General features: G+C 32.9%; 8 protein-coding genes, 2 long non-coding RNA genes, 1 other non-coding gene and 1 pseudogene across 12 annotated transcripts in view; 6 read left to right on the top strand and 6 right to left on the bottom strand.

Moving 5' to 3' along the window:
* LOC11431087 (pre-mRNA-processing factor 19) overlaps window positions 1–8,276 on the bottom strand; it is a 10,012-nt gene extending 1,736 nt beyond the window's left edge. The window contains exons 1-12 of the mRNA XM_024775078.2: window positions 8,119–8,276; window positions 7,933–8,018; window positions 5,700–5,771; window positions 5,492–5,554; window positions 5,179–5,265; window positions 3,551–3,698; window positions 3,255–3,376; window positions 2,800–2,916; window positions 2,514–2,609; window positions 2,375–2,434; window positions 1,883–1,957; window positions 136–240 (exon numbers count right to left, since the gene is read on the bottom strand). Of these exons, the coding sequence (XP_024630846.1) occupies window positions 136–240; window positions 1,883–1,957; window positions 2,375–2,434; window positions 2,514–2,609; window positions 2,800–2,916; window positions 3,255–3,376; window positions 3,551–3,698; window positions 5,179–5,265; window positions 5,492–5,554; window positions 5,700–5,771; window positions 7,933–8,018; window positions 8,119–8,131 (1,044 nt within the window). The 5' untranslated portion in view covers window positions 8,132–8,276. The remainder of the gene's footprint in view (window positions 1–135; window positions 241–1,882; window positions 1,958–2,374; window positions 2,435–2,513; window positions 2,610–2,799; window positions 2,917–3,254; window positions 3,377–3,550; window positions 3,699–5,178; window positions 5,266–5,491; window positions 5,555–5,699; window positions 5,772–7,932; window positions 8,019–8,118) is intronic.
* A 22,103-nt stretch (window positions 8,277–30,379) lies between these two features.
* On the bottom strand, window positions 30,380–33,395 carry LOC11434469 (40S ribosomal protein S3-3). Its single transcript, XM_003590075.3, has 6 exons — window positions 33,235–33,395; window positions 33,003–33,150; window positions 32,276–32,447; window positions 31,131–31,185; window positions 30,909–31,040; window positions 30,380–30,790 (listed from the first exon to the last, which is right to left on the bottom strand). Exons 1-6 carry the CDS (start codon window positions 33,262–33,264, stop codon window positions 30,608–30,610), a joined length of 720 nt encoding a protein of 239 aa, XP_003590123.1. The 5' UTR covers window positions 33,265–33,395; the 3' UTR covers window positions 30,380–30,607.
* A 13,077-nt stretch (window positions 33,396–46,472) lies between these two features.
* LOC11421205 (ATP-dependent zinc metalloprotease FTSH 8, mitochondrial-like) lies at window positions 46,473–61,570 on the bottom strand (annotated as a pseudogene).
* Window positions 61,571–67,120: 5,550 nt separating this feature from the next.
* On the top strand, window positions 67,121–70,079 carry LOC25483024 (plasmodesmata-located protein 2). The gene is made up of 4 exons (XM_024776386.2): window positions 67,121–67,736; window positions 68,574–68,915; window positions 69,427–69,534; window positions 69,632–70,079. Exons 1-4 carry the CDS (start codon window positions 67,316–67,318, stop codon window positions 69,637–69,639), a joined length of 879 nt encoding a protein of 292 aa, XP_024632154.1. The 5' UTR covers window positions 67,121–67,315; the 3' UTR covers window positions 69,640–70,079.
* Window positions 70,080–73,192: 3,113 nt separating this feature from the next.
* LOC112418622 (CAX-interacting protein 4) lies at window positions 73,193–76,126 on the top strand. The gene is made up of 2 exons (XM_024775059.2): window positions 73,193–73,340; window positions 74,877–76,126. The coding sequence occupies exon 2, from the start codon at window positions 74,904–74,906 to the stop codon at window positions 75,879–75,881; it is 978 nt and encodes a 325-aa protein (XP_024630827.1). The 5' UTR covers window positions 73,193–73,340; window positions 74,877–74,903; the 3' UTR covers window positions 75,882–76,126.
* Window positions 76,127–81,811: 5,685 nt separating this feature from the next.
* LOC11431086 (uncharacterized) lies at window positions 81,812–89,735 on the bottom strand. Its single transcript, XM_039830208.1, has 21 exons — window positions 89,524–89,735; window positions 89,291–89,396; window positions 89,082–89,192; window positions 88,864–88,982; window positions 88,340–88,511; window positions 88,097–88,186; window positions 87,326–87,506; window positions 87,106–87,134; window positions 86,632–86,780; window positions 86,318–86,420; window positions 85,987–86,039; window positions 85,630–85,753; window positions 85,228–85,290; window positions 85,049–85,108; window positions 84,795–84,956; window positions 84,597–84,670; window positions 84,405–84,498; window positions 83,680–83,816; window positions 83,524–83,604; window positions 83,335–83,440; window positions 81,812–82,552 (listed from the first exon to the last, which is right to left on the bottom strand). The coding sequence occupies exons 1-21, from the start codon at window positions 89,721–89,723 to the stop codon at window positions 82,487–82,489; spliced, it is 2,280 nt and encodes a 759-aa protein (XP_039686142.1). The 5' UTR covers window positions 89,724–89,735; the 3' UTR covers window positions 81,812–82,486.
* Window positions 89,736–95,861: 6,126 nt separating this feature from the next.
* LOC11430395 (uncharacterized) lies at window positions 95,862–96,678 on the top strand. Its single transcript, XR_003008712.2, has 3 exons — window positions 95,862–96,065; window positions 96,173–96,270; window positions 96,451–96,678. It is a non-coding gene; the product is annotated as an uncharacterized lncRNA (long non-coding RNA).
* Window positions 96,679–100,384: 3,706 nt separating this feature from the next.
* On the top strand, window positions 100,385–104,897 carry LOC11424285 (protein unc-13 homolog). The gene is made up of 5 exons (XM_003590062.2): window positions 100,385–100,975; window positions 101,217–102,101; window positions 102,548–103,003; window positions 103,274–103,460; window positions 103,579–104,897. Exons 1-5 carry the CDS (start codon window positions 100,385–100,387, stop codon window positions 104,562–104,564), a joined length of 3,105 nt encoding a protein of 1,034 aa, XP_003590110.1. The 3' UTR covers window positions 104,565–104,897.
* Window positions 104,898–112,106: 7,209 nt separating this feature from the next.
* TRNAQ-UUG (transfer RNA glutamine (anticodon UUG)) lies at window positions 112,107–112,178 on the bottom strand. The gene has a single exon. It is a non-coding gene; the product is annotated as a tRNA-Gln (tRNA).
* A 1,597-nt stretch (window positions 112,179–113,775) lies between these two features.
* Window positions 113,776–126,078, bottom strand: LOC11434467 (TNF receptor-associated factor homolog 1b). Of its 2 annotated transcripts, XM_024775052.2 has the most exons (14): window positions 125,932–126,054; window positions 125,172–125,377; window positions 124,874–125,082; window positions 124,676–124,787; window positions 124,172–124,260; window positions 123,988–124,056; window positions 123,769–123,901; window positions 121,592–121,750; window positions 120,033–120,381; window positions 119,465–119,577; window positions 117,277–117,427; window positions 116,160–116,632; window positions 115,881–116,076; window positions 113,776–115,445 (listed from the first exon to the last, which is right to left on the bottom strand). In XM_024775052.2, exons 3-14 carry the CDS (start codon window positions 125,037–125,039, stop codon window positions 114,045–114,047), a joined length of 3,411 nt encoding a protein of 1,136 aa, XP_024630820.1. In that variant the 5' UTR covers window positions 125,040–125,082; window positions 125,172–125,377; window positions 125,932–126,054; the 3' UTR covers window positions 113,776–114,044. The 2 variants fall into 2 exon arrangements, with proteins under 2 accessions (XP_024630820.1, XP_003590107.1); XM_003590059.4 differs by lacking the exon at window positions 125,172–125,377 and having other exon boundaries at window positions 125,932–126,078.
* Window positions 126,079–128,730: 2,652 nt separating this feature from the next.
* Window positions 128,731–130,315, top strand: LOC112418532 (protein FAR1-RELATED SEQUENCE 5-like). The gene is made up of 2 exons (XM_024774914.2): window positions 128,731–128,838; window positions 129,002–130,315. The coding sequence occupies exons 1-2, from the start codon at window positions 128,731–128,733 to the stop codon at window positions 130,313–130,315; spliced, it is 1,422 nt and encodes a 473-aa protein (XP_024630682.2).
* Window positions 130,316–131,709: 1,394 nt separating this feature from the next.
* On the top strand, window positions 131,710–134,336 carry LOC25483022 (uncharacterized). The gene is made up of 3 exons (XR_003011294.2): window positions 131,710–131,972; window positions 132,684–132,769; window positions 134,131–134,336. It is a non-coding gene; the product is annotated as an uncharacterized lncRNA (long non-coding RNA).
* Window positions 134,337–144,179: the final 9,843 nt, after the last annotated feature.

Here is a 144,179-nt window from a genome sequence, read left to right as displayed (position 1 = left end):
AAGAAATATAAATAAATAAATAAAAAAAAATAAATAAATAATACCCCATATTCTTTTAGACACCTCTACAAAACTATTCCACAACACACTTATGAATCAATATTAACACAAATATAAGAGAAAAAAATTTCAGACCTGAGTCAGACAAGTTCCTGAAGACAGTTCATAAAAGCACCAACTGCCATCAAGTGATGCAGTCACAAAGTAATTATTGGTGGCATGGACAGTGACAGCTTCCACCTGAAAAGTTGGAAAGGCAAAAAAATTCTTACATCACAACAGAATGCATGTGTGAGAGAAACATAACTGGCGGGAATTAATGATGCATAAATTCATAGGTTTGAAAGAAGTTTCACCCTCAGATAGTCAAGAATAGCAATCATAAAGGCATTCATAATAGAAGTTTCATAGTTTATGAAATCCTGATTCTTGGATTGAAGATAAAGATAGTGTTTTATACCTCAAGTTTTAAAAAAAATAAATAAATAAATAACATGAGTGCTGAATATCAAACTAGAAAACATCAAATTGTAGTGAAGGTACTCGACTGGATGTACGACTTACTGCAGACCGGCCATGCATCAGTTGTAGAAGTGATAGAACCGCCATATTTAATTTAAATTGGGCCTAACTCATCCTTGCAAAACCGGCTTGTAAGTTGAAGAGTGCCTCTCTTTATAAATTCTTATCAAGAGATCTATCCAATATAGGACTTGGGTTTTTCCCAATAATTTGTATACCAAAACCTAGCAGTCAAAAGTTTCTGGGTTTCTTTCAGATGCCTATATTATTTTCTACATTTAAAACTGTCGGGATAGAGCATGTTATAGCTGCTTTTGCATGAATCGTTCAAATTTTGATTCAGGATCGAGAACTTCTTATCTGGTAAAGAATGACATGCATTTGATGTGAGAGGGTGACTGTGTACGCAATTATTTGACCAGGGTAAAGAGGATGTTGCTAATTCAAAGTGCATACTTCAGATTCTAACTAATTTAATTGAAATATATGGTGTATGCATTCTTATGTACAAAATACAGAACACATAATTAAGTGCATGTTTGCTTTGCATTGGCATCTCCCAAAACAAACTTTTGCTAAAACATGGCTATGAGAGATCCCAATCCACAACCAAAAATGTTTTTAAGTCTGTTAAGAGCTGTTTGTGAGAATGCTGCCTTTACAACAAGGACTTCACAGACCAACTTGTCATGGTCAATATGGTAAGTGGTCTAATTGGCATAGGCAATGAGAAATAGCTTTTGTCACAATTCAAGGATACTCATTAGTCCCGACTGACATCCCACGACATAATCTACGACTGTTCATGTGATCCAATTCAATGTGCGCAGATATCTCTGACTAAGGTGGTAGCTCTAAATCCTTATGAAGTAAAAATTATTTTCAAAAAAGAATTGCAGACTTGTATAAGTTAACTGTGGAGCAACAGAGTAGGGACCTGAATAAGCCTGTTATCATAATGTTATAGAGTTAAGGAGGAATGAGGAAGTGGGAGGATAACGGTTCAGAGAACCAGGGGAAGTGAAAATGAAAAGATTCATTTTTAAGGACTTCACCTCTTGGATTCTTGAGGTGTTATAATTTGAAGAACATATATTATCTCCAAAACATTTATTATTTTACAAAAGAATCTATATCATTCAATACTCCCAAAAAGACAATCAAGTTTTATCCTACTAGTACTAGGTGGGGTTAACTTCATGTGGCTCAAACAACGCCATAACTATCATCTCTCTACGAGTTTATTTTCTTAATGTTTCTTGCCACCCAAGATTCAATTTCATACCGAATTACAAGTAGGATAAAGACAAACAAGAAACAATGAAAAATTAGGAACAGCAATGTGGTTAGCTTCACTTACTTCAGCAGAATGATCCTTCAAAATCTGTTTGCAGTTATAGTGACCATCGTCTGACCCTTGCCACAAACGAACTGTCTGCAATACAAATAAATTAAAAAATTTATTGACCATTAGGGAATGCAAAACTACATCTTTTCAGGGTAACTCAAATTCACCATTTTAAGACGGCCAAGTGAGAATGGCATTCAACAGACACGTCTATTATGGGAACAAAATGCAAATGTAAATCGCAAGGGACTGAAAAATTTCAAGTGTGAATTTTGGATTCATAGTTCACATATAAATTCACAGGTTTGGATTAGCTGCATCATGCAAAACACAATTGGCTGTGTCCGGAGAAAACAAGGAATGTAGCAATACATGGATTGAAATTTGTATCATCCTTTACAATGTCTGCTCTAAGATGAAAGAGGGTGATCAGATAAAATAGTTCCAACTTCTGAGATGTGAAACCAAACTACCTTATAAAATTAGAAAGGGATAGCTCTTTACCTTATCTGCTGAACCAGTTATGATAGATTCACCCTGACCTACAAACTTCACGCTTGTTACCTACCAAAAGCATTACAGGTCAGCTAATAGATTTTGAAGAAAATATAAATCCTGCAATTCCAACTAAAATAAGACCGACCTTTTTAGAGTGACCGGTGAGTGTAGCTAATACTTGTCCTGATGGACGGTCAAAAATAACAGCATTGGTATCAATATTTCCAGTTGCGATTAAGTCCTGTCAAACAAGGAATAAGTTGACCCTTAGTCATTTGCACATTAGTTTTCTAATTAAAAAATATGTCATTTTTTGAATATTACTTGTAGAGATTAAAAGTAATACCTTAGAATAAAGGATATCAAGAGCTATAATGCCTTAATTAAAAAATATTTTGCTTTTGAATATTACTAGAGATTAAAAGTAATACCTTAGAATGAAGGATATCAAGAGCTATAATGCCCTGTTTGCTAGTTTTGTTTAAGGGATGGCTAGATATCTGGGTATATGTCTCTAGAGCATCAACAGAAGCCAAAGTCGCAGGAATCTGAAATAAACCATAGAACATGTCACAAACAAGTTAAATGTAAATGCCATTAATGTGTGTGTGTGTGTGTGTGTAATTTCAAAGGATCTAAGCAAACTGAGATCACAAAAAAAAAAATTGAAAGTACAAACTAAGAAAATACTTTTTTTTTTTTTGAAGAAGCTAAATTAGCCCACTCAAATTGACACCGGAGAAAATCGAACCTGAGACCTCGAGGAGGAGTACACTCCCAAATCTCAAGCCAATACCAACAGGTCAACCCAAGTGGGTTAACTAAGAAAATACTACCATTGCGAAACTTGATACACTTCTATAATCTATACTATAATGAAGAATACCTCTCGCTTTTTCCTCTTCCCTGAAAGAGCAGCATTGCAGTCTGTTAGCTCAGAAATTATACTAGAAGATATTCCAGGATGTAATTTCTTCGCATTAGGTGCCAACTCCTCGTCATCAGCAGCTAAAACATAAAAAAGACAATTCAAATGCGCAAAGCGCAAGAATTAACAGCATATAGGGGAAAGTATTAAGGTGCAAAATCTTAGTTTTTGAACACTTTAAACTCCAATGTTTATGGGGTACGAAATTTTATTGAAATTCACTTCAACCTCAACAAGATGATAAGATATAATACCTCTTTTCCCATTGCTATGAACAGGAGCATTAGCTGTCACAGAATTTGGAGTAGAAATAGGGAACTGCCTTTCTGCCTGTGCAAGTATCGACCTAGCTTCGTCTCGTTCCTTTTTAAGCCTTGCAATCACGCGGCAAGCAGCATCATGCTACAGATTAAAACTAAAATTAACAACTCGGGCGGCGGATATATAGAAAGAGGAACAAGTTGTGAAACTTTGAAATCATTATCAAGCACAGGATCTTATCAAGATAAGAAATCATACCAGGAAAGAACAGTTGGAGAAAATAATTAAATATTAATGCATAAGTCAAACAAATGACAAAAGGCTAAACTAGTAATTATCTGACAAATATGTGGTACTCTTCAGTAGAGTCTAGGTTTGTGGTACCGGTACATGGGGCTATACGTAGTTAATACTTTCTTTTGGTTCCCAGTATGTGTTACAAATATCAAAAGGTGCACACTTTAGTCATAAAAAAAATTAAAATTATGGAATATGTCATTTTAGTTTTATAATAATTTCATAATAAACTATTAATTTATTAGCAAGTGATATTAATCTCTACTTTTTTTTTTTCACTTAGTTTCATTTATTGCTTCTTTTACTTCCCAGCACATTTGTGAACTTCAAAAAGCCTCTACCAAATACTAAATTTATCATTTAACATTTTAAATTGATTTCTCTTCCCACTACAGCACTACCACCTGAACCGTCCCCCTCTCTTACCGGCATAATTTTTCATTTATGTGTACTGTTGAAACTTCCCACACCATCTTTCACATTTCCTTTGTCATCAATCTTTCCCGTCCAAAAAAACTTCTCGCCGTTTAAATACTCTCCAACTTCACCTGTACTTAGGTGTAATGTGTAAACAAGCCTGTCTTTATTTAATCAAAACCAAGCGTATCTTTTACATTCCCCTTTGATTAGTTATTATCTTAAACCTTTTTCAGTGAGAACAGACTCCCTTCTCTTTTTCCCTTCTCCCTTCGATTACTCTTAGAAGGCCAAGGTGCACCCCAAACTCCCAACATATCTTCACTGACAAATTGCAAAATGAAGATACCGTGAACATGAACACAAATCCCAGTATGCGATTTGTAGGCAGAGTGACTGAATTTGGTAACCAAGTTAAAAATCACAAATTTCTTATTTTCCAATAGTAAAAGAAATCGCATAGTATAAAAACAATTAAAAAAAATAGTAAAAGAAATCGCAACAATTAAAAATTGATTTTGAGAAGAAGTTCTATGTGATGCTGAAAGTTTACACCTTATTATATAAAAACAGGAGTTTTAACAAACAAAAGACATGTTCAGTATCCTTTATCTGATTTTCCAATAGTAAAAGAAATCGCAACACTTTGTAACCCGTAAACTATCATGTTGTGATAGGAAATCCAGAAAAGAAAAAAAATCATTTTGATTTAATAATGAAATTCAAGAGGATGGAAAACTTACACTAACGAATCGATAAGAGACCAGTCGAATCTCACAAGAAATCAATTATAAATTATAGGAAATATTAATATAACCCGGTTTTAGGCTGCAAACATATTCCACCAATTGGGGGCATAACTGTAGAAGATAATAATTTGTTGGGTCCATAATTTTGTTACCCTTACCTGGTATAGAGCATGACTTAACTCTTGCCTTGCTGTATGCAACTGCTGCTCCAATGCAAAATTAGATAGCATCAACCCATCCCATTCCTATAAATGAGGGAAAATAATTATTTGTAATGAGTAGAAATATTACAGATTTTTAAGCATTCCTTCCAAGTATTTGTCAGGAAAACTTATTAACAGAAACCACCGTTAAACTCCTGGAACAATTAAGTTAACTTATAAAATAAATTTTAAGAACTTCTACAGTAAACAGTCTAAAACAAAGTCATCATATATCAATATAGTAAGCCTCAATTCTATACATACATACATTTTGGAACATTCCAAGCATGCCAGGAATGCTTGCTGCCTGCACTGGTCTAGGCTTCACTATCTGCATGACAAATTATCCTGATAATTATCAAACTGCAAATAAACATAGGAAAATAAAAGAACCACGGCTAACATGAACGGCTAGTCCACTTATAAACTGCACACTCAATATAGAAAGCATACAACTAATACCATTACCAACATACCTTGCCTGTTTTGATCGGCACAATATCATCCATAGTAAGTGGCTCTCCTGTAACTGGACACTTACCAAAATCCTATTCGATTGTTTTCAACAAAATTGAATATAAAGTATCAAAATCAGATTAGTAATAACACATGACAAGCCTGAAAAATATCATGAAAAAAAATTGCATTTGAAGTGACAATAAAAAACTTATTGCATAACAAAAACATTTGCAGATATTTAAAAAAAAAAAAAAAAAAAAAACACTTCAAAGATGCCACACAATTTGCTGTGAATAAAAACACCCCATTTTCTTTCATTCAACGATAGATAGGAAATAAACAAAAAAATAATAGCTACAATGTTTCCAAAACTCTCAAAACATATTCATATATGTTTTATCTTTCAAATCTCCTATAGATAGGACATAAACACAATTCACCGATAGATAGGACATAAACATAATTCATATAATAGAACTAATACAAATTTGATAGATTTATAATTATTATTATTGTTGGTGTTGTTGTTCTGCAGTTGTTATTTTATCAGGCAACAGTTACTATATTAATGTGTAGCAGTTATGTATTAGGAACAGTTATGTTTTAGGCAGTTACTAGAGAATAAGTTACTGGATAAATAAGGGATCTTAAGGACAATGTCGATAGGCATTTTATTGGGGACTGGTTACTGGTTGGGAGTGACCAAGCTCCCGAATTCTTGGCGGGAGAGACCCAAGACTCTCAAATATTGTGTAATCATATTCTATTATTAATAAAATAAGTTATTTCTATTCTGTTTCTATTTTGGTACCGGTTTCTATCAAAATTCAAATCACATTTTGGCTGTTCGGCACTCCTATCGTTTTATATTTCAAACAAATCTCCTAAAACCAATACAAAATTTGGTATATTAAAATAAATATTAGTTATGCTGATGTCTCGGCTCAAATAAAATAAATTTTGAAATTACAGTCATCGGTTGTGTAACTAAATTCCATTACAAATTTTTAGTTGGGTATGCTACTAATTTCCACTACTAAACACTTTAAACAGCTTAAAAGACCAAACCACCTCAAACTTCAAACATGCTACGCAACTCACTCTGTACAAAAACGCCCCACTTTCTTTCATTCACCAAAAGATAGCACATATAACAAAGAGAAAAGAAACAAAATATAACAAATACACTGCTTCCGAATTACCCTTTAGCTTTCACATCTCCTAATACCAATACAAAAGTCGGTATCCAGAACCAAAGAACCAAAATATAACAAATATACTGCTTCCGAATTACCCTTTAGCTTTCACATCTCCTAATACCAATACAAAAGTCGGTATCCAGAACCAAAGAACCACATGTCTCGCCTTAAATATTGTCTTGCCGTAAATAAAATAAAGTCCAAAATTCCAGTCATGGGTTGTATAACTAAATTCCATTTAAAACTTCGAATTGCCGACAACTATGAAACATGGAAACCAGACACAATGACGACAATACAATTTTGAGAAAATTACATAACTCAATGCAAAACATGAGTCGGTGTCATTACACGGCTTCGATCAGAAGTGTCAGGTTTACAGAGACCGACACTATTTATTTCTACTACTGAACCTTCAAATTAGTTACAAGACCAAACATTTTCCACCTAAAATGTACTAAAACTAATACAACACAATTCTCGATTAAATCATTATTCCCAAATTACCCTACTACCCTACACTCCATCTAAAATTTGAGTTGCCTACACTCCTAATTTCCACTACAATACCCTTGAAGAACATAAAAGACCAAACACTTTCAACCTAAAATGAACTAAACTATGGGCCTGTTTGGATTGGCTTATTGTTTAGCTTGCGCAAATAAATAAGCTTTTATGTATTATTCATAAGCTTGTAAGGTAGTTTATGAAAAAACAGCTTATGAAGATACAATTTTCATTAGTGAGAATTTATGACTTAACATAAAAGCTTATTTATTTGCATAAATTTTTCATAAGCTCAAAAATAAACTAACCCTAATACCAAAACACACACAAAAAAATCCATTTTATCCATTAAACAGCTATTCCCAAACTACCCCTCTACCCTAACAAGCTAATCCCTAATTATAGTTCACAAATTCAACTTCAAATGTTAAATAAACAGAGAGAAATAACCATTACTATTCCCAAATTACACTTCTACCCTAAACTATTATTCACAAAATTGAATCGGAAAAAGCAATTAAACAGAGAGAGAAAGAATCATTACCATTATATGCCTCTCGATTAATCTCTTCTCGAACAAAAGCCCAGAGCTTTTTGACACCACAGGCTCATCTGGAACCTCACCAGAAACTGCAAAAAAAAAAAAAAAAATCGCAGATCAAAAACAATGAAATTCGAAATCGAAACAGAGAAGAAACGAAAGAAGAGAATAGAGGAAGAAGAAATTAACTGGAGCAGTTCATCGTGGTTGAGGAAGAAGAAATTAGGGTTTTGGGTTTTGGAGAAGAGAGAGGGAAATGGTGGTAACGAGAAAACGAAGCCGAAGAGAAAACTAAATCGAAAAAAATCACCGCTAATTGTTTAGATTTGGTGTTTGTATGAAAGAAAATTTACGGGCCTGGGCCAAATACCCGGTCCAGCAATTCTTTTCGGGTCGGATCTGGTTGACAATGTTACGAAAATACGGTGTCCGATAACTTGTACATTGTCGAAATAACTTTTCTATTGTTTGTTTCATTTTCGGTGGACAGCCGAAATTAGTACATGGGATCGAACTTCAGCTTCTATATATAATATAATGTTTTTATCAACCGAGTTAAATTTACGGGATTTCTCTTGTTAATTTTAGATACTTCAAATTTACATTTATTTTCTATAATGTTAATACACAATTTTGATCGTTGATATCTTTAATTATCTATAGCAAAAAATTATAAAAAATTAATATTTTAAAAATATTTATCGACACAAATCGAACGACGTCTTAAATGTTAACATTTGTATATTCATATATAAGTTAAAAATAAGGTCAAAGTAAGTTATGTACATGGTGCACATTGTAAAAATGTGACATATAATTTAGAACGGATGAAGTAATTGTTATCTTTTTTAAAATTATTTAATGTTGTGGCATAGAAAAAAGCAAGTAAGTGTTGTGTTTTGTCCACAACTAGAGCGGAATATGTGCAGCTGGAAGTTGTTGTGATCAGATTCTTTAGTTGAAACAACTTCTAGACAATGATTTTAAACTAGATCATATTCCAATAATATATAATAACACAAGTGGCATCAACTTAAATAGAACTCAGTTTTACATTCAAGAACTAAGAGTATAGAGATTCATCATTTCCTAAGTGGCCATGTTGAAAAGGGGGACGTTATTTTGAAACATATTGATACGAAAAGTCAGCTTGCTTGCATTTTTACAAACCACTTGCTTTCGAACCCTTATGTTAGTCTTATATGGAGAACATGCTAGAGGGGCTGAATAGTGTTTTTCGATTTTAAAAGATTTTGCGAAAAGCGTTAGTTAAAAACCAATTATGACCATTGAATTGTGTTTGATAAATGATGATAAAAGTAAAGCAATGAAAGGAAATAAATATTCAAATATGAGTGAGAAGTTCACTATTGAATCTTATAATACAGTTCAAAAATCAATACACACATTTAAATTGAAAAACTAAAGTATCTCAAACGAAATCTATTAATCAATAAATCACACTAACAACTAATGAACACAAGGTATATGAATCATTTATTTGAAGTTAACTTTCAACTTTCATTGCGAGAAAATTAAATTGAGAAAATCTCAATTAAGAAAATTAAGATTAGATTTTGGTAAAAAAAAGTATACTCATAATCAAATAATGATTACTTCATACAATGAATTTATATACACAATTATAATACTTGTTGCGTCATTTTTTGGAAATCAAAGCTATTTGATTAGCTTTTGACTCACTTTTTATTTCACAACATTTAATTTTATTATGAAAAGGGGAAAAAAAGTTCAAACTACCCCTATTTGAAAAGATTTTGGGTTCGGGGGTTAGTTACATAAAGGGAAGGTGTTAGCACCCTTTATGTCCGTAGTACTCTACGGGAACCTCTTGGTTTTATTTACGTTTTTTGTGCTATAACTTGTTTGCTTATTTTGAAAAGAAGAATTAAAGTGGAAAAAAATAAAGACCTAAATATCTACATTTTTTATTGTTTGGAAGGACATGGTTCTCTGCCTACGTACCCGTGAGGGATCAAAACCTCGTAGTTCGGGGTAGAAATTGACGTTTGATTTGTTGAGTGTTTTTTATTAGTTTTGAAAAAGGTTTTAAAATGAAAAGCCAAGTGGCAAATGAGAATTGGTTTGTATTTTTTATGTTTAAAGGAAATGGACTCATGATAAAATTAAGTTGATTGAAATTTGATTAAAGAAAGAATAAAAAAAAAGACGATCACTTGATTTAGGATCAATGTTTGTTTATGAAAATGTTTTTTTTGTGATTTTTGTTATTTGCATGTTTTTGTTGTTTTTGAATAAATGAACTAGAATATAAACTAACGGAACAGAAAAGTAAAGCGTAGGTACTTAAGCAGAAAAATAAAGCATACACCCACACACGCACACATGCACCTAAGTTATTACAAAAAACCTATTATACATGTTATGGTCTGCGAGAAAGTAAATGACGGAAATAAAATAAATTATTTACATCAAAGCCCTAATTTACATTCTTACATCCTTGCTATAAAATAAATGACATAAATAAATAAACATGCATGAGAGAATATAAAATAATAATTACAATGCTAAAAGATAAATAAAATGCATGAAATAATAAAAAAAACAAGGTTCAATCACAAGGTGGGAGGTGTAGCAGTAAACAGGGGGTGCAGGAATAGCAAGCAGAAAAAAGAAAGGGAATTGGGCTAAGGAGCAACTTCGGATTTGGGCTTAGAGGACAGACTGGGGCGCTGGGCTTGGGCAAAGAATCGGTTTCGGTTCGGTTCAGACTTGGGCCGGATTCAAAAGAACCGAACCGGCTCAGGGAATATATAAAGGGTGTAACCCTATTTTCTCTCATTTCCCTCTTGCCTTTCTCTCTATATCTCATAAGCTCTCTCCTCTCTCTAACTTCTTCTTCTCCGGCGAGAAGGGTGGTTGGGTTCTTTCCGGCGCGGTGGCTCGCCGGCCAACTGCAGCGGCGGCGCCGCGCCGGACACTCAAAATCCCCTTTTTTAATTTTTTTTTTCGGTTTTCAAACCCTCTTTCCACTCTCTATTCGTTTCTAGCCTTAAAATTTCCAAACACCAGACCTAGACTTCTAGATCTAAAATAAGAGAAAGAAAACTACCTTTGATTTTTCTGGAACGAATCCGGTTGCTTGTTGTCGTTTGTGACGGCGACGAATCTGTTGTTGTTGTAGTCGACTTGTGGCTTGAGTGGCTTTTTGTGTCCGTCTGGCTCCTGTGTGTCTCTGGCTTCTTTTTTTCTTGATTTTTCCTATATTAAAACAAGACAAACAAAAAACAACATATAAAGTCCTAGATCTAAATGTCTTTCGTAATGGGATTTGTTTGGTTTGAGGTTCTAGACGTGTTGGATTTGGTTTGGAGTGATGGTGTATTGGTTGTTGATGATTTGTGTGATGATTATCACGGCTGTGTGTTGTGTTGCTGTGATTTTTGCAGGTTTATGGTGTCGTGTGACTGGTTTCCGATATTGTATGTTTTTCTTGGTACGGTGGGATTGGAAATTGGTTTTGATGATTGAGGCTTGTGATGGCTTCTGGTTTGATGTTGAATTGCACTGGCTTTTGGTTGAATTTCGGCCGTTTTTGGTTCTCTCTGCTCTATGAATTTCGGCCCCCTCTCTTTTGTGTTATGCAGGTTGCTTTTATAGTGTGGGACTTTGAGATTAGGGTTTGTTAAAGGATGCAGAAAATCTGCACTTTGGATTGGAATGAAAGCTGGTGATTGCTGTTGGACTGATAAGGTTGAGAACTGAATTTGGATTGAGGAAAGAATGATGCGGGGCATTTCTTTGGATGAGGGCCATTTTTTGATTTTATTTTGGTTAATAACGAATTAATAAATGATAAATGAGAAAATGAAAATAAAAATAAAATAAATGCAGTCTTGACTTTTGGACTTATCTAAAATGGAATTAAAAGAAATATTGATTTTAAAATTAAAATAAATAAAATTAGGATTACTTTAAGAATAAAAGATGGAAATAAATGATTGAGGACTGAGAGAAGAGGGCCTGATTCGGAACCAAAATGAGGTATTTTAAAATACTTTTTTGCCGAATTTTTCACTGAAAAATCATGGATTGATCAGGGTTAGACGACACGTGTCAGTGGGGCCTTAGGTCAAAAATTGGGGTATGACAATACTGAAATTAAAAAGATAGGGAAGAGAAAACACCAAGATTTATAAAGGTTCTCCCTTTTCGTCCTCGTTAGGGTACATCATCTCTTTGTGAAAGAAAACGCCTCTATCACGGGCTTCCACTATGATGAAAATGTTTACAAGTGTATAATTACAAAGTTTTATTCGATTCCCTAATCTTATATGCTAAGTGTAACACTCTGTTACCCAAAATCAATTAATTAATAAATAATTCATCAGAGTAATAACCCAAACGGGCATGTCACACTATATTTTCAAAATTTCTTAAATAGAATATAAAACTATTTAATAAACAACCAACTTTAATCATTTCATCAAAACTTTGGAGCAGAATATTTTCAACTTTAAATAACAACAACATCCAACATATTTATCTCCAATAAATAATCTTGGCATAAAAGCCTCATCAAAGAAATTCAAACAACAATAGGGCTACATCATCATGTTCCAAAATTTGATACATAGGAATGAAAATAAGCAATAAAATCTCATCCCGTACGTATTAGAGCGCTAGACACTTGAACCACCACCTACTACTCGGGATCACCTGCAAGTTACATATAGGAAGGGCAACATTTTCAAGCAGAAGGGGTGAGATTCACAACAATAAATATAGATAATAAATTTATCAATTGAATCTAACACCCTATCATAATAATAATTCATGAATATATAAAAATATCATCATTATCAACATCAACAACAAATGGTAATTAAAACCAACAACATCGACTCATGCAACACTCAACAACTCCACTAAGACTCCTCTACAATGCTCATGCATATGGTACCATATTCAGGGCCGGAGCCCTCACCGCTAATTGAATGGTTAAAGCATTCATTTCAGGACATAAGTCCTCACCGCTAATCACCGCTTTGAACAACAAAGTGTTCCACCGCTTTTGAACGACAAGGCGTTCCAGGGCCAGAGCCCTCCCGCTTTTGTGCTTATGCAACTGACTCCACTTGTGTATATCTACATACAACTTGACAATGCATATATGTACATATGACTTACAACTCCGCTAATTTAACACCATGTATGATTTAATTAATGTAACATACATCACATACATCAACAGGTCATTATAATCAATCCAATCATTCCAGAAAAATGCACAATTTATAATAATCATGCTTAGACATCAATATCATTCAACATTATACAATTAAATAACAAACAGCTCTGAAAACTGGGCAACTCGCCTCGCAAGTACATCTACTCGCTATGGCGAGCACAAGAAAAAGGCTGCTCGCCGTGGCGAACTCAAAACAGGTGCTCTCGGAAGTTTTGACATTTTTCTCACTAAATCTTCATTTTTAAGTTCTCTATTCATCATTTTAATCTGAAAATTGTCCCAGACCTCTCTAAAATCATCTAAGCACTTAGAACTATCCATTTTACAGCTTATAACAACACTTCAAAAATCATGATCTCTCAGGTGCATACTCGCCATGGCGAGTGGTTCTGCTCGCGAGGCGAGCCATGAAGCTGCTCACTCGCGAGGCGGGAAAGTCTACTCGCCTAGGCGAGCGATGAATATCAGCACGACCAGAATGCAGGTTTTTCCCCAAAAATCCAATTTTCTCACTTTCACTCCCCAAATTGGTTTACAGATGTTAAATAACTTGTTGTATGCACTCATAACCTATTTCTAACATCAGAACAACAATTCCTACACTCAATTCACCCAATACCTAGAATTCAACATAAACCCCAAAATTCTCAATTCTCACATAAACCTGTTAAAATCAAAATCAGAATTTATCAACTACACTATTGAAGTAAACCTCACCCTTACCTTAGTTTTGCAGAAAGAAATGCACAACAAATCGGTTCCCTTGGCTCTACTTGCTCTTCTCTCCCTTTTCTCCCAAAAACTTGGTTTCACGTAAAAGCAGTTCTGACTTCTCTTTTCCTAACTCCCTAAATATTAACTCCCCTTTATTTCATTTACTCCCCTTTAATTTTATTAAATCCTAATTAACTCCCCAAACTCCAAAATAATATTAATTTCCCACTTTTTCTAATTATTATTAAAATAAACTATATAGTAAAATAATGCACACCACATAAATAACAAATATTATATATCTATATTAATAAAAAACTTGTCTAACCCTTATATATTTGACACCGAACTTTGATGTTAAAAAATCATTTATCTTACTACAATAAGAGATATATTTTTTGTTCATAATTGTTATAACATACCAACAAACCAGGAGTAGTGAGTTGAGCACTGTTACGGGTCAATGTACGAAGTGATATGCCATGTTTCAATGTACTGATAAACATTCAAAGAATGAATTAATATTAATATTTCAATGGGGAAAAAGCAGAATATTATTCAATACATAAATATAAAGAAAATTTACCTATAAATTAAGACCCGTTTGCACCCTTTTACTAATTTTGGGAGGCTTGATTCAAAAAAGTCATTCAACTCAAGAGAAATGAAACAAGAATCATCAATGAGTTTGAATGAAGAATATTGACCATCATTTACTTCTTCAAAGTCTTCAGAATTGTTATCACTTCTATGGATATGATTTTCATTATCAATAATTTCATCTTTCACTAAATTCATGGTATTATCCAAAAGACTACTGCCAACATGTTTATTCAATAGACTATGATCCCAAAGATTTTTTTTGTGTTTAAGCCTAGCAATAACTGATTGAAGATTTCTCGTCTTGGATCCAGCAATGCTAACTATGGCATGAACATGGTTATATTAATATATAAATTCAGTTGCAATAAATAAAGCTCGGATTTTTTTTTGTAAACAACACAAACAGAATAAACAAGGAGAAACCAACCTCTTTGTTTAAAATGAAATGGAAGAGAAAAGAACAAACATAACTTGAAGAGGGCCATTGAAAGAATTGGAGAAGACGCGAGAAAACTTGAGAACTTTCAAATTATACATCTTTTATAAAAATCGAAAGAAATATTGACTGTAACTATATATGAGGTATATAAGGTGCAATGAGTCTTAGTAATCCTTAATATTGTTGGTTTGACAAAGAGTTTGATTTTCAATATATAAATACATGGGCATGTACTAGTTATATAAGTACAATGACATGTACCAATGTACATCCTAGTAGATAAGGTTTATTACAATATCAAAGGTGAATGGATAAGAACTAAAAAAATCATATGTAGATGTGGGTAATATGCAATTGAAGTAAAATAGCTCTAAAAGGAAATAATATTAAAATAAAATAAACTTAAATCTAATTAAAACGAAATTAAATATTATACTAAAATGACTAATTATTGACTCATCACACACCCCTAGTTCAAACCATGGACATGCCATTTATTCACCTCAAAAAGTGAATTTATAACCCCTAGACTACTTGACCAAAACAAAAATGTGTAAACACCAAATTAGTTCAGTTAGTTTTTTTTTTGTCTTAAATATTTTTTATTTTATCTTAATTTTTACTATTGATTACGAATGATTGTCATATTATAGCTAACAATCACAACGAAAATAATAAATATATTATATAATCTATTAAATAACATGCATATTTTTAAGAGTTTAATTGATATCCATTGTCAAGGTAAGAGAAGTTTTAGAAATGTATGTAGAATAATGTGATCCTTTTTTTTTTTAGAAAAGTATCTATAATTTTTGTGTGTGTGAAATGAGTATCATTTGTGTGTAAAAACTATATCGATTAATCCTAAATCGGATATGACCACAATGACAAACAAAATTTTCTCACAAAAGATTTAACAGTGTTATAGTCTCAAGATTAAATTTGAACCTGAATCTCTAATTAAACCAAATGAGACTCTTATATTTTACAACCTAATAATATATATATATATATAGTGTTTTACCATACAAATTTTATAAGTTTTATTGTACCGCACATATATTTTCTTTATCTAAAATAGTTTCTTTTAGAAATATAGCAAACTTAAGTCAAAAGTTTCAATAAATACATAAAATCAAATATTGACTTGAACTGGTCAACTTATCAAGAACTAGCCGACTTATACCAACTAAAAATTCATATTTACTTAAACCGTTCCTAATATATGTTCAATCATCTTATCCATAATTGTATTATTGAATTTTTAGCAAATTTGCATTTGGGAATCAGCCCATTCTCAGGATTTTGACTTCAATTGAAATTGAAATGATTAATTGTAAGAGCAGAAGGAAGTTTATAATTGTTATTGACAATTGTTTATGAGATTAGCCTATCACATCTCCTTTCGGTCTCAGTGAGTGTGTTACTCTAGCAACCACGCCTATTCTCATGGTTGATTGCTATTAGAATTCTTGAAGTTTGAAACTTTATATGTCCCAAGGTTTGCTAGACTATTCTCATGTTTTGCAATCCTTGTCTAAATTCATTTGTTCGAATATCAAAACTTCACTTCGTATGGAAGCAAGTATATCAAGTGCAACGACTTATTGAAGTCAAAATAAAATAATTTTTGTCCCACGTCCCAATCTCATATCAAGGATAAAAACACATGAAGAATGAAGGAAAACAAGGGAAATAACCTCTGATTCATGCGCCTCGGGCAAACATAAGGAGACATGAAGAGATATTCCTATGGTTTGTGCATCCCAAAACGTGATTTCGTGTTGTATTAGTATTATTATGGTGAAAATAGAAAAACTTAAAAGTAATGGAGGCAAATTAGGTTTGCGACGTTGTCGATAAATGAATGAGACGTTGGGTGGTGCTTGTGTGCAGAGCTTTGTTTGTTTGTTTATTGTTTTTTTTTATAGAATTTGTAATTGGACATATTATCTTTGAGACATGGACTTAACTTGCGAGCTTATCTATTGGGAAAAATGAATATATCTCATTTATATCCAGCATTTTGGATTTTTAAGAAATGAACAATGCCAAAAAACATAATAAAATTGTCACTTAATTTTTTGAAGATTTTATTTGTCGGGACAAACTTAAGTACTATAGGATGAATACAAGTTGTATTATTTAGAAGGAACGATAGGATAGAAAACAACTAAAGTTACATTGAAAGTAAAAAAAAAAATACAATCATGTGGAGGCAATTATTTTTGTCAAATGTGACATCTATTATCGGATGAGTTTGATGTGTTTGAACATCCCGACCAAGTCATTCCAACCTTAACATCATGTGATTAAGAGGAAGTGTGTGTGAAACCCCACAACTGTACATATTAAAAATCATGAATTAATAAATTTCCATTCTAGTAAAAATAAGAATTAGGCTAAATTGATGCATAAGTAAGATAGAATGAATTGTAAAAATAAATATATAAATAATGAACTATGTTAGAAAATATAACAATTAGATAATTATACATTCTTGGATGTCATAACTATGAGCATCCAAACCACAAACAAACTATTTAGAATAGATTAAAAGAAAACTGCTAGAACTAAAAATAAATATGATGTATTTGTGAGGACAAATTTTATTCAGTGCAACAAGTTGAAAATTATTAATGGTATAATTTCAGGAATAAATAACATATTGTCTAAACTGCACTTTTCGCCACCTAAGTTTCAAAATGTTGAGATTTTGGTCCCCTATTAAAAAAAGGCTTAAATATGATTTTCGTCCCTGTAAAAAAAAAAAGTTTGCAAAACATCCTTGTAAATAATTTTTTGTTTGAAAAAGGTCCCTGGCCTTAAAAAATATGTTTTTCAATTTTATTTTTTTTACTGGGACGAAAATCAAAACGGGTTCAAATTACAGGGACGAAAATCATATTTAAGCCTTAAAAAAATAAAAACATTTTGAAACTTAGGGGGCAAAAAGTGTAGTTTAACCTAACATATTTAAACTTATACTAATTGACATGGAAAACACTTATTTATCAAAATACTTATTTGCTTGATATAAGCTAGATAATTAAAGTAATTAGTATGAAGCATGTGAACATTACCTCAACATTCTTTATTTCAAACTCAGGAGTATGAGCTAGACAATGATTTTCAAATGTGTCGCAGGGTCCACTCGTTCCAGTTAACCTTTTTTACGATACATTCAATAGAAGTGATGATATCAATTCAACTAGTGGTGCTTAAAAAAAACTGGATTTTGAGTCCAAAAGAAAGGGGATTAAAAAAGTGTTAGCATTGAAATACTTACAAATCTCCATCTAAGTATAAAGCAAAACCACCACCTCCACCAAATGCAAATGAGTCATTAGAACACAAATAATAGTACCGATTAACACCTAGAATAGAATTAACCATATAAAATTGCGACATCAATTATCAATCAAAAGAAAATTAAAATGAAAAATATTTAGGATATTGCTTGAAACTATTAACTTATGTCGCTTTAAATGATTACAAATTGTTGAATTTCATAAAAAAATAGTCATAATCATTTTCATTTGTCTAAGAATAATAATACTAACAACAACAACAACAACAACCTTCATAAGTTACCAATCACTTGTTTAATTTCTTCCTTTTGATTATAAATCGACAATCTGAATTATGAAGTATAATGTGGATTAGAAATAGGATTTAACCATTATCATACAATAATTTTGGGACTGTGTTTTTCAATTACCACTAAAATTAAGTGAAATAATACATGAGGTGATCAAAATTTAATCAATGGCCAATTTTTTAGACTGCTTGACTCTATTTTTAATTAATACATAGTTGTAAAAGGTAATTCAACAAGTATTTTAATTAATTTCACACTTTTAATATTTTTATCGTGTTACTAGTTTTTTTTTACCGTGTTATAACTAATTAATATATTGAGAAAACACATCATTTGAAATTGAAAAAATATATTTGATCTCAAACTGCTACAATAAACCCTTTATAGATTTTGATAATTCTAAAGTTTCTACTTTGTATACACTCTTATCAAACCAAAAATAAAAAATAAAAATGTATTTACACATCAATTAATTAAAACCTTACCTGTTGGTCGAAAAATTCTTGGATGACTATCTAAGTTTGTAAACACAAAAGTTTGGTGTGTCCCCTGTTACGAACAAATAGAAAAATAAACCATATACTTCAAAAAAATTTTTTTGAAGGAATGTACTTCAACACATTAAAACCATATGTTTGTGCAAAATTAATAGAGTATTATGAAAAAGAGTTCACATACTTGATATTTAGGCCTTGTTGTTGGAATTAAGGGGCAGTCAAGCAACGCACCAAACACAGCCCCTTTCATATCTCCAACAATCTATAGTTTTTTCAAAACAAATATAAATAAAATACAATTAGTATATTGATGTTATACTCACTATTTTAAATAAATGTATGTAACTCTAATGTAGGTTGTGATATTATATAGTTTTTGATATCATGTCTAATTGAGAAAACATCAGTCACATTTAATTACAAACCATTGTAATATCAAAAACTAAGTCAAGACCTATATCAAATATAACTTTATTTTAAATAAAGGTATGTGACTACAATGTAGCTCATGACATTATAAGACATGGCTACAATGTAGATCTTAGCATTATTGTCTATTATTTATAAATTTTTTTTTATCTAAATAAATAATTGAATCAAATCCTAATTTCAAACTTGAAATTTGAATCAATTCAAATTTGATCCAATCCTAATTTATGTTATGAATCAAATCTAATCCAATTCTTAAATCAATCGAAACAAATTAAATCTAAATTTATCCTAATTCAATTTTTGATTAAAATATATCATTAAATAAAATTTAAAAATTACTAAATGATAGAATTTATTCCAAAATTTTGAGTTTAATTATCAACATAACAATGGTCGATTATAATTGTATTTCAAGAAAAGCCAAAAAAAAACTACATATTAGTATATATACTATACCAATTGTGTTATTTGAATATTAAAATACATATAATATCATGTATATTTATATATTGGTCAAATAAGTTTTTCGTCCCAAATAATACATTGAATTTTGAGTTTGGTCCCTAAAAAATAAGGCAAAATATTTTCACCCTCACAAAAATTATCATTTTGTTTTTGGTTGCTAATAACCCATTTTTAGTCATATGAATGTAAGACTATCACTCTTTTATGTTCAAGACGCCTTCATGTTATGTCTATTTATTATGTTCAAAAAATGTTAAGAACATGTCAAAAGTATATTCACATGGACAAAAAACAAAACAAAAAATTTTGCGACGATTGAAACATTTTATTTTTTAGCGTATAAAATCAAAATTCGATATATCTACATGAATAAAAAACTTATTTAACCCTTATATATTTGACGCCGAACTTTGATCTTAAAAAATCATTTATCTTACTACAATAAGAGATATATTTTTCGTTCATAATTGTTATAACATACCAACAAACCAGGAGTAGTGAGTTGAGAACTGTTACGGATCAATGTACGAAGTGATATCCCATGTTTCAATGTACTGACAAACATTCAAAAAAAGAATTAATATTAATATTTCAACCGGAAAAAAGCAGAATATTATTCAATACACAAATATAAAGAAAAATTACCTATAAAGTAAGACCCGTTTGCACCCTTTTACTAATTTTGGGAGGTTTGATTCAAAAAAGTCATTCAACTCAAGAGAAATGAAACAAGAATCATCAATGAGTTTGAGTGAAGAATATTGACCATCATTTACTTCTTCAAAGTCTTCAGAATTGTTATCACTTCTATGGACATGATTTTCATTATCAATAATTTCATCTTTCACTAAATTCATGGTATTACCCAAAAGACTACTGCCAACATGTTCCTTCAATAGACTATGATCCCAACGATTTTTTTTGTGTTTAAGCCTAGCAATAACTGATTGAAGATTTCTCGTCTTGGATCCAGCAATGCTAACTAGGGTAATGAAATATGATAAATATGAAAATAGAGATTTCCCCTCTTTAGAGTAGGATCCAACCTACAAAAACAAAATAAATGTGTCAAAGATTAAAAATATGAAAATGAATATATACGGGGATTATTTTATATATGCATTATTAGAATTTGATATTTTTTCAGTCTAACCCACCATAGTTTTTGACCCCCTCAGTAGGCATCATAGGGTATCCCCATGGTATAAGCCAATTTGGTATGCTATGAGAGTAATTCTTGAACCCACAACATGACATCCATTTTTTTATGGGGCTGGATTGCCTCTCAAACAATGCAATTTTCTGAATCAAATTCAGTTTCTTTTTTGTAGGAAAAACTTGTGTTACCAACTTTTTCAATACCATGTTGGCAAGAACATGGTTTTATTAATATATAAATTCAGTTGCAATAAATAAAGCTCGTTTTTTTTTTTTTTTTTGTAAACAACACAAACAGAATTAACAAGGAGAAACCAACCTCATTGTTTAAAATGAAATGGAAGAGAAAAGAACAAACATAACCTGAAGAGGGCCATTGAAAGAATTGGAGAAGACGCGAGAAAACTTGAGAACTTTCAAATTATACATCTTTTATAAAAATCGAAAGAAATATTGACTGTAACTATATATGAGGTATATAAGGTGCAATGAGTCTTAGTAATCCTTAATATTGTTGGTTTGACAAAGAGTTTGATTTTCAATATATAAATACATGGGCATGCACTAATTATATAAGTACAATGACATGTAGCAATGTACATCCTAGTAGATAAGGTATATTACAATATCAAAGGTGAATGGATAAGAACTAAAAAAATCATATGTAGATATGGCATATTATTTTTTATGCTTAATAGCAGTTTTAACCCCCTAACTTTCTCAAAGTTGCAATTTTGGACCCTCTAAGAAAAAAACTACAAAACCGCCCCATAAGTTTTGCATCTGTGGCAGTTTTGGCTCCCAAGGCCAATTTTGACTCGGTCTACGCTGACGTGGCACCCTAAGTGAGGTGCCACGTGATATTTCTTTTGTTTTTTGTTTTTTACCAAAATTTGGCCTTGGGGCCAAAACTTAAGGGGCGGTTTTGTAGTTTTTTTTTCTTAGGGGTCATAATCGCAACTTCGTAAAAGTTAGGGGGCGAAAATTGCTATTAAACTTATTTTTTAAGCAAGAGTTAGAAGGTACAATATGATAAAAGGTAATATGAATAAGAATTGAGAAAATTAGAATTAGTTGTACTTTTCAGATTTTTTTCTTACTATAAAATTTCTAAAATATCTGTTAATTTTTATTTTTTTTACTTTTACTACTAAAACATTTAGGGTAAGTCATTTAAAAAAATTGTAATCGGTTTAAAGAAACTTTTCAATGTAATGAAAGCATATTCCTTAAAAAAAATGTAATGAAAGCATAAAAATTATATGAAATAGTTGTTGTAAGTTGTCTATGAATTTATATAATATGTTTATTTTCGTTGCTATCTTTTTTTTTTGAACAAATCAAAATGGGATTATATTACCACAACAGAAGCAATTTCCAAGCACAAGGTGTGCCTAGGAAACTACTACAAGATACAAAGTGTTACAAAGTCCAAAGTAAGAGAATCTAGTAGTGGTTAGCCAATTCCTAAACATGTTATAGGACTTGACCACCACATATGAGTACCATAAATAAACATGGCTTTTTTAGCTTTCAGCCACCCTAATGATAACAATTTAATTTTATCCAGCAACTTCGGGACGTCCGTTACAACATTATTAAACAGGCGGTTATTACGTTCGTTCCACACAATCCAAGTACATAGAATCCAGATTAGCTGTTAAAAGGAACATTTAGCTTTACCAACACCTGCCAAATAAGTAAACTGCACCAAATGATCAGGAAGATTATTAGGATCCACCCCCATAAAACCTAGCCAATTGCGCACCTGCTGCCACAATAAAACAGAATTTGGGCAAAATAAAAACAAATGTTCGGCTGTTTCAACATGACCGCATCCTGTATCACAAAGTGTCGCCTCTGAATGAAGAACACCACGAGCTGCCAAATTTGCTTTTGTGGGTAACCGATCCCGAAGAAGTCTCCAAGCAAAAATCGAGACCTTCAAGGGGACCTGATGATGCCAAACTAGCTCCAAAGCGCTGTGTAAAAGAGGATTGGCACCCTCTGTTAAAAGATCATAGGCTCCTCGAACAGCATAACCTCCCAAAGGGTCAGGTAACCACAACCATCTGTCTGAAACATTAGGCAACAAAGAAACATCAAGCAGTAAAGCCCTAAGCTCCTCTAATAAAATCTCCTCCCAAGCCCACAACCTACGTCTCCACCTCCACCCATCCCCTCCCTGCTCCAGGCCAAGAGAGAACATATTCGCCACAGAAATGGTTTTGTTCTCAGCTAAGATGAAAAATAGGAGTGACTATCAAAGGAAAATAGTCTCACGTTTTTTTTACTAATAAGTTTATTATGTAAAAATTGTGTTCAAATAAAAAAAATCATCATTTGTTTTATCAATTCTTATCGACATTATTATTATTATTATTAAAAAAATGGTTTGTCACGCAAGACAATGTATAATGTGTAAACACCAAATTATTCCTGTGAGTTTAGTTCAGATAGTGACATTGCATAATATATGTATGAACCAGTGTTCAAACCATGAACATGCCATTTATTCATCTCAAAAAGTGAATTTATAACCACTAGGCTATTTGACCAAAACAAAAATGTGTAAACACCAAATTAATTCAGTTAATTTTTTTTATCTTAAATATTTTTATTATCTTAATTTTTACTATTGATTAAGAATGATTGTTACATTATAGCTAACAATCACAACAAAAATAATAAATATATTATATAATCTATTAAATGACATGCATATTTTTAAGAGTTTAATTGATATCCATTGTCAAGGTAAAAGAAGTTTTAGAAATGTATCTAGAATAATGTGATCTTTCTTTATAGAAAAGTATCTATAATTTTTTTTGTGTGTGTGAAATGAGTATCATTTGTGTGTAATCTCTTGTAAAAAAAAAAAAAACTATATACACTAATCCCAAATCGGATACGACCACAATGACAAACAAAATTTTCTCACAAAAGATTTAACAATGTTATAGTCTCAAGATTAAATTTGAACCTGAATCTCCAATTAAATTACCAAATGAGACTCTTATATTTTACTACGTAATAATATATATATAGTATTTTACCATAAAATTTTTATAAGTTTTATTTTACGGCACATATATTTTCTTTATCTAAAATAGTTTCTTTTAGAAATATAGCAAACTTAAGTCAAAAGTTTCAATAAACACATAAAATCAAATATTGACTTGAACTAATCAACTTATTAAGAACTAGCCGACTTATACCAACTCAAAATTCATATTTGCTTAAACCAGTCATAATATATGTTCAATCATCTTATCCATAATTGATAACGTTATCTATTCTAAAAGTTAATATCAATATATTACTGTTTTTATTAAATAGTTGTAGACTAAACAATTGTATTATTGAGAATTTTTTCAATGACCTTTATTTTATATTTTTAATAAACATTTATTTGACTGAATCTTTATAAAATACATCACATAAATTATCATATTTCAATTAATTTTTTTATATACTTTTTTCAATCTATAATAAATATTATTTTTTTTGAAAGTGTAAGTATATCAAGTTGACATGTGTTATATGATCAAATCAAATAAATCAGAATTGACAATACCGTCTTTGTTTTACAATTTGAATTAATTGTATTTTTCTAAAAAATAATTCAGTGTAAAATCAAATCAATTTTTTAATCACACTCGGAATATCATCAATAAACTATCTTTTATCACGCTGTGTTAATTTTTTATATGTTAAGAAACTATTGAAGTGCATGAAGTTTTATGGCAATTCTTTCAACACACTATTCTTAAATCTTTTTTGTTTGAATGAAATTATTGTGTAGTAATATTATTTTATTTTAATTATTTATTGTTGCTTTGTGTGTATAACTTTCTCCTGTTTTTGGAGTTGAACAAAAAAGTATATTTTACTGTAAATTGAAAAATGATTAAAATGTATGCACTAGTTAATAATGACATGATACAATTAAGGTGTGATAAAAATAGATTATTGCGGTACCCGTGAGTATAGATTATTTGCAGGTTGTCACATAACATACGAAAACACAGAAATTATGAGGAAAAGTGCATAAACATAATGTTTTGAAGATAATTATGAGGAAAATTTATTTGAAGCCTTAACACTAATTTGATTATCAGTACTGATAGTCATTTACTGAATCCTCTGAACGGTTATGGTAAGGGTGGTAGGAGATACTCTGAACAATTATTGTAACCATAGATTCTAGTGGATTAGCTTAGTTGCATAATTCATGCCTCTCAACTTCTCCTACTCATATGTATTTATCTAGCTCTTCTATAATAACTTTGAATTACTGAATCTTGTTCTCTTGCTTCTTTGTCATAAGGTACAAATCAAGGTAAAACCCTAGCTAGTTACTCTATATTTTATTATATGTCATTTTTAAAAAATTATATGTTTTAATATTCGTCAGTTTTTAATTCTTATCATTATTATCATTAAGCAAAATAATAACTTCTATACTGTTAAAATAATAACATTATTATCATATAAAATATTTATCATATAAAATATTATATGATAAATAATAACTTCTCCAAAAAATAACATTTATATGATAAATATTTATACAAAATTTTATATGATAAATATTTTATATGATAATAATAATAACATTATTTTAGCAAGGGAAATATTTTATATGATAAATATTTATACAAAATTTTAGCAATGCAAAAGTAATAAAATAATAACATTATTATCATTAAGCAAAATATTTGACATTATAAACACTATACTATTATATATTGGAAAAATTAAAGATTTATTAACATCTACAAATTAAAATTGTTATTTACGTGTCTTTATATTTAAAAAAGTATGGTAAATATCATTTAGAATTTCATCTCAAATGCATTTACACATTTGATTTTATAAAATTCCTGAAAAAAAATACTCTTTTTATAGTATAAATTTCCATTTAATGGGAGCAATTTTTAATTATTTTTTTACAAGGCAAAGGAACAAAGGAAACAAGCAGAAAAAAGAAAAGGGGAAAAACACACAAGAGAACTACTCTCTGGAAAAGTAAGTTCCAATTGCGTCCTGTTGGAACAAAATGTGTTTACCATTATTACCTTTAAGTTTTGATGATAACAAGATATTAAAAATGTCAATTGGATATGTTAATATTTGTTCAAGTGTGCAGAACCATAGTCAAATTATAATTCAAGTATAGGTTCTGAAAGAACAAATGAGAGCAATGAAATTTACAACAAGGAAGCGTGTGTTGCAAGATTCAAGACAGAGTCTGAGGACAAAGAGCATCTGAAGACCATCAAAAGTTGTCTACTAGAAGTTGACGTCATCAGAATCTGAAGAACCTCAGAAGCTGGAGTTTATCAGAGTCTGAAGACTGGAAGCTGAAGTTAGTTAAAAGTTATTATTCTGAATGCATATCATTGCAGAATGAATGAAAGCCTGGAGCAATTGCTATTTCAGAGGAATTAGAAGGCATTGGATGCTTATCCACTAAAGAGCGCAGGAAAAAGGACATAGTACAATTGTACAACCATTACTCCACTCCATTATGAACCTCTACTGGCTTGAGCATCGGAGTGTCTGCAGGTACACCCCTCATTCGGTCCAACGCTCACTGAAGTACTCTCACCACCATGAACCACCGCATTAAAGAAAGCACCGACAACCACCTTCTAATTAGGTACGATTAGTGGCGCCGTCAATGCCTCAAGAGGAAGGCTAGCAACACACATTCTAGCACCTTCTAATTGGTTAAAATTCACATGGGTCCCATATAAATTTGGTAATATGTGTTGTTAGTATTTCTCTAGCCCCAATCATCCGTGCCTAACCATGCACCATTTATTACTCTCTTCGTTCAACTCTAAGATTCCTTTTTAGTTTCAATACCTTCATGCTTTAAATGCATTCCCAATTTCACATGATGGTGGGTTTTCCTCTAACCAACTTAACTTTCCCCTATTCCTCAACCAGTTGCTATAATTTTCTCACACCGAATCAACTTTGCCAATTTCCACGCATGGAGTTGCAGTCTTTCGTAGTCAAAAGCTATTTCCAACGGATCCGGACTCTTATAATTCATTCTTCCATGGATCATCTCCAACCCCAACCGCCACCTCTTTATTTCGGCTTAATAGCTGCCATGTCAGATGTTGAAACATCCTCCAACCGCCCCGCCTCGACACTATGACAAGGACGGACTTTGGATACTCCATCGATACATACATAGTTTGAGATCTATAGGTCATGATGGTTTTTTTTATGATTTCGCTGTCATGTTTTGTTACTATTTGTTGTGTTAAGTGTATCTCTCATGTGTTTGTTGAAATGCTTGACAGGGGTTTGTGCTTTTATTTATGAGCATGCGATGTAATTGGTCATACATGAGACCTCTTATAGTCGAATTGAGCAAACATTTGCAAATATCTTTGTCCGTAGCTGGATGGTATTAAAGACCAAGGATCTTACATTGTTATTAATGTTCAATCATATGTGAAAGAATCTCTTACTTATATGTATTATCGTATGTTTGTCTATGTTAATCATTAGTTATGATCTCAAATATGGATGCTTTTGATTATATTTTGCTTATTTTAACATTTGAATGAATGAAATTTATTTTATTGTAAAAAATTCTTTTTTTTGTCATGAAAAAGCTCTTTTAATTTTCCCATGTTGGTAACAAAAGATAATTTTATAAATTCATCCTAAAAGTTGAAATGAAAATTTTTAGAGAGGATTGTATATTTATAGGGATAAAAAAAAATATTTAACCGTATAAATAACGACAAATAGTTTGAAACAAATAAATTAAGAAAGAGAACAGCTAATTTTGGAGAGAGGGTGTATGATAAAAAGATAACAATAGCTGATAAATGAATGGGAGAATCTCTTTTAACTTCCATGTTCTCTTTTAATTGTCCTACTAGTAAAGGCTTGTATTGTGCGGAATTCTTCTCAGTGCCTTCTTCTAAGGTATGAGAAGATTGGAACAGCAATTAACAAATTATTGTTTGAAAGGGTAAAGGGAAAGATACATATATAACATAGCATTAGGGGCAAGATTACCTCTCAATACATGTCTCTCACCCAAACCCCTCAAACAAGAGTTTGTTAAACAATAGCATTGAGAAACCCAGTTGCAACAATTGAGTCCTAAGGATTCCAATTTTTAAAATGCTAAAGAAAATATACTATCCCTCAACATTACCAAATGAATATATAACAAATCCATGAAATTATGAAATGGAGGAAATAAATTGATTTAGTCATCTTCCGACACAAAATTGGCAAATAAATTCCAATCTGCTTTGTAGATGACAGATCTAGTGTTATAACAAAAACAATTTCATAAGAAAAAGATATAGAAGCAAACCCAGCAGAAGGAAAAACAAGTGAAACAAAAAAATGTACCCACAAATGTAAACCCATGAATATAAATTAAATTCATGAGTTATAGTAACATACAGAGGATATAAAATGATTTAGTCATCTTCCGACACAAACATGGCACAAAGTAGCCGATCTGCTTTATAGATGACAAAATGAAACAATCTAATCTTAAACAAAAAACATATTCACAAATGTTTGTAGACATGAAACACATAAAAGAAAATCAATATTAACAACATAAGAAGAGTGGAAATAATTTTTTTGGGTCTGAATTAAGGTTCTGAAGAGCGATTTCTTTTTTCCAACCTCATAGCGACATTTTGATACTTATATAGAAGAAATGGGTTCATAAACGGCGAAGAAGAGTGGAAACCCTAATTTTGGAGTTTGGGCTTCGGGTCATGGACATGGGTCGAAATTATCTCAGTCCAACCCAAATACAAGCAAACGGTGAGTTATTTTAGGGTACTATGCATTTTTTATTTTTTTTTAATATTTTTTTTCTTTAAACTCTTTCTTTTGTTCGTTTAGTTGAAGTTTATTTTTACTTAAATAATTTAGTAGTTAAAAATTCACTTTTAAGGTGAACAAGAAAGATGTCCGAGGTTATATAAGTCCTAACTCAACTGGCAAAAATGCCGAAATCGTTAGGCCAGATGTCATGATCGAACCCCCGGTACCTCCATTTTGTGTGTGAGTTTATGATGACTTTGTCATCTCGTCTATCTACCAAAATTATATTATGTAATGTGTCAATGTCCCTACCAACTGAGTTAAGTTCACGGAGACATTGAAGTTTATTAATCAATTAGTTTTATCACTTGATTTTTTAAATATATATTTTAGCATAATTAAAAGAGGAACAAGGTAAAAATGTCAAAATTGGTAGGTTGGATATCATGATTAAGGTTCAAACCTTGACTCTTTTATTTGTGTGTATAAGTTTCTAACGTGTATTGTCATTTTGTCTATCCAAAAAATAGAACAAGAAATTTATTTTTAAATGATGATCACAAAATAGCTTTGGTGGTAATAACATGAGTTTTGATTTGACGTAAAACTATTTTATCTCTTATAGTGATTTTTTTGTTGAATTAAAATGTTTGAAAACACTTCAAATTGAAAAAAAGTATTTTCAAATTTAGATTTGAAACTATATACAAGTCGGTAAAATGAGTTTCAGTTAGTATTTTTTACTAAATTTAAAACAATTTTAACTTAAAACTATTTGTACAAAAAAATTGTTTTTATTGTAACCCTAACTCACCACCAACACCGTGAGATATCGACCACCATTCTTACATGACGCTCAAGTGGTTCTGCTATACCCAATGTTCTCATATCTGACCAACAAGGTAACACTTTCTCAAACATACGTATTGTTGGTTATTGAAGCTGTCATGTAACAAATAAAGACTATATTGGAGAATATAAAAATAAAATATTTTATGTAATGAGTTTTTTTCTTCTTATTCTAGTTAGATTTATGTCCCCTAATTTTTTTGGTTCTGCATAAGCAAGCAAATTTAATTGCTGATTGAAAAAACACATTGAGGTGAGATAAAACATCAATATTTATGTTCGACTCATAAATAAAATTAGATTTTGCTTTTAAAATTTTACAAGCAAAATTAGATGCGATCTTACAAGAATTACAAACATTTTGTGGTACCCCTTAAACTACATTGAGATTATTTTACAAACACAGAATAGCTTATTATTAAAAATTGAATTGAACAACTAAACATGCAAATGCCCCAACAATCCTCTAGAACAATTAAACATGCAAATGCTCATACAATCCTTGAAAATGCTACAATGCATGTGACTTTGTAAAATTCTCAAAATTGCATCAACAAAACTGAGATGCAAATTTGAGATAATGAACATAAAGATGTTAGTGGGAAATTTTCTTTAGTAAGATCATATTAAAAAATAACAATTAATTAATGCTTAAATACTTGCAAAGTTGCAACTTAGTATAACAATATTTTAGAAAATCTGAAACTACAAAAATTGCGAAGGTCTTGGACAACAAACACTGAAAACTACAAAAATTGCAGAAGTCTTTGATAACAATTACTGAATGTAACAAAACAGTCAAACCAGACGCATCGCTAATTAAAAGGTCTACTCCAAAGCAAATCGAAACATTTTCAAACAACAGGGACTGGGACAGGGACCTCGATATCATTGGCCACAACAGCAGCAGGCCTGATGTACTCCTCCTCTTCCTTTGGAGTGTGAATGGTGACAATATCAGGGAGGGGAGTTTTAGGGCCCTGCTTTCCTTTAGGATCCCAGTCGAGCATGATCTTCACCTTAATGCCGAGAACACCCTACAACACAAACGACACAAACATTAGCAACATAAATCCATAACAAACCAAATGAATGACCAACATGAAATGCAAGAGGCAAAAGAAAACCAATAAGGTTCTTAGATGATAAGCTAACCTGTCTAAGGAGAACATGTCTCACAGCAGAGTCAATGTAGTCCTTGACTGGTTGTCCAGAAGAAATCATGTAACCGTCTTTGAACTTCATGGATTTGGCTCTTTGGGCCCTCAATTTTCCACTGACAATAACCTGCTCAAATGATACAGCAATTACAACCAATATTCATTACAGATCACAATACAACAAATAGGATTTCAAAGCAGTGCATGTGTAACTAACCTCACAACCCTTGGCACCACTTTCCATGACAAACCTCAACACACCATAGCAGGCCCTGAAAGAAATAGTTAGAGACACAGTTTATTATGTTAGCACAAAATTGTATTCAAGAAAATCAAAAATGGGAAATTTTTAATTACCACCATTGGAAATACACACCAGTAAAAGGAAAATTGAAATGTATCGGTACAAAAAGAGGGATTTAAGATGTGGACCGAAAACATGCAATCTCCAAAAAGAAAATCACCATGTTACAGTAGTTGCAGATTAAGTGTATCAATTAATATGAGCATATGTTGAAGCTAATAGAACTTCACTGTAATACAATTAGTCAACAAATAACATTGGAATAAAAAAAGAAAAATGATTTCAGTTTTATAGCACATAGCAAAACATAAAACAGGTTAGATAGTAATCAGCAAACATCACATTTTGTTTTTCAGAATAAGGAGATGGTGAGTAATGTTTTGAGCAAGAGAGAAAATTAGTCTAAAGAAATGGTAAAGTCACATGTCTTGTATCCAATCACAGGACAAAGCAGTCGCAAAAATTTTCAATGCCACCCTAATTTGGGACTCATAAAGCATATATGGCCAGACTAGTTTAAATCAAGATTAAAGATTCATTCTAATGCCCAAGAAAAATGCACAGCATAGTTTAGTCCTCTTTAAAAAAAGTCTACAAATACTTCAATACTCTATTAAAATTAAAAAATCAAGAAACAATAATACAAAAAACATCGAAGACAGCTTTGAGTGTTGAAATTTATATATATATATATATATATATATATATATATATATATATATATATATATATATATATATATATATATATATGGTTCATGTTGACTATTCATGATCTATTTTACAAAGAAAAAAACTGAATGCTGAACATTTTAAGAACCTAGAATGGGTTTTACTTTTCCACCATAGCTAAACATAAACAAATATGGTACAAATTCATAATCACAGAAAAGAATCAGTTCCAATTGTTTCTCCTAATAATATTTAACTTCGACAGATATATATATATATATATATATATATATATATATATATATATATATATATATATCTGTGAGATTTATTTCATTAAAAGCAATTGCATAATTTCAAGCATTGTTACATGTTATGTTTATATACCTGCGAACAGCAAGACCGCCGAGAAGCTTGTAGCGGAGAGACTCAGCCTGAGCAATGGCACAAAGTCCCCTGTTGTTGACCTTCTCAGCGTAAAGCTCAACACTGTTTTCAGGAAACTTGAACCTCTTCTGCACAACTGAGGTCAGCTCTCTAATCCTCCTTCCCTTCTCGCCTATAAATCACAAAAACGCAAAATAAAACGCAAATCATATATCATTTATCACATGATTAAAACCCAAATTAAAACAAAAATAATATATCACTAGAAGAAAAAGAAAAAAAAAAAAAAGTAAGAAAATCATTATGATGCATTTTTTTTTTCATTATACATATTGAAAGGAAAAAATGCAAATAAAACTAAAATCACATATTCATAATCAATCATACATAACATCTAGACAAAAACCTAATATACATAATCATACATAACATCTAGAAAAAACCTAAGTAAAAAATCATTATCATACATAATTAGAGGAGAAAAATACAAATAAAACTAAAATCACATATTCATAACCATAAATAACATTTTCATATATCAATCATATATAAAATCCAAAACAAAACAAGAACAAAAAAATCATTGTCATTATCATTAGGGAAAAACAAATGAAATCAAAATGACGAAATCATGTAACCATATACAACAATTGCATAAATCATAAGAAAAAACCGAAAATGAAACAAAAATAAATCAGATTGAAAGAAGATTGATGAAATGAGTTACCGAGAACAGCTTGGGTACGAGTAGCCCTGATGATGATCTCAGTGCGCATAGGGGTAACCCTAACTTCAACACCAGAATAACCATCTTCAGCAAGCTCTCTTGTCAAAACCTCATTCAATTCAGCGAAGAAAACTCCGTCAGCGACGAACTGCAACAACACAAACCAAATCAAATTAAGAATTACTGGTAATAGAGAAGAATTGGATTAAGATTAACGAATCTGAGAACTAACCTTTCGCTTTTTGCTCATTTGGGTAGCCATGTTTGCAGATTTAGCTAGGGGCGGCAAGAACACACGCACACAGTGAATGAATACTGAAACCCTAGTTTCTTATGTGTGTGGAGAAATGGTTATGGACAGGGGTGTGCGTAGTTAACTAAGGCCCGTTTGTTTCAGTTTTTTTTGTTAAATGTTTGTTTAGTATTTTTAGAAAAATAACTTTATCCAAAAAGATTATTTTGCCCATAAAATGAAATACTAATAAAATTAACTTTTTCAAAATCTACCTATTTATTTGAGTTGGCCTATTGATATGACTTGGGATCTAGGAATGTGTTCACGTCAAATTCGATTATCTCGTGTCAATTTTGATAGGTTAATTTAACTTCTTAAAAACAAAAAAGAATTTTGTCAAAATCTATTTTTTTGAAAAACAAAAAGGTAACACATGTATACGTTAAAACTAATTTCTTTTAAAATGATTTTTATGGTTATAAACAAAAAAAATAACTTCAGATTTTTATGGATAGTAAACAAACCACATATTTTTATTTTTATTTTTATTTTTATGAGAAATGGGTCCAAACCGGTTCGGATTCGGTTCATAACCCGTTTTGATTATAAGTAAATTTCCAAACTTATTTTTTATCGATATATCTTATAAGTTCAAAACAGTAAGCACTGGACAGAACACCACAAAATAGAACAACACAGCACAAGATAAAAGAACATAAGATAAATTTTTATGTATTAAATAATTTTTGGTCTTGTACGATTTTTGATGTACAAAATGTTATTTTATTATTTTAAACAACCTATATGTACTACAAAAAGTTGTGCGGTGATTTGGCGAAGGACAAAAATTTCAGTTTGATTTGTCTTGTTCCTCCAACAATTTTACAAATCAAACAATGTATTTTCCGGAACAAATTGCTAGAGTGGTGGTTCAATTTTACAATTTGGGCGACGGTGTGTCATTTCCCAACAACAACAAAAAAAAGAAAACATTCCTCGTGATGGTCTTCTACATCCATTGCCTATGCCCAACCAGGAATGTAAAGAGCAGGACCCTATATTCAACCTTAAGGTTGATTTAAAGAGGAAGGTAATGAACCTGCTAGCACGACAGAGCCAAGCAAGCAAGAACCTATCTGACTCACACAAAGCAAGCCTGCAGTAAGGCATGGAATGTGTGAAGTCAACCTCTCTCTTCTTGATTCCTCTGATCATCTTCTTCTTCCTTTTCTTTTTTAGTCGGACAATGTCTTAGTTAATTTCAGTTTTCATTCTTTGGTTGTAATTGTCTTCCAAAGCCTCGATTAGCACGACTGTAGATTAAGAAATCGCCTCGATTGTTTGGCCATAAAACTCCTTACTCTTTTACTGAGGTGCAATAAATAAACAAAAAACTGAATGGTATTGAGAAGAACAATTTAATTACTCACATGCTCAAAAATATAGTCATTGAGGTTCATAGGAAACTCTTCTATCAATGCTCAATTTAATTACAATTTGTATAATACTAATGACATGAACAAATGGATGAGTACAAATCCTCCAATGCAAAATGTGTTGGAGATGCCCAAGATCCAATCAATTATGTAACAAATTTTAGACTTAACAAATATTCATTATCTTATTTACTGTTTAGTGAAATAGTTAATTTGATAAAGTCCTTGATTAAAACTATGGACTTGTTATCATGATAGAGATTACGATAATGAGAAACAAGTATTTTATTATTTTTTAATCTAAATTGTTCTTGATCGTATGATTATTGTGAGTAGGACATCAATAATTCGGATAGATCAATATATATGTGATAGTCTTTATTGGATAAAGATTAATATATCTCATTTATTAAATTACATATATAGATGATGCATATAGTGATATGATCATTGAACTGACTCAACTGAGAATTTCTAATGGTCGATATTACCACAAAAATGTCAATAGAAAAGTTCTCAAGAAAGAATATAATAATTTTCTTTGACCTGAGATTGTCATAGTAATTAACATGTTATTTATTGTATTTTGATTATGAACACCTAATACCTTAGGGTGCTAGTTGAAAGGATATTGGATACGATTAAATGCTTGTATAATTTATGACTAATCAAGATGGGATCCGTCAACTCTTGGTAATGAGTTTGAACTCTATGATAAAATCAAAACCCTGGCCAGGGAAACTAAATGAAAGAAGAAATGAGTTTCTTAAGTCATATATGTTAACTTATTAGAGTTTGACAATTGTACCATGCTCTAGAGTTAACAAGAGTTGTAACGACGGAAGAAAAATATTATGTCATTCTATTTGGTTCTTGAAAGTAAAATAATACTTCATACTACCTGGACGTTAAGGAGTGTTACTAGACGCCTACCTTGATTAATATATTAATTTGATTAATCTATTACCAGTTTAGTATTGAACCTATAGGGTCACACGCAAACGAGTGCTCTAATTCTTACTAAAGAATAACTATATTATTTGATGATTAAATTGAAGAATTTAATTAATCAAAATATAAATTTTCTAAGTGGAATATTATTGTATTTTTTGCTAGTACAAAGAATACAAATAATACAAATAATATATGTGAGCATATTATAATTATTTATTTTTGAAATAAATGAAAAAAAATTAAATTGTATGTCGGAGATTCTTAATTTATTCATATGGTCAATTGTGTACACATATGGAAATGATCTTTATGTGTATTAAACACAATTATATGAAGTTAAAGATGATCAATGTCTTCATATTAGTCAAACACGTTTTTTTTTTTTTTTTTTAAGTAAATTAGCATTAACATATGTTAATTGCATTTACAATGATTGACCATATGAATTTAAAAGAATCACTAAGATGAGTTAACACATTCTATTTGATAGTAGTGTGTGTGACCTATAAATAGACCTTAAATGATTTGATCAAAACAACACAACAACAAGAAATATGCTCTAGTTTTCTAGTTCCACTACTCAAAGGTTGAGCGTAAGAATTGGTCTCGGTGTGGATACACGTAGAGTCTTCATATCATTGAAGAATTTTTCATGCTTCAAGAATTGATACAAAGGTACACTTTTAGTATCTAATTTACAATTTTATAATTTAAGCGCAAAATAGATCCAAACTTTATTCCGTTGCATGTGTTATGAACACTAGTTTTACTTCAAAATGCAACTCAAATCTGAAATAAGATAGATATAAATCGCATGATGTACGTTGAAGAATGTAAAGAGAGATGATCAATCATTTTACCGAGACCTGCATTAACACGCACTCCTCAAATCCCTCTACCTCTTCCATCAACCTAGCAGCATGCGCTGTCGTTTCATGGCTCCAGAGAGTATCACAACCTACGAGCCTCCATTCTCATCCACACACTCAGACAAAATACAATGTGATAGATAAGTTGGATTTTGCCTCATCAAAAAACTACCAGTCTAAGCTTCCTTTAGCCATGAAATCATACACAAGTAGGTCACCTTTGCGGCAACACCACCCGAATAACTGAACCAAACTACGGTGGCAAAGCGAGCCCATGTTGGTGATTTCAGACACGAATACCCTCGGCCTTTGTGTTGATTCATGGTTCATTTTCTAAACAGCTACTTGGATCTTTTATTTTGACAATGTTCCTTTGTAAACTCTGCCAAAACCACCCGTCCCAAATAACTCTTTCTCCTTGAAACCTTCAAACCTTTTGTAGCTTTGTTGAGCTCTTGATAGGACTTAGGAGTATCAATGTGGCCCAACAGCAAGCTCCCATGCTTATATTACATTCGCATTCTTGATTTTTTTTAAAGGTAAATACCAAATACTATATATAACACATGCAATGCAATAACAGAAGCTGTAACTGTAACTGAAATACCAGCTATTGAAGAAGTTGCGGGAGTGAACCCAAATCAAGGGGTGGTGCTGTTCCATTGACTTTAAAAGCTCCACCCTAGGATGTAATGAGAAAGCTAGCAAGCAAGTATATCAGTTGAAGCAGAGATTCCAACATGCATGGTATCATGAAGAATAGGTGATATATTAGTGTATATAAGCATGAATGAGTTGAGTCCAATTGTTTTCAATTTTGAGCAATAAACGGCCTATGCTAGCTACACTAATAAAAAATTTGTAGCACCGACGAAGGCATGTCTATTGTCTAACACACTTGTCCTTGTCAAACAAAGACACAACAGACACACGTGTGATTATATTCAATTAATTCATTTTCTTTAAATGACTATGGTTAGTAATTAGTTATTAGATTATTATTTTTCTTCTCGCCTAAGTTTAAACCTTAGACCTCCAACTTTTTTAATCCTTAGCTTAAATAAATTGAACTGCCCAACCTCATTTTCAATTATCATATGATTGTTGTCTAAGTGAAGAATGTTTTTTTTGAAGAAAGAAAATAAAATCGTTTAATAAAATTAAATTAACCTAATTTGAATAGAGAGGATTGAACTCAAGTGATTAATGAACTCCATCAAATGATGAATCGTTCGAGAGAATCCGAGTTCGAATCCTGAAGAAGAACAATTATTTGCAAAACTTTACTTATATCTTAGTTGAACTTTAAATTACTTGGTCTCATTTATCCTAGGAACCAGAATGTTAACAAAATAAATAAATAAATAAAACAATGGTAAATTAATTAATTTTGTAAGAGAGAGATTTACCCTAATGTTAATTAAATACAGCACATACATTAATTAATGGCTTAAACACACTTTTGACCCCTATGTTTGTCATGTAAAATTTTTGGCCCCCTAACAAAAACAATGCAATTTTGGCCCACTAATTTTCCCAACTATACTGAGAAGCCGCCACATGTCCCAAAAAAGGGGCCATAATCGCAACTTTTTTGTAAAGATAAGGGGCCAAAAGAGCATATATTTTCCTAAACAAGGTAAAATTAGGGGGTAAAAATTGCATTTTTTTTGTTAGGGGTCAAAATGGCTACGACGACAAATATAGGGGGCCAAAAGTGCATTTAAGCCTTAATTAATTTTGTAATTCAAGCAATTAATTTTACAATTTAGAGAAACGGTCCAATTTAAAAATAAAAAATAGAATGAAAAAAAATAGTAAATAGTAAAATATAAAAGAAATAATTAGTTTTTAGTTATTTACACGATTTTATTACCGTTGGAAGGAAGCTTCCCGCAGTTCAATCAAGGTTACTTATGTTTAACTAGACAACAACACCAAAACCCTAACTAACAAAAACACATTCATTCTTCCATTACATTCTTATTCACCGCTTGTGTCTTTGTGTTGGTGTCTTTTTGTATTCACAAAAAACCTTCCTTTCACAAACCCTACGATCAAACCCTAAAATGTGTCAAGGCAAAAGGAAAGTGATTCATCAAGGTGTTGGATTCAAGGCAAAACCATTTTCCATCAAAGGAAAATGTGTCAAGAAGAGAAAATTTGTTTCAGTTAATGTGGTTGCAATCACAAAGATCATGATAGATTGGGAAAAAGAAAAAGAAGAAAGAGTTAAAGATCATCAAACTCCTTACAAAAAACTTGTTGGTCCTTTTGTTGATGATGTTGAAGTGAAGAAGACGTTGTCTAATTGGAGACAAATGAAGGGTCAAGTTCGACAAGATCAAAGAGAAGCGGCTCAACTCAAACTCGAGAAGATCCAAAATACTGCTTGTTTTAATGAGAGTATAGATGTTATGTTTGATTTTCACAAACTCATTGGATGTTCTAACTGATTTTGCCCTTGTTTCTATTGCACCAACATGAGAGAAGCAAGAAGTAATTAATCAATAGTTGTTTAGGGTTTAGGGTGTTTAATTAACCAAAGACTGTTTTGGTTTTTTTCCTTTTTTGTAACTCTACTGTCATGTATACATTCTTAATTAGGTGATTAGAATTGTTGTAACAGCGGTGTCCATTTTTTTTATTCTGTTTCTTGTGTGTCACTCCTTATATATCTACGACATTAATCTTGTTAGTATATAGTATTTTTTCAGCCATATATTGGATTACCTTAATGGGTGTTTTGGTGTTTGTGATTAGTTGTGAGTGTGTGTGACTTGTTTATTTTCTTGATTTTTTTGAAATCTTGTGAAGGTACCCAAACAAACGCTACAAAGTTAATTAAGAGAAACAAAATTAATAAAACACTCCTAACTCAAAATTGGAGGATATTATTATTAGCATTATTGTTAGATTGGGATAAAAAATTTAACAATAAGGAACTAATGATGCCATAAAAGCCATTCAGAAGTAACTATACTCAGAAACCATCAAACTTTAACAAAGTACCTTGAAGAGGTAAAACCTGATACCCAAATTAAAAGAAATTTAAACATATACCTTATAATTATTAGAAATTGTGAAATTACAATATGAGGATGAGGATAGTCCACAATGCCATAATGATCATGGAACACATTGGCATATACAAAATATTGCTACGCCTAGCTTTTGTGATCGTTATGTTATATCCAAAAATATATAACAACTATGCCCACTCAAGTTAGTCTATATTTTTTTGTTAAAAAAGAGAAGGAAAGATTAAAGCAAACCTCAACAATTAGAGAAAGAGCAGTGATATTTGTACAACCAATTGATAACAACTTTTATAATAATCTTCTTTTTTTGAACAACTAATAAATAATTGGGTTGAAAAGGCAGTAGTGTTGCACTTTACATTACTATAATCGAAAAATAATAAATTCACGTGTACTTGTCATATTAAGTAGAGGAATGTTATTTGAACAACTAATTTAATTGACAACTTATTTGACAACCATAATTTACAAATTTTTTAGTATCTAACCAAGAGAAGTATCTAAAACAAAGGAGAAAAATATATTTAAGCTTATTAGTTTTGGTATTTAACCAAGAGAAGTAGCAGTAGAAAACTAGCTAAAGGGAGAAATATCATAATTTGAATTTGGGAACAGTAAAAGTAGGCACTGATTCATTTACACTAAATATTTATCACATTATAGATACAAACCACGCTTTTCCAAAGTGAAAAAACTCATCAAAATCGTGGACCTATTAGCTAGCATAGAGTTTCAGCAAAAGACAATGTTATTAAAAGAAAATAAAAGGACTAGAAACTATGGCTATGAGTGTCTGCTCAATTTCGATAACAAATCAAATCAAAAGACTAGTAAACTGGTATTTCTACATGTTTTACTAATAGAACAACTTCACACATGCCTTAAAAAATCAAAAATCAAAGTGAAGTGAGTCCAATGCCTTATACACGAACCGTCCTTATGAGTATTTTTGCATTAGATCTACGCAATGGCACCTGCAATTTTGAAAACATCATAACAATCGTCATATTTTTGTTTTAGCAACAGAAAAGACATGTCTAAAAAATAAGCATAATAAAGTTAAAAAAACAAATTACCAAGAAGCGGGATGTTAAGAGCAGGAGCAAAGTTGTGATAAACAACAACTTGAGCAGGCATGAAGGTTGTAGGGATAGAAGTGGGACGCAATATTGGCGACCGTGCGTGAGGTGCAAAAGGAGGGAGCAATTGAAGGGTGTGTTGGACTAAAATGTGTTGGACTAAAATGTCTTTGATGAAGAGGGTTAACAAGGGAAGGAACACGAGGGCGGTGATGATGATGGAGTTTATGATAGAAGGGTCAGGAGGAGAAGTAGGATGTAAAGGAGTGTGAACATGGGGTGCAGGGGATGCTGAATGATTGGGAAGAGTTTCAAACTCTTCGGCAAATACTGTGAAAGAGGTCAATAGGAGGAGAAAAAAGAGTAGCAACAATCCTAGGGTTTTGCTCATTGTTCTCTCTAAGATTGAAATAGATGTTGGAGTTGTAATCTTGTGAGACTGTGCGGGTTGATTTGTTTATTTATAGGAAGGATAATATGCCTGGCTCAAAATCATTAGGGTTTCTAGAACTATTCATGTGACTTGTGATCCAAGAAGCGTGTGTTTCTAGAAGCTTCCTTCGTCGGTTTAAGGCTATTTGAATTGTATTTACAAAAATAGATTTTGTAAAAATATATTTTGAGAAGATTCCTTAAAAAAAAATATTTTGAGAAGATTGATGCAGAAAATATAAAAGATTTGTTTCAAATATATTTTTAATGCTTCAAGAAGATTGTTGCTGAAAATATATTATAATATATATATATATTGGTACAAAAGAGGGCAAAGCCCAAAGAAAAAGAAAACTAAGAAATTAAACGGACGTTCCTTGACATGCAAGCCCCGAAAATATTATCAAACAAAAGACTCTGAAGCTCACTAGGGGGAGTCTTCAGAATATGAAAATCTAGAAAATCCATTGAAATGCTGAAATTAGCAAGCCAATCTGCACTTCTGTTGCCTTCCCGCCAAGTATGGGTAATTTTGACAGTCCAACTCAAACTCAAAAGTTGTCGAATACGCCTGACCAAAGTAGGAGTCGTTCAAAATTGAAATTTTTAGTAATCATGTCGACCAAGATCTTTGAGTCACTCTCCACTATAAGATGAGTGGTATTCTCCATCCACGCCATGTCCAAACCTAGGTACATGCCCCACATTTCAGCATGAAAAGCATCACACATTCCAATCTTCTTGAAGCAGCCTTTGATCCATCTACCATCAGAGTCTCGAAGAAGCCCTCTACACCCTGCAAGAATACCAGATCCATTCCAAACACCATCACAATTAAGCTTAACCAAACCAATTGGAGGTCACTATGCACTCATAATTGTATTAATGTCTTCAAGTTATTTTATTAAGTTTATTCGTACCTTAAAAGATAAGGTCACAAACTCATCTTCTGTCGAGGGCTCTATTTGTGTGGAGGAGGCCTCTACGTTTGCGTCTTACTATTATCGAAATGATGATGGAGGCGAAAGTTGTTCAATCCGACAACCTTTGTCTATCTTTAATTATCCTGGGCGTCCTTCTGAAAAATGTACAACCTACTTCCTACAAGACAAAGAAATGAAAGCTGCACATCTCTATGTTCTTCTAAATTGTCCAGAAGTTGAGCCATTTTTGTCGTAAGTGTACACTTCTTTCATTTACCAAAACACTTATATCTCCATCATTACAAAAAACACTTATATCGCCATCATTACCAAAACACTTAAATGCAGGTGCATTTTTTGAAAAAAGTTTTATTGGAAGGTGTAAAAACAATTTTTATTGGCTATTGGTTATGGAGAAAATGAAAGAGAGATAAAATTAAATGTAATTTGCATTTAATTTTATGAGAAAAACAAAAACAATTATTGGAAAAGATGATTTTTTTTTTAAAACCAAGATTAAATAGGATAAAAGTTTGTTTTTTTTTTTGCTTATATTTTGGGACAAAGAAAATGAGTTTTTTTTGCTTATATTATGGGACAGAGGGAGTATTTTGTCAACTCAACATAACGCATCAACAATATTCTATCGTGAAATCCTAACGAAGACCAAAACTAAAGGAAGTTGAAATAATAGAGATTTATTATAAAATATTGCATGAAAGCGAAAAACATCAAAAAACTTCAACTTAATATAAAAGTTTACAAACAATGTTGAAAAAACTAACAAAATAATTTATCAAAATGTTTAGAGTTTCAAGGGAGCCTGCAATGAGTTAGATCATCACAAAGCACACAACTGAGATTGACACCACATCATCACCCAAAACCTTAAAGCATTATGTATATTGATCATCTCACTTATATGTTTTTCAAGATTTACTTGCATCCAATTTGAAACTTTGAGTCACAATTGACACTTTAACATCTCTCCCATAAGTGTGAGACTCTTGCGTATGAGATTTGGTGACATAGCCAAATAAGGTTAACCGTAGGCACAACATTGTAAAAAATGTGAGTTGATAGTGTTTTGATGGATGGAGGTTTATGATCCTATCTTTCATAAAAAAAGAGAAAGAAAATTAGAAAAAGAGAGAATATAAAAAAGAAATTTAAAGATGATAGAAATGACAAAGGAAAAAAGTAGTGTGTGTTTTTTCCATTGAAGTGTTAGGAATAGAGCGGATTCATGATAATTTTATGGGATATTGGAAGGAGTTGAAAAAAATTTCACATCATTTTAAAATGTCTTATAAGCATGTAATTTGTTAATTCAACATAACACATCTACATTTTTCTATGACTAGATCTCACCAAAGACCAAAAATGAAGGTATTTGAAATAGTAGAGGTTGGATAATTTTTTCTTTCATCAAAGTGAACATCTAAAATCTTATATTTAATATAATAAAATTAAACTAATGACATCCAAAAACTAAAAAAAATAGTTCATCATAGTGTTTGGAGTTTTGTGCAAGCCTATAATAGATTGATCGTCAGATTTGATCAAGAGAAATCCGACATGTGAGATTGACACCACATCTTCCCTTAAAACCTTAATACATTATGTATATTAGTCATCTCACATTCATGTTTCTCAATATATACTTTTGCTTCCAATGTAGAAGTTTAACTTACACATGACACATTAACATATCTCTGTTACTTGTGAGACAATCCGTATTTCTGATATGGTGAGAGAGCCAAATAAGATCAGAGACACAACATGTTAAAAAATGTGGGTTGGTGTTGATTTTATATAGAAGTGTTTTTGTTTCTTTCTTTCATGAGAAATGAGAAAGTATATTAGAAAAATAAAGAAGACGAAAAAGAAATTTGAACATGAGAGAAATAATAAGGGAAACAAATAAGGAGTGATTGTTTTTATTTGGGAGTATAAAGTATACAACGAGTTACTGATAATTTTATACATTTATTGAAAGAGTTAAGAATTAATGGGTAATTATTTTACTACAATATATACTCATTAAAAAAATATAACGACAATTTTCCCTAAAAAAAAAATGTAACGACAATTTAAAATGTCTAACAAACATTTTTTTTCTTCCTTATTTTGACATTTCTATTGATTGACGTTGATTCCGGTCTGTTTTTGTTGAAAATAAAGTGGACCTTTTTCAGCAGGTCTCTAAACCTTTTCTTTACTCGGCTCAAGTTCGGGGGTCCGGACGCCATGTATGTATTTTTTTTATCTCACATCTACATTTTTCTATTGTAAGATCTCACCAAAGATCAAAAGTGAATGAATCAGATATAACAATGGTTGAATAATTTTTTGACATTTGAAAACTAAAATTAATTTAAGATAAAAAAAATTAAACAAAACGACATTAAAAAATATAGAAATCAAATTATCATAATGTTGAGACTTATGTGAGAGTCTAAATTGAGTTGTATGATCACATTAGCCTAAGAGTAATCACACGAGTGAGATTAATATCACATCTTCATCCAAAGTCTCAAGGCATTACGACGTGGATCATATTATTTATATGTCGCTCACAGCTACTCTTGCATACAATGTGAAATTTTAACTTACACTGAACACATTAACATCTCTCCATTAAAGTCAGACTCTTCGTGTTCGTGATCCACCACCTAAAACACTCCCGCTCCCCCAAAACGTTGAACCAAAATATCATACCACCGTTGGGCTTTCTGGAGGAGCGTACACTAATTTGGATCGACGCATTGGAGAAAGGGCAACCACATGTGAAAACGAGACTACATTTTCATCCAAAATTTTAAGGCTAAGTTGTTGACCAAGTGACTTCAAACACACAAGAGGGGGGTGAATTGTGTTCTTTAGAAAACGATTTAAGATAAGCACTTAAAAAAAGATTTTAACCAAATAAAATAAAGTTCTTATAAAAGGTTTAAATAAATATGAAAATAGATATGGTGAGATAAAATAAATGACAAATAAAGTAAAAGAGATAAAGGGATGAGAGAAAAAGACACAAGAAGTTTATCCTAGTTTGGCCTAAAACACCAAGGCCTACGTCTAGTCCCCAAGAAAAAGCCCCTTGAGATTTTCACTAACCTAGCTTTTAAACGGGATAAGCTAGTAACCTTTACAAGATAGCGAGCACTCTCCAAACAAAACAATCCTTTGTAGAAGAGCCTCTAAACCCAAGAGATATCACCTCTCTTGAAACCTTGGGATCACACCCAATACAAATAAGAATTACAATAATAAAGTAATACACCAAATGTGTAGATATAACAAATTGAAGCACAAGAACTACAAGATAAACTATGTAGTATAAAATAGCTCTCAAGATAATAAATTAGCAAGTGTAAAAATAATGAGAGTGATGTAAAAGTATTTTTGACTATATTTAGTGCAAATATTAGTTCTTCTTAAATGAGCTACACAAAGCATCTATTTATATGCAAAAATGAGAATGAAATTCATTTGAGAATATAACTAGCCGTAGCATGATAAAATCAACTAGCCGTTGGAATGCAATTCTCCCTTTAATGATCAACGGTCACAAAATCAAAAAAAATGTTTCACCATAATTGATTATCCAAAGAGAGTCAATTATGGTTTGAGAAAAAAAGACACGTTGAGGCATTAAATAACTGATAATGGATTATGTCAAAATACATACTAGCTGATTATCTCATTGATATGGTAAAGATACATAAAGCCATTTTAATGTGTAGCCATATCATAATCAACTATATGATTTTCCTCAATCAATTATGGACCAAAAGAAAAACGTCCAGGAGCATTTTCTTTGGTGTAATTAAATTATGATTAATTTACAATGATGCTCAAAATATTTTTAATGTCAAAACCAATTATGCAATTTTCAAAATAAATTTTGGCTTCTCATGTAAAAAATAGTTTTCATGCTAAATTAGATTTAAATGAAAATCACTGGGAGTGTATGATTTATTTTCTTGAGAGCTTTTTTAACCACTTACAATAAAGTCCTAACACATATAAAAATAAAACCCAAGACTTGATAACTTGAATTTCTTTTCCGCTTTTTGCATTGTTGCTCTTCTAGGACTTCTTTTGTCAATCATCAAAACTAATGTATTCCTGTCAAGGCATATATTCACATAAGTATGAGTTTCTTCACTCTTTTGATGTTCAACTTGCTCTCTTTCATCTGATGTTGGACTTTAACTGACTTTTGCTACATCACAATATTATCTCCTTTAAGATTGACGGAATTCTAGCCCGTGCTTGGCACGAGTTTCCATGATAGTATAGTTAAATCTTAAAAGAGAAAAAAATCCATAAAGTTAAATCTTAGTTACCAACATTAACAGGACCAGTATAAAAATGGAATATAATATAAATAAGTCAAATAGTAACTATTCATGTTTGTAGATAGAATTATTACTGAATCAGTAATTAAACTAAAAAAAATGTATCAACTAAGATCATACCCTCAATCCCTTTTTCATTTGAACTCATCTTGAACCCCTAGCTTAAATTGATCATAGTTCAGCATTCTTGAAGGGGGAGGGTCGCGGACCCAAGACTTGGAGCAAGTCATCTTGGTGAAGTACTTCTTTTTCGAGCAATAACTCTGCAATTTCAGCTACTTTTCCCTTGTGTTCTTCTATAAGTTGAATGGTATGTTTGTATGCTTTGTTCACCCATTCTCGTACTTCATTATCGATGATTGCACCAGTTTTACTGCTGTATGGTTTGGACGTTGATGATGTTGCATCAACACTAGCTTTTAGTTATGTTTTGTCATTTTTAGGACATTAAGAGAGTCAACTATTTGTAAATCATGGTGAAATCAGATCAAAACAGGAACAGGAGCTCAAAAGACGGAACTGAGAAAAAGATGGAAAATTCCTAAGAATATAGAATCGTGCCACGATGAAGCTGGTTCGTGGCACGATAAGTGAACGTGGGACAAAGGTTCAGCACTGGAAATTTCGTGGCACGAAGCAAATCGCAACGTGCCACGATGCTAGGTTTTGTCTGCGGCCACGTAGGATTAATGATGCTATCGTGCCACGATTGGATCGTATCGTGGCACGATGATGGGCTTTCTGGAACTCGTAAAATCTTTCTATATAAGGCTAGATGCGGCCACGGATTAGGGTTCGCTGGGGAAGTACGATTTTGAGCATAGAGGACATCAGAAGACCGAAGGACAAGCCCTGAATCTCATACCAACTCATAGTTGGTCATGATTATGTATGTTCACTATCAATTATGTTATTAATCGTAAAACCATGAGTAGCTAAACTCTCGGTATGATTGAGCCATGATGAACCGTTGTAATATATGAATTAGTAGTTGATACTCTCTTATTTAATAATATTATTCAGTCTTTATTCAGAATTATTTGTGTTCATTGCTTTTCATATAATTGCTCGGATGACTATTAACCCTAGCTTCTTGAATTATATGAATTGATATTAGGAATTGAATGACTCTTAACCCTAGCTTTTAATCCTGAATTAGTAATTCTGTTTGATTCAACATAGGAACCTAGAGATAGGAAATTGAGAATCATGACATATGAATTAACGTTATTTATTGCTTCCGCAGTTATTCAATCGGTTTAAGAGATTAAAAGGTTATAACTTAGGAAAGGGTTTTGATTCAAGAGATTGATCAAAACCAATTTGTTAATTCGTCGTAAAGAATGAATAGTAATAAGTAAATAAGGGAGGTAATTACTCATATAGAACAGTAGGGGATTCATCGGCTTAATCATTCTTCTCAATCATCCTTGCAAACAATCTTTATTTGCTTTTTGTATACGAAAAATCATCTGCCTAGGGCAATCAATATGACTTTTACATATCCTAAATTAATAACGTACCTGCTATAATTGGAATTAATACAGTCCTTGTGGAACGATATTTATTACTACTTCGATAGTTATTGGTACACTTGCCAATTATTTATCAAGTTTTTGGCGCCGCTGCCGGGGACTGTTGATTTATTTCAACAAGGCAATTGCGTTTTTTTTTCATTAGGATTTCTGCAATTTATTTTCTGTTAAAAATTTTTATCTCTTGTTTCAGTATTCATTAATTATTTTGTATTGTGCAGTACTACTGAGGTATTTTGCTGTTTATGCGAGGTAGACGTAATTCCGAAGACCTCGAGTACGATCCTGAAATTGAAAAGACTGCACGAGCTAACCGGAAAGCTGTCCGGGTGTCAAAGTCAGTTCCACCGGGTACACGCACACCTATACCAGATCCGACACTTATTGAAACTGAAACAACCACCCCTCCTCCAGTAATCACAATGGAAGAGGGAGACCCACCACCAGCAAGGCCTAAGTTGGGAGATTACGGGTTAGCAAATCACCGTGGTCGCCTAACTCACGTGTTCAGACCGGCTAATCCTGTTGCTTTTGAAATCAAGGCATCCGTTCAGAATGGATTGAAGGAAAGACAGTTTGATGGTACTGGGACCATCAGCCCTCATGAACATCTAAGCCACTTTGCTGAAACTTGTGAGTTTTGTGTTCCTCCAGCAAATGTTAATGAAGACCAAAAGAAACTCAGGCTTTTCCCGTTCACTTTAATTGGTAAAGCTAAAGACTGGTTATTGACTTTGCCTAATGGGACTATTCAAACATGGGAGGAATTAGAGCTTAAGTTTCTAGAGAAGTATTTCCCTATGTCCAAGTACTTGGATAAGAAGCAAGAAATAGCAAGCTTCCGGCAAGGTGAAGGTGAATCACTTTATGATGCTTGGGAAAGGTTCAATTTGCTTCTGAAGAGATGTCCAGGACATGAGTTTTCTGAGAAACAGTACCTCCAATTCTTCACTGAAGGATTAACTCATAGCAACAGAATGTTTCTAGATGCCTCGGCTGGAGGTAGTTTAAGGGTAAAAACTGATCACGAAGTTCAAATTCTGATTGAAAACATGGCCAGCAATGAGTACCGTGCTGAAACGAAAAAGAAAGAAAGAGGTGTTTTTGGGGTGAGTGACACTACTTCCATACTAGCTAACCAAGCAGCCATGAATAAGCAAATCGAAATTTTAACTAAGGAGGTACATGCTTATCAATTGTCCAACAAACAACAAGCAGCTGCAATACGGTGTGATTTGTGTGGTGAAGGCCATCCTAATGGTGAGTGTGTGCCAGAGGGAGCTAGTGAAGAAGCCAACTATGTGAACTATCAAAGGCAAAACCCTTACTCCATGAATAAGCACCCTAACTTGAGTTACTCCAACAACAACACCTTAAATCCCTTGTTTCCTAATCCACAACAACAACAACAACCAAGGAAGCCTCCAGGTATTGAGGAAACAATGATGAATTTCATGAAAATGACTCAAAGTAACTTTGAAGAAATGAAGAAGAGTCAAGACCTTGAAAGGAAGAACAATGAAGCCTCACGGAAAATGCTTGAAACACAACTTGGGCAATTAGCTAAGCAGTTGGCTGAACAGAACAAAGGGGGATTCTCGGGAAATACTCAAGAGAACCCTAAAAATGAAACTTGCAATGTTATTGAGTTGAGGAGTAAAAAGGTTTTGGCACCTTTAGTTCCAAAGGTTCCCAATAAAGTTGATGAAAGTGTTGTGGAGGTAGATGAAAATATTGAAGATGAGGAAGTAGTTGAAAAAGAGAGTGATCAAGGTGTAGTTGAAAATGAAAAGAAGAAAAAAACAGAGGGAGAAAAAAGTGAGAGGTTAATAGATGAAGACTCGATCTTAAGAAAGTCTAAGAGCCAAATTTTGAAGGATGGGGATGAACCACAAATTATCCCATCTTATGTGAAGCTCCCCTACCCTCATCTAGCCAAAAAGAAGAAGAAGGAGGAAGGACAATTCAAGAAATTCATGCAACTCTTCTCACAACTTCAGGTGAATATTCCTTTTGGTGACGCTCTTGATCAAATGCCGGTGTATGCTAAATTCATGAAAGAAATGTTAACGGGGAGAAGAAAACCAAAAGATGATGAGAACATCTCTCTTTCCGAGAATTGTAGTGCCATTCTCCAAAGGAAACTTCCTCCTAAGCTTAAAGATCCTGGTGCTTTCACTATTCCTTGCTCAATTGGGCCGGTAGACATTGGAAGAGCTTTATGTGATTTAGGGGCAAGCATCAATTTGATGCCCCTTTCAATGATGAAGAAGCTTGGAGGTGGGGAGCCAAAACCTACAAGAATGACTCTCACTTTAGCTGATCGGTCAATCTCCTATCCGTTTGGTGTGCTTGAAGACGTGCTAGTTAAAGTGAACGATCTAATATTTCCTGCTGACTTTGTAATCTTGGATATGGCTGAAGATGAAGATATGCCTCTTATTCTAGGAAGACCATTCCTTGCAACAGGCCGTGCTTTGATTGATGTTGAAATGGGGCAGCTAATGTTGAGATTCCATAATGAACAAGTGGTTTTTAACATTTTTGAAGCAATGAAACACCGAGCTGAAAATCCTAAGTGCTACAGGATTGATGTGATTGATGAAATAGTTGAAGACAATTCTCGTGAACACAAACCAACACACCCTTTGGAAGAGACAATTGTTAATTCTATAGAGAATTGTGAACTTGTCGAAGATCTTGAGGTGCAAGAATGTGTTAAGCAACTTGAAGCAAATGAGCAGCTGCTTAAACCCACCAAACTCGAAGAAATGAGTAATGAAGGGAAGTTGGGGGCGAAATCATTGAGCAATGAGGAAGAAAAAATTCCAGAATTAAAAGAACTTCCTTCTCACTTAAAATATGTCTTTCTTAGCAAGGATGTTTCAAAACCTGCAATCATCAGCAGCACCTTGACACCTTTGGAGGAAGAAAAATTGATGAGGGTGCTAAGAGAAAATGAAGGAGCTTTAGGTTGGAAGATTTCTGATTTGAAGGGTATTAGTCCAGCTTATTGTATGCATAGAATTCACATGGAGGCTGAATACAAATCAGTTGTTCAACCTCAAAGAAGACTGAACCCAACCATGAAAGAAGTGGTCAAAAAGGAAGTGCTAAAATTACTGGATGCAGGTATGATTTACCCTATCTCTGATAGCTCATGGGTGAGTCCTGTTCATGTTGTACCAAAAAAAGGTGGAATGACGGTGGTGGTAAATGAAAAAAATGAGTTAATACCCACCCGTACTGTCACTGGTCGGAGAATGTGCATAGACTACCGGAGGTTGAACACCGCAACAAGAAAAGATCACTTTCCATTACCATTCATGGATCAAATGATTGAAAGGTTGGCTGGCCAAGCCTTTTACTGTTTCTTGGATGGGTATTCGGGGTATAATCAGATAGCGGTGGCCCCAGAAGATCAAGAGAAGACTGCCTTTACTTGTCCATTCGGTGTGTTTGCTTATAGGAGAATGCCCTTCGGGTTATGTGGTGCACCGGCAACCTTTCAACGGTGCATGCTCTCCATCTTCTCTGACATGATAGAGAAGAACATTGAGGTATTTATGGACGATTTCTCTGTATTTGGTAAGTCGTTTGATCAATGCTTGTTTCATCTCAATGCTGTCCTTAAAAGATGTACCGAAACTAACCTTATTTTAAATTGGGAAAAATGTCATTTTATGGTAACTGAAGGTATAGTTTTGGGTCATAAAATAAGTTCTAAAGGCATAGAGGTGGATCAAGCTAAGATAGAGGTTATAGAAAAACTTCCTCCACCTATGAATGTTAAGGGGGTAAGGAGTTTTTTGGGGCATGCCGGGTTTTATCGGCGGTTTATAAAGGATTTTTCAAAAATAGCCAAGCCCCTCTGTAACCTTTTAGTTAAAGAAACTGAGTTTGATTTTGATGTTGAATGTTTAAATGCTTTTTCTTTGATTAAAAACAAGTTGGTGACTGCACCAATAATCATTGCACCAAATTGGGATTTACACTTTGAACTTATGTGTGATGCAAGTGATTATGCTGTTGGTGCAGTCCTAGGCCAACGCAAGAACAAATTTTTCCATGCAATTTACTATGCAAGCAAGGTTTTAAATGAAAGTCAAGTAAACTATTCAACAACTGAAAAAGAGTTGCTTGCGGTAATATTTGCATTGGAAAAATTTCGTTCTTATTTAATAGGCTCCAAAGTCATTGTTTTTACAGATCATGCAGCTCTTAAGTATCTCCTGACAAAAGGGGATTCCAAACCTCGACTTTTGAGGTGGGTCCTTTTGTTGCAAGAATTTGATCTTGAGATTCGTGACAAGAAGGGAGTAGAAAATGTGGTGGCTGACCACCTCTCAAGGCTTGAAAACAACGAGGTGACAAAGAAAGAAGGGGCCATCATGGCTGAATTTCCGGATGAGCAGCTTTTTGCAATAAGAGAAAGACCGTGGTTTGCCGACATGGCAAATTTCAAGGCCGGGAACATAATTCCGGATGACATGGAGCAGCATCAAAGGAAAAAGTTTTTCAAGGATGCAAACCACTATTTGTGGGATGATCCTTATCTGTTCAAGGTAAGCACTGACGGTTTGATTAGACGTTGTGTTGCAGGTGAAGAGATCAAAAACATTGTGTGGCATTGCCATAGCTCAGCTTATGGGGGCCACCATAGCGGCGAACGAACCGCTGCGAAAGTCTTGCAAAGCGGGTTCTGGTGGCCTACTCTTTTCAAGGATTGCCATGATTTTGTGAGGCGGTGTGACAATTGCCAAAGAACAGGTAGTATTTCTAAGAGGAATGAGATGCCCCTAACGGGAATCATTGAAGTTGAACCATTTGACTGTTGGGGCATTGATTTTATGGGACCCTTCCCTCCCTCTTCCTCTTATCTCCATATACTTGTGTGTGTTGACTACGTCACCAAATGGGTTGAAGCAATACCATGTGTTGCTAATGATTCCAAGACAGTTGTCAATTTTTTAAGGAAAAATATTTTCACTAGGTTTGGAACACCTAGAGTCTTGATCAGTGATGGGGGGAAGCACTTTTGTAACAACTTTCTTGAAACGGTGCTTAAAAAGTACAACATTAAACATAAAGTTGCAACTCCCTACCACCCTCAAACTAGTGGTCAAGTAGAGGTGTCCAACCGTCAATTGAAACAAATTTTGGAGAAAACTGTAGCGTCTTCTAGGAAAGATTGGTCTAGGAAGTTAGACGACGCTCTTTGGGCTTATAGGATTGCGTTTAAAACGCATCTTGGGTTGTCACCTTATCAATTGGTCTTTGGCAAGGCGTGTCATCTGCCAGTAGAGTTAGAGCACAAAGCTTATTGGGCCATCAAAGCCCTTAATTTCGATCAAACTCTAGCTGGTAAGAAAAGACTCTTGAAACTCAATGAGTTAGAAGAAATGAGACTTGGTGCGTATGAGAACGCCGTCATTTACAAAGAGAGAACTAAGAGGTATCATGACAAGGGTCTGGTGAGGAGAGAGTTTTATGTTGGACAACTTGTTTTGCTGTTTAATTCCAGGTTGAAGCTATTTCCCGGGAAATTAAAATCCAAGTGGTCTGGACCATTTATGATCGAGAGTATATCTCCTTATGGAGCTGTGGAGCTGAGTAAACCTGGAGAACCAGGGACATTTAAGGTTAATGCTCAGAGGATAAAACCATACCTCGGAGGTGAACTCCCTACAAACAAAGGGGGAGTGGTGCTGAATGATCCTTAGGGTCGTCATAAGTCAAGCTAGTGACGATAAAGAAGCGCTTTATGGGAGGCAACCCATCGGACTTAGATTCGCGCAGGTAGTTCTTTCTATTTACTTTTGTATTTAATTACGGCAATTTCTTTTATAAAAAAAAAAAAAAATTTATTTTTTTTTAGAAGTTGAAAAGATTTTTTTTTTTCTCTAAGTCAAGCCCATCGTGGCACGATAGTCTTCATCGTGGCACGATTTGAGAACTTCCCAAAAGAGGAGAGCCACTGGAAATATCGTGGCACGAAATTTCTCAAATCGTGGCACGTTTGCTGGAAGAACTAAGATCGTGGTACGAAGGGTATATGATCGTGGCACGGAACTGGGAATTTCAAACATTTTTGACCGTTACAGAAGGTATCGTGGCACGACATATCCGTATCGTGGCACGATTGCTGGCCTCTATAAATTCATTCCACGAAATTTCTCATTCAAACCAATCTCCCCTACCAAAACTCTGCCAAAATTTTCAATTTTCCTCACAAATTTCGCCCCATCACCAATTCCTCACCTTAACTTCATTACCAACCTTATATAACCTATCAATTTCACAAACAATTCATCTTTCACCATAAATCAAGCCAAACCCTAACTCCACAAATCCATAAATTCATCCACCAATTTTCCTCAAACCTACCCAAACCCCACAAATGGCTTCCAACAAACGCACCAGAGGATCCCGCAACACCCAATCAACCCAACCAACACAGCAACCCGGCTATGAGAAATTTTCTGATCCACAATGCGAAGAACGGTTTGAAAAAATTAAGGGGTACAAGTTTGCAGGCGAAAGGAAGTTTGATTTTATCAATTTGCAAAGGTATCCTCAGTTTGAAACGAAGTTTACTGCTTTAGGGTGGAAAGGGTTCAACAGGATGGTGGTCAAAGAAAGCAACCGTACAATAGCACTTGAATTCTTTGCTAATGCTTACGGTAAGGAAGATGATAAGGCTGTTGTTAGAGGTAAAAGGGTTGATTACAGTCCTGAAGTAATCAATGAATTGTTGGGTTTAAGGGAGCCAGCAGAGTGTCATGTCGAATGGAGGAGATCCAGAAGCAGTAGGAATTTTCCTACTGATGACGAGTTGGCTCAAATTTTGGCTGAAATTGGGAAACAAGGGGTTGATTATGTGCGTTCACGAGCAACAGGTTTTCCAACTAGGATGAATGTGGTGGATCTGAAACCGGAGTACAAGGCATGGGCTTCTTTCATTCATTCTACCTTAGAAAGTGTATCTGCTACATCTGAGTTACCCATGGAGAGATTGTATATCTTGGAAGCTATCATTTTTGGCCATGGAATCAATGTGGGGCGTCTGCTTAACATGAGTATTCAACAAATGGCTAACTGTGGCTCTTCTGTGACTTTGGGTCATTGCTGCCTAATTAATGCATTGTGTCAAGCTAAGGAGGTTCCGGTGGAACGAGGGGACATAATGTTTAATTCTAAAGGAGACATTGATGATACAGCTATGACAAAGTTTGAGAGGGAGTTAGCTAGGCAAGGTCGTCGTGAACCTCAGCAGGTTCAGCCTATGCAAGAGGATGTACCACAACACCCACCACTACACCCAATGTTGCACGATTACATATGTGGTATGGCTAACTGGGCACAAGACACTTCATCCGAGCTTTATGTGAACGGGCCTTATTTTGGAGCGGAACTTTCTCTTGCTGCTGATCAGCACCGTCAGATGCCTCTCCAAGGAAATGCCTTTGAGAGATTTAATACCGAAGAGGCCATGGAGACCTATTTTGTTGATCAAAGAGGACGAGCTCAAGCTAGGGAGCAGCGTGTCAGAGCTGACTACGCATGAGGGAAGGCAGCAAGTGAGCAGAGGGCTAGTCAATTCTATGCTGACATTGAAGGAAACTCTGAGGATGAGCAGTGATGGGCTATTTTGTATGTTTTTCTTTGTTTATTATTAATGAATCTGTTTGTTTTTGGAAACTTATCAGTCTCATAACAGTGTTATACCAATGATATCTCAAAAGTTCAAAGGAGGATGATGCCTAATATGTCAAAGGGAAGTGTACAACAAGGAATTAGGTAGCCACAACTTCCAGATACCTCAACTTGTAAGGTTCATGGCCACATTTTTATTTTTTTCAATTTTACATATATGAGTGTTCCATGCAACTGCTGTTTCTAGAACTTGCGATATTGCTCTATGTGTTGATTGGTCATTGTTTTGTACACACTAAGGCAAGTGCTTGGTACCTCGAGCCTTTTTGAGCCTACCTTGATATAATTGTTCAAATACCCTTTGTTAAGCCAATTTGAGCCTTTAGGTATAGATCTTTTTTCTTTTCGGTGACGAGCCATGTTACAAACCTAGAAGCCTTAGGAAGAATGTCCCAAGATTTTCTTTGAAGTTAAGCTTTTAGGTTGTGTGAAATGTGCAAGTTTGGGGTTGCTTCTGGTATTAGCAACTTATTAAGTTTGGGGTAGGGGATACTAGAGAACAAAGATAAAACCATATTTAAAAAAAAAAAAAAAAAAAGAGAGAAAATAGCAAGGCACTTGTTACATGTGCAGAAAAAAAAAAAAAAGGAAATTGTTCAGAGACCAAAAAGATCTATATGTCTCGAAAAAATAGAAAAGTTCTCTAGTATTCTCTTGTTTTAAAGTTGTAAAGGAGATTAGTGTGGTGTGTTCTCAGTGATCCAAGTAGGATGAGCTTAACTTCATTGTTGTCAAACTACTTTCCAAAATAAATCCACCTTCCACCTAAGCCCCGTTATAACCCCGAAAAGACCTTTAAAGTGTGTACTTAATTTTGACTTTGATTGACAGTTTAGAAATGTTTCAAGCTTATGGTAATACAGCGGACCTGCATGATGATTGAGAGTACCTATTCAAACATTTGCGTGGAGTTGTGGAAATTGTGGTATGAGCTAGGCATCCGGTATATCATTACACCGGAAAGGCGTGAACTTTTGAACATGTCATTGGTTGGTAATCTGTTATATTACTGCAATTTTTCCATTTGCAATTTGATTCCTTGAGGCCAAAGAATAGTTTAAGTTTGGGGTTGTGATGATGTTGCATCAACACTAGCTTTTAGTTATGTTTTGTCATTTTTAGGACATTAAGAGAGTCAACTATTTGTAAATCATGGTGAAATCAGATCAAAACAGGAACAGGAGCTCAAAAGACGGAACTGAGAAAAAGATGGAAAATTCCTAAGAATATAGAATCGTGCCACGATGAAGCTGGTTCGTGGCACAATAAGTGAACGTGGGACAAAGGTTCAGCACTGGAAATTTCGTGGCACGAAGCAAATCGCAACGTGCCACGATGCTAGGTTTTGTCTGCGGCCACGTAGGATTAATGATGCTATCGTGCCACGATTGGATCGTATCGTGGCACGATGATGGGCTTTCTGGAACTCGTAAAATCTTTCTATATAAGGCTAGATGCGGCCACGGATTAGGGTTCGCTGGGGAAGTACGATTTTGAGCATAGAGGACATCAGAAGACCGAAGGACAAGCCCTGAATCTCATACCAACTCATAGTTGGTCATGATTATGTATGTTCACTGTCAATTATGTTATTAATCGTAAAACCATGAGTAGCTAAACTCTCGGTATGATTGAGCCATGATGAACCGTTGTAATATATGAATTAGTAGTTGATACTCTCTTATTTAATAATATTATTCAGTCTTTATTCAGAATTATTTGTGTTCATTGCTTTTCATATAATTGCTCGGATGACTATTAACCCTAGCTTCTTGAATTATATGAATTGATATTAGGAATTGAATGACTCTTAACCCTAGCTTTTAATCCTGAATTAGTAATTCTGTTTGATTCAACATAGGAACCTAGAGATAGGAAATTGAGAATCATGACATATGAATTAACGTTATTTATTGCTTCCGCAGTTATTCAATCGGTTTAAGAGATTAAAAGGTTATAACTTAGGAAAGGGTTTTGATTCAAGAGATTGATCAAAACCAATTTGTTAATTCGTCGTAAAGAATGAATAGTAATAAGTAAATAAGGGAGGTAATTACTCATATAGAACAGTAGGGGATTCATCGGCTTAATCATTCTTCTCAATCATCCTTGCAAACAATCTTTATTTGCTTTTTGTATACGAAAAATCATCTGCCTAGGGCAATCAATATGACTTTTACATATCCTAAATTAATAACGTACTTGCTATAATTGGAATTAATACAGTCCTTGTGGAACGATATTTATTACTACTTCGATAGTTATTGGTACACTTGCCAATTATTTATCAGACGTCTCAGAAGAGTCCTCTCTTTGAGGGAAAGAGAGGAGGCCAACTTTTTCGCTGAAACCATAGATGGATACTTGAGCATATGTCATTTTGGTGACTTTCTCCAAGTCATTTTGTGCTCCGGTAGAGACTGTCCCAATGAGAACCTGCTCGGCAGCCCGACCACCAAGGGTCATACAAGTCCTATCAAAAAGTTGCTCTTTTGTCATGAGAAGGTTCTCATTTGAAACATACTGGGCAAACCCAAGAGCTGCTGTTCCGCGAGGAACAATAGTTACTTTCAATAATGGCTCGGTATGTTCCAAGAACCAACCAACAACAGCATGGCCTGCTTCGTGGTAAGCAACGGTACGCCTTTCCTGCTTACTTATTACACGGTTCTTCTTCTCTAAACCGCCAATGATTCTATCAATAGCTGCCTCGAAATGATCCATTGTGACTTGTGCTTCTTCAGTCCTCGCAGCAATTAGAGCAGCTTCATTACAAACATTAGCAATCTCTGCTCCAGTAAATCCTTGAGTAAGGGATGCAAGCCTTTTTGAAAAATACAAAGGTTCGTGGGAAAGTTTGATCTTGTTCAAGTAAATCTGAAATATCTGGTCACGACCTTTGATGTCGGGTTTATCAGCTGTTATTTGGCGATCGAAACGCCCATGCCTGAGCAGAGCTTTATCTAATATATCAGGTCTATTCGTACCTGCAAGCACAACAACTCCAGCAGTGGTTCCAAAACCATCCATCTCCACCAACAATTGATTTAAAGTACGTTCACGCTCATCATTTGAACCAGAGTAACCTTCACTACTTCTTGCTCGACCAATGGCATCAATTTCATCAATAAATACTATACTAGGAGCACACTTCCTTGCTTCCTTAAACAAGTTTCTCACCCTAGCCGCTCCAATACCGACAAACACTTGCAAGAAATCAGAACCGGATATAGAAAGAAACGGCACACCAGAAGAGCACCTTTTGGAAGTTTGGCGCCAAGCTCTTGGAATTTCTTGGGATTCTTGAGGAAACGCACAAACTCCATAAATTCTTGCTTTGCCTGAGCACAGCCAGCAACATCTTTAAAATAGACCTGAACAAAATGAATTCATATAAGAAAAATATTCTCTTAAATTAAGTTAGAAAACAAATATTTACAAAAGAATATATAAGGTACTAATTAACGAACCTTGTTTTGGGCATATTTGTCTACTATAGTAACATGTGCTTTTCCAAAGTTTAACATTCCATCAATACGTTCCTTATTATGAAAGAGAACTCCGAAAGCCAACAGGAGTGTAGATAATATGAGAAACACCGAAACCCAGTCGGTTTCAGAAGAATAAGTAACACGTACAAAATCATGATGATCAATGCCTAGTCCTTCTTGAGCTTCCTCTCAAAAGAATCCACACTTCCAATCTTAAAATAATATTTATATTTTGCTACTTCACTTTCATTATTCTTGACATATATTTTGGCAAGTTCTTTGTTAGAGACAACAATATGGTCTACTAAGCCAGGTTCCAAAACCTTAATCTTAAACTCCTGAAAGCTAATCTCCTGATTCTTTCCAAAAGGACGAAAATAAAAGAATGAAAGAATTAGCCCACCTATCAGTGTCATCAGGGTGCCAAGTTTCTTCAATGCTTCTTGAAAACTTCCTACTACGGCCACCTTCATCCACTGTGCCAGACTTTGACTATTCGTTTTCTTCTTATCGTTTCCCATTAATCACCAAGGAACTGTGGAAGGGAGACTAGGGTTTTCACGATGCTCCAAACAAGGGTTTCGTTACCGGTTTCCTGTTACCTGATATATATAAATTACTTTAGATGGTACGAAGACCACTTAAAACCGAAGGGATAGAAAATAATAGAAAAAGAAGAAAAACTTGTCAACACAAGTCGAAGGAGGGAGAAGAGAGGAAAAGCACATGAAGCATCAACTGTGAATTTCGGTGTCCAGAATGCACTGTGTGAGCTCTCTATTTATAGAGAAAATTCACAATAAGAAACTTTGAAAACAAGTAACTCACATATTAGATATAATACAAAAATATCTCAATTGAGTACCAAAATATATTATATTGAGTAGAAAAATATATTATTCAGTACATAAATATGTTATTCAGTACATAAATATATTATTGGTTATCAAAATATATTTCAGATCAAACACTAGAATATATTAGATTGCCTACCAAGATTGTGTTCTAAAATATTCTAGATTGCGTTCTAAAATATTTTAGCAAAACTTGGGGACAAAGAAATCACTTTTTAATAACGATCAAATTAAATATTTAATTTATCATTTTCAAATAATATTTTTCTAGTGCTTATTTCGTTCACACAATTATGTAGCCCCACTACATAATCTTAGGTCAAAAATTGGAGTATGACAACAGTGAAAACGTGCTTTGATACACTATTTCAAGCATCAATCGACATAATACAGACTATTTTTGTCTGATCGTAAAGATAATGTGACTCTAAAACCTTCCTCATTTCATTTCTAAGCATTTTTTTCAATGAGAAATGATATTTGTACAATCATTTTGTGACAACTTTTTCTCTCATACTCACATTATGTTTTTAATTCTCTCTCTTCCTTTTTTTCTCTCCATTGTTTTTGACCAATGAAAAGTAAGAAAAAAGAAGTTGTCACAAAAGTTGTTCAAATATCACTACTCTTTTTCAATATCACAAGAAAATCTTATAAGACAAGTATTTTTTTATAAGCATTTTATAAAAGAATTTTGATAAAACAATGTAAATTTTCTATGTGTTAAATATGTTTTTTTTTATATAAATTTTTCGTTTTAGCTTCCCTAAAATTTTACTTCAAATTTTATCTTAAAAAAGATCTATATCACCACTTTGGGCGATACTTTTAAGTCAAAATAAAAATTTTAAATTTTTTTCATAGTCATATTTAAAATATTATATCTCTCCAAAACAAATTAAAATTTATACTTGTGGCTAATTTGTTTTAGAATATTTGGAATGAGTCTGCTCTTGGTTTGTAATTGTGTTATCTCTGTCAAAGGTTGTAATGTGAACTTTAGTCATGGCATCATGGTGCGGGGCTGTATTTCTATTTATCTATATAATGTCTTTTTTCTCTTATCCAAATTGAAAAGAAAAAAAAAAGTGTTTCAGTTGATTAGGAACGTTGTTGAATCATATGGTATCGATTGACCAGAGAGCCTGACCTTTTTAGCTTCAAAGTTAGTTAACCGTTGATTGATAGTGAGTAACCTTTTATTGTTTTAGTTACTATAATTGAGTAACCTGTAAAAGTCAGGCTCATATATGTTCCTTTGATTGATATTTGCAAAATGTCCCTTGAACTTAAAAATTTATATATTTTTTTCTTATCCTTAAAAGTGACTGCATTATCACTGAATTGTGGAGCATATTAGCTAAGTTTTGACGGTATACAACCATATATGTTCCTTTAAACGATCAAACATTAACCATGTATTAGAGTTCAACGATATGAAAGTCAGCATAATAAAGTACAACCACATTTGTCAGATGGAAAACTAATACATGTCTTACATAATGAAGCACATAAATAATACATGATTGACATACCCAAGAATTACCAAGATGTCAAAGTATATGGCTTTGCTATTGCTAATTTTAACCACACCAAAAATTTCTACTTCCTTTATATTGTGAGCGGTGCACACCATCAACACACTTCTCTCACTTTCAAGAAAAAATATATAAACTTGTCACTTCTCTCACTTTATAAAGGATCTTGAAGGAATCATGGTTTTCTTCCCCCGTTAGGATTCAAAGGAATGGTAATAATATTATATTATGTATATTTCATTATGTTTTTTTAAGAGAATAAAAAAACATTATAGCCACCATCCTTTTGATCTCTAATGGGGTTAAGGACAACTTGAAAAAGAAAAAACAACATCTGATGTTGGAACAAAGAAATACTTTTATGTTTGTTTTGTAAATATTTTTGAGTTTTGAACATTATTGTAGGGTTTACCAAATAGTGCCTATTTGTTCAACAATACTGTCAATATATGGTTGTATATCGTCAAAACTTAGTTAATATGCTCCACAATTCAGTGATAATGCAATCACTTTTAAGGATAAGAACATAATATAAATTTTCAAGTTTAGGGGGCATTTTGCACATAAGTGCAAAACTTAAGGGGGGTAATTGCAAAACGTTATGTTGACTAACAGAAATATTTGAGGTATGGGGTAAATTGATTAACGTTGTGCAATTTCATGGGGTAATTGAAGTTTTGTTAATTTCAGGGGGTAATTGACGAAACTTACAATTTCAGGGGGGTAATTGACTATTTACTCAATAAGAATTTAATTGAATTTCTTATATTTCCTTTATTTAAATCCAATAGTTTGTTTCCTCTACTTTTGTGGATTTGTTTCCTTTGATCCTATCCACAAATGTTGTTGAACTGATTAATGCATAAACTTCATTTTAATCTTATCCATTAGAGTAATTGTTATCGCAATTTTTGCTAAAACAGTTACAAAATCTCTATATAAATAGAGGACTCCACTTAGTTCAAACAATACACCAAAGAGTTTCATTGAGTTGTCGGGAACTCTTTCTCTCTTCTCCCTTTCTTGACTTGTGTTGATGAGTCTTTCTTCTCTTCATCTCCTTTTTTCTGTCCCTTCGGAATTAAGAGTGTTCTTAAGACCATAGTCCCTTTCCGATTTAATGTCCCTTCGGAATTAAGAATGGTCTTAAGTTCATAGTCCCTTCGATATTTTTATGTCCTTTGGAATAAATAATAATTTAAGATCATAGTTCCTTTTTCGGTATAATGTCCCTTCAAAATTATGAATGATCTTGAAATATATTCTTCTTCGATTCTTGATGAAGTTAGACGTTAGAATGGTGTAAAACCATATTTGAGTGATCATAGTATCATAGTTGGAGAAGTTAATAATTAGAATGGTGGTAACACCATATTTGAGTGGTTTCAACACCAAAATAGAATGGTAACAATACCATATTAAAGTGGTTTCAGTATTAAAAGAATGGTCTTGGTACCATATTGGAGGTGTAATTTTCGAACGGTTTTCTACAATGCAGTAGTTAATCGAACAGTTGTAGCTGAGGCTGTTTTATCCTGGATGTGGCGAGGTTGATAGTTTGTCTTGCATAATTTTGGGCAGTGTGATAAGTGCTCAAAAGTAACATATTTCATGTGTTAACTTAGGCAAATTAGTGACTTGTTTTGCAAGTTATCTAAGGAAAAGCTACCATTTGATTGTATTTTTACCATTTATGCTTTACATGCCTGATTCTATCCAATTTATGCAGGAAATGACAAGCAAGGACCAAAAGAAGGAGGCTCCTGAACCAAGGTCAGCTCGCTTAAGCAAACCCCTGTTCGCTTAAGCGAACCAGTTCCAGAGAGCAACCATCATGTTCTCTTACAAGCACGCCTTCGGTTCGCTCATGAGAAAAATTCAGTTCGCTTAAGCGACCTATGGTTCGCTTAAGCGAACAAGTTCCAGAGAGCTCCAGGAAATTTCGCTCACATGTTCGCTTAAGCGAAGTTCATCCAACTTCAGAAGATAAGGACCACGTGGCAGCCCCTCAATGGTCAACAGAAGATTACCTGGAGGTTCGCTTAAGCGAACAAGCACATTTTCAGCCCATATAAATAGTTTTCTCTTCTCTTTCCAAATTCTTTTACATTGTCTTTTACATTTTTCTGGATTTTAGAGAGAGCCTAGGGCTTTTCTAGAGAGAGAAACACAAAGTAAGGTAGTTAGGAGTAGATTCAAGCCAAGATTTGTTGAGACATCATGGATCTTATCATGAAATCTTCATCTTTTCTTCATCCTTTGCAAAGCTATCATAGATATATGTAGCTATATCTACTCTTGTGGTTTTGAGGTATTCAAACAAGCTATTATGTAATCTTTTGATCATTTAATATATGGTTCTAGCTATTTATTCAATATTGTTGCTATTCTTGCATTTAATATGTTATTTAGATTCAAAATGATATGGACACATATTTTTGAATCTAGAAATAGAATAACAATCTATCTTAAGTTATCACTCTAGACATGAATGTTAATATTTGATAATCACTTTTAATCTAGGACTTAATGCTTTTGGGTAATTTAATCGGTTAGGAAATCGTCGATTAAATTATCCAATCGACTTTGTGATCGTTTAAATGTTTGGGAAATCGATGTTTAAACGATCCCTTAGAAATAACGATATCATTTGGACACGAATGATATTGTCGAGTGATTGTGATAATATCGCTTAAAAAGCTAGAATCCGTTAATCGATCGAGAGATTGCAGCTGTTACGCTTGGTTGATGTCTCCGACCGCAAGCGAAATAGCCCTATCTCTTCTCGTTTTACTTTTATGTCGAATAGGAAAATAGTTTTACACAAACAAACAATTTATACCCAAACACTTAATATGACAAATATTGTGAAAATGCTTATGAAATACGCAACTCCCTGCGGAAACGATCCTATTATACTCACGTGTAAATAGTTTTATGAGATGTAAAAAACCTACATCACAGTGTCACGGAACGTCTTAAAGAGAGCGACCTGGTCGTGACTCAATATAGTAACAACTTAAGTAGATAATAGAATTTGGAAATCCAAATACAACGGTTTGGAAATCCAAATACAACAATAACCAAATTAAGGATGCAATTAAGTCATAAAGAACAGCAAAGACATTTCCAAGAAGAATTCAACACCAACTATAGTCCATTTGACTATGTATTATTATCATTATTATTTGTAGTCAAATTAATGGTGTTCCCCCATGAAAATTTATAGCAACGTAACTTTATGACAATATGATAAATAAAACGACAAAACAAGCACAAATGGATGCTGGGTAAAATTGGAATAAGATCAAATGAAATTAATTAATTTAACTTGGGTAGGAGAAGAAGAAGAAGAAGAAGAAGAAGAAGAAGAAGAAGAAGAAGAAGAAGGGGGATTCACGTGTGACCAATTCAACTTGATTCATCCATATTCACATTTTTTGTAAGAGAAAAAAAAAATGGCTTCATCGACACAAAACATGAGTCAGAGGATATTTTGAGGAGGCAATCAGACTTTGAATAAGAGGAATGGGTCTCGACACTTGAAACAAAAACCATTAGACTTTTTTCATTATTAAAAGATTCTTTTCAAATCCTAATTGGACGCTCCCTCTAAATTAAACCCACATGCTTATAAAAAACCTCAACCAAAAACACTATTTGTTAACAATAGACATGATATATAAACCTCAAATGGAGCTTACCAAAAGATCACACATATGATATAGTTTTGGAGAGTTCTTTCATAATATGGAGTTTATTTTGTTTTTGTGTACTATGGAGTTTAGTTTGAACACCCATATCTTGTAGAAAAAGCTAATTCAAAATATTTATAATGAATTTTAATAATTAAATATAAAAAAAATGACATGACACTAGATAATTGAAACATATGCTCAATCAAACTTTGATATGCCAATTTTCACATATAACTTTATAAATTAATTTTGTCTAATGTGCATAAGTAAAATAGTCTTAATCATAGATAAAATTAGGGTTAATATGTCTTTACCCCCTTGTAATTTGGGCGAGTTCCGGTTTTCCCCCCTGTAAAAAAAAAAGTTTAGATTCCAACCCTGTAAAATAAGATTCTTTGATTTTAGCCCCTGACCCATGTGACTGTGCATAATTGCTGACGTGGCGAGCTGAGTGGCATGCTGACTATGCATATCTGATTATGTGGCGTGCTGACTGTATAATTAATTTTTTTATTTATTTAAAAAAATATATAAAAATTAAAAAAAATCAGGATTTTTTTTTATTACGAAAAATATTTTCTGAAATATATATTTTTCGAAAATTCCAAAATTTATAATTTACGAAAAATATATATTTCAAAATTTTTTAAAATTATTTTCGAAAATGTTGAAATATATATTTCAAAAAAAAAAATTCAAAATTATTTTTGAAAATTTGGAATATAAATTTTTTGAAGTTTAAAACAGATTTTTTTTCGAAAAATAAGTTTTTTAAATTTTCTCAACAAAAAAACAAATCTGGATACAAATTTATTTAAAAATTTAGGAAAATTTAGATTTTTATTACGATGTGTTACAGATTTGAGAATATTTTTTAATATTTAAAAATTGAGGATAAAAAAAATCTGGAAATTTTTTTAATATTTAAATTTATTCTTATCTATTTGTTACATGTGTTATTTGTATTGAAAATTGTGGGCATTTTTGAAAAGAAACAGCCAACCCAAAAGCTAAAACGGGTTGTTTTCTTTATATATATTTCCAAAAATATTATATAAAAAAAAATTCATACACTTACTATATTTTGAAACTTTCGAAAAATTTTAAAAAAAAATCCGAATTAAATTAAAATTTTAAAAATATTCGAAAAAAATAATATAAGCTAATTTTTGAATGTTTTGGTAAAAAAATTAATATCTTTATTTTTTGAAAAAAATTCCAGTTTTTTTTTTCGTTTTTTAAAAAAATAATTTTTTTTCTTGATTTTAAATTTTTGAAAATTAATTTTCAGTTTTTTTTATCTTTTTAAAAATAATTTATTAAACAATTACACACATGTCAGATTTAAAAAAAATTAAAATTAAAATAATTACACAGTGGCGTGCCACATCAGCGTCTGAATGGGGTCAGGGGTGTTTTGTGGAGAATCTTCATATTACAGGGGTGTTTTGTGGAGAATCTTTATATTATAGGGTTGGAATCTAAACTTTTTTTTTTACAGGGGGGAAAACCGGAACTCGCCCAAATTACAGGGAGGTAAAGACATATTAACCCATAAAATTATTATTTTTATCATTGAATCAATAAATCACATCATAGTAAAAAACAGCTAATTCGCATTTTATGTAATATTAAGACTAATTAATTTAATGATAAAAAATCTTAAAAATAAATAAAACTTATCTCACTTGTGCAGAATTAACCTACCAAATTTTATAATTTCTCATCTTGTAGGTACCACATCATGGCAACCACCAATTAAAAACTCCATATCAAAAGGTTCACCTTATAAAGCCCCTTGTCTCCCACCACATTTGTTTTCTTTCACCTCAAGTACTTTTCAAATAAAAATAGAAAATCATTTAATTTTTTTTTTTTTACAGAAATAGCACACCATTTCCAAAAGTATAATATTAATAAATACTTTTTATCTTCTTTTCTACATTGCACTCATTCTAGAGAGAGTGAAAAATACAGCAGTAGATGCAACTCACCCAACTCTCCCATATCCAAATAACATTTAATCCCACCTTCTCACCACCACAAAACCATATAACAAATCCTTTATGTTCCTCAAAAAACAACTTCAAAGATTTTCCTCAAATTTGCAATGATTTGATCCCTTAACACTACACAAAAAGCAAAATGAGTTTCACCTTAAAAACCATATTTCTTTCATTTATTCTAGCTTTATTTACTAATCTTAACCCACCTCATTTTGCAGAATCTTCTTCAGATTACACTACATTGGTCTACAAAGGTTGTTCAAAAGAGACTTTTATAGATCCAAATGGAATATACTCACAAACACTTTCTACACTCTTTGGTTCACTAGTTTCACAATCCACCAAAACAAAGTTCTATAAAACCACTTTTGGTAGTGGCCAAAACAGTATAACTGGTTTGTTCCAATGCAGAGGGGATCTCACCAATTCTGCTTGCTACAATTGTGTAAAGACACTACCAATTTTGTCCAACAGAATTTGTGGCAAAACCATAGCTGCAAGAGTTCAGCTTCTTGGTTGTTATTTACTGTATGAAGTTGCTGGTTATACCCAAATATCAGGTACGCAGGTTTTTTTTTTTTTTTTTTTTTTTTTTTTTTTTTTTTTTTTATGTCAATTTAGTGTTTAAACCATCAGTGGTGGAAAATGGGGTTGTTAGTGTTCATGGTTTTTATCTTGGACACCAACCACGACACTAACATGTTGACACTGATAATAATTTGATGAAATGACATAATTCAGCGTAATCATGGTGTCAGTGTCGGACACCACGTGTCTTCCATCAAAAGTGTCGGGGCTATCATTATCTTTAATTTAATCTCTAAAATATATAAATATAATAAGTAGGGTGAGTACTTAAAATTATAACTTTTTTTAATGACGGTTGACAATACTCATGACATTTTTCGTAATTACTGCTAAGATGGTGACTATATTGTTATCGGTTCAATACAAGCTACATACTTTTTTTTCCCGTTGTTATGATCAAATTGTATAAATTAATTCATTATTCCAATTGTAAAAATGACGAGGACCATTAACATCTACTATTAAGAGACGATGTGATGTCTGTCGTAGATGAGGTTTTACACCTTTTTTAAGCACTTGTCCATAGTGGACCACTTATGAAGGAGGTCTATATTAAAATTTCTCTAATAAGTAGTCTCTAAAGAATGTGTAATCGGTCAATTTAGTCCCGACTATTTTGACAGATTTTATATACTTCATACGCTACGAATTATCTTAGCAGAACGACTAAATTGAAAAGCGGAAATTTTTTCTTAATTAAAGTGACATTAATGACTAGAACTTTCCTCAATAGAATTTGAACTATGTCACTGTGAGCTTACAAGATCGAACTCTTTCGGATGAGCTGACAAGTTTTGTACAAATGTTAGGTATGCAGATGCTCTACAAGACATGTGGGATAACAAATGTTGCTGGAAGTGGTTTTGGGGAGAGAAGAGATGCTGCTTTATCAGCAATGGAAATTGGGGTTGTTAGTGGTCATGGTTTTTATACAACAAACTATATGGCCTTTTATGTTTTGGGACAATGTGAAGGTGATATTGGTGACTCTGATTGTGGACAATGTGTGAAAACTGCTGTTCAGAGAGCTCAAGTTGAATGTGGCAACTCTATTTCTGGTGAAATCTTTTTGCATAAGTGTTTCATTAGTTATGGCTATTATCCTAATGGAGTTCCATCTAGACATTCTTCATACTCCTCATTTTCTTCAGGTAAGAACTAATGTTTAACACCTATACATTGGACCAAAATTTCGCGTTGGTAAAAGGTGAAAATAAGTGTCGATTTGTATGGTAAATTTTGACTAATTTGTCATATTGTCCTTGCCCTTTATGACAAATGTTGGTTAATTTCACAATGAGTAAATATCTAAATTAGTCGATAATTTTTTTGTAAAAGATCGATTTAGTTCATCACAATATAGATATTCCAAATTGATCACCGAAATTGTACAATTTTGATCAAATCCGTCGCTCGGTTGATATTTGCAGGACTAGAATGACATTAAGTTTGTAATCTCCGAGATGAATTTGAAACTAAGTGGCCTGTTGTCTGCGATGCAATTGATAATAATTTCAAACTGAGGGACAAACTTGATTGAAATATTTTGATGATGTGGAATACTAGATTGATTAAAATAATTTTGCTCCCTAATTTTTCCAAGGATCAAGGAAAAGGTGCTAGTTTTCTAAGTATGATCATATTGATTTGATGCAATGACAGGGCAAGATCCAGGGAAAACAGCTGCTATAATACTAGGAGGAATTGCTGGAGTGGCTTTTCTAGTTATATTCTTGCTATTTGCTAGGAATTTGACAAAGAAACACAATGGTATGTATGAGTTATTTATGAAGTCTTATGTTTATATTTTAGTCTCATGTTTTGATTCTTATTTACTCATTTTGCAATATCATTTTATCTTCCACAGATTATTGATGGCATGCTGAAAATGATTTGTGACAATGAAAAATTCTTCCTGTGATGAAAATTTGCTTGCATTTCAGCTTATTTATAAGGATGAATGAAAGCTGGAAATTTTTGTGGTAAATAGAGCTTGACTGGTTTGGTACAGAAAGAATATCAGATGCTTCAATGTAATTATTGTTGTAATTACATGGATATTCTTGAAGTGCTAAATGTTTAGAAGGGTTAGTATTATTTGGCATTCCTTAGTGGATGAAAATTTTGGGCCATATCCCTTGTTGAGCCATGTGGGTGACACTATTATTTTCCCTCTTCAATTTTCTAGTTTTTCATTGACTTTAATGCTTTTGGAAAGTTTGTCTTTGAGCAAATGCTTTTGGAAAGTTGCAAGTTGCATTCTCCCTAGCTTTATCATGTCTTTCTCTACCACTCAAATACATTGAACCATAGAAGTTGAGGTTTCTTGTTTTTGTGTATTGGAAAATGTTGGTTAGACGTGATAATCCACAATCGGTTGGGATATTTGCTACTTTTTTTGGTGATGGTCGGGGGACCTTGCATATTTTATGCATTGTCCATAGCAACTGAGCTAAGCTCACGAGGACGGATATTTGCTACCTATAACAAGATTAAAAACGTCTCATGGTTAAAAATTAAAATAAATCAAATTAAAAGCATTTTACATTTTAGTCCTTTAAGTTACAAAAATTCAAAACTTTAGTCTTTTAAATTATAAATGTTACATATTTTATTCCTTAAAATATCTATTGTTTGTAATTTGAGAGACCAAAAATGAATACTATGTGTGATTTAAATGACCAAGATAGAACGGAAACAATTTAAGGAACTAAAGTGTGTAGTGCTTGTAATTTAAAAGACCAAAATAAAATGAAAAAAATTTAGAGGACTAAAGTGAGACCTAAAAATAACAAAAATATAATTTAGCCTAATTTTAATTACCCACGGTTTTACGGTGGATATGGATGAAATAAGAAAGTTAAATAAGTAAATCATCAATTCTCTCCTTAAAATTGCAGGGTGGAGTATTGCACCGTCTGAAATCTGTGAATAGGCAAAAGAAATCATGGTTCAAGGGGGATAGAAAGTATGAGATACAAGATATCTCAACCAATAAATTTGTGGCAGATTTGGGACATTACCTTGGTTTTCCTCTTGTCAAGGGTCGAGTTTCTCGATATGTATATAATGACGTTGTTGACAAAGTTTCAAAATGGCTAGCTGCTTGGAAAGGAACTATCTTGAATAAAGTAGGACAAGCCTACCTAGTGAAGTCTGTCACAACAACAATTTCTGTTTATACCATTCAACTTCACAATCTTCCTACTCATGTTTGCAAGAAGTTAGATAAGATGGCAAGGAGTTTCCTTTGGGGGGGGGGGGGGGGGGGGGGGGGGGGGGGCGATGGTTTCTCTCGAACTTGGAATCATGTTAATTGGAATATGGTTACCACCCCTAAACGCTTTGGTGGCCTAGGTATTCGTGAAGCTAAACTTACTAATTTAGCTCTGCTTGGTAAGTTAGTGTGGAACATGCTTCATAATAAAGATAAATTATGGGTGAAAGTTATTTTCCATAAATACATGGGCAACTCGTCTTTATGGATGAATAAGAAACATAATAAACCATCAATCACTTGGTATAGTTTTCGTGTAGGATCCGGAGACTCATTGATTTGGAATATTGACTGGACACAACTCGGTTCCCTCTGTCAATTGGTCCCATTTGTTAATATCAATAATTCACTTATGTGTTTGAAGGATGTGTAGGAGGATGGTTTGTAGAACTTACAAGGTCTTGTCACCATGATACCAACCGACATTGTTCATTATATTCATCAGCTTCCAGCTCCTAATAATTTGGATGTACGATTTCAAGATGCGTGGACTTGGAGGCATGCAAAGAAAGGTGAATATACATGATCGAGTGGATATTATTGGCTTCTTCAACAACAGAGAGATTGGAATGTGAATTGTAACATGAATTGACTTTGGCGTCTTAAAAATCCAACACTTTCTATGGGTTTGTTTTCATAATGCTCTCCCTATTAATGCATGTCGGCATCATTGCAACATGGTAGCTTCCTCAAGTTGCGCCCGTTGCTCTTCATCCATAGAGGATATTCTTCACTGTTTACGTGATTACCCGCACTCTATAGAGCTTTGACTTCACTTGAATATGGGGCGTTATAATAAATTTTTCTATGAATTTGATGTCAAGGTTTGACTTCATGAGATGACAAAGGGTACTTCCTCTATTTTGTTTGTTACATGAGTATGATATGCCTGGTGTTCGAGAAACAATACTTTTTTTGAGGATCAACATTGACCATTGACGTATTCAAGATGTGGTGTGAAAGACCTTTTTGTTACATGATGAATGCATTTCTTACTATCCTAATCTTGATTTGGAACCACACTCATCGTGCCTCTTAGCTCATTGGATCCCCCCTCCAGAAGGTACACTGAAACTCAATATTGATGGTAGCTTTCTAGAAGATCTTGGTTGTTTAGGTGCTGATGGTGTTGTTCGCAACCACAATGGAGATTGGATAACTGATTTTTCTCACTATGAAGCGGGAGGTGATGCGTTATTAGCTGAGTTACGTGTTATCCTGATATGTCTTGATTTTTATAGTAAAAAAGGTTATGTCAACATTATTTGTGAGAGTGTTGTTTGGAAGCAGTTGACCTGATTATTGCTGGTCGAGATCATACTTTGCACACTTATGCTACTGACATCCTTCATATTAGAGATGCTTTACATGAAAATGAAAATACAACATTGGCGCATGTTCTTAGGGAACAAAATATGTGTACAAATTTTATGGCTAAGAAAGGATCACATGCAAGGTGCTCTGCTCAATGGAACTGCCCTCTGACGGGCATGGAATCTCTCTTCCTAAGAGATAAGCTTGGAACTTAATTTTGCTTCTCCCTCCTTTTTTTCTTTTTCTTTTTGCCTCGTTATATTGTAACACTACCAATTTTTTTTTTTTTTGCGCAAATTAAGAAACACTTATCTATACTATATATAAAGAAAATAACCTCTTCAGTTTTTTTTGGGCCGACATTTTCTCTTTTCAAAAATACCATCAATTTTCAATACAAATAATACATGTAACAAATAGATAAGAATAAATTTAAATATTAAACAAATGTAACAAACACGATATGAATATATATTTGTCTGGTTTTTTATTTATCGTTTAAAAAGTGTAATAAACTGGGTATATTTATATTTATTTTTTCATTATCTTAATTATACCCTTAAACAACTTTTTCTATAATAAAGATTGTCGTTGATGTTATTAAAAAAATTTAGATTATATATTTTTGTTATATTGTTTGGTGTCATTGAAATAAATTATCATGATTAGTTTAATTTGTATAATTTTTTTTGACACATTAATTTGTATAACTTGAAACAACAAACATTTATATTTTTACTTTTAATCAAAATCAAAATTTTATATATAAAAAAAAAAAAAAAAAAAAAAAAAAACACGTTGATAATTTTTCAAAGGTATGGATAAAAATGAGCAGGTATGGTTAATCCCTACAAAGGAAAAAAAGAAACACGCAGATATCAAACTCTCTTGATACGAAATCGTAAAACGCGAAAACCCTCTTCCTCCTCGATTCCTCTCCCACCGTGAACCGCCACTCTTCGCCGCCGTATCAATCTATCTCGAGGTACGTCTCATCTGTTGCAGAAAACATATTATAACCCTAATCATTTTCTCGTCCCCAATTTTGCTTTATTTTGGTATGATTTGTGTACGTGGGACTCAATATTTCATGAAATTTTCGGTATTTCTTTCCCTTTCTCTAATTGATCTGTAGGGAAAAACCCTAATCTATAAAAGATGATTTTTTTTTCTTTTTCTGTAGATAAATCTTTTCATAATTTTTTTTTTGAATGTTAATTGTTTTTCATAGTTCATGTTGTTTGATGCAATGATGCTGTACACCATGTAAGTTAGAATCAATACAAAGAGAAAGAGCTGATATCAAATTCTCAAAATCCTATTTTAAGTAAAGGATTGAACATAGTTTGATATCAATTTTACAATCACCGATTTCTTTTAGTGATCTAATTGTTATTACCCCTTTACTACTATCCTCTGCTATCAAGTGCAGAGTTCAACAGATTATGATAAATTTGTTATTAATTTAATTTTTGAGACATAAATTTGTTTTGGTGAATATATTGTTTGGAGAATTATTATAAATTGATTTTAAGATTTTGGTGTTCGTATTTGCATATAATTTTCAAAGTGGTAGAATTTTTATACCTGATCTAGGAATAATTACATTCCTTTAGAATTTTGGCTATTATGCCACTGTAATTGTATGTACATTTTGTGTATGTGAGATTGGATGCAGTAGAGTTTGGAACTTCTAATTGTTTTCTGTGATTGAGCTAAAATCATATGTCGCACTTGCATATTTATTCTTGAACCAGCAAGTGCTAATGTGTGTGATTGTGTTCAAGGCTTTTCATGGTTGTCCCAGAATTTCCATTCTAGATTATAGCTGTGTGAAAATAGGCGTAGTGGAAATGAGGATGTTGTGTTGGATGTGTGGTAATACTAGATAAGATAGGATTAGAAATGACAGTATTAGTAAGAGTTAGGATAGAACTTACGTAGACAAGATGGTAGAAACTCGGCTTAGGTGGTTTGGACATGTAGAGAGAAGACCTGTATAATTTGTAGTAAGGAGAGATGACTAGATGGAGAGTAGTCAAATTACTAGAGGCAAAGGAAAACGTAAAAAAAAACTACAAGAGAAACTAGTAAGAAAGATGTAGAGATTAATGAGCTGGATAGCGATATGATATATGATTGAACATTATGGCGGCTTTGGTCCATGTAGTCGACCCCACTTAGTGGGATAAAACTTGGGTTGTTGTTGTGTATTATAGTTGTGTGATTTCAGACATAAAGAACATATACTTCATTCTGCACATAATGATATTTTATGTTATAGTTGTGTGATTTCAGACATAAAGAACATATACTTCATTCTGCACATAATGATATTTTATGTTATAGTTGTGTGATTTCAGACATAAAGAACATATACTTCATTCTGCACATAATGATATTTTATGTTATAGTTGTGTGATTTCAGACGTAAAGAACATATACTTCATTCTGCACATAATGATATTTTATGTGGTTGTGTTTTTGTTTCTGATAGTTGTCTATTTTTTTTTCTTCCCAGGTTCTGGAATTACATTGAAATCTTAAGATGCCGGCTACAGCAGGTAGGGTTCGCATGCCTGCGAACAACAGGGTTCACAGTAGTGCAGCCCTCCAAACCCATGGCATATGGCAGAGTGCCATTGGCTATGACCCTTATGCACCTAATAAGGATGACAAGGATGCTTCTCAAAGTCAGCCAAATGCAGGGCCCGATGCAGATAATGCATATGCCAGCTTCCAAGGACTTCTACAGCTTGCTAAGATAACCAATTCTGAAGTGGATGTGTCCCGTGGAGCTTGCAAGAAGTGTGGCCGTGTTGGGCACCTCAAGTTTCAGTGCAAGAACAATGTGAAAATCAAAGATGACAAGGAGGAGAAGGATTTTGATGCAATGCAGTCACTGGGGTTGGTTCGAATGGATAAGTTGAAGGGAAAGGCTGAGAAGGTGGATAAGGGAAGCAATGTTGAGAGCTCAGAAGAGGAGGAAGATGATAGTGAGAGTTCAGATTCTGAGATTGATTCAGAGATTGAGAGAGCTATTGTTAAAAGGTCTGGGAAGAAAGTTAGTGAGAAGAGAGGTTCTTATAGAAAGAAGGATGACTCAGATGATGATGAGTCAGACAAAGATTCTGACCGAAAGAGAAAAAAGAGAGGTAGGGAAAAGAAAAGGAGTGTTAAGACTAAGAGGGATGCTAGTGCTTCAGATGATTCCGTTGAAAGGAGGAGGAGGAAGAAAAAGAGGGAGCACAGGAGAAGCAGGAGGGACAAGTCTCCAGATGACAGTGATGAATATAGGCACAAGAAAAGGAAGAGTAGGAAGGAGAAGAGGAGAAGGAGAAGTCGTGTTTCAGATTCTGATTCTGAAACATCCGAGGATTCTACTTCGCGGCATAAGCGAAAAAGCAAGAGGACTTCATCATCAACTGACAGTGATTCGGGTGATGGATATAATGGTTCAAGGAAGGGTAGGGATACCAAAAAATCAGAAAAGAGGAAGAGACGCCACCATGGAGATGATGATTAGAGGAGCAACGGAGCAGTCCATCATATGTCCTTTGATGTTTGTAAACTTTTATCATATGTTCTTTGATGATTGTGAACTTTTATCATATGTCCTTTGATGATTGTAAACTTTTATCATGTGTCCTTTGATGATTGTAAACTTTTATGTACCATACACCTATATGCTTGTTCAAATATTGTACTTGGTTTCAGTTGAGCTTCAGAATATGGTTATCAGTATGACTTGATATTGTTGGTTTTTCTACACTTATTTATGATTGTATATGGATGGTTATTTTGCTATTGAATGAACGTTAAATTTTGAGTTAATTTTGTAGCCTTTAAGAGCTTAATTAGAAGTGGGAGCTGTTCGTGTTTGGTACGTTTGCTTCTTAAATTTGGGTAAACATGACGATTGCTTCCTTCTTTATCAGAGCCTCCAGGGCTCTCAGCACTCACCCTTTCTGCTCCAGCTTTCTACTTCTCTGTACTATCAGGTACTTCCTTTTCTCTCCTTCCCTTTTCTCTTCCTTCTCCTAAATCTTGCAATGGTAGAACATCCCAACTAGATGTTGATCAACCCAATCACCATTACTTGTTCGGAGATTTCTAATTTTATCATATCAATCATCAATCACCTAGTTAGTTATTTACTACAAGATTGTTTGGATGTAATTCAATTGCTTTTGTTTTAGTTTTATTTAGATTAATAATTAAAGAAACTAGGGTACAAGACTTGTGGGGTAACTAATGTTGCTGGAAGTGGTTTTGGGGGAGAGAAGAGACACTGCCTTTTCCTAATGGAAAATGTTGTGGTTAGTGGTCAGCTGGTTTTTATACAACTAGCTGTCGGTCTTCTTATGTTTTGGGACAATATGAAGGTGATGTTGGTTACTCTGATTGTGTACTGTGTGAAAATTGCTGTTCACAGTGTTCTAGTTGAATGTGGTGCCTCTATTTCAGGCCAAGTCTATTTCCACAAATGTTTCATTTGTTTTAACTATTACCCTACGGATGTTTCATCTTGATCATCTGCATCTTTGTCTCTGTTGATATTTATAGGGATTAGAATGACATTAAGTTTGTAACTAAGATGCATATGTAAAATTCTTGCAATGGATTTTTTCTTACATGTACAGTTAATTTATATGGTAAATAGAGCTTGATTGGTTTGGTATATAGAGAATATCAGATGCTTCAATGCAATAATTGTTGTAATTGCATAAGATCTTTTAAAAGGGCTAAATATTTTCAAGGGTTAATACATCCTCATAGGCAATATTCATTTGTCATATGAATCCAAATAATTAGACTACAGCTATCAAGGAGGTGGAAATCTAGGGTGTGAAAAGTGTAGACCTTCAATTTGGTTTGAACTTGTATAGTAGTAGTATATTATAGCAGAAACTATGTATTGTGGTTCAAGTTGGTCTATGGATCAAAGTGTTTGGTCATCTAAATTGTAACCCCATATTGGTCAATTTTATGGCTTTCCAAACCAGGTGATTTTGGAGTTTCAATAATATGGAAAACTGATTACATGTGATAATCCTCCTGTTTGGTGGTGCTGAGTTTTGGTAGAAGGGAACTTCTTCATGATTTCAATATTTTTTTTCTTTTCACTTTCGTTCATGAATTAGGATTCAGAAATACAATTATTGTTTCTAAATGATTCTTACTCTTTCCACCATTTTGTGCAACACAATTCATGTGGATGAGGAGGTACCTAGCTAGTTGTACTGAATTTGGATTATACCAATTTGTAATGAAAAGAGTTGTACTCTTCTATTGAATTGTAATGAAAATAACTCTTATACTCTTCTATATCTTTTTACATAGCTCTTTGACTTTTCTATTGAATTGTGATGAATGGTCTTAAATCAAATTACTGGTAAAATGCATTGTACATACGACTGGCAGGATTTGATTTCAATTCTTCCAAATGAACTTTATTCTATTTTCTTATACTCCAAATGAACTGTTTGGCCCTGCTTCTTATAAGGAGAGAAGAAGCCAAAACTAAGGTAGGCCAACTTTTCTTCTTTAACTTCTAATTGATGTTATCCCAACTCTGAAATCCCATTTTCTGTAGCCAAATTCTCTTTTAAGTTTTTCTTTTTGAACAACAATTCTCTAGAAGTTAACACGTCTTCTGAACTCTTTATCATGGTATCTGTAAACAAATTAATATTCCATAAAATAATACAAATTAGTAACAAGTTGAAGATTCTGGATATTCACTAGGATGAAATTATAAGGATTTTCTAGGAAAAGAAGAAAAATGTTTCTCTAACATGCCAACTCATAAATATCTTGGTTTTAAATCAAGAACAAGGCGTTTTGAATTCTTGATATTAATTCATTAATTTTCTTCTTTGAATTCCGGTTTAGCCCCTTTAATTTTTTTTAATTATTTGATAAGGATAGTACCTGTAGTGAGGATACATTTCCAGTGCAGCGATAATTGTTATTATGGATGATAAAATCTGAAATCTCCCCACTCAAGTGGTAATCATTAGCCCTAAATGCTTGCAAGGTGCATATATTCCCAATCGATTTTGGGATCTTTCCTTCAAGACTATTGTAGGAGAGATCGACATTAACAAGTGAATGCATTATGTAACCAAAATCATCTAGAATGGTACCTCTTAACAAGTTATTAGAAAGGTCAAGCTTTTGAAGATTGAAGTTGTAGTTAAGCATCCGATGGATTATCATTGATGATGTCAATTGATTCTCGCCAAGATCAAGGATAGTAAGAGAAGCGGAAAAGTTCAATTGGGAATTGAATAAAGGAAGTATATTGGCTTCATAAAGGGAACAACCTCTTTTATGCAATTCTTCAAGGCTTGGAAGCTTCACTAGGAATTGCAGTGCATGATGAGAAAAATCGTTGAGACTTTGAACATAACTCAAGTCAATATTTCTTAAAGAGGAGAGATTTGATAGCCACTCAAGATTTCCTTAACTTTGGCTCCTCATTCTTAATGAGAAATTCTGAACGATGAAGGCTGATATTTATAGTGAGAGTTTCTACCTGGGTTTGGGCTAAAAGTGCGGGCTTTACCCAAAATAATAATAGGAAAAGACAAATGATCCCCGAGTTTTTAGGCGCTCGAGGCACATTACCAGCATGCCTAGCGCATGAGAGTGTGGCAAAAGCTATGCCCTAGGCGCATAAATAGTGCCCTAGGTGCATGGATGCCTACTCCATGTGCTAGGCGCATGCCTCGTCTTTCCTGGGCCCAAATTCTCCGATTTCCTGTCGTTTTAAGTCTTCATCTTCAAATAACTTGCCTCCGGACTTAGGAACATAATTCCTCTCATTTGTAAGTCTTCCGAGGCCTTTTGAATCATCATTCTTTGCTTCTTGAATCTTCACAATTCTTAGGATGTTCTTGATTTGTCGATATGCATGATTTCTTCGTGAATGACTTCAAAACCCCCCTCAAATTGCTATGTTTCAGGAAAACTAGTATTACAGAGTCAAATATAGAAAACATTACTAAAGTCCCGAAATCATAGGCAATAGTTCTAACACTCCTCCTTTTTGCTGCTATTTCCTACTAAAATAAACTGAAAAACATGTTAAGAATAACGTAAGATGACTTGTCATCAGAAACCGAGTGAGATGTGGTTGAAGTGCAATGCGGACGCCGCGTTCCATGTCTGTAACCATATTACATCTTTTGTGTATTGTTTTAGAGACTCTCGCGTGCAATTTATTCGAGCTCAATCAAAATGGCAGTGGGCAAATATGACAATTTTGGAGGGGAGGCAGTAGCCTTACTCGAGGCCCTTCATTTTGCTGATGCAAACAGATGGGACCGGGTTGTCTTCGAGTCCGACTCGTCTACTCTAGTTCAAGTTCTACCGTCTCCGAGCCATGGACGTGATTCGGAATTCTACGCTATTGTTTCTAGTATTATTTATCAGTTATCTTTACATTCCAACTTTAAGGTGAAGTTTGTTAGGAGAGAAGAGAACATGGTTGCTCATACTTTAGTTAGGGCGACTTATTCTTGGGCTAGTCACCGTATTTTTTATCCTTATCCATCTCGTATTGAACATTGGTTGATTAATGATAATAGTTAAATTTGCTTCGGTAAAAAAAAGAAAAAAGGATGTGACAGACAGACACAATTTAATAGTTATAACATTGTATTCATAGGCAGAGATAAATATGCAGTAGGTGACATTAATGAAGGAATAACAAATTATTATTTTTAGTAAAAAGACCAAATAATTATTATTTTTGCTACCACTTGACTTAGGCTCTGACTTTTTTCGTGATAGATGTGGTCTTCCAAACTACATATTTCCTTAGTCTGGGGTTGTTTTTTTTGTTTGTTTTTGAGGGTTTTGGCCTAGTCCTCCCTCGTTGTATATATTTTCCCCTTTTTAATAAAATTTGAGTTTGACTGCATAGGATGGAGGTTCCCCGAGGCGCCAACCTAGTTGGGATGTTGGTGTTTCCTCTTGATGCATGTCCACTCTCCCGGTTTATCCAAAAAAAAAAAACTAAATATAGTTATTCTTATATATTATCATAATTTAGAGCATAATAAAATGATAAAGTATTTGAAATTAGTCAAACATATATGAAAAATAATTAATATGATAAAAATAGAAAATTTAAAGTTTATTATTATTTGTTGACTAGAAATAACTATTCTTATATATTATCATAAATGAGAGCATAATAAAATAATAAAGTATTAGAAGTTAGTCAAACATATATAAAAAATACTTATATGACAAAAAGACAAATTAAAGTTTTCACATTATTAAAATCTTAAAATCTTTTCAATTATAATATTTTTGAGGATTCATTCATTTATCTATAAATAATTACACATTGCTCTAACTTACCAGTCACAATAGGATATGCTCTTTGCTTTTCTTTGCAAACCAAGATTGGTTACAATGGAAACCGTGTTGAAGATGTTTTTGAATTTTTTTGTGTTATTTGTTGTCATTGCAGGTATTCTGGTTCGCACTATACAAAGTTTAAGACCTTTTGCGTAGTAGGCTTCTCTTCTCTTCTTTTATGTTTATACCAATCATCAAATGTTTTACAAAACAAAAGTCAATAGCATATCTCATAATTGTAATAATAAGATTGGTGAATAAATTTTATGTTATAATTCTCTCCAAAAAATATTATGTTATAATCGCACACAAATATATTTTGTTTGGGATTTACTTAATTATATAAATTATATCGTATATTTCGTTTGCTATTAGAAAGGAAAAAATTATTTTATAGGTCCTTTATTTTGTTTATTTGTAATACTTGAGTCTTTTATCTTTATTTATTCAATTTAATTGCTTTCTCTTTTATAATGAACACTAATGAATCTTTTTCACATTTTTTTATAAAAAAAAAATACTGAATTTGCAAGCCACATAGGATAATGTTTTTGAAAAATGTTTATCATTAAAAATAAAAGAATATTGATTATGAACATATTATTAATGATGATTTTGCAACAAAAAGAAGGAAACAATGCTGATGAGCATCATTCTCTTCGTTCTCCGATGACACAAAAAATCTCAAGACTAACCCTGAATGTGGGAGACTCAAAATTGAGGATGAGGCTGTCGTTTAAATGTGAGTAGTTAGTTTACTACATGAATAAATGAAAGACATATGATATACAAAATTCTTTGAAAGTCTAAACCGTTAGCTCGTTGTTGCTCTTAACACTCCTCAGACTCGCCCTTAATCTAACACAAATCATGCGCGCGCTAAACCCCCCCCAAACATGTATACCGATGAGGATTTTGAAACCTCCCTCAAGTTATATATAGTACCAAATTTCGTGAAGGTGAGGGATTCGACCGTCAACACGGATACAGAACCCCACGCCTACAACCCACAGTGTTGCGAGGGATGGTCAATCAACAGGTATGAGCACCACGAGCACCGCCAACACTGTAATACCGGAACCCACCACTCGTAGCAACAACGGACAACAAGTACATGACCATTTCTAGTCTAGAAAACCTGTTACGAAGCACATACACTAACAACCACACTAACAATGATCTTGGGGGAACAGAACCATGCGTGAAACGCATATTTTGAGAAATCAAACCTGTAAAAGGGTATTCGAACACATACATCGGGGAATAGAACAACATTTTACAGCCTATAACAACCAATGTTTTGATCAACAGAAACCAGCATCCACCACCAAGAAAAGGCAGATTCTGGACTATGCCTTCAGAGAAAGAACCGACCCTGATGTTGAGGATGGAGAGCAACAACGGGTTTATAAGACAACTGTGGACGACCGCCGCCATAGACGATGTTGTAACAACGGTTTGCCATTTCAGAACGGGGAAAAAATGCTCATCAGAAAAGAGATCAACCGTTGTTCAAGAACAACAATCAAACAAGATGTATCTGCTGACGACGGTGCACAGTTGTAAGAACCTGACCCATACTAGTTTGACCAACCAAACAAAAGACCAAAGTACATGTTCTGACAAAGGTAAAAATGTGCATGTTAAGTATACATATTTTTTAAAAATTGAGTATACATATATCATCTCAGATCGAAAAAGCACAAATAAAGATAGCATGCGCTGAAGATCTTCCTTGAGATTTGGACAAGAAAATTAACTAGCCATCTTTTTGTCAAGATTGCTGAATGCAGTTTTGTTTCCAGGTCGCGAGAAAACCATCTACATGTACATAAAAACCAATCATTTTCTTGTTCAAATTACAACTATAGGCAATCTATCTATACATGTTAAATTTATGATAAATGTGCAGTTAAAATGAGTTTATTTTTGCCTAAGGGCTTAAGAGCTAAGAGGAGTTCCTACCCAGTCTTTCCAAGTACACTCCGTAATCAAATCTAGTGCCAATATTTTTATAAAGTGTAAGGACCAATAGCAAACAAAAAAAGTGTAGGGACCAATGCCTAAAACTGGTTAAAGTGCAGGGACTAATGACATATTTAAGCCTTGAAAAAACCAATCTAATCAAGACATTTGGTAAAGAGATTGACAGAACTTTGTTATTCATGAGCTCAATATTAAGTTTGAAAGCTAATTAAAAGTTTCTTTTTTTTTTCTCTCCTAATTTTCAATTAGTGAAGCAGGGCTTAATATTTTGGTAGTAATAGCACTTTGCATTCTACCTCATTGTTTAAAAGAAAAGCAGGGCTTAATATGAGCTTTGTATAAAGTTGAACATTTGTATTATTGAAAATGGTTTTATTCACAAAGTGTGCTGGGTTATGGTATAGATAGTATCCTTAATTTGTCCACAAGTCCTAGTTTAACTGGCAAAAAAGTCAAAATTGCTACACCGGACGCCGTGATCAGAGTCCAAACCCCAACTCCTCTAATGTGTGTGAGTTTCCAATGGCTATTGTCATTTTGTCTATTTTAAATAATTTACATAAACACCTTAACTTTCTTCCTTGATGGAAGTATTTGATAATGAACAGAGGGATTACCTGATAATTCCCAAGTGTCCTTGATTTAAAACCAGCAGCACAGTAATCAAAATAGTATTCCCATATTCTAATGAATTTTTCATCAAATCCAAGAGCCAAAATTTTGCTGACAACAATAATTCCTTATTAAAAAGCAAATAAATTTTCAATAATTAACTAATGTACTTTAATTCCATATAAATAACAAACCTGTGGTTTTCCATGAAATTCTTTCTCCACCATCTCAAAGTTGGGTAGTAATGAATTCCAATGTTTTCAGCATGTTCCACACTGCATCCAACAATATTTTGTAAGATAGTAGAAAGAAAGAAAAGCTTATTGGCAGTATTAAAATACAACATGTACCATAGTCTAGATGCAGCTGCCATAGCTAATGTTACTCTACTCAAAGAAGGTATGCAACAGCCAGGAAAAATATACTCCTTTATAAACTCGGAACTGCGTCTGTATGCATCATAACGCTCATCTGGTATTGATGTGAACTACAATATCACCATCTTCATTAGTTAGCAACATTAAAGAGATGCTCAAATACCTAATCCATTATAATTTTAACTCACTCACTGACTCCCCAACTATGAAGCACGGACACTCCTCAGATTAGGCGTGTCCCGGTTTCGGATAAGCGTCGGTGTTGACATCAACACATATGATTCCATTGAATGATTCCACTGAATTATGTGATTTTGTCAAATTATTATTGGTGTCGGTGTGTCAGTGTCCGTGTCATGTTTAGTGTCTGTATCCGTGCTTCGTTGCTCCCCAACAAATAAAACTTAATATAGACAACTAAACTTAAATTATTACTAACTTGTCTAACAAGTTACATGTCATAGTTTTAAATTGTGGTCTGCAACTTCAATATAGAGGATTTTAAGGCTTCCACAACGGCATCACAACCGCAATTTAGACCCCATCGGCCGCATTTTCTTGCAATATTAAGGTTTGCAGCGTAACTTTAACTGCAATTTAAAACCTTGATATAGACCAACAAACTAACCATAAATTCCTTACTTTCCAACATAAAAGAATAGTTATCCTTACTATTTGTTTCATATATTATGAAATACTTGGAGAACAAGAAGTCCATCATCTGCCAATACTGAATCACAACAACCAAAGAACTCTTCCATATACTCATGTCCAACGGCTTCAATCATTTCACTGTAAAATATTTAATCATTACATGCAGTGTATGTTTAAAAATTTGCTGTTAGACATGACCTACAAAACAAAACAAAAACATAATACATATATCTCACCATGATACAATCCTATCGTATTTTTTTGTCTTGGACAATTGGCGATATTCACACAGGAGAAATGTTATATGTTCCTGAAACCAAGAATTCGTTCTAAATTGAAAATGAGCACGTTTGATTATAGCTTGTTTATTTTCCATATAGAACCTTATATGGTCAATATCTTTTAAAATACACAAATCTTTGTTTATATGATACCTGAAGTCCAGCATCTTTAACTTTATTTTCTGCATATTTCAGCTGCTCCTCAGATAGAGTGATGCCAGTATACTTGCAACCGACTTTTTTAACAACTTCAATCGCAAAACCGCCCCATCCACATCCAATGTCAAGAATTTCATGCTTTCTATCTATTTGAGCCTGGTTTTAATTTTTTTATTTATCATATTAGACCTTTACCAAGATATCATTCAAAAGTTGAATAAAATGGAAGTCAAAGAAACTACACTCACTTTTTCTATTAAAATTGAGATTTTCCTTTTCTGTGCATCTTTCAAGTCTTCATACTCATCCTATAGCAAAGATATTAAGAAAGGAAAGGAAAAATATGTTAAACAATGCTACTGCATTTTATGGAAAAATAAATATCACCTTTATATATAATTTGGATCAAATATATCACTGTTCTTACCTTAAACACCCCACATGAATATTGCATTTTTTCATCCAAGAAACATGCAAAGAGATCATTGCTCTATAAAAAGGAGAAAAAAAGAATTCGGCTTAAATTCAGCACTGAAAAAATATCACGGAATGTAAAGGAAATACACTAAATGCACAAAAACAATGTGCATAAAAGAGAGCAATGAAGAATTTCAATAAATTTCTTTAGCTAACAAACTTACATATAGTGGTTTCTCAAAATTTGCATTGACTATCGCCATTTTACATATTTCTAATAGTCCGGTATTTGTTATATTCTCACACAATGTCGAGGTATGATTAATTATATTCCTAGGGCAGCTATTTTTTAATTGAACATCATGAACATAGGAATATTTTTAGCTATAGCTAATGATCTTGTCAATTATACCAGATCATAATGCATAGAAATGTTTCTGCGAGCTTGTGTGACAGTATTTTTTCTTGAAACATGCTTGATGAAGAACTTTGCAGATGCTAAACCAGCTGTAAAGAAAACTGGAGTCCACCATCCCCTAAAGCATCAAAATTGGTCAAAAGGTTAACAAAAACTTCAGTAATACTTTAAATCAGTGTTGTCAATTGAGAATCGCAGTAATAAACCGTTTTCTGTTGCTATTTGATTGCATGTAGTTCTAAATAGCATATTGCAGAACAATATTTGTTTCAGTTCCGATATGCTATAGCCGCTATTTAATAACACCGATTTAATGCAAGAAATTCCACACATTACTCAATGTAAGCTTACCTATTTTTTAATGTTGAGTTAGATAAATTGAAATCTCTGTTGGCTATGAGAATCTACAGTGAAAAGACACCAAAATGACAGTGTTGGCAAATATAAAGATCAGTATGTTTACCAAAATAAAATTTAGAAGTCCTTTGTCTTTATCAACAAATGAAAAGTCACCACAATATATGCACTTGCAAGACCTAAATCACTATTTGTCATAACCTGAAAAACTCTTTATAATGTTATTCATGTTTTTATTTCTAACCAAACATAATAACTTTAGTTCTATTACCATGATAAACTTAGAATGTCACCAACCATTCACAGATAAATTAAAAGTACAAACCTTCCAATAGAATTGGGGATTATGGATTCTTAAAACACTTTTTAAAGAGCATTTTTTCTTCGATCCTTCAAAGGTAAATATTGTTCCTCCATCCTCCAATAGCCTGAAACATCCAAAAATAAACGTTGAGACTAAATCAAGTTCAATTGCTGAATTCTACATATGAAAGTACATCACTACCATGTTCAAACGTTGGAAGAGGCATATTTGCTAAGGGATCTTGACGATAAAAGAAGTAATATTATTAAACCTTTATCTTTTCGAAAGAGCTTGGAATATTTAGATAGTATCTATAGTGGCAGAAGTGAGCTCACATTAAACAGCCTGTAGTTATATATGCACTTAGAAATCTAGTGACAAAAAGTCGTGCTCCCACTTCCGTCCAAGATGGTACAATGTATTTTAGGTTTCTTTGAAGGGAACAAATTCTTCCAAGAATGTCGTATGCTGCATCCATGCCAGCCTGAAATTAAAACAGTGCTTACATTCTTGCTTCCTTCCATCATGATTGAAATGCTACAACAAATCTAGTAAAGATCTTCGTCCGCGATTGCACAGATTTGAGGAAAAAATGATAGGAGGCAAGGTTGTTAAACTCTGACACGTATCATTAGAAGAAGACTTTTCTTAGAATAGATAGAAAATTAGAATCTAATTGTTTGCATACATATTTTTTTAATGAAATAACTTATGTGAAAAATTGTTTGTTTATACTACAATTATACAATACAAGAAAAAACACAACTCAACGAATCATTTTATTTTTCTAAAAAGTTTGATCTTAATACCTTCAACTCATCTCCATGATATGCATAACCTGAAAAGAACATAAATATGTTTGGATCACAGTAAAGTTAAAATAAATGTAGAGCAGAGGTCTAATTAAAAGAAAAGACAATATTAACTTGGAATAATAATTATCCACAGATGTAATTTAACTTCCCTGTGCCATTGATGATTTTAATTTTTAAGAATTTGACATGTATACCCAGGAAAGTTGGAGCTTACCTTGGTATACCCCTGAAAACCATATTTTTCTTTTCCCTTGAATATGGTTTAGTTCATGTGATGCTTTTGATGCAGCAACTGTTGGGACTAGATGGCCAGTTGACCACTTGAACAATGTATTTTGGGGTGTTTGATTTGGATTGACAGTTATAAAAGAGGGTCCACTTGTTTCTTCAACATTCTACAAATTATAATAAATGGAAATATTTAACTTTCTTTACAAACCTAAAGCACGAACATCTGACACATCGACACCGGTAATAATTTAAGAAAATAGAATAATTAAATATAATCATACGTGTCAGACACCGTACATGGTTTCAGTTTGAGTTGTAACGGTGTTATTTAGTTATCAACCGACTATTTAGTGATAGGGATCAACTTAATATGTGTTAAAATAGTTGGAAGTTATGTGTAGTTAGTTAAGGTAGTTAGACTAGAGTAATTGTAATCAACTATAGTTAGTTGATAAGTAAACTAGAGTTAGTAGTTTGGTTAGAAGTTAGTTAGAGTTAGTTACTCAAACTAATCTCTATATATATGAACACTATTGTACTCATTCATCATCTTTTAATCAAATATTTTCATTCCAATATGGATCTCTATGAGTATCTCCGACATGAGTACTCTTATGCTTGCTCTCTTGCTTACATCTATGATCTTTCTCCCTATGATTCCATGATTTTCAACAATATGCTTTAAGATTTAAATAGAAATAATCTCAAGTAATGCTGAACTTTAACTTTATTTTTCTCTTGAGATGATACTAACCTGAAGAATATCGATCCAGTAAGTCACACACACACTGTCGTTAAGCAGAAATGTATCGCTGCGTAGACAGATGAAAGAGTAAGGTCTGAACTTAATATCAATAACAAATAAATACAGTTAGAACCTTATGTTTTAATTCTGAGATTCTAGACATTTAGAACAAATTTTATACTCTTAAGACTCCTATAGTTTGGAGGAGTACCATAATTAATTAGAATGTGAGGATATATTTTACCAATATACATATTGAAAAGCACCAAGTATTCTACATTCATCTGATGTTGCTTCATCTCCTAATATTTTCAGAACATCAGGGGCATGTACTGCTATTATGCAAGAATCATACATTTCTTCGGAACCGTCTTTACATAACACAACACATCCTGCAAGAAGTTTTTCAAACTTACTATAGCAACTTTATTCAATCAATTTATAAAGAAATAGGTTCATAAATCTGATTGAATATATATGTGTCTGTGTCTGTGTCTGGTGAACCGAGTTTGAACCCGGAATTCAACATAAAATGTCCTCACAGCCAAACCACTATGTTATAACAACGGGGACAAATCAGATTGAATCTAACCACTATTTTTAGATTAATAACCCACCTTTATCAGATGTAGAAACCAAATGTACCTCACAATTGACTTTTATTTGACAATTTTCACTTGCAAGCTTTTCTTTCACCTGCTTCTTCCAACAAAGAATTAATGACAATAATTTTTTACATATGACCTTGATAGGAATAACAACTATCATAGAGTCACATAATCATTATTCTCATTCCTATCAAAATATGAAATGAAAAGTATAATTGACACAACACCTTCTTAATAAAGTTTTGAGAGTTCCATCTGACAATCTTGCACTGTGGACTGTAAATGAGCTGCAAAGATAACCAAGCGAATTAAGAAAGACACTTATTTCGGTACGGAGAAAGTGAATCGGGATAGTTAAGGAACAATGATTCGATCGGTTCACGTACCTGAAGTAGATGGTGATTACTTAAGAATGTAAGAACCGAGAAAGAAGAAAAACTCATAACTCCTTCCGGAGAAGAACAAGGCCAAGGCCAAATAGAACAACAAAGAGGAATCTGCACATTTTGAATATTACGACATCACTAACACTAAACAAAGAGGTTAATAATGTTTATAAAAGAAACATAAAACAGTAGTTGCAAATTGATCATACCAGATAAGCCTTCTGAAATAGTTCTGAGTATCCCCTTGACTTAATGAAATGCTCCATAGTCTCATTGTGTTCAATATCTTGGTTAGTTTCAACTATATCAAGATAGCTGCATTGTAAATTTGGAAAATGAAAAGAGGGACTATTTTGATTGATACTTGAGGACTATAATTTTGCCATTCCCTTGATAATTAAACTACTAAAATTGTACACAATGCTTAATATCAATTACTTACCTTAGAACATCTTCTTTGAACTTGCTTACTTCCTTAATCATTTTCCAAAAGTAAGGATTAATCACATTTTTCTTTTGTGCAAACAAGCTGGACAATCCATTTTGGGTACCCCATTCATAGCCCTTGCCATTGTCTAGGCTGACTGAAGTTGACAAGTATGACAATTTCTTATCAACTTCAAGACTATCAAACAACTCCATAATATTGGGATAATTTACCTGCTTGGTAATAAGCAATTTTATTTGTTGCATTCTCAACAATGTCACAACTAGCATAACTGAAATCGCTTAGTAATATATTACTGGTATGGATTAGAATCTAGACACAAAAGTAAAAAGTTCATACAACAGAATTGAGTAAGTCAACAAATTCGTCTTTGGGAGGTGCCATTTGATTTGATTAACCATTTTCTAGTTTTATTTTTTGTTTCATTTGATTTGATTAGCCGTTGGAAGGTGACACCAAAAAGTTCATTATGTTGGCAGCGGAAGTTGAACCCAAACTATTGTGGATATGAGTAAACTTCTTATATCGCACATGTCAGCCCCTTTTTTGTTTCACATTTCTTTATTCGCTTTCACTACCCGTGTTTACTTGGTGACTCTTTAAAGTCTTGTTGTCGACTAGGAGGACGAACCTTCAGTGAACCCTTCTTTGCACATGCTTATATGTTTAATTCACACATATTTATTTGCCTTGCACATGGTCTTTTGAGGTGGCCCTAATACATGTTTGCATATTTGAGGGCCATCTTTCGTGCTCCTTTGGGAAATATATTACATGGGCTATTTCCAGCCTTAGTCGTTTGCGTCATCTTTCCGACGTTTTTGTAGAAAGCAGCCATAAACCTTACTTCGGTTTTTTTAGCTTTGTTGACCTTCATTTCGCGACCTTAGATGTAATGTGGACGACCATGGACCTTAATTTGGATTGTTGATCCTGGCTTATCGAGATTTGAAGTTTATTATGTACCGCTTAAACCTTAGTTCGGGCTTTTATTCTCTGTTGATCCTAGTTCAGCAACCTAAGATGTACCAAGGATTGTCCTAAACTTCAGTTTGGATTCTCGATCCCTGTTGGTTTACCTTGTTTACGTAGGGTTCCTTCCCTGTTGTTGATCTTTAATGTTCGGATCAGAAATCTGTTCCTTTATCATTAGTTTAGGTGTACTTACGAGGATATAAGGTCTTTGGGATGGCATCTATATATCGAGAGTAAAGTCGGTATGTTGTTATGATGTGAGGGGTTAGTAAAGTGTTGGATTTAACCTGTCAGTTAGGTTTATCATATTTCAAAATTGAAAATCGAGAACCGAACCAATCCAATTCGATTACCTTCAGTTTTGTTTCTAAATCAAACCAAAAGACATAATGTCTTGGGTCAGGTCATGCAAAATTTTGTTTTGGATTTCATTGGACCGCTAGTAAACGGTAGGATTGATTTTTAGATTCATTGATCATTAGGTTGGATACTGAATTTTTTATAGAAGAAAACTTGTTTGAAGAAAGTTTTGTTAAACGTGATACAATGAATTAATGAACATGCATGTTGTGTTTCAAGAGTGTAACAATAGAGAGCATTAAATGTCCTCCTGAGCTTAATTCAGTTGGTAAGAACAGTGCATAACATATGAAAGAGCAGTGCTATACATCCCGAGAGATTGTATAGCGAACTGCTCGCGAATTATTTGTCAGCCAATGAAAATCGTGACCATCCGCAAAACATGGGGAATTTGTTCTTATATTTTTTTATTAAGGGGTTAGACAAAAAAATTAAGCAAAATCCAATGAACATAAAGTTGCCAGCTCATTCGCAGAATTTCACGAATCTTTCTTTCGCATGATGTAGCATTATCCTATATGAAAGGTTCGGGGTTCGAGCCCCGAACACCAAAAAAAAAATGCAGTTAAGTGATTACCGGATTGAGCAACATGAATCCCATGTGGTCAAAATCAAAGGCATATTGTTGAGTGTTGCCATGAATTCCTTCTTCTCCTAAGTGGTCCTCCTTCTCATACAACACCACATTCACACCAGCTTTTGCTAAAACATATGCAGAAACCAACCCACTAATCCCTGCACCAACCACTGCAACTCTCATTTTTGTAATGGATACAAGATTATTGTTCTGTTGTAGTTTTGTTCATCTAATAAATAGCTTAATTAGTGGAAGTCTTGGTCTATTATGGTGGTTAATATATGTACTAAATAAATATACTATTCTAAATTTTATTTAGTAATTAAAATATATTCATTGTGATCATTGTAAAATATTGAATACAGAAACATTCAGCAGCCACAATGAATAAGCTAGTGAAAACCTGTATTATACTCTTTATATAAAATTGAATATTTTAAATTTCATCAAAATTTCAACTGTATGGTTAGATGGTATAAATCGATAATTTCTTGTTATATAGCTACTAGTACGTACAATAATATAAAAAAGAATATAAAAAATTACGCTGCCTGATTTTATTGAATATTAACAAAAAAATGATCCAGCGTCCTAAATGAGTAAGCTACTCTATTATATTCTTTTCAGTGAAATTAAAATATTAAAAAGATAATAATTTTTTTTGTTAACAAAAAAAAAGGTCAGTGGCTAGTTGTCTTCATAGACAAAAGTTCGATAAAAAGTCAAAATAATTTGTGAATAACAAATTTAATTGATCCTTTTAAAAAACAAATTTTACTGATACCGTCACCAATTATATAATCCCAATTTTAAGATTATCACTTTTAACGGCGCCAACCAGGAATGTGTATACTATTATAAACTTTTAATTCAAAGTCGAAAATTCAATTTTCTTTTGGTAGAAAAAGTCGAAAATTCAGTGATTAATAACAAACGATAACCGTAAGTTGAATTATAGAAATTGAAAAATATATCATTATATTACTATGATTTCCCTAGCACGAAACTATGAGCTAGTTTATTACATATTAAAAAATATATAATTTTTCCACTTAATAATTTAGAGAGTATTTTTTAGAAATTTTACAAAGGAGTAGAATTTATTTTATATTTTTGTTGTTAAGCGTAGTAAAAATTATTTTTAAAAAAATTTCTATATATGTTTGGATACATAATATTGATGTGGTTTTTGTTTGGAATTAATTTATCAATTCATCAATACAAGACATGTTTTGTAAAGATTAAAGCTATAATCATATATTAGTATGAAATTAACATACGAACATGCATATAAATTAGGATATATGACATCTAGATTATGAAGGAAGGCATTGTGGGCTTTGGAGGAGCTCAGAAAAGCAGAATAATTGATACTCGTACATGCTGCAAAGTGCAAAGGAGTTTTGAGTTTTAGCGTGGATCTAATGTTACAGTGTCATGAAAATTTTCTGCGTAAATAAGTTAGATTATAACCATAAAAACAGTTTTAAAACCGTAAATTAAAATGGATTTTTTTTTTTTTTAAACCATGGTCATATTAAATGGCTTAGAAGTTTTACAAAGACTGATATTTTAAAGCCAAAATGGATTTAGAAGTTTTATGATTGGTTTAGATACAATCAAAGTCATGTAAAATGGTGTTTGTTCTTTATATTTTATTATATAGTAATCTGAATTTTCTAAAAGGCAAGTGTGTGTATATATATATATATATATATATATATATATATATATATGTTTTGAAATAATCCATGAATGATATATGCATATACTGTCAATTGATCCTTGAGTGATTTATTTGAAGTTCATTGAAGCCAAAATATATTTTACGATCAACTCACATGATCAATCCATTTTGGATTTATTTGAAAGATTAGTAAATTTAAATTTAGCTTGAAGAGATGTAAAAGAAAACGGATTAAGCGGTCGAAGAAGACCATACGATGTACTGTTTTGGTATTATGTTTTAAAATATTATTCCACACATTTCTTTTGAGAAACAATATTTTGGAGGGTCTCTGTTAATAGCAAAAATAAAATATTTCGACATGCTGCAAAGTGCAAAGTGATTTCGACCAAGAGCATACAGACTTTGACATACCATATTTTCGACCAAGTGATTTAATATGTTGCATGCATATGGTTTTCGACTAAAGATAAGGATAAATAATCTGAAGTTACAATTGAAGTACATGGAAGTTATTTTCCAGTGTCTTGAAATTATACCAAGTGCAAGGCTCTAAGTATAGCAAGTTATTTCTACTTTTAATTTAGATCATATTAATGGTAGTTTTTCCTACAAGATATATATATATATATATATATATATATATATATATATATATATATATATATATATATATATATATATATATATATATGGGATTTGCTACAATAGACCCACTCATTTTTATAAAGGTCTATTTTAGCAAGAAGTACCTTTTCACTTGGACAAAAGGACCCATATTTTTGTTTTTTGAACCAATTAAAATTAAAGGACACAAATGTAATTGTCATTTTTTCTTTTTATTTTCTATTTTTCTTACTGTTCTTTGGTATCTCGTATCTAGCGTTTTTCTCTGAGTTTTTGTCATCCCTCTTCCCTCATCACTTTCTCTGTGTTTTAGTTTTCCTGCAATCTCTCTTCTCTTGAAATCTCATGATGAGCTTTCAATTTCTTTTTTTCAATTATGTTTTCGATTTTAGTTTTACACAGAAAGGAACTGATGCATCAACAAGGCGATATTTTTTGTTAGTTTTTGGAAGCAATTCTAAATTTTGGAACAATATCGTGATTTAGAATCTGCAGATGACATTTGACCTTTAATTGATAAAAATAGTGAATTAGAATTGGCTAAGCATATTTTTTCAAAAAAGAATTAGCTAAGCATACAACGGAATGGAAGGAAGAAAGGTCAAAGGACATCAATTCATGGAACCTGGTGAAGGGCAATAACAAAAGACAAGAAGCAGGAAAGAGAAAGGGAGAAGCAAAAGGACCGTAAAAAAAAATAGAAAATAAAATGAAAAACTGACAATTACAATTGTGTCCTATAATTTTAATTGGTTCAAAAAACAAAAACATGGGTATTTTTGTCCAAGTGAAAAGGTGCCCCTTGCTAAAATAGACCTTCATGAAAATGAGTGGGTCTATTGTAGCAAACCCCTATATATATATATATATATATATATCAGTTTCAAATAAGAACAAGAGGCGGAATCCTTGATTTCTGAAAGCTCTGTAACACCCTCACCATGGGAGCAAACGAGTTCAGCAGGAGACAAATAAATGGATCCCAGCCACCATTATATTCCCGACAATTTAATTGTTTTATTACAACTTTATTTTCACTTTTCTTTACAGCATTCTGCAATTTTCCTTTCATTTTCCTCCTTCTTTCTTTTGAATGCTCATTTGAGGGTTTTTTTTTTCAAGTTTTCATTTAATAATTTGTTTTATTAAAGTTGATGGAAGCAATTCTAACACTAATAAGAACGGTTTGATTTGTTCTCAACAAATACGTAAGGAAAGAGACCATAAATCACTAAAACAAAAGAACCCCAAAAAGGACTTTAATTCAGTCCTTAACTATATATTCGGATAATATTGTTTGTATTACTAAAAATCAGTGTAAACTATAACATAGGTGAACAACAAAATGCATGCAAATAATATGATAAAATAAAGTGACGGGTGTCAATTACTCTAGATTTAAAACGTTGACGTTAAAATCATTGATTGAATAACTGATCTTTCAATACGAACAAAATGAACAACTCAAATATACAGAAAATTAAATAACGCCGCACAAGACGACGAACAACATAGTGCCACACTCATACTACGAAATCGTGAAGAAAAAGCCTAGGTCTATGTGAAAATCACTTTTTTTAGAAGCTAAATTAGTTCACCGAAATTGGCACTGACTAGAATCGAACATGAGACTTTGAAAGAAACACACTTTAAGATCTCAAATCAACATCACCAAATTAACCCAAAACCATCCCCAATTAACGAAGAAAATAGAAAAAAAAAATCTAGAGGTAAAAAACTAGAGCCAACTTATTAATGGAGAGGGAGAATCTTTTAATTGAGAAACCATGATGTTTTCTATTAATATGTAAATATGTTATCATCTCATAGGTGCATTATTCCTAACATTAAGACAACAATTCAGCATACAACACTATTATTTATCTTTTGGTTAGTGACCTTTATTTATCTGGAAAAACTAAAAAAATTAAATAATAAAACGGTGGTAAAAAAAAAAAGACAAAACATTTAGTTAGTAATGTTTGAACGGTTAATTAAGTAAGTTAAAGGTACAAACACAACACATCAATATATTTGAGAGTCATCAGACAAAGATTTTAATTGTAGCTAGTAAGAATTTCTAGCAAGTCTTTTTTTTTTTTTTTTTTTTGGTACAAAAGTTCTTGTAACTCCATATGTGGTAAAAGTTTTAATTGATGTAAAATAAGCTTTGAATTTTTAATATAAAGTGATCACATAATTGTATAGTTCTAACTTCTACGAGAGAAAAAAATATGGCTGAATTTCTTCATATGACCTATGTTATGATCATCTTCATATTTCTATTTCTCTCTCTTATCGACGCCGAAGGTAAACATTTTTTCTAGTCCTTTTTTTGTTTTTCTTGCTAGTTTTCTGCACAAACTTTCATCAAATTTTAGTAACAATTATATTATTCTATATTTAAATGATAGCAGTTCATAGATGTATTGAATATACTGATTGTCCAGAGGATATGTGTCACCTTCCTCTTGTTGTGGTATGCCATGATCATATTTGTAAATGTCTTCGATTGGTAAGTTTAAAAACAATTCTATGTTATCTCAAAGTTTATAATTTCATTTGTGTTATAATTAGTGGTGTAAATGCTTTGGATCAACCCATCTACAACTCTATATGATATTGTTAATCTTATGATTTCTTTATAATAATGCGATTTGTGTTTAATTATATGTTCTTTAAATTTCTTTGACAGCCTTAGAAGGTTAGTTTGCTATTTGAAGATATGGAGAAGTACAACGTCACTTTTCTACTTCAATGAATCAAAGAAATACGGTTATGTAAAAATAATCATTTCTTGTATGTATGAAATTTATTGTAAGAATGATGTGTATTATAAAGTGAACCTGTATTAGTTAGTTTGTATTTTAAATAAAAAAGACTAAAGCGTTAAATCTTAATAAATAAGAAACATTTATGGTAACATTATATTATATACTTAAAAAAATTATAGATTAAGATAAGGAGTTATTGATTTTCTTTATGTTTATTGCATTCAGATGGACACTCGGTGTTTGTTTGTTCACTATTTTCAATACGATAATGTGTATAAATTACGAATAAATTTTAACTTTGATTAAAATTGTAGGAAAAAATAATATATAATTTTATCTTTTCGAATGACACCAACAATATAGCAAATTAACCTTGGATAAAATCATGTATTCCCTTTTCTCTATGAAAACTAGAATTACCTCACTCGATATGAAAATATTACAAAATGACTCAAAAATCATAGGCAATTGCTCTAAAACTCTTCTATCTAGGATAAAACTAAATAAAAATTATTGAAAAATATGTATGAATAACGTAAGATCACATGTCATCATTTGTCATATTACTGTTGTGGAGCTACCGATGACCTAACCTAGTAACGTTGCATGTTAAGTATTGTGATTGTATCGTGAGAGGACGTCTTCATATGCTTAACACATGATGGCCGAGTCGAAAGACCCCAAAGGCCACAGGTTGCCAGGAAGCTGCGTGAAGTTATAGCCCTCTACAAGTTTTCCTCAAGAAGTTGTATGAAGTTATAACTTCCATCTCAGCGTTGTAGCTTTCTAAATCTTGCAAACCTCTATTTTTACCAAGTTAATTCCTTTACCACACGTTTTCACTTGAATCTCTAATTCTTTATTGCATGCCTTATTTAGTTTTTCATTTTACTTAAGAATCTTACAACCTTATCTTTGTTCTTTACACCCTTGGATCTTAAATAACTAAACTTACCATTTGAAAATACTTAGAACTTATCCACTACAATTCTTGTGGGATAAATATTCTACTTACTCTTTATTACTTGTTGCGATAGTGTATACTTTCATTTTGCATGTAGGGAAATAGACAACATTAGATATCATCATATATGATGATATCATCATATCATGCAATAAAGTTAGGTGTCATCTCATGTAATAAGACAAGTGTATCACATGCAAGATAGTAATGAGTGATTTGTATGGATCATTATTTAGACTTATCACTATTTGGACTTGTGTCATTGAATAATTTATTTGGACATATATCATTAAATTTCTTCAAGTTCACTTACGCAATAACTTCATATTGTATGAAAAAAAAATTGTTTCGCTTATTAAACACCAAGAATTGTTATATCTCTGTAAGAGTTCTTTGAGTTTTGTCCTGACTTAGATGATATCCGAGAATTCAACTCATCTAAACTTTTATGTTATTACATTTTTTATTTAATCTATTGCATACCTATTTAGCGGATTTTTTAGAGACACTAGGTTGGAGTCATTGACTTCTTACTAGATATTTTCATTAAAAAATTATTTAAAAAAAATGATATATACACATGAGATCTATTTAAAGACTTTTTTAGTTTATTGGCATTATGAATGCTCTCATTAAGCATCTGCCGAAACCTTGACAAGAATTTCTCTTTCAATTAGTAGAGGAATATAAGCTTGTGGAGTAAAAGGAACAGTAGAGGCATTAGTAGGAAAAGGAGTAAATAGGCAATTGCCCTCCTGAAATTGTAAGTTTCGTCAATTATCTTCCTAAAATTAACAAAACTTCAATTACCCCTCTGAAATTGCACAACGTTAATCAATTTACCCCCTCCGTCAAATTCTTCTGTTAGTCAACATGACGTTTTGCAAATACCCCCCTGAAGTTTTTCACTTATGTGCAAAATGTCCCCAGAACTTGAAAATTTATATTTTTTTTTTCTGATCCTTAAAAGTGACTGCATTATCACCGAATTGTGGAGTATATTAGCTAAGTTTTGACGGTATACAACCATATATGTTCCCTGAAACGATCAAACATTAACTATATATTAGAGCCTAATGATATGAAAGTCCAACATAGCAAAGTAAAGTCACACCTGTCAGATGAAAAACTAATATATGGCATACATAATGAAGCACATAAATGGCACATGATTGACATAACCAAGAATTACAAGAAAAGTTTGACATTACATTTTGAGCATAATTCAGTTCAACCAACAAATAAAGTTTGTCATAATGTGGATTGTCCAACCTTTAATGTATGAGGAAGAATCCTAGTAATAAGGAGCTTATAAGCCCTTCAAAGAAAAGAAAATTTGATGAAATAAGCACCGGTAATCTAATTTATGGGAGGAGTTAATGGAAACAACTCTGAGAGTAGTTCAAACGATGAAGAATCATAAAAAATAAAATAAATAAAAAATAAAAAAAAAAAAACAAGGAAATTAGAAACATGCATTAAGATAGAAGTTTCAAGAGTGACTTAATTCTTCTTAATTAATTTGAAAAGCCATATATGAGTGACTTCTAAGTGATTGTGATTGTGATTGTTTTTTGTTAATTTTCATTAGATAGTTGAAGATGGTTATTGGTGGATAAAATATCATAGCAAAGTACAAGCACACACATCTTATATGAAAAACTAATGCATGGTATACATATAATGAAGCACATAAATGACATATGATTGACATAATCAAGAATTACAAAAAAAAATATAAATTTTCAAGTTTAGGGGCATTTTGCACATAAGTGCAAAACTTCAAGGGGATATTTGCAAAACGTCATGTTGACTAATTAACAGAAAAATTTGACGGAAGAGATAAATTGATTAACGTTGTGCAATTTCGAGGGATAATTGCAAATTTGTTAATTTTAAGAAGGTAATTGACAAAACTTACAATATCAGGACGGTAATCGCATATTTACTCATAGAAAAAGTATTCATTTTGAACATTGTATTTTAAGCCGATTGCCTTCATAACTGCTAAAATGTGTGGAGCCATCGTTTTAATTGCAAAAATGTCACCGTATCTACCTTTTCAAAATTTTAGCCTTAAGTCAGTTATGTTCAAAACGACTTAAAGTAATTACTAAAAAAAATTAAAAAGATTATTGTTTTTCATACACTTACTTTAATTTCTATTTAAATATCTTGCAGTAAATTAAGTTCTTCAAGGATTTTTTAATTTTTTTGTTATCAAGCTATTGGTACAAAGTTTTCATTGTCGTCTACTAATAACTAATCGCTATAAAAAACACTACACCGGATGAATTCTTCTTTCCAACCAAATTTTCTCTATATGAAAGAGGCAAGAATTGGACTTTTGACCATTTGTTTAAAGCATCCGCGAATATAACGTAATAATTATGCGTCAAATGCCATCTCAAAAGCTACTCTTTAAGCCAAAAAAAAATAAGAATGTGACAGTACACACTAAAAAGATAGATAAATAAAACAGAAAATGAGGTGAAATAATCAAATTGAAAAGAAAAGAAAAAACGACAGCATTTTTTTTTTAATTTCCGAAAAAATAGTATTCAATTGCTTAACTGTTCTATTTTAGAAAGTATTATCGCTTTCTTCGCTCATGACAACGTGGATAATCCCGAAATCACTAATCATTTTCTCTTCTCCCATTCACCATCCATGCACAATAATGGTGTCATTAACAAACAAAACCGAATTTCAATACCCTTAATATTCATCTCTTTTCTCTTAACCCTTCCTTCAATTCAAATGTACCACTCTCTTCCAAAAGCCATTTCTTTAGCATTGTAATATATACATTTGTTGTTGTGTGGTCGCCGACGACGCCATCATTTGCCGTCGGTGTTTGACCAACCACACATCTTCTCCTTCACCTAATCATGGCTCAACCAAGTCGCCGTGTTTCATATTCCGGTCCATTGTCGTCAACGTCATTTCATAAGGATCGTCATTATCATCACCACCATCACCACCATCATCATAGTTACCCTCATGACCAACAACGTCTATTAGAGTTTGTTGCTCAAGACGAGACTAACAATTTAGTCTCGCCTTTTGACAAACTCGAACGCTTGAGTCTTGATGACATTAGGGAAACCGCTTATGAAATATTTTTCACGGCGTGTAGGTCATCTCCTGGGTTTGGAGCCCGAAATGCGCACTCATTTAATTCAAATAATAATCATAATGAGTCCAAGCCAAGCAATGTGGTGATGTCACCGACGAGTAGGGTGAAGAAGGCATTAGGTTTGAGGATGATAAAAAGGTCACCGTCAAGGAGAATGACGTCCGGTGGAAACAGTGGAGGGCCATCCTCGCCTATTGCAGGCAGCCCTTTTCATCACACCTTGTCGATGTTGAGGCCACGGAGGCCAATGACATCGGCAGAGATCATGAGACAGCAGATGAAGGTGACAGAGCACAATGATAATCGCTTGAGAAAAACCATCACGAGGATCCTTGTTGGCCAAGTATGTATACAACCGTTACTATTAGAATAGAGACAACCAACAATTTATTCATCGCTAAATTTAACGAGAGAATTAGCGATAAATTTCATGTTTTTTCGTCTTTAAATTCTTCTTTGATTGATTTATTGTTAAACTTGGTGGTTGAATTAGACCTGAATTTCATATTTTTTTCGTTTTTAAATTTCTTTAAATTAGCTCTTGCATGCTATTGTTCTAACTCATAAAAATGGTTGAATTGCAGGCACTAAAAAAAGCAGAAACAATAATTCTGCCATTAGAACTATTACGCCACCTAAAACCGACAGAATTCAGTGATTCTCATGAGTACTATATGTGGCAAAATAGACAACTCAAAGTCCTTGAACTAGGCCTTCTTATGCACCCTTCAGTCCCCGTCGAAAAAAACAATACATTCGCTATGCGACTTAGAGACATCTTACGTATTTCAGAGTCCAAACCAATAGACACAAGCAAAAACTCCGACACAATGAGAACACTTGGTAACTCTGTTGTTTCATTAGCATGGAGAGGTCCAAATGGAACACCAGCTGATGTTTGTCACTGGGCTGATGGATTCCCTTTAAATATTCATTTCTATAATTCACTTCTTCAAGCCATTTTTGATATTCGAGAAGAGACATTAGTCCTTGATGAAGTCGATGAATTACTCGAGTTGATTAAGAAGACTTGGTCTATATTAGGTATAACTAGGTCAATTCACAATGTGTGTTTCGCTTGGGTTTTGTTTCAACAATATGTAGCAACCGGTCAAGTTGATTGTGATCTTCTTTGTGCTTCACATGTTATGTTGGGTGAGGTTGCTAATGATGCTAAGAAAGAAAAAGATTCTTTTTATCTTAAGTTGTTGACATCAATTTTGAGTTCAATGCAAAGTTGGGGTGAGAAAAGGTTGCTTAATTATCATGAGTTTTATTCTAGAGGGACTATTTCTCAAATCGAAAATCTTCTTCCTTTGATGTTGTCTGTCTCGAAGATTTTGGGTGAAGATCTGATGATATTTAATGTTGGTGAAGGAAGAGAGAAAGGAGATATTACCATTGTCGATTCATCAGGTGATAGGGTTGATTATTATATTAGATCTTCCATGAAAAATGCATTTGACAAGGTTTGTATTTAACCTATATTTTTATTTTCCTTCCTCTATTAGTATTCTTAGAAAGAAAAAGAAAAAAGTGATCACATATAGAAAAAAAATGAAATCCGTCTCCAATTCTATCGTGCTTATTGATAGAATTAGAGACACATTTCATATTTTTCCTCTTGAAGTTTCTATCACTACGACCCTGTATGGATTGACTTATTTGAGCTTATCTAACAAACTTAAGCACCCGTGAGATATCCACAAGTTGTTTTTCAGATTATTTTTGTAAGCTCTCCATGATAGTTTATGAAAACAACTGATAGCTTAGATAAAAACAGTTTTACTTTATAAATAAGCATTTATGCCTAAAAAGTTATGCCATAGTGCTTATCCAAAACAAATTACTTTTTTCTGGAAGTCATTGGTAAATTATTTACATAACAATTTGGATTGTTTTTCCATGATTGCAGGTAATTGAAGAAGTAAATGCCAAGTATGCTGAATTGCAAATAAAAGGGGAACTAAGTACTATTCTTCTTAATATAGCTCAAGAGACAGAAGATTTAGCATTAAAGGAAAGACAAAATTTTAGTCAAATACTAAAGAAATGGCACCCTTCAGCAGCTGAAGTTGCAGCCTTGATGTTGCACAGTTGCTATGGCCATTTGCTACGACAATATTTAAGCGATGTGACCTCGCTCACTTCTGAGACAGTTGATGTACTTCAAAGGGCTGGAAGATTAGAAAAGGTTCTTGTTCAAATGGTTGTTGAAGATTCTCTTGATGATGATGATAATGTGAAAACAGTTATAAGAGATATGGTTCCATATGAAGTTGATTCAGTTATATTCAACCTTTTGAGAAAATGGATAGATGAATCATTGAATAAAGGAAGGGAGTGTGTGCAAAAATCAAAAGAAACTGAAGTAAGTTTTTGTTTATTAATCTTTTTTCTTCAATGATTAAAGGTTTGTTTGAATCGGTTTATTTGAGTTTATCTACTGGCATCGTTACTTGTAAGACCGTATGGAAGAGTTTATGGAAAATTGAAAACAAATATGACATGTCCATAAATTGTTTCAACTTATTTCTACAAGCTCTCCAGAATAACATGTGAAAATAGCTTATAGCTTATATAAAAATAATTACATTTTAATGTAGATTTTAATTTTTTTTTCTCTCTAATTTTACTACAGACATGGAATCCAAAGTCAAAATCTGAGCTATATGCACATTCAGCAGCAGAGGTAGTGAAATTGGCAAAGACAACTGTGGAAGAGTTCTTTCAAATTCCAATAGGAATAACTGAAGAACTAGTTCAAGATCTTGCTAATGGATTGGAAAGTCTCTTACAGGACTATATGATGTTTGTTGCAGCATGTGGTAAGTACTGTAAATACATAAAATTAATTAAAGAATAAATATAGTCGATTACGAAATAGCTTATGCATAAGCACTTGCAAAAAACAGGTTTTAACTTTTAAAGTACACTCTTTTTCAGGTTCAAAACAAAGCTATATTCCTCCACTTCCTGCATTAACAAGATGCAACCGCGATTCAAAGTTTAGCAAGCTGTGGAAGAGAGCTGCACCTTGTGCTACAAATTTATCAGAACTAGATCATATAAACGGAACAAATGAAGGTCACAATCCAAAACCATCAACTAGCCGAGGAACACAACGACTCTACATTCGTCTCAACACCTTACATTACCTCCTTGTTCAAATCCAATCTCTCGAAAAATTGCTATCTCAAAACCATTGCATTGTTCCTTCAACAAGGCATAGCTTCACAAGCAATCTAAGAACACAAAGCACCAAAAGTGGTTCATATTTTGAAACAGTAATCTCATCACTTCCAGCAGCATGTCAAAATGTTTCAGAAGTTGCCGCGTACCGTCTCATTTTCCTTGATTCAAGCTCGGTATTCTACGACACCCTCTACGTCGATGATGTAGCCAACGCGCGTATTAGGCCAGCATTGAGAATCGCGAAACAAAATCTCACACTATTGACTACACTATTAGTTGATAGAGCTCAACCATTGGCAATGAAGGAAGTAATGAGAGCTTCCTTTGATGCATTCTTAATGGTTTTGCTAGCTGGAGGAAACTCAAGAGTGTTCAATAGGTCAGATCATGTTATGATTCAAGAAGATTTCGAGAGCTTGAATAGAGTTTTCTGCAGTTGTGGCGAAGGATTGGTGTCGGAAAACGTAGTCGAGAGAGAGGCTGCAGTTGTGAAAGGTGTAGTTGGATTGATGGCACAAAATACTGAACAGTTGATGGAAGATTTCAGCATTGCATCATGTGAAAAAGGTGGGATTGGAGTTATGAATATGAATGGACAGAAATTGCCTATGCCTCCTACTACTGGAAGGTGGCATAGATCAGATCCTAACACAATATTGAGAGTTTTGTGCCATAGAAATGAAAGAGCTGCTAATTATTTCTTAAAGAGGACATTCCATTTAGCAAAGAGGAGATGATATACACTTGCAACATAAATATTTTTTACACCGTCAATCAAATTAATTATATATTTGTTAAAAGTCATAGAAATGACAGTTTATGATTGGTTGACGGTGTAAAAAATTTTTATTGAGACAGTGTATCAAAGTTAATTTCTCTATGTATATACATCTTGGAGAAAATATGGATGAATATTATTGGTATGGGGGGAAGAAGCACATAAGATACTAGTCATGAAAGCCATTGAATCTGTGCTGAATTGTATTTTTACAAAGAGATATTCTTTAATTTTTTTGGGGGAGAAAAAGAGAGGAAACAATTGTATTTTGTGTATAGTTTGTTAATAATGCATATAGTCTATGAGTAGCATGTATAGCTACTATTAGTCTAAACTGCATAGTACAGAAAACAGAAAGAAAATTGTTTTTTTTTTTCTTTTTTTTTCTAATTTATGTGTGAACTATAAAAGGCTTTTTGGAAAAAAGGGCGGAGTTAAAAAATCATTTTTGGAAAATCTCTTGAAAAATCATTTAAATCTGACTACTTTTTGTATATTTAGATTAAGCAATCACTGTCGTCGTGAGCTTAGCTCAGTTCAGTTGGTATGGACAACGCATAAAATATGCAAGGTTCGGGGTTCGAACCCGAACCACCACCAAAAAAAATTAAGCAATCACTTCATTTCAAAGTAGATTTGAACAGTTTAAAATTGATCAAAATATTACTGATTTTCTATTTAGTATTGAGAAGACATTAGAAATGGAAAATTTAAAAGAATCTTGTCTTAACCTTGAACGTTTGTTAAAATACAACAACTCTGATATTGATGGACTTGACATATCATGAGAACTGAATTTTTTTAGAGAAATGATACAAGTTGAAAATGATACTCTAATTGACATACTTAAGTATATTATTATACTTGATTCTTTTCAAAATGCTTTTATTGTTTATAGTATAACGTTAACAATTTCTGTAAACTTTACATTGGCAAAATGAAGTTTTTCCAACTAAAATTAATAAAATCTTATCTTAGAATTTTTTTGCAATAACAAGACATAGGGAGGGCATCAAGGAGAATAAGTAACATCGCAATTAAGTTGGTTCCTAACTCAAACTTTCATCCTCTACCGTCTACTCAATATATTATTAAAAAAGAAAAAATATACATATAGAGGGGTCAAAACCGTTGAAAAAATTGTTGAAACGGAAAAAGACGAGAAGTCCTCCAACAAAAAATGAGGAATAGTGTTGAACCAAATGGTGCCAGCAATAGTATGACTATGATTTGCTAATTTATCCGCACAACAATTTCTTTCACGGAAAATATAAGAGCAAATCGAATTGAGACCCGGATGAAAAAATTTATGGCAACAGTTCCTCAAATAATCAGAATAACCTTGGGGTGTGACTTTTTTTGGAAGAATTTGGTTTTTTATTTTAAAATGGTTGGGGATTTCAAGTGTTCTTCCACATGATATTGGTATACATGCTTCACAATTTATCGGTTCTATTTTATTCATAAAGGAAGTTAGACAGTTCCCAAGTGGTTTGGTTGTATTGTATTTGGATCATTTCGAATGAGAGAAACTCTTGTGTTTTAAACAAACAAAAAGAACAAAATAATCCCAAAAAAAAAGGGAATATGATATATCTAAATATTCTTTAAAGGGTCTTGTTAAGGATCCTAAATTTAGAAAATCTTTTTTAAAAAAGTCAAATGTTATAAATTCCAATAGTTAGGTAGAAGTCCACAATTAAATAAAATAAGGTATCATGGATGGTAATGACGATTTCTCCTACAAAGGAAGTTACGTACAATTATCCCTTTTGAAACGTATCAAATTACTATACGTATTAGTTAAAAGACTGCATTAATTTTTATATTACTTTTTTTAAAACTTATTCAATAAATCATTTGACCTTTTTTCTTCTTCTCATATGCTACCTTTATTGGAATTGATCATATTTTACTTCAACATCTATGGCCTTCAACAACGAAATTCAACCTATGGTATGATGTGATTATAATTAGTGTGTATATATAGTTTGATAATTATTATACATATACGCACTAATCATAATCTCATTATTTTGTAGGTGGTACCTAGTTGAATATAATTATGAGACAAGCTTCATTACTTCAGATAATTTTTTAATCAACTATTTCATTTATCTAATTGGTTTCATGATTTCTCTTTAAATATTGCATTCTGTACATTTTTGCTAATACTTATTTGAACATGGCTATATTCCTTCGAAGGATAATTTAATTATTGGAATCCATACACTCCGTATTTGAGAGTTTAGGTAATTATTTTTTCGATTCATCTCTAGTTGAATGAATTAATCATTTAGTCATTATATATATTGAGAGTGAAATGCCAAAACAATTTTCATTATGATTTTTTTATAAATAATATTGTAACTTAATATATAGAACACCCAAACATCCAACAATCGAAAATCCATAAAAATATATAGAACAAACAATTATTATACAATTGAATCATATGACACACAAACAATTATTATACAATTGAATCAAAAATGAAAAATAGATAAATAAACCAATGAATCATTTGTCACACAAATATATATACAAACTATATCTCTTTAATTTCATGTGGAAGCACTACTATGATGATGCTTAGTATGGCCAGCAACATTCCTTTCCTCAATGGGACAGTGTGTACCACCACTTCCTGGGATAAATGTACAGCCAGAAGGTCCAGATGGAGCCACAGGACCCTTATCAAGAGCTTGCAACCTAAGCTCTTTCATGTTCAAAACCCTAACACCAAGGTTTGGTCGCACATGAATTATGGTAAGAAGTAGTAAGAATACTAAAACAATGTTATTAAGAGCCCTCATGGTGTGTTGAAATTATCAATTTGAGGCTTAATTTGTATATCTTACTAGAGGTTGTTGGTATTTATATATATTGGTAGGTGGTGCATGTATCCAATTTTTTAAGACTAAAAATATTTTATTAATTCAAGGTTTTTGACTAATGACTATATTATAGCTAGGATTTAAGAATTAAATATTGAAAGTTTAGAAAAAGATATGTATATTTGAATTGGTCATGATTTCTGCGTGTTAATTAAGCATGCATATATATATATGCTTACGTATCATTACTTACAAATTGATATATAGAGATGGCTATCAAATTGTGTATCCTTGTTTGACAAACGTACAAAAGTTTGATTGTTTACATATGCCCCTAGTATAGTGGAAGAAAGAAATTAAAAACAATGGTCAAGTTTGAGAAATTTCTTGGAACTAGGGTTTAAGGATGTTACCATGTAAATAGGTATAAAGAATATATTGTAATGTGAAAAGTTGGCAAGGATTTTGGTAAAAGGGCATTAAAGGAGAGGACTTTGATGCCATACATACACCAAAGCACACGCAAGAAACGACTTGCATATTAGGTATAGTTATCTAATCTAATATAGTTTGTTTCGTCAACATGTGAAAACATTAACTTGGTCAAATCCTATCAAAAACGTGCATATTCAAATATAGTTAATAACTTGTCCTATGATTCAAAAGTCTCTTATTGCACCTTGTGCATGTGAAATAACTTATAATATTGTTTGTGATATTGGAGATGATGTGTATTGTGTTTTAATTGATGAATCGGGTGATTTTGCTGGCAAAGAACAAATGGCAGTTGTGATTCGTTACGTTGATAATGAAGGTTTCTTAAATGAAATATTTCTTGGTATTGTACATGTTACGGAAACAAATGCTAAGACACTTAAAAGAGGCACTTGAATAGTTGTTGTTGATTAATGGCTTAAGTATGTCTAGCATTAGGGGACAAGGATGTGACGGAGCTAGCAATATGTGAGGTTGGCTTGGTGGGTTGAGAACCTTAATGTAAAATGATAATTCATCTACTGTTTATGTGCATTATTTCGCTCCTCGACTTCAATTGGCACATGTTGCTTGCGTTGACAGTCATACAGATGTTGGTGGTTTTTTCAGTAAGGTCGATATGGTTGTTAATTTCATTTGATCATCTAACAAAAGACAAGAATTACTTCGTGGAAAACAAGAAATTCATTATGCTAACTTGACTGAGAAGGGTCAGATAAACACCGATAGTAGAAAGAATCAAGAATCATTTGTTGCTCAAGCCATTGATACTCATTGGGGTTCTCACTGGAGGAATCTGATGGTCGGATTAGGCAAGGGAATCAAATCGTTTATCAAGTAATAAAGTGATAAGTAGAGTATCGTATTCACATAGATTGTCGTTTTGCCCAAACAATTTGCGTTACTTATTTTTGAACAATAAAATATATAAGAGTTTAGGGTTAAGAGATTTGCAATTTTTATATGTTTGCAACATAGCAAATTACTTGTTTTGGTTGGAGAAATGTTAATAGAGGTTAGGATTTATTTGTTGGAATTAATTAACAGTCAAGTCGCATTGAATTATTCTCAGTAGAATATCTAAGTGATGAGTTCGTTGAGATGTTCTAACCTAATTGGTTTGTCAAGTTGCACATGTTGGTTGCGTGGTGATCCTTACATGCGGGATCTTATTCTCTCAGTTGATTTTGGTATATCCCTCCACTGTTGAGTTGCACCTGCTAGTCACACGGTGATCCTTATATGTGGGGTCTTACTCCCTCGGGGGTAATTGAAACATAGACTTAAGTTGGTGTTCATAAATTTCCAAAGGTATCATGGCAGTGTTCCTAAAGATTTTCCCAGCTATGAATCTTAGGAGTACATAGCACATTCTCCTCTCGGTAGTTATACAAACGGGCAGCCCTATCAGCGTCTACCTTACCAAGGTTATAGGTGAATGAAGTTATTAGGCTGATTTAAGTCATGAAGTCACTTGTTTCCTTAATTAATAACTAGTTACATCTTAGGTTCAACAGATTTTACTCAATATGATTAATGTCACCTCTTAAGTACTTACTAATTGGGTCTACTCCCTTTCGGTATATTTCGTCTAGGTATTAATCAATTACTTCCTAGATAGACAGATATAAATATCAGGATATAACTATCAATATTAGGCCATGTCACTACCTAAGTGCATAAACTATGGTTGCGCTCCAGAGGAGACAAATCTTACGCACTACAGTAAAACTAAATAGCGAACAAAAAATAATTGAATAAATGACATTAAATTAAATAATTATCTAACAAATAAAATAAAGGTTCATCGTAGAACCCTAGGCTAAATATATTTAGTTACTCATGGTAACTAAAAACGAATCACAAAGAAATAAACATACACTAGAAAAACTTGGAAAGGAGAGAGAAACTCCTCCTGAAAGCTCCTAGTATGCGTCTTTCTCTTTAACTGCTCCAGTTCTGAACGAGAAATTGTGAATAAGGAATGCGGTATTTATAGGGAGAGTTTTCACCTGTGTTGGGCCCAAAAAGCGGGCTTTTCCCACAAAAAATGTAGAAAAAAGCAGTTTTGGCCCGCACTAATCAGTGTACGAGGCGCACACTTCATGCCCTAGGTGCATGGGAGTGTAGAACAAACCATGCTCTAGGCGCATGTGAGTGCATTCTGGACCTTTTTTCTCTACTTTTCTGTCCTTTTGGGTGTTTGCTTCCATATAAGATGTATTGGGACCTGGAAACATAATTTCTCCCTCTGTAAAGTCTTATGAGGTCTTTTGAATCTTCATTCTTGATATTCCCAAGGCCTTCACTAGTCTTCGGATGTTCTTAGTTTGCCGATTTGCATGATTTCTTCGTGAATTAGATCAAAAACACCATAAAATTGCTATGTTTCGGGAAGAATAGAATTACATACTCAAATATAGTAAATATTAGGTTAATAGAGCTTTACCCCCATGTAATATAGGTCACTTTTGATTTTACCCCCTGTAAAAAAAATTGGATTTGGTCCTTGTAAAATTTTTTTTGTTCTGGAAAACCCCCTAGGCCAGTTGACTGTGCATTTTTGCTAATGTGGCATGATGCATCACCTTTTTCGGATGAGGTGGCGCGCTGACTGTATAATTATTTTTATTTTTTATTTTTTTATGGGGTACAGATGGCATTTATGATTTTTTTTTTATAAAAAAATTAAAAATTCTTAAATTTTTTTAAAAAAAATGAAATAAATTATGGAAAAATAAAAAAATAACGGAAAAATTAGTAAAAATTTAAAAACAAAAATAATTATGGAAAAATTAATAAAAATGAAAAAATCTGGAAAATTAAGAAAAAGAACAGGTAAAATCTAGAAAAAATAATTACAGGGGGCAAAACCAAAAGTGACCTACATTACAGGGGGTAAAGGCCTATTAACCCTAAATATTACAAATGTCCCATATCATAGGCAATTGTTCTAATACTCCTCCGTTTTACTGGTAAAACCCATTGAAAATTATTTAAGAACATGCTAAAAATAGCGTAAGATGTCATGTCATTAAACTCTTCGTAATTTAATGACTTTTGTATAGTTCCATTGTTGGGGTAATTGAATAAGTGCATAATGATACACCATTTGATAAACATGGTGAAACCATATTTTTGCTAGATGTGTTGTAATCATTTGATTTTATCTTCATGTTATATCTGATGGTTGAGATTTTAGGGACTACAAACAGTGGCGGAGCTACATGTACCCTTGTATGGGCATGTGCCTCCACTACTTATTAATTTTGGTACATAATATTATTGTTAAGCAAACTGCATGCCCCCATTATTTAGTAAAAAAAATAAAAAGTTCATTTGTCTAAAGTAAAGTTAATCCAATTAACTAATATTTCATTTATTGATAAATTGATTCATTAATCATAACATATATTTCTTTTGTGCTATAAGTGATTCATTTGTAATAAAATTTTGTATCAAATTAAATCATCATTTTAATTTTCAATGCAATTGTGAACACTTTTTTTTTTTATTCTACACTAATAGTTGCATTATTTGCAAGTAAATGTGAGAATAGGTCAAGCCGGCTTTTAACTTAGCTTACATAGGCTAGACTTTTTTTTTTTTTTTAATAGGGAATACCAATATTTTTTTAGAAGCCTATTTATCTAAAAAGTCACGCCAAAAACCATAGATAAAGTCTTTTAGGCCTATAAAGTTGGCATATTAAGTACATACAAATAATTTGTAAAACCTAACTTGACTCAGCCTATTCCTGTTTCAATTCTCAAGTCAATGACTTCCACTTGGTATTTATTGAAATGTAAATAAATTAATATTTGATAAGAGTAATTTTGTAAAAGTATTATTATTTCACTTCCATTTTATATATTACTGTAAGGTGGTTATTTTACTTTCATCTTGCACTATCTCCAATACTATATAGCTTCTTTTTTTTTTTTAAATAACATTTTTAGTATTATAGTATATGGATATTGTTCCCACAATCTAAAATTTCTGGCTCCGCCATTACAAACAGTTTGAATGTAGTTTTACAAAGGCATGATCAAGATCTTTTGAATGCTTTGTCACTTGTCAAAGATAGCAAAAATGAATTACAAGAACTAGGAATGATGGTTTGGAAAAAAACTTGTGTCTGAGGTTTTTTTTTTTACAAGCAAAAAAGTAGGTCCTACCGGGAGTCAAACCCAGGTCATTGGATTCAAAGTCCAGAGTGCTAACCACTACACCATAGAACCTATTGTATTTAAGGTTGTTAAAAGTTGTAATAAGTTTGATATTAATGTGCTTGATATGGATGCTACATATGTGCAACAAAAGAAAGTTAGGTGGCAAGATTCAAGTGTCTCTAATTTGCATCATTATAAGCATGATTGTTTGTTAGTGTTGTAGATTTGCAATTGCAAGAACTCAATGCTAAATTTGATGAAGAGAATACTGAAATTTTATAATATATGTTGCATGTTTGAGTCAACTTCATCATTTGTAGTTTTTAACGTGGACAAATTATTAAGGATGATCGAGCTTTATCCAAATGATTTTAAGGACGTGTCGGAAGAGTTGGTGCGCTATCAATTTCGGAATTATCTTAAAAATGTTCGAGGTGATCCCAATTTTACAAACTTAAAAGGACTTTTAGACCTTTATGCAAAACTTGTAAAAACAAACAAGAGCACTACCTTTGATTTGGTGAACAAACTTCTGAAGTTGAAGGTGATATCTTCAATATAGTTGAAGTCTACTTTAAGGTATGGCTGTTGTCTAAGAAATTTTTTGTATCTTTATCGAGCCATGAACAAACCAATGTGGTACATGAACTCTTTGCAAGTTTAATTCATCATGATTGTTTAAACACTTAACTTGAGTTCATTTTTATTATGCTTTTTAAACTGAATTTTCTTAACGAAGGACATGAGAGAAAACCAAAGCATGCTATAGAGAGATACTTTAGAACATGTAGGGTTGAACGAGCTTCGTCGCCATTATTTATCGGACCTGCGACCAAAGTAAATTTCAGATAATAGCTTGGATGTCCGAGTCGACAGCAACGACATGTGTATTCGATCCAACGACGAGGACACGTATAGTAGAATGCTATTGGCAGGTTTCACAATCTAAATAAAACATAAAATAGAGTCAAGAGATGATCCATGTTGCTGACCTTCACCTTCATGCTTCATGCCCTGATCTAAAATTGGTTTGATATAAAATTCATGATAATGTACGAAAAGTAACACTTGAACTAGTGTTATTAATTGAAATTACTCAAACCGATCAGACTCATGGGGTGGTTTGACTTCACAATTAGTTGAACTCACTGAACTCCACCATCATTTACTAATATACTCTTATTAATTGTAGTTATTAAAGTAGTTAAGTGGACTAAATTCAATTAATAATGAATTTCAATAAAAGTAAAAAAACAAGGGTTGTATTAGTGGTTAAAGTCAATTATATTGCGACAAAAAGTGCAAAAGTGACATTTTTTATAACAAAAAATTTCAAAGTTGTTATAAAGCAATTAATGTCAAAGCATCATTCTTTTATTTTCATTTTTTTAGATACACAAAATAACAATTTATTATTGAAAATTCACACCTAAATGGAGGAGCTAGGGTTCTAAACTCAATCATGATGTTAATCCTAACAATTTCAACGTTTTTGACAATTTGGTTAGGATTTTTGAACATGTCAAGCCTCATTACATAATGGACAATGTTGATTAGTTGCAGAAACCGTGTATTGATATCTGATTTTAATTGTGAGCGCTCATCTGCATGACTTAAATTAGACATAATTGTCACTGTAAATTCACGAAGTTTATTAAAAGCATACTTTAAAGAAGAAAAAACCTGATTATGATTGTTTTCGATCTGTAACATTCAATCCATTATTTATAATACACTCAAAGAACATGTATAATAGTCTCTATAATCCTTGAAGATCATGGCATGTAAAAAATCATGGAAAGCTGGAACACAATTACTCAGAAACACTCTTTACAAAATGTTTTCTTATCAAGGGGATTACAACCTCGCTCCAATCTAAAACAGACCCAACAATTTCCTCAAACGCATTATTACATTCGTTGCCATCCTTTCCCTCTACTGACCATTTGAAGGCCTGAATACTGTATAACCATTGACACCAGTCAAATTCGAGTAATCTTGATAGTATGAGTAACCATCAATGTCTGGATTTCTCAAGCCAAGATAAGATAGATCAGAACCAGCCATCTGCCATTGGTTTGGAACCAACCCATCTACTTTTCCATTTCCATATAGTGTGCTTGCTTGTGGATGATAATCCCTCATTGAGTCAAAATGTCCCCTAGAGGGGTTATACCCTTGTTGAAACCCAGGATCATGGTAGCTTCGTGATCTCTCAAACCTACAAGAACTGGTTGAGGATCCCAAATCATCATTTGTATCCAAGTTTCCTGGAAAAGTGAACTGTCGATTTAGCATATGTGATCCATCATTGAAGGATTGGAAGACTGAACTTGTCCCGGCTGCGTTCCCAATACCATGCTCATCATCAAGCAGATCATTTATGATATCGAGGTGAGGGAACTCATCCGCCAACAACCCTTGGTTCTGACGCCTAGATGTGCAGGCTTGGAACTCATCCGCCAACAGCCCTTGGTTCTGACGCCTAGATGTGCAGGCTTGGAACTCATTTGGCAGTTGATCGAAAGATCTACTGTCTACTGGCTGGAACAAGTCCAGGTTTTGAACATCATTGAGTCGGGAAGATGGTTCATAGTGCATGCTTCTGCTGGCTTCCCTTTGAGAACTCTCCATCCAATGCAGCCCATTTTGCAAAACATCACGAGTAAGCATACCAAAAGGAACACTAGCCTGGCCAGCCATCGAACCCATATTTTCAGAGCTCTGAGACAAAAACATTGGCGATGATACTAAAGATTGCTGTGAATAGCCTGAAGATGGATTTACTCCTGAACTAGAGGTGGAATGAGTGAAACTGGTAGTCGTTGAAGCTATTTGATTCCCCATCATTGCATTTCTGTATGACTGAGGAACATTACTATGAGTAGCAGGTGAGGGATCAGGACCCAATCGGCCAGTTGCACTCGCTGAGCGTGCAAGAGGCGGAGCTGTTTGAACCACAGAGACCGAAGTAGTTGGCCTGGGACCACCAGGAACCAAAGGAGCACTGGAAGGCCTTGACATCATAGTCACTTGTGCAATAGGTTTTTCGGTTGGTCTTGGAGGTGAAGTCTTCTGGATTTCTGTTTTAGGCACAATTGTTGGTTGTGAAGCAGACGTTAAAGATGAAGATGTATCTTTACCTGTCTGTTGTGTGACACTAAAAGATGTTTTCCTGACATTAACAGGTGAGGGTAAGTTTCTAGAAGGACTCCTCGGCGAGGATGGCCCTACTGATGTCATCTCTTTCTGTGGACTCCCATTATCAACAGGTTTTTCAACATGAACTTGCTCTTTAATGTTTTGTTTCTTTTGCGGTAAAAGAACTTCCTCTTCCTATCAAATAGAAGAGCATCACCAATTAAATCATGTTCGCATTGAAATTGCACTAAAAGGAAAAGGTAAGTCAAAGGACATCTTTAAAAATGACTAAACATGTAATCATGAAGTTTACATCAATTCCAAACCCAATCTCCCACCCTTCAAGAAGAAGTAAGTACAGATCCCTATGCTACATAAAAGCAGCACGTGTAAAATAAAGTAAGGAATGAAAAGCTGCAAAATGTGAAAATGAGTACGATTGCGCAGCCTCTTTCAATATTAGATTACCGATAGATAATTCAGTATCTCGCCCAATAGCTTAAGCTTTTGAGATAGATAATTCATGACAGGTAAAAAAGAAACTGGGAAAATTCAAGTATTATTATCAAACATGAGAAAGTAACATGTAGCATGAAAGAAAATCATGAGCATGAGCTTTAAGAGAAAAACCTTTCTGGCAACAGGCTTGTTGAGCCACTTCAACCGATCCTGTAAGCAGATTGCACCCTCGGACTCAGATTCACCTACCTTACCACTTCCAGACTCGTTAATATCAACAGCATTTGAAGCTGAACCAGATGCCTGACTGTCCATTTCAGCTGTCCAATTACTCCCATTACATGATGCTTTTACTTGGTTCTTACCTCTACAGACAAAAGGTGGAAAATTAAATTAATACAAAACAACTTTAACATTCATCCCCGTGAAAGAAACAATGCATAAACTTACCTGCTAGGCGATTTCTGGACTTTGTAATTTGAAAAGGAGTTCCCCTTGTAGGGATCATTCATCACCACTGAAGGCAACGAATCAGTAGAGCATGTCGAAGAACTGTCATCTATCACTGAACTGCTCCTTTTCTCGGCCATTCCATTTTGCACAGGTGCAAGACCATCTATACCATTGCTAATAGCCTCAGTTGAAGGATGAGCTTCCGATGCATCAGTATCCCAATTAACAGGACTTGCATCTCTCTCTTCTGAATCAGGCTGAATAACTTCGTCAACTCCTACCACAGAATCAGACAAATCAGAAACAACTTCCAGGGCATCAAGCTTTTCATCCAGAGTTTGAACCTCATCCAAGTTAGAATCCTTTTTCTCATAAGAACCATTGTCTTGCTGCTTGTCATGTACTGCCACAGTAGGCCTTTCATCCTTACTTTTATCCTTTCCTTTACGGTTGTTTCGTTTTTGTTTGGCCTGGAGTGACAAGAAACAAGTTCTGTCAGCAGTTCAAGAGGAAAACCCAGAACTACTCTCACAAACCCCGTGTATTATGACGTCCTTTAATCCCACTAGTAGCATGTATGCTACGGGAAAGGGGACATGAAGAAGAAGCTGGGAAGTTATAATTACTAAATTGATGGGAAGATATTTCCGTTGAAGGAATAATTAGCCAGAAGAATATCAATTGGCTTGTCACCTAAGCTATTTTATGGGAATACAAGGTTGGAAAATAAGTAAAGGATCATAAACATGTACATCGAAGATAGACAGAAGAAAATCATGTATGCCCAACCTCATTAAAAACTAATATGCCATAGATTCGGGTTTCAATAAATTATAAACTCAAGTCATAGCAAATATCATATATCAGAACTAGATCATTTCTTTAAAATAATAATAAAACAATTGCATTACAATGTTACTAAATGTTTTGATTTTATAGATGTAATTTACGATCCATGTTCTGTAGAGGAAATCATATGAATTATTTGATCTTGAATCTTAGATGATTTAGTATAAACCCAATTTGTTATCAGGACAACCACAAAATGCAGTACTTATGTGAAAACAATTTCAGGATATCAGAGATCCCTTGATGATGAATTTAGATGCCACACCTGTTTCTTCTTTGCCTTCTTTTCCCTCTCACTAACTCCACGTTTTGCTTTCTGTTCAGTTTCAGCCAGCCATGCTGCCTCTTCTTCACGGATGAGCTCTTCTTGTCTCTTCAGAGCAACGGCTTCCTGGTAAGAAACCTCAATTTTATTGCTGCATTCATTAGGTAGATGGTTAGGATAACCTAATCCATTAACAGCTTACACAGTCTATACTTACAAGTAAACAAAGATTAAGAAAATAATCAGTACAAACATAATAAACACCTTACATACCAAAATAAAGTTAAGCATGTCTTGTTTTATCATTCATACATCAACGCCTCATATTACAACTACACAAAGCTCAGGTTGCAAGATGTTAACAAGCATCGAATCAATTTCGTGTAGACAATGATACTGCACTACATGCTTATGGATAAACTTTCATCCACAGTAAAATTAATCGCACAGGCATATGTATCAAACTATCGGATATCAAAGCCAAAAGCCTAGCCACATATCATTTCATATCGTCCAAATCATGTCCCATGGTTGTCCATCTATCCAAACTCAGTATCAGTATAATAAATAGCACAAACTACACACTAATGCTTCAGAATGTCATGTAGTGAAACCAAGGTTGTTAGTAGTTAGCATTAACAGGCTGAAAGCCCCTTATGTCTCACGGTTAGTAGTGGAACTTTTGCGGTAAGTTTTTTTCATGCTACCATGAATCACAGTTTGAAATTTGAATGGACAAGATTCCGAAAAAGAAGTTGACAATTTGACATCATACTGAAACAAAGACTAACAATTTTTTGCATGTTTCTATTAAAATATGCAAACGTAATATCGATTAAACTTCATTTTGCAAGCATTCTTTTGGTTAAAATTGAGTTTGCTATTAAGTGGGGTTATGTTTGGATACTTTTCCTCAAACATATATATCTGACAAAAAAAAAAATGTTTTGATATTTATAAAAAGTACTTTTGAATGTAAAATTATACTTAAAAAGTGTATGTGTAAGTGTCAAATTATATTTTTTATATCAGTTTGTTGAAAAAACAAATAATAATTTGCAACAGAAGTAAGACGAAAAAACATACTGCATGGAAAAAATCTAATTCAATTTGGATGAAATTACATAATAACAAGATAAAACATCTACTAATTAATTTCTTCAACTTGATCCTATCTTATTTATTAATATTTAATAAATTTTAAATTTAAATAATCGCATGAATTTTATTCCTAATGCATCTACTTATTAATTTCTTGTACTGGATTTTATTTACTTTTTCTTATTTTAAAACTTAAATGAACACATGAATATAGTTTTATTCTTAATATATTTAACTAGTTATTATCGGATATATATTTTGTAAAACTCACCATTAGATTGAAATTTTATATCATATAGATCATCTCAAAGTTTACATAAATTTGAAGTCATTTGATATGTCACTGAGATGTCATAAAGATAAATGTCTTAACTGCTTTTACTGAATACTGTTAACCTTTGTGCATCTTAATAACATATCAAATAATTTCAGTGTAATATAAAATTTTATATAAATGATGTATATCTTTCAATCCAATGGTGAGTTATATAAATTATGTATCCAATAAAAACTTGTTGAGTGGTGTAACTTTACACAAGTTTTGCATTGATGTATTTTGATCCCTCCTCAACATAATATATATATATAAATGAGAGAAAGAAATGAGAAACATACAATGAACAAAAAAATGTCTACTTTGATTTTTAACGAGAATGGAGATGACGGACTGGACTGGATGTAGCATATATTGGACATATGGGAAGAAAATGGTTCTTTCATTTGGATGTGAACATACTTTCACAGTTTCACTACAGGATTCAATATAGAAAGTGAACATACAAAATATTCTATTAAAAGGAAGCAACACGGAGAACCAAACACGCTCTTTGTAATTTGCAACAGATGACCTAGACAACATTTGTTGGCATGATAAGAAATCGATCACACAAGTCCATACTAACTTGCCAAGTACTCACAGCTACTTTGAACAGAAAATCGCCTAACAGTCACCGTATAAAAACTTAATCCTCTCAACAAAATACAATACTGAAATCTTTATTCGAGTAAGAGTATTATCAACAAATATACAGCGGCAACAACAAGAAGAACCAAGCCTTTTCCCACCAGAACTAATTGTATATAATACCTGAATACGTGGGCAAGGACAAATATTTCCAGAGTCCTACGACCCAATTCTGTGAGACGCCTTTCATCACGCTCTATAGATTCTTTATTGAAGTCATCCCCAGAGTTTCCATCCTGCCAAAAATAGGCGAACACAAGGTTCTTAGCAATCAAAAGAGTTTTGAAACTACAAAACCAAAATATACCAATATCCATTGACAACAACTTCCCAGGTGACAAGAATACCACTCTACATGTGCAATTTGGTCATAGCCAACTAGGCCTAGTTTGTAGATTATGCTAACCAGCTGACAGAAGTTAACTAAAAAATTTAAAACAATGGGGCCTGTCGTTTATGGGATAGATCTTTAGTTTTCCGCCTTTACGTAATTTCTTGCTCGGTTAGTTCTTTAAAATTTTCTATCATCAATACATAAACACTATCAGGGTTGTTGGAAGTATTGCTGTTATTGTTTGTTATGATTGAATCACATTAATTTTTATCATGTGTCTTTTCTTCCCAAGTCTTCCCTGTGTCGCCCGCTATCAACATAATTCCAATCAATTAACCAACACAAACAATTTCTCACCTTTGTGCGATTTTGAGGACCTTTCTCATCTTTAGGAGGGAGAGGTTCTATAGCAGCCCTCTCAAGTAACAATAGAACATCATCCACCAGTACAAACATATCTTTCTCAGCACGGACAATTGGAGCTGGCATTTCTTCAGCGTCCAACAATTTTACCCTACCTTTCTTGGACTTGGTCTGGCCTTCAAGAGCCTTCAATCCACTATATAAGGAGTCCATCACCAAAGTAGAGGTCACTTCTTTCTCTATAAAGAAGTGTTTTACTACTACTTTCAAAATTACATCTGTTTTTTCCCTAGACATGCGGCGCCTAGAAGTTTGGTCAATTTCTCGCCAAAATTTACAGAAGCTGCAAACATTGCAAATCCATATTTAATTTATCCAGCAAAATATGAACCAAAATTTCAAGATCTGATGTAAGTAATAAAGAATCCTAGTATGATAATATATCAAATAGGATAAACAGTGTATACCCTATTAAACTTTCCATGGAATGTAGAATATAATAATATATAATATACAAGTAAATCTTCATATACATGAAAACAGGCATAAGATTACACAAAGTTGCCTAGAGTGCATCTGACTATTGTCACGCTACAAGACTAAACTACAGTGCTACCCTTCTGTATTGATTTCTTTCCTACCACGCATAACTAACACTTTTTACTTTCCTAGATTAAAGGATAATTAACTTAAATGATTTAAAACATCAAGTAATAAAGTGCTGATGATCACAGAGTATGAAAAGATAATAATTTAAAAATCCTCACGTTTTAGGTTACACTTTTGATCAAGATAAAGAATAACAGCAGACATAAGGAGATAATTGATATTCCATATAGAGAGAGGGCATATCAAGTAAGAGTAGCGTCTTATTGTGAGAGATGAGAGCGGAAAATATAAACAATAGGATGTAAATAGGATGTAAAGTAACTATCCGGATCAAATTCCCTTTTAAATAATAAATATATATTGGGTGCTACGCCATCTCTCTCGGACATCCCCCTTTTTACTCACGTCCAATTCATTGTACGCAATTCATGCACAGTTGTCTCTCAAATTTTTCAGTTTTTTCAATCAGATTATAAAAAAAGTGTGGTTGATTTCATTTTAGGTGGTCAAGCCTCAAGTGTGGGGTTCATGGAAACCTGACAAGATTCGCACATGCTTGTTCTACTAATGGTCAAAATTTTATGCAGTCAAAAAATTTGAAAGAAAAACACAAAAATACTTTCAGTAATCAAGATCAGGAAAATATGGCAAGAACAATAACACGCATCACCAGACAGAAAAATGACTTCGAGAAGTCATTTTCGAAAACAAAATTGTAGTAGAACCGCAAATGAGAAATGGTGCAGAGAGGGGAGGAAGCGAGTGGATATACAAAAGAGAAGAACAACGTTCAGTTTAAAATTGAAATTGCATCTGGACCTTTCATTTTAGTACAATGGTGACTATTTAACCCCCATCTCTCACAATAAGACACTCCACTCTTCTCACTTGATAAGCTCCCTATTTATATATTTCAAAAGGTAATACTAATGAATACAAAATACCTTGACCACTTAGCTTTATCCTCTATCAGCTTCCCAAGCTTGCTTCTTCTCTCCTCCACAAAACGCCGACAAATTTGTTCTACATTTGTCAAATAGACCCTAACAAGCTCTCTCCTATACTGGCAATCAAGGCAACGAAAAGGCCTGTCAGCTTTTTCCCTGTGCATTAAAAAAACATATGGTCATACATCTGAATGAAAAGCTACAAAGCACGTTGCACTAATGCAAATAAAAGCAATTAAGAAAGTAAAAAGATATAATCCAACAGCAGCATAGTTTCAGAAAGGTAGGTGTTATATCGTGATCAAGAGTATATTAATTTAAACACCAGAAAGCAGGAGAGCCTCACAAAATTACAACCAAACGAACCAACATACAACAGTCAATCTGCTGTGTACATCTGTTAGCAGAGGTTTACCTAGGTCGAGCAGAACAAACTTAAACACGTCATAGAAAATGTTTTTATATCCTTCCAATAGGATAACAATTTTCAGCAAAAATAAAAAATCTTTGAAGGAGATAGAAATCATTTTAAAGCTAAATTTAAAGCTTCTGAAGAAGGAACCCAGAATATCTGTTTAAAACGCCAATTACTAATTGGCAGTCTTTAGGGTGTTAACGATAAAAACTGGTTATTTGAAGCTCCTCCACAGGAATAACCATCAGAATATAATAAAATAGTGGGTGACTTTGGTATGCATTGGGTAACCAATGTAACAAGATATGTGGGGGACATGCGTGTAATTCTTCTAAACATCCTAGAGTGCTATTCATTAACCTATTATAGTAAGTCAACTTAAGGGAAACACCAGTTCACCGCTTCAACAAGGATATCTAATGAGATAGAAATCATTTTAAAGCTAAATTTAAAGCTTACAACATGTTGTAAGCTAAATTTAAATCATTTTAAAAACACCTTATATATAAAAACACTTAAATGTCGTACATGTTGTAAGCCCTTTAAAATTTTGGCCTCATTTTGTAATTTCACATTAACGCGTATTAAACAAAATCCAACAACAGTCCACATTAGATAGTTATAGGTCAGTCAATCCTGGACAGCAGCACAGAGCAGCTGATTCCAAAAACAATATAATGGATCATTAGATTACGGCTGTATTGAAGATTATGGATACGGGATTAAAAAATTATACTCGTAAATACAAATGGTCAAATAAAAAATTTCCCATAACTACAGAGATTCATAATTAATAAACAAAAGCCATAGTCCTGACATACAATCACTATCAATCTACACAACATTAATATGTCAGCAACGAAAAAAATTCAAGAATAAGGGAAAGAAACAGGTAGTGCACACCCCATCACTAGTTAAAGAAATAGAGCTATGTGCAACAGAAAGAAGCTATGAATGACTAAGGTATGTGAAACAGAGGCGGCAGCGACAAGACCTAAGAACAAATGCTGGTTTATTTGAAAACAGAAAAAGAAGGATTTGGCCTAAAATTGCTTGAGGGAAGTAGTTGGAAAATGTGTAGGAAGAACACTGGTGTGCAAACAAAAGGTTGCCTTACGGCCTATGGGGTTTTATTGATAAATGCAGGGAGACTAATTTCATCTCCCCAGAAATTAGTAGCCAATGGAGAAAATGGAGGATAAAATAGGAATTTCATCTCTCTTCAGAGTTGAAGCTGCTAGCTGCAAAAGGTTACACTCTTGGGCAATTTTGTTCGAATATAAAACACAACATGACAGAACATGGGGTTTACCAAAAAAGAACAATACCTAATAGACCTAAAGAAAATAGAAATCCTTACTCTTAAGTAGATGTAGGTACATACTAAGTCAAAGTATTTGCGAAAACAATGTCATTGAAAATACTGCTGGGTTGCAAAATAACAAAAATGAGATCTGGGGTTTACAATCCCAGAGATGAATGTTAAAACAATGATATGAAGGTATTCATAACCTACTTCGCAAAAAACTATTCAGAAGATTTCAACAAAGAAAGAGTATCGTTTCTTGCTAGCTATAAGATTTCAAATAAACTGCATTCAAAAAAGGAAGAGTCGCTCACACTAGTAGATTAGAGAACATTCGTGTTTTCTTCTTTCCAGATAAGTAACAAAGTCAAAAACACATGCATACACGGAGATGCATATTTGTAATATTGTATATATAAATAACTTAAAAAATTAAGCATATAGAACACCAACCTAATGACTTGAACTTGAGCTTTTATTATCAGGTTGTCAGACTCGTCAACAAAGCCGTCTCTCACCTTCGAAATCTCCATAAACTTTTTCCATCCCCAGTCATGCTCTTTCTTCCAAAACCGGTGCAATGTATCTAAAAAATTTCAGGTAAAATAGGTTAATAATGCTGTTTCAAAAAACTGTAACTCCAATAACTAAGGTAATTATTTACTAACGGACCAGAATATTTTGATTTCTTGGCGTCTTTGTTAACCACAGCTATTGTAAATTGTGCAAAATGACTCCATCCTGCATTGCCCACAAAAGGAAGGGTAAATATAAAAGAAGTCAAGTATTGTTGGATTAAGAGTAGCTAGGAAAACTAAAAAATCATAAATGCAATGTGAAAATTCAAGAATCAAACCTGGAAGAAGTTTGTCATGATTAGCAACACAAAGAAACAGAGAGAGATGATTGCATACATCACAACCTTGTGGGTAAATTAAAATATACCTGCCATATATTACATCACCATTAGATCCAAACCCCAACTATAAAGCATGGTATCTGTCAAATCTTAAGGAATGTCTCAGTAACATATGCAATCAGGTATGTTAATTATGTCATTGTATTCTACTTACTTCTGATATATAATGCACCTTTCACAAATCAAGTAAAGTATATTCCCCTTATTTAACAAATTAGATGGTTACAAAGTCATAATGTATAGGAAACACTAAGTAACCCAAACCAATAGTTTTCCCTCTTAACAGAGATGTGTATAGATAAATGCATTTCACAAACAATTAATTGTCAATACTCATAGATTCATGAAACAACAACATGAATGACAAAAGACGCAATGGTTTATCTGGTTACAAAATGTTCATAAACATGTATGCCAATAAGTTTATCGAAAGCCGCATACCACTTATAGTTGCCAACTTCAAATGCATTACTACGAAGTTCCCTTTTGGTAATCTTTGAAAAGTTTTCTATCTTCCAAGTATATTTTCCATACAACTCCGATGGTTTTGGTCCTGTTAAATGGAAAAAAAATAAAAAAACATTAGATTTTAAACAACTGTTGATAGAAAACTAATTCTAACAATTGTAAATTCACTACCATCATCATCCTCGTCGGTGTCCCAGTAAGGAGGTGAAGTCGACGGAATTCCATTTTCCACCTGCTCAGAAGATCGCCATTCTGCCAACTCTTCCCCACGGTGCCCACTATAACTTCCCTCCACAGACTTTCCCGCTCCAGATTCCTCACTCGCAACCCCAGCCATTTCTTGATCAAGCACTATTTCACTAACACTCTTCTTATAACAGCTGCAGCATAGAATCACAAAAACAAAGCACCGAAATCAATACCCTAAAACCCCACATTGTGTTATATCATAGTAAACCATTCAAACAACCTTTTCGCATAAATAAATCATGCAAACATTTCCAACTGCATCGCAAAAAATCCTACACTGTAGCATCGACACTTCTGATTGAAGGTGTGTCCAGTGTTCAACATGTGTCTGTGTCACCGACATGACACTGGCATGTAATTTTGTTCAATTAATTCATTTAAAAATTATGTCGTGTCAACCTGTCCCTGCTTCATAGATCCTACGTACTGATTACAAAAAGTCAACTTCTACTACTTACAATTATAAATTAACAGCACCACATGAAAAATTAACTATAAGCACACATTGTGGCAGAAAAATTAATTATAAGTACACAACAAATTCAAATTCAAATGGTAACAATTCATCAAATGAAATCAGCACATGATAATTTAAGATAACCTAAAAATAATTCATTTCTAATACTATTGAACCCAAAAACCTAACTAAAAATATTAACCCAAAAAACCCATGAATTAAACCCTAAAATATAGATTGAAATTTTTTAAAAATTAAACCCAAAACAAATCAAATTAAATTAACACAAAAAACAGTTACTAACGCAAATTGCATGAAAGTGAAAACTGAAAATTCATAATAAGAATGAATACAGTAAAAGCGAATAAGATCTAAGGAAACGATTTGAATGAGAAAAATTGATCGAAATCGAAGAAATGAAGTGGAATTGAAAAACCCCGAAAAAATTGATGGAATGAAATGGAAAAAGTGGAATTGAAAAATTGGGGTGGGAATGAATGGATCGAAGATAGAGAGAGCGAACCTGGAATCGAAGGAGGAGATGACAATAGCGGCGTGAGAATCCTGAGATTTTAGAGAGAGAAAATGGGATGAGAGAGAAAATTGATAGAAAGAAAAAGAAGATGAATAACGGAGAACAAAGGCATTCGCATTACCCAAACAAAAAATATTGAAAATTGCTATTTATTTTTCTACTTTGTTTGTCTTTATTTTTTTTTTATTTTTTTTTTTTTCTACTTTGTTTGTCTTTTTTTTGTTAAGGATGCTTTTTTGTCTTTATTTTTTTTTTTATTATTATCTATAACAGTATTATTATTTATTTTTTTGGTAGTGTTAGTACAAAGTAACAAGGAAAAAAAAAGTAAAGTAAAGCCGAAATGTTTATAAGTCTTAGCTCAACTGGCAAATGCCGAAATTGTAAGGTCGGACGTCATGGTTCGAGTTCAAATCTGGGACCTCACAGTTGTGTGTGAGTTTATTTTCAGTGAATTCATCTAAGACCAAAAAAAAAAGTAAAGCCGAAATTAAATTTCAAGTTTATCTTTTAGGGTGACAGAATATTACAGTGTTGTGCGACGATGAAAGACCGATGACCAATTGTATTTTATAATGTGTTGGATTGTGCAAGTTGTTGCAAAGATGCTTGCTAATAGGTTGAAGAGATTGTTGCATAAATGTATTTATGATAATCAGTTTTTTTTTAAGAGAGAGGTTAATTCTTTTGCTAAAAGGTTAATTCTTAATAATGCAATGGTAACAATTAAAGTGGTGCATCTTATCAAAAAAAATTAAAGTGGTGCATCACATGAAGCTTAAGAAGCGTGGTAATGATCGTAATGTAGCATTAAAGTTGGATATTAGTGAGGCTTGTAATCGAATAGATTAGGTGTACCAGATGGAAGGTATGTTGAAGATGGGTTTTGGCCCTTAGTGGGTCGTGTGTATTTTGATGTGCATTGAATCACTAGATATTCAGTGATTGTGAACAATGACATGGTGGGTCCTATTATGCCTATCAAAGGGTTGCGACATGGTGACCCCTTGTCACCCTATTTAATCATTATGTCTAGGAGGTCTATCAACTCTGATTCAGAAAGTTGATGGTCGCAGTGATTTATACGGCATTAGCATTTGTCATGACACGCTCATTGTTTCTCACCTATTGTTTGCATATGACTGTTTTTTCAGAGCTACTAAGCATTAAGCGCAAGTAATAAAGGATATTATATTGACCTATGAAGATGCTTCTGAGTATGCGATTAATTTGGTGAAGTTTGAGATTTTTTACGACAACAATGTACAAAAACCCACGCAACATGCTATAACAAATATTCTAGGTGTCTGAGTAATGATGGCCATATGAAAATATTTGGGGTTGTTGTCAATGATTAAATTAAAGAGACCGCCTTTGGCTTTATCAAGGATAGAATATGGCAGAAAGTCAACTCTTAGAGTAGCAAATGTCTATCCAAAGCTAAACGTGAGGTAATGATCAAATAGGTCATTCAATCAATCTCATCATATGTTATAAGTATATCATTCTTCCGAACTCTCTCATCAATGCTATTGAGAAAATGTTTATTGAAAACAAAATCCTCAATTGATGTGTTAAGGATTACACACATATAAAAATTATTTTATCTTGTTATCTACTAATGTGTTTTGTGAGAAATGTTTCATTAAGAAAGCTCTCAAGAACGTTCTAGTTTCACAAATAATTATCTTCATCAAAATGGCAATCAAGCAAAAGGACAAAAAGTGAACTTTATATTTATATCCAGATTTGCATCATTGAGAAGAAATAAACATTATGCTCTTTGTCTTACCAAAAGAAGAAATATCGTATGACTTATGATGCAACAAGAGAATATTGTAACGACCCAATTTTAGGATTTTAATTATTTAATAGCTTTTTTTATTATTTAATTAATTGGTGTGTTTTATTTATTGGGTTAATTGGGGTTTATAGAAATTAAGGGTATTTTAGTAATTTTGGGTATGGAGAGTATGTAAGGAAGTTGGTAGTAACTCGGATAATTAATAGAATAGTGGTGTATGAGTAATAGTGGGGGTTTTAATGAGGTAATTGTGTAGTAACATTTTATGAGTGGTAGAAAGTTTGCTAAGCCCATTAGTGAGTGTGACTAAGCCCAAGAGTATATAAAAAAGACTATTACTTTTCCCACCCTTGTCCATTCTTGCGCGCCCTGTGCGCTTGACCAAATTACTTCTTGTTTGGATCACACAATCCGGACACGTTTTGGATTACGAAATTCAAAATGTTTCAAAACATGTGTTGTGCTATGTCAAAGTTTGATCCTGGCCAATAGAAGGGTGTAAACCTTTCCGGAGTATGTAGTCCGGACACAGTATACTTTATCCAGAATATAAAATTCAAAATCCCTAATATTTAAAAAAAGCGGGAAAAGTAACGGAAGTTTCCGAATTACGTAATCCGGAAACCTTGAATATATAAGACATCCCAGAACCTAGCTGCAGTTCACCACCTTTCTCTCCCAACACTCCCTACACCTTTAGAAACACACCATTTTGCGCGAAATTGTGATTTGGAGCAGCAATCTGGTCATCAAGATGCCTTAACATCATCATTCTCGACTGAATGCAAAGGTAATGTGTATATAAACCTTCCCTCATTCGAATTCTAGGTGCTTTCCTTTCGATCACGTTAGGTAATCTATATTGGAGCAGTTTGGAATATGTAATCCAGAAACTAACAATGTATTTCGAATTATGAAATTCGAACAACACCAGTATAAAAACTATGTGCATTTTCTAACCTTACTCTTGCACTGTTTCAGTAATGGATGTTCTCGTTGATGCCTCCATTGACAAACAACCTGATATTGTACCTTCTAGTGTGTTGCCGGTTGTTTCACTTGAAGTTTTAGATGATCCCGAAAATGCCAAAGTCGATCCCCCCACCACCAACACCGAAACATGATATTTTCTTAGGTGATGCAGAAGTAGATGGTGATGTACTTACTCCTATTCCTCCTGTTGTTTGTATTAATCATGAAGAACATTTTACCACAAACAAAAAGTTTTCTACGCGGAATGATTTGTTGGAGTAGGTTCGAGAGAAAGCAAGGAAGCTTGGATTTACAATCGTCATTGGTAAATCCGATAAAGATGACAATGGAAGAAGTGCATTTGTTACCGTGATATGTGAAATAGGAGGTTCATACAGGGAGTACAAGAGGAAGACTCGGTGCAAAATTGCAGGTTCAGTTAAATGCGAGTGTACGTTTCGGCTGAGAGGTTATTTGTTGATTGCTGGTGAGTGTGATTTGAGCATCAAAGTTGGTTACGGTACACACAACCATGACATGGCAGATGTGCTGAAAGGTCATAAAACTGTCGGAAGTCTAAATCCAAATGAACGTGTGCACCTTTATGAGATGGCTGAGCCGAAGGTTCCTCCGAGGCAAATGCTTACCAACTTAAGGAAGAGGAACAAACACACTTCAACTACAATCAAGCATGTTTATAATGCTACTCACCGGTATAGGATTAGGGGTTTGAGAACCGACATGCAACATCTCTTGAAATCGTTGGTTGAGAATGAGTATGTGTACACTTGTAGGAATTATCGTGATTTTGATTATATTAGTGATATATTTTGGGCGCACCCGAACGGTATCAAGTTGTTTAACACATTCTCTACGGGGCTTGTGTTGGATTCCACATATAATACCAACAAGTACCGTCTTCCATTGCTTGAGTTTGTCGCTAACACTTTTACCCAGCTGATATTCTCCATAGGATTTACTTATATGATGTATGAGAAGGAAGAACACGTTACTTGGGCTCTTGAGAGGTGTCGCAAACTGTTGCATTCCAAAGATCTTTACCCCAAAGTAGTTGTCACGGATCATGACAATGCTTTGATGAATGATGTGGATACCGTTTTCCCTGAGTCTACTGCTTTGTTGTGTGAGTATCATATTGAAAGGAATGTAAGAGCAAAGTGTAAGACGGATTGCAAAGTGAATGATCTCAAAGGCAAGGATGGCAAAGTTATAAAGCCAAATTCAATGGTGAAGACGATCATGCGTGCATGGGAGGATATTATGGATTCTGATACGGAAAAAACGTATGTTGATAATTGTAACCGGTTCAAAGTTGTTTGCGAAAAATGGCACAAGTTTGTGGAATATGTTGAAAGTACTATGTTGGGTCCAGTGAAGTATTGGGTGAATCAAGTCATGCATATGGAGAATACTACAACTAACAGAGTTGAATCTGCATACAACCGGTTGAAAAACTATCTGACTAACATCATGGGTGATTTAAGTACAAACTGGGAATCCGTTCACGACATGCTAGAGTCAGTCACAACATACTCACACACGCGTTTCCTTCCAGACGAGCATTATCATGCTTGAACATAGATTCAATGGAAAGCGTTTATGGTCTAACTTGATTCAAAACATATCAAGAAAAGTTTTGCATTATATCGCAGACGAGGCCGATCGAGCACTCGATATCGGAACGGATAAATCCAAATTTGGTTGTTTGAGTCAGATCACTTTCGGATTGTCGTGTGCGTGGTGATTGCATTGAAGATCAAGAACAACATCACCATTCGTTTGGATGAAATTCACACTTACTAAAAGAGGTTGAGGTTTAAGTATGAGGTTGACATGAAGGATAGGAAGGAAGACATCTCTCTGCTACCGGAATAAGATTTGCTTCAGGTATTTTCTTGACTTTCTGCCTCTGTTCTGCCAAGTTTTTATGTTATCTGTATGTACTGATGCACTTCGGATTTCATAATACGGAGCCGGTTTTGCAAATTCCGGATTATGAAATCCGGAAATATCACATTTACGCCCCATGCGACGTGAACTAGGACGAATGCATGGGGTGTATCGTATTCATTCAGATTACATAATCCGAAATGTACTAAATCTTTCCGAATTATGTAATCTGAAATGCATCAGTACAGATGCAGAGAGCACATTTTTCACAAATTGCATGTTTTTTCCATTACTTCTTAATCTGGCTGTTTTTAAAACGCATTCTAGGCCCAGTTCAAGAACGTGGACTACAACTTGAAGTTGCATATTAAAGAACAATTCCGACAGTTTGTTTTGCCGAAGACTACGTCATATCGGTCCTGCACCACCGGATAAATGGATGACCATGCAGATATGGGTTTTCTCATTGCACAATAATACAACCACGTCGTTGTTCTACTGTCCACTTAGAAAGGGCGATCTGAAACCTTTTTTTCCTCTATGGGGTGAACCGCCACTTGTTGAGCGATTAATGTGTTTGACACATGTGAATGACAACCATTTCATGATTATACATTCGAAGAGTGGTCCCTACAACATTTTGGCTCTACGACAACGCCTAAATTTTGGAAGGTAAAAAAATTGTTCTGGTAGAGTCCCATGGACAACGATTTTCTGATTCTGTTTTAGTAGCGTATGATATTTTTTAAATTTATTTGTAACAACTGAAAAGCGTTGTGGTATAAGAAACGAGAACGGATTTTTATTTGTTATTTTTATCAACATGTATTAACCGTTCTGGTATAATTTTTAATTATCTTTAATAAAAGTACGAGTAACAACTTTGTTAAATACCGTTCTTAAAAATTGTAACAAAAAAATCTTAATATAACAAAAAATACCGTTCTAAAAACCAAATACCCAACAGCCCTTTGAAAAAAAAACAATTTGCTTTAAAAAAAAAAAAAAACTCTATTATTTAATAAAAACTAAAAAAAAGAATAAAAAGAAAAATTATAAAAATACAATATCCAAAAAGAAACGCATAAGCTGATCCCTTCACCAAAAAAAAGAAAAAAACGCATAAGCTGATCGAACCCTTTCTCTTTCGTCTGAGAACGCGAATCTTCTCCCAACCAAAGCAAGCGACCGAACATTACATCCACCACCACACCACCGCTGGTGAGCCGCGACCACTCTCCTCCTTCTCCATCCATCACCACTGCATACTCCTCCATCTTCTGTTTTGATTCTTTAGTTTAGAGACATCTCTCTCCACAACAAACCCTAATTGTTGTAACTTGTAAGTTAATGTGAAATTGAATGTAATTGTCTTCAATTCTGATTCTGATTTGATGATTACATATGTTTTTTAGTTGATTGCAATGATTTTTCCTTCCATCTGTTGTTTTTAGGGTTATTTGCAGTGGGATTGTGTTGTTTTTAGTGTTATTAAAATTACTCATTCTTTTCTATCAAATTGATGCCATAAGCTTGTAATATCCAGCGATGCAAAGTGATAACAGTACTACATTGTTTTCTCATCTAAATTTGTTAACAAATAACAACTGAAGACTATTTTATTGTTTCAATTTGTTTTTCATGCTATCTGATGCAAAACTTTTTTCCTAAAAGAGAATAATAAGCAGAAAGCAATGGAAACTGTAGTAGTTCTAAAACAATGAAACAAAGATGTGTTAGGCTACTGTGACAGTAGAACCTGTGATAATATTTTACATAATTTTTTATAATGAACTTGTGACAATAGAACAATGAAACTGTATTACTTATGTAATTAGATGTGTTAGGATACTGTGACAGTAGAACCTGTGATAATATATATTTTGTTAATTTCTTTTGTTAATTTCACTCGGAAAGCGTAAAGTGCATCTATAGGTATGTTAGTTTATATATTATGTAGTTTAAATTTTGAACGATTCGTTTTTGGTTTATTACGACTTAAATGTATTGTATGCAATATGATTTATATATTTTGGTTTATTTCGAACCTCAGAAGCCATTCGAAAATCTCAAGAGCTTCAATAGCGTTGAACCCATTCAAAAATATGGTGCTTAAGTCTTCTTCCCAATCTCACCACCGTAAGTCTTCTTCCAGTCTCAATTCAATTTGGTTTGTTTTTGTGGTGTTTTATTTCTTAAATTTCAATTTTGTTAGTGCTGAGCTATTAGGATTGTGTATTTGATCATCAATTTTACCAATTTTGATTTTGTAGAATTTTAATTTTTCCTGATACTTTAGTATTAGGTACTTCATTGTTAATTCAATCCTCTTTTTTGTGTAAAATATTAAGCTATGGTTAGTGTTTAGTTGATGGGTTCCTTTATTTTTAATTAATTAATATAAGTGTTTAGTGAGTATTTGGATTTCACATGTGTTGATAGCTGTAATTTTTAGTGAGTTTTGTTGAAGACTAGTGAAATTTTGAAAATTAACTCTACTAGCAGTGTACAAAGATGTTTGTTTAGTTTATTTTCAATTTCTACTTCATTTTCAATTTAAGCAGTATTTTCATGGTCTCTGATCCAATATATGGATTCTCAATAGTGATATATATGACTGATATATGCTTCTGATCCCAACAAAGGTATTATATCATTTGCCAAGGATAACTTGGCTAAGATACCCCATACTGAGTGGAGAAATAACTAAATCATCATACTCCCTTCCTAGAAAGTGTTTTTTTGTTAAGAATATCTAAACAAACAACTCGGTACACTTTTTAGAAATATTATCATAATCAAAGCTAATATTAATTGACATGAATTTTTTCAAATAAACACTTAGAAAGGTAAATCTCTGCATAGAGAAAAATTCATGCAAATTTCAAACACATATTTTAAAGTAGGATTACTAGAAAGTTAATATTCTCAAAGGACTGAAATGTATTCAAAATTCATGTAGAATGACATTTTTCTGAAATGTACTTCAAATTCTCTAAAGGCATTTTCCAAGCAGATGTCACTTTCATGAATAATGTATGAAGTTATCATGTGATTCCAAGCTTGCCTATGTTTGTAATTATCTTATCTTCGATTTAGGGATCTTAAATTTCACTCTATGCAGTCCCTTTCCTCAAAAATCATCAGCAGTTCCTTTTAATCCACCACTTTTCCTTCATTATCCTTTTTTTTAATTTGTTTGGTATTATATTTTAAATAGAATTTATGTTTAAAACTTATGCATCAGTAGGTTTGTTACAAATCAAGAATGAGAGAGGGTGTATAGGTCTTAGTTCATCATTCTTTTTAATGATTAATAGGTATGAGTCTGTTTTAGTTTTATGCATCATTTTAATGTTGATGTACTCCTTTTCTTATTTACAATAGTCTTTCTTTACACTATCTTGATTCCATACATCAACTCCAACTCTCTTTTATTTATAAGAAGTTTGTATATATATATATATATATATATTGAACACTTTACTTTTATTTTGCAGATGAATAATGATGATATCAATGAAAATTTTGAAGATTTGGAAGAACAAGATGAAAAGATATAGATGTCTGTGTTTATATATATATCAAAGATGTTAATTGTGATCAAAGATAATCTTAATCTATTCATTAAAGATTAACAAAACAATATATTTTTATATATATTTAACAAGTATTTCATTTTGTTATATAGTTGTTTAATTCGAGATATTACATGTAAAAAATTGCATGAATATTATTGTTTAAGTTAATTTATAATTATTACAAGGTTTTTTGAAAGTGAGAATCACCGTGACCAAAATAATTGGTCCACGATTATTTTTTAGAAAAATTCTTTTCTTTATTGAAACGGTGAGAAACCGTTGTTGTAGTTTACGAGAATATTTATCAAGAACGGATTTCTAATCCTCCACGTACCAGAACCGTTGCAATTGCCAGTAAATAAGTGTTCTCTAAAGTTTTAATTCACTACGGATTTTAAATGGAAACGAAGGAAAAGCGTAGCTTTATAGAATTTTGAAAACCGTTTTACAAAGCTAAGATAAGACTACGGTTATATGTTAGTCGTGGCCGTTTTAAACGGAAACCGTAGCAAAAGGCAAGCATAACGCCTCAGTCTGCCACAGCGGTAAAAGCGTTCTGGTACCCAAACGCAACGGTTTTTTTGCATCTTACTACAGTTTTTTGGCGTTCCTGTAAGACCAAAATGTTGTTGTGGGTTCTCCTATTCCTCCCACTTGCTCGCTATGGAGACAACACGCTCATGATGATGCCTTAAGCTGGCCTGATAGATATGTCAGGCGAATGGCCGAGTATAATGAACTATGTCGGACGACGGGTTTTGAAGTCATAGGCGATAACCAAAATTTGTACATTAATGAAAATCTTTATCCAGAAGAAAAGGTTGTTGCTGGGAAGAAGCCTGAAGATGGTGTGAAGCTTGAAAAGGAAGATAACTTTAATCTTGATGATATTGACATAGATCTTGAGGCGGTTTAGATTAAATGTATATCATAATTTTTTCGGGGAATTTATATCATTAGTTAAAATGTATATCATTAGGTTAAATTTATAATGATATAAATTCAACTTTTTTTTGTATAATGATATATATATATATATATATATATATATATAATTATTTTTTGGTGCAACTTTATCATAATTGTCTCTAACTTAATTTTGTTTATCTTAAAAAATGTATGGATTTAAAAAAAAACATGCAAAAACTGTCAGTTCTGTCCAGTACTGTCTATACTGAGATTGTTCGGATTATACAATCCAGACTGGTTCGGATTACATTTTCCGAAGGGTATTTTCGTAAAAAAATAGGGTGCACGAGTAATCAATAGGGTGGGACTGAGACTGTTCAGATTATACAATCCAGACTAATTCAGATTACATTTTTAGAAGGGTATTTTCGTAAAAAAATAAGGTACATGAGTAACCAATGGGTGGAAAAAGTAATAGTCTACAAGAAAAGTAGTCTTTGAGAAAATTAGGTTAAGAGCTCATTCTAACATTTGAGAGAAAAGGGGCAAAGTTGAGATAAGAGAGAAAAATAGAAAGTTAGAAGGAGAAAGAAGAATTTTAAGAGAAAGGGAGATCTAGCTTGTAGGAGCTCAAGAGGGAGAGCAGGTTGAAGATTAAAGTTAGATTTTGAAAGGTTAAGGTAAGAGGAAAGTTAATATTCACCTTTTAGAGATTATGAGTGATAGAGTGGTTATGGGTCATGTTTGTTTTTGTGACTTTCGTGAAATTGGTGTTGTGTTAAGCTGATTTTCGTGCAAATTAATTATGTTAATTATGAGTATGATGAACTTTGTGAAATTAAGTTGTTTACATGCTTAAACTCATCTTTGATGATATAGAATAAGTTGTTCTTGAGATTGTTGATGATTATTGCTCAAACTATGTTCTAATTGTTTGCTATGTGATTGGGTATGTTTGTATGTTGAAATTCATGGAAGTGATTATGTTAAATGTGATGTTTAGGTTAAGTCGTGGTTGTTGGTGAATTTTTGTGAGAAATGGATGATTAATCGTGAAATGAAGTTTGATGAATTGAGCTTTATGATTTTATTGGTAAAGTTGTTAATGAGGAGTAATGAGTATGAAATTTTGTTTTGGTTGTGAGTCTTGGGTGTGAAATTGAATTTCGGAAAAAACGAGTTTTTAAGTTAAAAGTCGTTTTTAAGTGATTACGTGAAATAAGTTGTTTTGAGCTAAGTTGAATTGAAATGTTTTTGAGTAAGAATGAGAATGAATAGTAGGGTTTAAACGGTTTAAGTGATTGAGATTATTTTGGCGCGATCGAGATCGAAAACGGTTTTAAAAACGGAGTCGCGCACGACGAACAATGAAAGAATAAAAATGCGGAAATCATGTACTGTCAGTGTAACGCCCTCCTTGAATTATTTAATTATTTAGTTGAGTCTAGAATTTATTAAGATGAGTTTAGAATATATTTATATGATATGTGTGATTTAAGGTGATTTTATGTGATTTAATGAGGAGTTGTGACTTATTTTATTGTTTAATAAAATAAGATTTGAAAATAAAATAAATATTGAGTTGAGGGGTTGTTTTGAGATTTTAGAGAGTTTTGGGGGAGTAAGAGAAATAAGATAAAATAGATAGAGGAGATATAAATAGGAGAGACCTAGTTTAGAAAAAGAGTACGTACGATCAGTTTTTGGAGAAAAGGGATAAAAAGCCAAGAGAAGAGAAGAGGACCTTTAGAGCTGCGATTTTCATTGCTAAGGTAAGGGTGAGACTAGCATTCAATTCTATTAATCTGTATAATTCTTATAGTTGTATTTAACAAGTGTAGGATTGAATTAGAGAAGTTGGAGAATTAGGGTTAAAGTGAGAAATTGAGGATTAATTGATGTAGAACTGTTAGATTGATGTAGAAACTGTTTACAGACCTTAGATAAGTCATAAGATGATTACAGGAATCAATGTTAGGCTTAAAACCATGTGATTAGGTGAATTTTCGTGAAAACTGCACTTCTGCCCGAGCCAACATTCATCGCTCGCCTCCCGAGTGATGATCCTCGCCATAACGAGTGATGAACTTCATCGCTCGCCTCGCGAACAACATCTTCTCGCCTCGTGAGTCATACCCTGCAGCTCGCCATAGTGAGCAGTTCACTCGCCATAGCGAGTGTGACCAGTGAGTCAACATGATTTTGTAGTTTTGACCCTTAAGTCGAACCTTAGATGTTTTTGAGTGCCTAAACACGTATAATAATGATTAGGCAAGTTTTTAGATTGAGATTGAACCTGAGAAAGTTTAAAGATGGATTTTTGAGTGAAAAATGTCAAACTCCCGAGAGCACCCTTTTTCAGTTCGCCATGGCGAGTAGTGAGTTCGCCATAGCGAGTGCACACTTTTCTGAACTCGCCATAGCAAGTAGAGGCCCTCACCTCGCGAGTTGCCTAGTTACAGAATGCTCGTTTAGGATTTTGCGATCTTTGTCGCACGAGTTGTTGAGAGTTGAACCTTGGGGTCGTAATGAAGATTGTTTATGATATTAATGATGATCTGTGAAGCTGTTATAAGATGATTTGGTGTTGGTTATAATGTGATATAATTGTATATGCATTACTTGAATTATATATGAATGTTGTGATGTTGTTGTATTGTATTTGATATTGTTATATCATGAACTGGTTTGCATACTGCCTATGTTGCTGTTTGTTATTTAACTAAGTTGCATGAGTCGGTCTAAGTTGAAAGATGATGTTCCAAATTATTGGATTTTTATACGAGGTCGTTGTTTCTAAGATGCTGAGTCGTTGAGTCCATGCATTTGCATTCATTGTTGGGGCTTGATGCCCTTGAGCCTTTGCTCACCACGTTGGGGGCTTGATGCCCTGGAGCTTTAGCTCAACTAAGTTGAGGGCTTGATGCCCTGGAAGTATATTAATACTTACGTTGAGGGTTTGATGCCCTGGATTGGTACCACATGCATATAAGAGGTTTAAGTTGCATAGTCAAGTTGAAGTCGCATTTGTCGAGTCAAAGTTGTTAAGTTGCCAAGATGTTAAGTTGTGATTCTTTATATGAACTGTTAATAAAGTGATATATGATATATTATTATCTATGATGATATTATGATGTTTTCATGTTGTTAAATATAATTGTTGAATTATATGTTTAATATTATTGTTTTGTGAAATCTCACCCCTTCTGCTTGGAAATGTTGCTCTTCGTATGAGTAACTTGCAGGTGATCGAGAGTAGCTTGCTGTTGTTTGCTGTCGTGAGTGGCTATCCCTCACTGAGTCGTTTAGGTGCTCTGATACGTAACGGGATGGGATCTTTTGTGGCTATTTTCTATTCCTTACGTATTTGATTTATGAATTTAAATGATTATCTTGTCTAACTGAATTTTATGAGATGTTTGATGAGGCCTACGTGCCAAGACTATTTATGTTGATGAATTAAATCCGCTGCGAAGTTTTGAACTAATATGTTGATGATTTTTGGAAGGATAATATTATTCTATTTATGATTTTAAGAAGTGTAGCATTCCGTTTATGTGTTGAATACTCTGATAATTGTTATGAAATTTTTAAGTTGGGAAAATGGGGTGTTACAGTCAGCCTGGCACGACCGTACGCACATGTGGCATGACCGCGTGACCTGTCTTGTGCGCGGGAAGTCCGATTTTTCGTTGTTTTTCAGTTTTAAAGGCATACCAATGAATCCCAAACACCTAAACTTAGTTAATTGATGTATAATTGAGTACTTAAGCTTGAGATTGGAGTTGAATTGTATGGTGTAAAATTATGAAAATATAACAACTTTGACATTTTAAGAATTTATTTTCGGTCCTTCAGATATACCTCCGTTAGTCAATTTGATTTGCTTCTGTTAACTTTAACCACAAATGTCTAAGATGGACCAACATTATAAGTGGTCCATCATAGACCTTATTAAATTGCTTAGTTTAAACTGTTTGATATTTTTTCTGAAAATACAACCATTAGATCATGTTTGTCTACTACTCCCTCCGTATCAAAGTGAGTGTCGTTTTAGCCAAAAAAGTTGTTTCAAAATGTATGTCACTTTCAGTTTCCAATGCAATAATAACTTATTCTTTTCAATTGTACCCTTCAATTAATACTATATACACAACTTTCAAAGTATTATTTTTCCTTGAAAAACAAACTAATAGTTGATTAGGATAGTTTGGTAAAATAACATTTCTCTTTCTTTTAATTAATGTATTTCTTAATATGTGTGTAAAAGACATTTATTTTAAAACGGATAGACTATATCTAATCTTGCACCACCAGCAACTAATTTTTTTTCCCTCTTTCTTCATCTTTTTCCTCCCCTTCTTCATCATCTTCAAACTAACTTCATAAACCTTCAAAACAAATATTCAGAAAATCCATAAAAAATTCCAGAAATTCATCATCTATCATCGTATTTTATAGATTTCATTATTTTTATGTTCGAATGTAAATTTAACATCTTTGCTTTGTTCAAATTCGTTTATGAGTCTTAATCTTGATTCGATATTAGTGTTAGTAATGATTGTGAGTCCGGGTTTTGTTCTTCTTTTGTCTTATTTGTTAATGTGTCATTTGACTGACTTGAACCATGGTTGCACTCTTATGATCAATATGCATTTAGTTTATATCATAACGAAATTATATGATATTAAGTTTTTTTCATAGGTGCTCTGAAAAACAAAGTGATGTATGGATCAGTGTCAATATATGTTTGAAACTTTGCATACTACATGGATGATTATGTTTTTTTAAGGAAAATTGTTTCGAAGATTATAGATAAATTGTAAAACATTTGTCTTCACATATCAATTCAGAGGTTGAAGACATACTGATTTTGCAACAGCAAAATTGCGTACAAAGCAAGCTTTTGGGACCTTGTCTAATCTGAATATCATTTTATAGCAGACGGTTGCTTCTTCTAATAGTTTGTTGTGCAATGTCAATGTTACCTGAATCAATTGCCATGTGCTCTACAAATGAATAATAATAATTCTCCTCAAGATTTTTTTTCCTCTCTTGTGTCTCTAATGTGATATTAATCTTGGCATTAAATTTTTTTACTCTGATTTTTTATATTAAAAACACATCTCACCTTTTTCTATTCAATTTGGGAGATTGATTTTTTTTTGGTGTAAATCGAGTATCCTCCGCGCGCAACTGCGGAGACTAATCCCTCGAGCATTGTGGGACCCAAATGCACGACATGCTCTCCCTAAGAGTTTTAACGCTTCTGCATGCCCAATGCTGAATTCAAACCCAGAACCTTGGTTAAGCTAGAAGAGATCCGTTCCATCTCATCTAAGCGCTCTTGGGTTTTTGCGAGATTGATCGATAACACATGAGATACATAAAAGGTTATTCCTGCTCTTTAGCTATTTTGCTTATACCATTTGTAATCATTATTACACTCACACACATGAGAAAAGTTAGAAAGAAAATGGAATAAAATAATTTATATTTTTTAAATAATTAAAAAATACACCCTTTGATTACGATTATAAACAAAATTTTTTTTTTTTTTTTACATTCTTTGAATAATTGATGCATTTGATCTCTATAGATCAGATGCATCAATTACTTGTTAATATGATCCTTTTGCTTATAATAGTGTGAACGAATGATGCATGTATTTTTGCATGTGTGCTCAAATGTTTGTGACAACTTTCTCCTTTTGAAGTTGCATGTGAAAGGAATTAGATAAAAAACTTGAGATAAAATATCATGATAATTATTGCCTTTATAGTATTGTTTAAAAAATTAAGTATAAGATTTTTGTTTTGTTTTGAAAATATATAAATCCATTGTAATAGTAAAAAATAATAATTATACAACTTTTTATGTAAAAGTTATTATTTTTGGATGCTTAAACAATATTTTAAGGATATCTGTTAGCTTTTCATATGAATACAAAATTTGAGACGAGTCCTTAAAAAATAAAAATTTGAGATGAGGTTGTGGTGGTTATTTAAAAAAAAAAAATTAATTGTAAGTAAAAGTTCTTAAAAAAAATTGCTTGAGGAATAATAAGGAGAAAACTTAGGTACAATTTCTTATTTGCTTTTTTTCAAAGTTTGTTATATCCAAAACATATGTATTTTTAGTTAAGAACTATATGAAAAAGTACCTAAGGAATTGTACGTAAGTTTGCTCCTAATAATGATTCAAGGGTGAATTACTAATTCAAATTTGAATTATCATTTGTCATTGTTTTACTTAGTCTCACTGTGGCAATTGTTAATTTTCAATAGTCAAACTTATTTTCAAGAAAAGTTTCGCACCATGTTTCCATGTGAAGAATTTTGATCGGGGAATCTATTCACCCCTCCTCTAGGTTATCGTTGTTTTTGTCATATCGACCAACAAATATGACGTAATTTCCTTGAGATATGAGTTCCACCATTCCTCCTTTGTGCAATTTTTCGTGGTAATCTTTAAACACCAAAGGAACTTTTAGGGAAATGCAATGCAAAAGGTTGAATGTTTTTGAGTGAGATTCTTGAGTTTAGAAACAATTCACAAATATTTTGGATAGTTGAGATCTCATTAAAGGGAGGATCAAATCTTTCTCTTTTGTTATTTCATTTTGGGTTTGAGTGACTTGAAAAATGAGTAAAAATTAGAGTGATTCTTTGTGCGATTGGAATCTAATTTCATATAATCTATTTATATCATTCTTTACTATAGTGGATTAGAGAGCTGCTCTCTCCTTCAGACGTAGGTCATCTTGAACCGAACTAAGTAAACAAATATTTGTGTTTTAATTTCTTTTCTATCTGATCTTTATTTTTTTTTACTATGCTTGTGGATTTTCCTTCACACCTAAGTTTGTTATATCCTTCATCACCCATTTACATGCAAAGCAAAAATCATTACAAGTCATAGTTGGTTGGGGAAATTTAAAAGACCATGAAAATTACATAACACATTAATTAAATTTTATCAGCACCATCACACCTAAACAACAAACAAACAACACTAATATGACGTTTCGCATTTTATGGGAATATACATATTTTTAATTTTTAATTTTTACTCTAACTCATCCATCGTAGTTAACACACTTTTTATTTAATGATTTTTTTTTGCCAAGTGAATATTTTTTTAACTATTTCTGAAATTAACGATTATTAAGCAATAATTTAAGCAATCACAATCTTTGAATAATATGGTGATCATATAACACTAATTTAAGTGTTACTTCTTTATAATCAATCATAGTATTTGAACAAATATAGTGATGACTCATGACATGCATGCAATGTTTATGATGATATATACATGTATGTTTGTAATAAAGACAAAAACAAAATTAATAATAATACAACTTGCTAGCCTATGAAGTTTGTAAATGGTCCCGCACTAGTTGTGTGTGCTAAAAATAACTTCTTATTTTACCTTTCAATACCATTGTTCTCTCACAATGAATCACAAGTAAAAAAAATTACATGTGCACCGTTAATAATAATTATAATAATAAAATTAATGTAGTAATAGAACAGTTTAATTAAAATAATTTAACCTTTAGTTCTTTTTAATCATGTTAATTTTTTTTCTCGAAAACTCAATATCCTATTTAGTTAACGATTATTTCATATACTGATTATGTCATTCATTAGCGTTGAATCATATGAAGTCAGAGCAAAGTCATGTTTGAACCGACCCAATACACGAATTATTGGCTCATTAAGGATCGAAACTTCAAACTTAGAGAGAAGCACATTCGTAAGTCTCAAGCCTACGCCACAAAACCAACCACATTAATATATTTTTTAATCATGTTATTGATGTGAAATAATTGATCTTTGTCTATGATTAATTAATCTCCACCTGAGAACTTAGCGTTGACCACCATTAACGTATTCACTTTGTTGTGGAGCCCATTACTTAAAGTTGTGGAGCCCATTAGCGTTGACCTGATTAATTAAAGTTGTGGAGCCCATTACTTCTGTCAATTCAACAGAACAAAGGAGCGAGAGCACTTTTTTTTCTCTTATCTTTTGGTTATGCCACCCAATTTATTAAATTTAATGATAAAAAAACATAATACATTAATCATGTGGTGACAAAAATTGATTTTGAGTGAACTAATTCTCTATAAAAGTAAGTTATAAGTAAAATGATTTATGTTTAATATAAAAGTAAGATGAATATAGTAAATTTAAGTGTAAAACCCAATTTTAGAATCAAAATATACAATTGCTAGTTTCAAGTTAGATTTTAGAATCAATTTTAATAACAAAACCAATTATACTCAAACATGTGAAAATCAATTAATTTTATATCTCTAAAATCAATTTTGATTCCTCCATAACTCAAACCAAACATACACAAAATCTACTCAGCTTCTCATATATTTGTTTCTTTCTATACTTTTTTGAACAATCTATCTCTCCTATTTTTCTTCTTAAAGCCAAAATATCTCATATTTTTCAAACCACTGAGAAAGTTACTTTCTAATAAATATACTCTCTATTCTCTAAAAAAAAAAAAAATACTCTCTATGTGTCAAAAAAATAAATATACTTTATATGTATAATATATCAACGATAAAAAAAAATTGCATACATGCATTCAATCAAATCATATTAAATAGATATTATAGGGATATTTTAGTAACTATATAACCTTAAAAATAATATCATGGAACAATTTGATTGAACACATATGTAAAAAAAAGTTACATTATCGGCATATATAAACTAATTCTTATATAAATAAACGCAGGAAATATAATAGTCAATGTCCAAGGCACCTATGATTCTCAAAGAAAATAAAGAATCGCCTTGACTGTGACCTTGAACATATACACATAAAAAAGTGAAGCAATAATATCATGACCCGACTATAACACAATTTCATTATCAATCACAACAATTGAACAATATGGTGATAACTTATGACATATATGCAATGTTTGTGATGATACATACATGAGCTTGTAATCCTTCAAAGAAAAAAAAATACCAAGTTTTCAATAAGGGTAAAAATATAAATGATATGTGAACATCACATTTGTACAA

This window comes from Medicago truncatula, chromosome 1, assembly GCF_003473485.1.
Source record: "Medicago truncatula cultivar Jemalong A17 chromosome 1, MtrunA17r5.0-ANR, whole genome shotgun sequence".
NCBI lineage: Eukaryota > Viridiplantae > Streptophyta > Magnoliopsida > Fabales > Fabaceae > Medicago > Medicago truncatula.
Note: the sequence above shows the minus strand (reverse complement) of the source record. Positions and strands in the feature narration are given on the sequence as shown.

Excerpts from the sequence above, each read along its gene's own strand:
- LOC11434469 (XM_003590075.3), bottom strand. The coding sequence starts at position 33,264 with ATGGCTACCCAAATGAGCAAAAAGCGAAAG. Across the intron at positions 31,186-32,275 it reads GGCGGTCTTGCTGTTCGCAG|GGCCTGCTATGGTGTGTTGA; the intron begins GTATATAAACAT and ends TATTTCTTTCAG. Across the intron at positions 31,041-31,130 it reads GTGGTGCCAAGGGTTGTGAG|GTTATTGTCAGTGGAAAATT; the intron begins GTTAGTTACACA and ends TCATTTGAGCAG.
- LOC25483024 (XM_024776386.2), top strand. The coding sequence starts at position 67,316 with ATGAGTTTCACCTTAAAAACCATATTTCTTTCATTTATTCTAGCTTTA. Across the intron at positions 67,737-68,573 it reads TGGTTATACCCAAATATCAG|GTATGCAGATGCTCTACAAG; the intron begins GTACGCAGGTTT and ends TACAAATGTTAG. Across the intron at positions 68,916-69,426 it reads ATACTCCTCATTTTCTTCAG|GGCAAGATCCAGGGAAAACA; the intron begins GTAAGAACTAAT and ends ATGCAATGACAG.
- LOC112418622 (XM_024775059.2), top strand. The coding sequence starts at position 74,904 with ATGCCGGCTACAGCAGGTAGGGTTCGCATGCCTGCGAACAACAGGGTT.
- LOC11431086 (XM_039830208.1), bottom strand. The coding sequence starts at position 89,723 with ATGGAGTTGTTTGATAGTCTTGAAGTTGATAAGAAATTGTCATACTTG. Across the intron at positions 85,109-85,227 it reads ATTCATGTGGGGTGTTTAAG|GATGAGTATGAAGACTTGAA; the intron begins GTAAGAACAGTG and ends TCTTTGCTATAG. Across the intron at positions 83,605-83,679 it reads GCAGCTGCATCTAGACTATG|TGTGGAACATGCTGAAAACA; the intron begins GTACATGTTGTA and ends TGTTGGATGCAG.
- LOC11424285 (XM_003590062.2), top strand. The coding sequence starts at position 100,385 with ATGGCTCAACCAAGTCGCCGTGTTTCATATTCCGGTCCATTGTCGTCA. Across the intron at positions 100,976-101,216 it reads CGAGGATCCTTGTTGGCCAA|GCACTAAAAAAAGCAGAAAC; the intron begins GTATGTATACAA and ends GTTGAATTGCAG. Across the intron at positions 103,461-103,578 it reads GATGTTTGTTGCAGCATGTG|GTTCAAAACAAAGCTATATT; the intron begins GTAAGTACTGTA and ends ACTCTTTTTCAG.
- LOC11434467 (XM_003590059.4), bottom strand. The coding sequence starts at position 125,039 with ATGGCTGGGGTTGCGAGTGAGGAATCTGGAGCGGGAAAGTCTGTGGAG. Across the intron at positions 121,751-123,768 it reads GCTCAAGTTCAAGTCATTAG|GGAAAAAGCTGACAGGCCTT; the intron begins GTTGGTGTTCTA and ends TTTAATGCACAG. Across the intron at positions 116,633-117,276 it reads AGAAGGCAAAGAAGAAACAG|GCCAAACAAAAACGAAACAA; the intron begins GTGTGGCATCTA and ends TTGTCACTCCAG.
- LOC112418532 (XM_024774914.2), top strand. The coding sequence starts at position 128,731 with ATGGATGTTCTCGTTGATGCCTCCATTGACAAACAACCTGATATTGTA. Across the intron at positions 128,839-129,001 it reads ATGATCCCGAAAATGCCAAA|GTTCGAGAGAAAGCAAGGAA; the intron begins GTCGATCCCCCC and ends TTGTTGGAGTAG.